This window comes from Eschrichtius robustus, chromosome 1 (genome assembly GCF_028021215.1).
Source record: "Eschrichtius robustus isolate mEscRob2 chromosome 1, mEscRob2.pri, whole genome shotgun sequence".
NCBI classification, from domain to species: Eukaryota; Metazoa; Chordata; class Mammalia; order Artiodactyla; family Eschrichtiidae; genus Eschrichtius; species Eschrichtius robustus.
The window spans coordinates 135,654,450-135,783,940 of NC_090824.1; the positions used below are offsets into that span (position 1 = coordinate 135,654,450).

Genomic DNA, 129,491 nt, shown 5'->3' on the forward strand with positions numbered 1-129,491 from the left:
CTCCCAGGCTGAGGATGCTGGGGTACCCTTCACCTCAGGAGTCCCATCCTAGCTAACAGGGATGGGCAGAATGAAGGGACTAAGCCTAGAGGGAGTAAATTAAGTGAAAAAAATAGCAGTCAAATCAGAAGCAGAAGCTTGAGTTACCCACAATATTCTCTCTCCCCTGCACACTTTCTTCATCTTACGTTCTCAACTGTGCAATCCAGCATTTGATTGTGGGTTCTCTTGCTTTGTTCACCAAATCTCCTATGTGACAGCCTTGACTTCCTGGACAGATTCAGGGCTCCTCCTCTCTCTTCCCCTTTATCTCCTTTAACACCCAACACAGGTAGGCTCACACTGAGTATTAATTATCTTCCCAAGGGTAAAGGCTACAAGCAGACTACAGCAGTCGGGGGGAAGCTATTAATCTCTTTCTCTCAGATTTAGGAGACATCAATTTGCTAACCTTCCTTAGAGTCAGGGGCATGGACTAAAACAGTGGTTCAAAAACCTGGCTCATCCTGCCACTCACTCAACCACCTACTGAGCAGGACCCAGGAAACTGCATTTTTATGGAGCCCTCGCAAGTGATAACCTCACCAATCCTTAGATGTGCTATGAATAACTCATGCATAACTTCTGAATTTACACAGCAGTTGGGCTACAGTCTCTTCAAATAAATGACATTTCAAGGCCACCTCCTCCAAATCTTTTATCATTAATCTTGTTTCCTGCATACTTTCCCAAACCCCTAACCTGATTTCCCAGATTTCATGTATCTGTTTACTTATTATGCTTGCTTGCCCCCAAGGGAATAGAGGCTCATCCAAAGAAAGGTCTGGCTTAATTTTTGCACTATACATCAGCTCTTGATTAAGGTAAGAAACTCAAGAATATTTTGTTGGAAGATCAGGAGATGGATCCTTAGAGGTCTGAGTCAGATGGTCCGAGTTCTTGCTGTGGCAAATTAATTTTCCTGTGCCTCAGTTTTTCTCTTCTGTCAATACGTACCTCAAAAGTTTGGTTTGAGGGTGAATGAGATAATACAGAGAAAGCACTTTGAACAGTACCTGGAATAGAGTTAAGCAACCAGTAAATATCAGCTGCTGTCACTTTTATTAAGAACACCCCATGCCAGAACTGCTCCAACTGCACAGGTGTCACTGGTCAACAGGGAGGAGCTACACAGCATGGGGAGTGGTCCTACGTGGACAAAGCTTCTGGTTCTACTCTAAGAGAGAGATGCAAATGACTCAAGATCTTCCCACAAAGGTACCAGTGTAACCAAATGTATGGGGTTTCCCTGGGAGAATGACCCCGCTGGTACCCTGCAGACTTGAGGACCTGTACCAGGAGGTCCTATCTGGGAGAATCAGTCACCAACTCTGTCAGAAACCCTTCTTGTCTATTACATACAGATCTAGTCAAGATCAACTACCTGGAACTTAAGAACTGTCTATACCTTGAATAGAACATTAAAAAAACTCATTTCCAAAGACAAAACACTATCTCGATCTTTGAGATAGCAACGCAGTAAAGAGGCCAAAGCTTTGTAAGCAGATCAACTTGAGCTCCAGTTCTAGAGCTGGACCTGCTAAACCTTACCTTCGCTGTAACCCTCACTGTAACCCTCTGTACCTTACCTTTCTCATCTACACAGAAACAGAAGGAAGGGAGAATAACATCTCACTGGATTGTTGTGAGGTTTAAATGAGGTAATGGGGGGGAAAGCACCAACCACAGTGACTGGCACTTGGCAAGCAGTCAACTGGTGCTGGTTCCCTTTGTCTGCCCAGAGCTGGGCCATGGCCTTGGGCAAGATGGGCAGCTCTCAGAACTGAAAGGCTATGAGGCCTTGGGTTCCTCCCTGCCTCCCCATCCCTCCCGGACCAGCTCTTGGAGCCCCTCCTCACCTTCCCAGCCCCAGACTGCTACTAAATTGATGAAGCTAAAAGGATTTGATCACGTCGGTATATTTATATGTAAATACAAAACTGTATCGCTGTAAGATATCGAATATGAACATTACAATTATTTTCTGAATCTGACTCAGTCCATTGACGTTAAATACAAAATGAAAAGATTGTAAAAATAAGAATATATACATTCAAAGAGCTTATTACAGTATAAAATTATTGAGGTCTGATCAGCTGCCAACCTCATCTGTGATAGGGGAAGAAGTTTTAGGGGTTCCTGGGATTTTCTTGGGAATGTGGAATGCTAGGACTCTTGATTCCATCCCTGGCATATCAGGCTAGGTAGGCTGGGAGCAGACAGGGACAGGTTGAATGAACAGGGGGAAAACAGTGATCGCAGGGGACTGCTTCACCCAGACAGGGGTTAAGCTTTTTATTGACACAGAACCCACCCAGCTTGAGCTCCAGGGTCTGGCAGGCTAGTAGGCAAGAAAGAGATGGGCATATGAATGGACAGGGCCAAGTTGCATAAGAAAAAGAACGTTCTAGCAAAAGAAAAAGGGGCCCCAGCTCATTCTCTCAGGGAGGGAGTCTCATAGTATGTAGTTTCCTCTCTCTCACACGTGGGCTCCCTGTCTTTCCTTCTAAGACTTCGTACCGATTGCTTTTGGCTCTGGCTGCTCAGTGAATTCATCTCTGCCCAGATCCCAATCCCCAAGGGATAGGGAGAGGGGAGAGAGGGTCTGGAATCACAGTGGCGGTCTATTCCCAAAATTGGCAAAGTAAACAGAGAAAAACCATTAGATAAGGGCAATCCATGCTGAATTAAACCAGTGTCACCACAAACCAGTATTCTTGGCTCCAACAGGCAGCATCCTGGAGAGAGATAAGTCATTATATAAGGATGAGGGCCTGTGGCAGGAGCATGGAGAGTGGATGTGTGTGTGTCCTCTTCCACCACTCTGCGGTCTGACAACAGGCAACATGATCCCCAACCCCAGCTCATCCAGGATAAACAGTAGGATCCAAAAAGCGAGGAGTCCTGAACTGCAACAAGAAGCCCCAGGAACTTCTACAAAGGAGTATCTCTGTGTATATGTATTTATAGAATACGACCATATTATCACATACAGTATATATTATATACACACGTACGTATGGACTCATACACATAAGTGCACATACACACACGCACACACAGAGAATGACAGAAAAGACTGGAATACACGCCCTAGGTATAAACGTGCTTGGCACTCAGGACGTTCTCTAGAATATGTAACTTGGTCAAGCTCTCTGGGAAGGAGGTGGATGCTCACCAAACCTCCCCATCAAATCCTAGCAAAGGGAAGGAATGGAAAAAGACCTTGAGAAGGAGAATGGCATTGGGAAAGGGGGGAGGGAGGTTCCTTCCCCACTTACCTCGGGGCCCCTGGCAAAAATCGATAGCCACAATTTGGTTTTAATAAGGCACAGTTCGATAGCAGGTGCTAGGAATTAAGAACACATTGCTGCTGGCCCTTTCTAGTGGCAATTTCACCACATCTATCTAGCCAAAGGGAAAGGCTGCCTTGCGTGCACGCGTGCGCCGGGAGACACAAGAAAGAGGTTGGTCCATGGCTTCAGTGTAACTGATGGCAACCTATAGGCTCAGCGGTGTCCAGGGTAGTTTAAGGAAGTCTGGCCAGCAGATAGGAGGCTCGTGGGACAGTTACTGACCCTCCATGGCCAGGAGGTTGTGGCTGGAGGGCACCATGCCCTCCCTCTCTGCAAACTCCAGGATTGCCTTGTAGCAGAAATAGTACTGCTCAGGGGTCTGGATGCTGAAGGCCCTCTGGGTCCTCATGCGGGACACTGTCTGGAACACATTTAGGGTGCCAAGCTCCTCCAGCTGTGCCAGGCAGATGTCCAATGAGCAGAAGGTACCTGAAGAAAGGAAGGAAGTGGTCATACCTGATCTACCTCTCCTCTTTCCCTCCCTCTACCAAATAACCCAGGCAGGATTGGATGAATGAATTCAATGGCAAGGTGCCTCATGGCAGGAGGCCAGTTGGCCTTAGGCCTGAAAGGGCTCAAGGAGGAGGTCACAGGGAGTGTTGAAGGCCAGAGAAATGCGAAGGCCTCTTGTCTCTCAGGACATATATGGGGGTAATAGGAAGAGTAGGTGGGAAGGTGACAGAGGGACTTCTTGCTTCGATCCCAGACAGAATGACAGCACTTCCACACCTGGGCCCTAATTTTCAGATTCCATAACTTCTCCACAGAGACCTAACACAAACCTATTCTTCCTTTCTCCCAAAGGGACCTCTGAACTAGAAGGCCAACAGTCCCTGCAATGTACATCCCCTTAAGGCAAAAGCTGCTAGCTGGTTCCAGAATGGAGAGCACGGTCCAGGGTGGAAACCTCCCCAGGGAAGGGTATGGGAAGAAAGCAACAGCCCAGCTGAGCTCTCTGGGACACCCAGGTGACAGTGATGGGATCAGAAGATAATCATGCTGATGGGATGTATAAAGCATCAAACCCCTAGAGGACTTGGCTTGTGAAGTATATATTCTGGCCAGTACACCTAACACTAGGGATACTAAAAGGACATTAAACAGGAATTTTTCATGGCAATTCACCACCAATGGATCAAATACTCACATTCTGGCAACTAAGAGCTTTGTTATTCCTCCCCCACCCTTAGTGCCTCTGGATGCTCCAAGAGCTGCATCAGGTGCATTACCTGTCCTGCCAATGCCTGCACTGCAATGGACCACAATGGGTGGCTCAGGGCACTGCCCTTTGGAGCGTGCTCCCATGCTGCTGACGGCCAGCCTCTGCTGGTTCCTGACGGCTCTCAAGAAATCAATAAGGGAAGCTGCCGAGGAAGGGACACCATAATCTGGCCAGCTCAGGAACTGAAAGTGGGTCACGTGGCGTTTCTGCCGTTCCTTGGATGAAAAAAGAAGCAAAAGTTAATGAGGTCATTTCTCCTTGCCTCTGACTACCTTTGGCTTTTCCAGATTCTCAACCCTCTGGAATCGCTATCACCAAGGTTCCTATCACCCTCAAGTTTCTCCACAATTGCTTCTCTATGAACGCAAAGGAAAGATTAAATGTCTGGAGAGGGCAGAATTCCTATATTATATGATCCAGATTTCTTATGTTATAAAAAGTTTCATTCCTAAGTAATGCCACTGTTGTGTTGAGACAATATGGCTACTCTGGCTCTGAGCTGAATATCCTGATCCTGTTTCCAGAAGAATGGAAGTAATTTATAAGCTCCCTGGAATCCTGCCTATTCCCTTTGGACATTTTCTTTACAGTAAAGGTTTTCCCCCAGCTTCAAAAGAGTGAGAAAATAAAATTTACCTCTGTGTTGTGAATTTCTAGCGTTGTTTTCTTATAATGGTTCATATTCTCCACGCCTAGATTGGTCACTGTGAGGAAGCCAAATCGGATCCGAGAGTCTTTTTCTAAAGGCCAGTATTGGCCACACTTTCTCCTGCCGCCCTCCTCGAAGCTGAAGACACACAGAGAAAGATAAGCCTTCCATCCTTCTTCTCCACAGCAATAACTCTGCTCTACCCATGACCTGCTGTACCCTTAGGCAGAAATGTCATCTCTTGCATTGCTTCTGTCTAATCTATCCCCTTGTTTCTTGGCAGAAAAAGGAAACCTTCATTCTAAACAGATGTAACAACAGCTAAATTTTCTGCATGTACTCATTTAGTGGACATTTATTGAGCACCAGCTACATCCATTTGGTCCCTTTCCTGATACCTCTTGGTACTCCTCACATATCTGGCATAAATACTGGGTGGACAAAGAAAGACAGTAGAGAAAATATGGTGGGCCAGGTCGAACTCCCTGCCCTATATCTCAGTTACTGTTCATTCTCTTCCCCAAAGAGAGCCTTTGGCTGATAGAGGAGTGGGAAAGGCACAGTTCCTGGGATGCCAACAGGAGGTTTATGTAAAGGCCTAAAGTCCACCTCACTACTCTTCAGTGGCTCCAAAGTACTCCAAGGTGGTACTTCTTCTACTACCTCCCCTCCGAATCAAAGGTGGCTTGTAACAGTGCCATGAGGAAGGGATCTGAGCAAACATTCTCATTAATTTTTTTCTCCTCATCTGAAATGGGTTATAATTATCATAATGATAATGATGATACTCATGAAATAGTAATTCCTAAAGTTTTGCCAGATACGTACACCAAAATTTCAAAAATATTCCTTTCATCAAGAGCTTCCTGCCTGACCTATTATGTTTCACATCTCTTTTTTTCAAGTTCTCCTACAGGTGGAAATATGAACAAGAAGAAAAATGGTCAAAAGTAGTAGGGAAAGGGAGAACTAAGGGGAACTGGTAATTCAGAAGCCAGGAAGACGGCTGACCTTTGGAAGTAGGGAGCAGGCTAAAAGTAAATTGCTCCATGTTTCCCAATGCTTCCTCTAGTAGTTATTAAGGCCAGGACCTCAGGATAGGCTGTAACTGGCACAGGGTCACCAGAGCCATGGATTAAAGCTTTGACAAGTTAGATCTGTAAATCTCCACCATACCCTGGCTCTGTTAACTCTGGGTCAGCTAAGAAAAAAGCCAAGACATCTCAAACTCTTTGCCATGGCTTTCCTAATCCTCGTTGTTTCTAAGAGCTAAACTCCCCTCTAGAACCACCCATGCTTGGGGACGGGGGAGGGGGGGAAGTGCAATGGGTAGAAAAGGGATGAACTCACCGGGTGGTCATGACAATCACCAAGACTTTTTGCTCCCATACCATGAGCCAGAAATCACGATAGGTATTCTCCAAAGGGCCTACAATGAAAGTAGAAGACAAGGAACGTGACCCTGGGAAGCTCTTCTTTCCTTCTTAGGCTCTTCTGTTTTTTCCCAACTACTAACTCCAAAGCACATACACTGGCTCCCTGCCTTTTTGACTATATCCCTGCTATTCAGGGTGGTCCTTGGGCAAGCAGCACCAGCACTGTATGGGAGAGTATTAGAAATGCACAGTCTGCATTTTAACAAGATTCCCAGGTAAAATTGTAGGTAGGCTACAGTTTGAGAAGCATTGCTACATATCCTCTTAGAGCCTCATCAACAGGGCTTCAGGTATCACATCCAGACTGAGAGTGTCAACTGTGCACATGTCTCTAGCTGTTTTCACCTCACCTAAGCCTTATAATCACCAGTTGCCTACTATACCATTCCCCTTCCATGTCCCCTCATCCATCTCCTCAGACTCCGCATGTTTGCAATTCAGTCTCCTCCTTCAAAATTAGCTTTCTTTCTCTACTTTCTCAACTCTGTTAACAGTACTGACATTCTTAAATCACTCAGTCTCAAAAAGCTGGAGTCAACTCTGACTTACCCATTTCTTTCATCTCTCAGAAACAGACACCAAGTCCTAGATTTTTTTTGCCTTTGTAATGTTTTTGGTTTTTACCCTTTTGCCCCTATCCTGGTCTTCCTGCCGAAATTCACTGCCACAAAGACCATATCATCTTTTGTCTGAGTTCCTGTAATACCACCTTGGTTTACTTTTCTGAATAGGAATTTTTCTTCCAGTCTATTCCGGATACCCTTGCCAGTTTAATCTTTCTAAAAAATTGCTTCATCACAATATAGACACACAAGCTCACTTCTGCCTCTATTCCTTTGTTCACATTCTCTCACCTCCATCGCCATTGGACTTTCTACCCATTTTCTTTTTTTTTTTTTCCTTCCGGTTTTATTGAGCTATAATTGGCATACAGCACTGTGTAAGTTTAAGGTATAGAGAGCATAATGATTTGACTTATTTATATCATGAAATGATCACCACAATAAGTTTAGTGAACATCCATCACCTCATATAGATACAAAATTTAAAAGGAAAAAAAAAAAACCTTTTTCCTTGTGATGAGAACTCTTAGGTTCTACTTTCTTAACAGCTTTCACGTATAACACACAGCAGTGTTAATTATATTTATCACATTGCACATTACATCCCTAGTACTTATTCAGCTTATATCAAGAAATTTGTACCTTCTGACTGCCTTCATCCAATTTCCCCCTCCCCCCAACCCCTGGTAACCATAAATATGATCTCTTTTTCTATGAGTTTGTTTTCGAAATATAATTGGCCTACAACACTATGTTAGTTCCCGGTGTACAACATACAGGGATTTATATGTTGTTCGATATTTCTATACACTGCAAAATAATCAACACTCTACCCATTTTCAAGTGCTGCCTCTTCCTTAAAGCTTTCTCTTAACACCACATTCCTTTTTTAAAAAAATTTATTTATTTATTTATTTATTTATGGCTGTGTTGGGTCTTCGTTGCTGCACGCGGGCTTTCTTTTAGTTGTGGAAAGTGGGGGCTACTCTTCGTTGCGGTGCGTGGGCTTCTCATTGCGGTGGCTTCTCTTGTTGCAGAGCACGGGCTCTAGGCGCGCGGGCTTCAGTAGTTGTGGCATGCGGGCTTCAGTAGTTGTGGCTCGTGGGCTTAGCTGCTCCGCGGCATGTGGGATCTTCCCGGACCAGGGCTCAAACCCGTGTCCCCTGCGTTGGCAGGACGGATTCTTAACCACTGTGCCACCAGGGAAGCCCCAACACCACATTCCTTGTAGGGCTTCCTCTCATCTCAGCTCTTGATGGCACATCTGGATCAAAACATCTTAACTATTTAATGTATATGGTCTTACATCAGTCATTTTACTTTGTGAGAAGTAATCATATCTCAGCCAAACATGGTGCTGAGGGCAAGGGCTATGTCATCAACTACTCCTTTTAGAGTTAGAATCTGTACAGGGCTGGGCACTCAGCAGGAACGTTGAAGATGCCTGTGAGCCAATAACTCCCTTTCAATCAAGTGAGTAACAACTGAGGATAATTCCTTGTACTTCCCTAGTGCTTTTTCCTCCTTTGCTTTCAGGGAAGCAGGGCAGTACCAAGGGCTGATTTTGTCGTGGAAATCTGCTAATTGCACTACCATTTTTGCTAAAGTCTCTTAGGAAGCACTAACATTTTATGATACTAGAATTCCCTCTTTGCAGAAGTGGACACTGCCAGGAGCATGTGAAGTCTTGGAAACAAGCTAAATGTCTAACAAGAGAGGATGTTAAATTATGGCATACCCCCAAATTTAAGCAGTCCATATAGGTGATATTATAAGATCTGTATTTTTGCTATGGAAAGGTATCCACAAGACAACCATCAACAGAAAAAAGAGATAATGTATAGAAAAAGCCCATTTTGTTAGATAGTTTATATGTCCATATCTATTTGTATGCACAGAATGAGGTTTAGAAGGAGATGCTGCAAAATGTTAACATTTTCTCTGGGTCTCTGGGTTATGAGTGATTTTCATCTTCATTTTCTACAATGGACATGGCATTACTACAGCATGCATGTCAAGAAGATAATAAAAACACCCTTTTCCCACCTCTGACTCTTAGCCTTGTTCACATCGCACTATACTGCATCACAGCAGCTCTCATATACTTTATTTTCCACATTCAAACCACTGGCAAAATTGGTGTTGCCAATCAGAGCACCTGATAATACCACTTAGACTCAAGGCTGGACAGATAAGGGTCATAATTTCCTCAAAGGCATAAAAGAGAGATTTAGAAGGGAAAGTTACACTTCCCAGATTAGACTCTTTAACAGTAGACTTCTGTGAAGAAATAAAGTCAGCAGTTTATGCTGACATGGATGAAACAATCCACTAACCTGGCTTGCAAGGACTTTTGAATCAAACAGACATGTGCCCAATCCTGTCTGTGTCACTTACTAGCTGTGTGACCCAAGGTCACCTAACCTCTTTGGGCTTCAGTTTGTTTGTGGATTAATAAACCTTCCTTGCAGAGTGTCTATAATAATTAGATGGTGATTATATATCTAATATATAATAGATACTTTCAATAAATGACAGATATTATTAGAAATATTATGAATAAAAATCAGAATACTGAATACAGCCAAGAAGGTTAACCAGACAAATCAAACCAGCCTTCTCAACATCACAAGATCCCATTTTCCAGTCCTAACAGAGTGCTGATGCCTTCTAAAGATGATCAGTGTTTAACTCAAGAAATCCTCTCTCTCGTACTCCTGGATGAGCCTCTTCTCCTGGACAGGGCCTTCAGAGCCAGCCTAAAGGATCCAATCCCTGCAGAACTAGCAACTCTAAGAAGTGTCCTTGCCTTCTAAACCTGGAGAGAGGAGCATTCTGAGACCCCTACAGTCAATCCTTACCCTCCATAAGCCCATCCATGCCACGGTCATCCTCCTCAACAAAGCCCTACTTCTCAGGCAGATCACATCCTAATCTATACCTGCCAAAAATCTTTCCTGATAGTTCTCTTATTTCTTCCTAGGGTCTTGAAAGGACTCTTGTTGGAGAGAGTAGTCCCTCCTAAGGGAAAAAAAATAAATCTGTGACCATCAGACCAATTACAATATACCAAGAATCCAAAGGCCCTTTTCCCTTTTCTTCTCCCTCAACTTCTATTTTGAAAAATTTGAAACCTACCAAAAGTTGAGGAACTTCCCTGGTGGCGCAGTGGTTAAGAATCTGCCTGCCAATGCAAGGGACACGGGTTTGATCCCTGGTCTGGGTAGATCCCACATGCCGCGGAGCAACTAAGCCCGTGCGCCACAACTACTGAGCCTGAGCTCTAGAGCCCGCGCTCTAGAGCCTGCGAGCCACAACTACTGAGCCCACGTGCCGCAACAACTGAAGCTCGCACGCCTAGAGCCCATGCTCCGCAACAAGAGAAGCCACCACAATGAGAAGCCTGCGCACCACCACGAAGAGTAGCCCCCACTCGCCGCAACTAGAGAAAGCCCGTGCGCAGCAACGAAGACCCAACGCAGCCAAAAATAAATCAAAAAAAAAAAAAGTTGAAAGAACGGTACAATGTACTCATACATTCTTTAGCTCGAAAGCTACCATCTTTAGCTATTGTTTTGCAAAGCCTGCTTCTCTATATATACACAACACATATTCTCTCTTTTACTGAACTATTTAAGCTTCAGACATCATGACATTTCACTCCTAAATACTCGAACACATATTTAGAAGAACAAGAACATTCTCCTGTAGAACAATCCCATTATCACACTGCAGCAATTAAACATTAATACAATAATATTATCTAATACACAGTCTCCAACTGTCCCAATAGTTTGTCCTTAACAAATTTTTTTCCAAATTGAGTTTGCAAGTATGGATGACACACTGCTTTTGGTTATCAATATCTCTTTAGTCTCCTTTAATCCAGAACAGTTCCCTGTCTTTTTTTTTTCCCCCATGGCATTAACTTTGAAAAGTCTAAGCCAGATCTCCAGTATGTTCCACAATCTGGATTTGTCAGGTTTGTTCTCATTATTAGATTCAGACTTAAAAACTGGCAACAGGACTTCCCTGGTGGCACAGTGGTTCAGAATCCGCCTGCCAATGCAGGGGACACGGGTTCGAGCCCTGGTCTGGGAAGATCCCACATGCTGCGGAGCAACTAAGCCCGGGCACCACAGCTATGGAGCCTGCGCTCTACAGCCCACAAGCCACAGCTACTGAGCTCACGTGCCACAACTAAAGCCCGTGCTCCGCAATGAAGAGTATCCCCCACTAGCTGCAAATAGAGAAAGCCTGCGCCCAGCAATGAAGACCCAACGCAGTCAAAATTTAAATAAATAAATAAATAAATAAATTTATTTTTTAAAAAACAAAACTGGCAACATACAACATAGGTTATGTTGTGTAGTTCTCACTATACCACAACAGGAGGCATATAATATCTATTTGTCCATTATTGGTGATATTAAGTGTGATCATTTGGTTAAGGAGGTATCCGCCAGCTCTCTTGCTGGCCATATTCCACAATGGTCAAAGGTCCTTAATTCCATATGATGGCCTGTCATGTCCTCCTATGTTGAGATTTCTCACCACCCTCTTTGAAGGAAACCTGGCATTCTCATTGAGATGGCAAAGAACAGGTCAGGAGTAGTACTAGGACCCACAAGAATATTAACAGAGGCTCCGTGTGAAATCCTCCTAGAGCGCCCAATACTTCACTGTCAGACCTAGCAAAGACTATCCATGTCAAGAGACTGCTGGCGTGCTCTGTGATGGTACAGGGACCAGCAAAAGCCTCTTAAGCCAGCAACACCCATTCATAGACTGAACTCAATCTCTGGGAAGTCCCATTGCCATTCCTTTATGTCCTACTCGACATAAAGAGCATCTCACTGGCCAGTGAACTCTGATGTCCCATTCCCCTGGGTTGGCAACACTAAGACACAGTCCAAAAACTTGTAGTAATGTTGTGTGTTCAAATCTCTAGTTTATCTCTATGCAGTGAGTCTCCAGGCACATCTGGTACAGAAACTCTACACCTCTCATCTGCCTTCCTCAATAACCCTCAATCTTTATGAAAGGCCAGGATCTAGTGGCTGCAATATCACCTCAAGTTACCATTTCCTTTAAAAATTATGCTATCATCTGATGCCAACAATCACAGGTAGATGACACAAAACCAATTTGTGAGGGGCAGACTACTTACCTTGTGTCCCAATGTAAGCATTCTTCTGTTTGTAGCCATCCATGAAACTGGCATTGATGTAATCTGTCTAATGATAAAAAGGAAATATCGTTGCAGCTGTGTGGGATATACCATTTGGGTAGGAAAATGATGTACTTAGTAAATAAAACTCAAGGTGTGAATTTTCTCTTTTTGTCAGGCAGAAAATGAGTGAAAGGACCAATTCAAAACCTCACTTCCACAAATGTTACTGGGACAAGTGGATATCCACATGCAGAAAAAATGAAGCTTACCCCTTCCTCACATCATATACAAAAACTAACTCCAGGAAATTCCCTGGCGGTCCAGTGGTTAGGACTCAGCGCTTTCACTGCTATGGTCCATGTTCAATCCCTGGTCATGGAACTAAGATTCTGCAAGCCGCATAGCGAGGCCAAAAAAAACCCCCCAAAAACAAAAACAAACAAAAAACCTAACTCCAAATGGGTCACAGACCTAATGTAAGAGCTAAAACTATAAAACTCTTAGAAGAAAACATAGGATTAAATATTTGTGACCTTGGGTTAGGCAAAGCCTCCTTTGACACCAAAAGCACAAGCAACAAAAGAAAAAACAGATAAATTGAACTACATTAAAACTGAAAACTTTTGTGCTTCAAAGGACACCATCAAGAAAGTGAAAAAACAGGGGATTTCCCAGGTGGTCCAGTGGCTGAGACTCCACGCTCCCAATGCAGGGAGCCTGGGTTCGATCCCTGGTCAGGGAACTAGATCCCATATGCATGCAGCAACTAAAGATCCCGCATGTCACAACTAAGACCCAGTACAGCCAAAATAAATAAATAAATAATTTTTTTTTTTTTTTAAAAGAAAGAAAGTGAAAACACCACCCACAGAATGCACACATTTGATAAGGGATTTGTATCTAGACTATATAAAGAACTCTCACAAATAAATAGTAAAAAGACAACTCAGTTTTAAAATGGGCAAAGAATCAGAATAGCCATTTTTCCAAGAAGATATATAAATGGCCAATAAGAACCTGAAAAGTTGCTCAACATCATTAGTCATCAGGGAAATGCAAATCAAAACCACACTGAGATACCACTTCACACTCACTAGAATGGCTACAGGTAAAAAATAATAACAAATATTGGCAAAGATGTAGAGAAACTGGAACCCTCATACACTGCTAGTGGTAATGTAAAATGGTGCAGTCACTTTGGAAAACCGTGGGGCACTTCCTCAAAAGGTTAAACACAGAGCTACCATATGACCCAGCAATTCCACTCCCAAAGGAAATGAAGACACAGATCTAAACAAAAAAACCTCATAAACAAATATTCACAGCAGCATCATTCATAATAGCCAAAAAACGGACACAACTCAATTGTTTATCAACTAATGAATGGGTAAATAAAATGTGGTGTATATCCATACAATGGAATATTATTTAGCAATAAAAAGGAGTGAAATACTGATACATGCTACAACATGTATAAACCTTGAAAACACGCTGAGAGAAACCAGACACAAAGGGCCATATATTGTATGATTCCATCTATGTGAAATGTCCACAACAGGCAAAAAGAGTAGACAAAAAGTAGGTGGGTTTGGGGGAAATGGGGAGTGACTACCAAGGCGAGTTTCTTCTTTAGGTGATAAAACTGTTCTAAAGTTGATTGTGGTGATAATTGCATGACTCTGAGAATATATTAAAAACCAACGAATTGTACACTTTTAATGAGTGAACTGTATGGTATGTGAATTATATCTCAGTAAAGCTGTTATTTACAAAAAAGGAGTCCATTAGGACTTGTAGCACTACAGCTCAGAACCAAAGCCAAAAGGCAGGCAAGCCAAGCAACATGAGCAGGAACACCTGTCCATGCTGTGACACACAAAAGGCAAAGTGTGACTGGAGAAGGAAGAAAGCTATGCCTCATAGCTAGGACCATCAACAGCATGGGCCAAACGGGCTCCATTACTGCCTAAATTAACACAAAGCAAAAGCCACACACATTCAGAAGAGTCTCAATGAATAGCTCCTGACTCACTCTCTTCTGCGGGCCTTCTCCCACCTCCCAATGTCCTCGGTCTTATTTACATCATTAGCCATCAGGGAAATTAAATAGGATATGGAAGGTTACAGGAGGACAAAAGTAAAAAAAAGTTTCAACAGCAAAGTAGGGAAAATCCATACTCCACTCCACTCTAGAGAGATGGGAATGACTCCCCATCAACCCTTTCTCCACTGGGTTCCAACACTTGGAGGACAGTCTGAACTGTCAGTACCACACAGCCACCCTAAGAAAACATCTCCAGGGAGTTCCCTGGTGGTCCAGTGGTTAGTGCTTTCACTGCTGTAGGCCCGGGTTCAATCCCTGGTCAGGGAACTAAGATCCTGCAAGCTACACGGCTCGGCCAAAAAAAAAAAAGAAAACATCTCCATCTCATGGTCAAACCCATGTTATTTGGATATATGTCCACTAGATAGTCAGTCTACCAACTTATCCTCCCACTAATTATTTATTCAAGAGTTTCCTGCTCTGTTCTTCTCCCACAGCAACTGGTATTGACCTCATACTACTAGTGTTCTACCCTGACTTGGACACCTTCACTGAGCTAATGGAACATCTGCAGCAGACCCAGAAAGCTAAAAGTCTCACTCACCCCAACCAGGCTTCTCAATCCAGGGCCCACCCATAGTCAGCCAAAGCCCATCCTCTGTTCAGCCTGGCACATTCAAATGGTATACACTGCAGAACCCAGGTGAGAAGGCATAGAAAAGTACAAAGGATTTACCTGGTACATGCCAATCAACATATTATATAAGTAATATATGAGCTGTTACTCTTGGAGCTACCTTCATGCTTTGAAAAGAAATGCCACCTATTTAAAGGAGACTTATTTCTTTATAACTAAGGATACCAGCTTTTAGCATCCTTGTCTCTGAGAGCACTGGGAATTAAAATCAGCAACTTCAGAAGAATCATTACATATTAAAAACTGAAAATGACCTCAGAGATAAAGTATAGACTTAGGGGCAAACTGAAAAAGCAGGAAGAACCACAGCATGCACATTATGTTATGGGCCAGGTTCAACTGAAACTGGACTAACGGCTTTGTAATTCCAGGTGAAATCTGTTAAACAATTCACTAATAAACCTGAATCCTCCACTTACTGTGGAAATAAAGCCTATACCAATATTTGTAGTAATGAGAGGGACTAAAACTCAAGCGATGAACTTCAGATTAATTACAGGATGACTAGAATAGTCTCCTGGTACACTGGGATTCACTCATTCATTCACAAATAATTTACTGAATGTCTGATACATGCCAGGCACTGTTCTAGGTCTTGGAGACAGAGTAGTCAACAAGACATACATTCAGATTATCTCTGACTCCAGAGCCCCAACTCAACTAAGATGATCTTGATAATACTGATGAATTTGCCTTCAGTCAGCCAGACTCTTAGCTAATGCCGCTGCAGGAAAACCCTCTGTAAGGATCCTAGACAGGATTATGAATTCAGTTTATGTGCCTGAAACACTAGGGTCAAAAGAGATTAAAGCCATGATCCTAGGGTACTGACTCATGTACCATACATACCCAAATATAAGGCAATGATTTTCCTAAGAATTATCCTCCAGAAAAAAGAGGGGGGATATAACAAGTCCCTATACTGTGTCATGTTAAGGGACACTATTTAAACTCCTTTTAAATAGTGAACAGCAACCTCAATCAATGCTGTTTTTTGATGTGCACAGAGGTCACCACACAGGACTGTTGTATCAGAAGGAAAAAGAAGAAATGTAACACCTATTTAATTGTTGATCTCAAAATTCTTAAGTGTTGGATGCTGCTGTAAACAAGTTATAATAAAGAGGACTTTAAAAAGGAATAAGTAAATGATAATGCTACAGAGGATGCATGAGATACAGGATGAATGAAAAGAAAAAACTGTGCTAATGTTATGCTAATAGACTTTTCTGACTTAGGATAAACTTTCCAGTGACAATACCAGGCACTTAAAAAAGGAAATAAAAATGATGTGTTCTGGAAAACTGTGTTAGATTGACTCAAGAAGTAGCTCAAATGAGGACAAAGAAACTGATGTTAAAGGTGTATGTGAAGAGTTTGAATAACTTTTCACTAAATATCTCTACTAAGTACATGTGATTTTTAATATGCACAGATATGATCAAATTAATACATTAAATAATAAAGGCATTTGACCAATTCATCTCTATCCCTATATATTTATGTATACACTAGTTGTCCAAAATTTTTGTCAGATCTTCTAGATGGAAAAATCAGAGGTCACTTTCTTTTTTTAAGAGTTGGATTTCCTTTTTTTTTTTTTAAATATTTATTTATTTGGCTGTGCTGGGTCTCAGTTGCAGCATGCAGGATCTAGTTCCTCGACAAGGGATCAAACCCAGGCCCCCTGCATTGGGAGTGTGGAGTCTTAATCACTGGACCACCAGGGAAGTCCCAGAGGTCACTTATAATGAGAGTTGCCTGGTATTGATGCATATACACTCACCAGTATGGTGGATGACACGACTATGACTTTATTAGGAGTAAAAGGCGAAATCATTGAACATTTATCGAGCACCTACAGTAATATGCCAAACTTTGTGCTATCAGCATGTACATAAAGTATTTTATTCAATTTCTACTGAGTACTGTGAGATGGGCACATAGGGACTTGCGTATGTTAACAACTAGTATGTAGCCTAAAACTCAAACCTTGGGGCTTCCCTGGTGGCGCAGTGGTTAAGAATCCACCTGCCAATGCAGGGGACACTGGTTCGAGCCCTGGTCTGGGAAGATCCCACATGCCGCGGAGCAACTAAGTCCGTGCACCACAACCACTGAGCCTGCGCTCTAAAGCCCATGAGCCACAACTACTGAGCCCGCATGCTGCAACTACTGAAGCCCGCGCACCTAGAGCCCCTGCTCTGCAAGATAAGCCACTGCAATGAGAAGCCCATGTACGGCAACAGAGTAGCCCCTGCTCGCCGCAACTAGAGAAAGCCCACGCGTAGCAACGAAGACCCAACGTAGCCAAAAATAAATAAATTAAATAAATAAATTTAAAATATATATATATATAGTTTAAAAAAATAAAAAAATAAAAATCAAACCTTCTCTCTCTGGCTTACAGTCTATGTTCTTTCTACTACAGTATTAGTAAGCTTCACTTTGGAAGAGGCTTAAATTTCCCTCAGTGCTCCTAAAAGGATGGCATTTATCTTTCTACCTGAGCGTGGCCGCTTCGTTTTGTCAGCTTCACTCTAGTTTGGTCCAGGCAGGGTACATCCCCATAGCGGTTCTTCTCTAGGTTTCCTGGAGACCTGAAGGAAATGAAACAAACTAAAATAAAGAAAAAAAAAAAACAGCTACAAGAGTTGAAAATGGATGACAATGGAAGTGGAACTGAGCGCAAGTCAGGAGATTGTTGTCATTCATTACTTTTTTTTTTGGTACTATTTGGTTTTGAAAAAATCATTTGCATACATATTGATTAAAAGCAAAAAAAAAAAAACTTATAAAGACCACGCATATAAAGTAATACTCTATATTGTTCATAGGTATGAATGTATATGTAACAGTATAAACAAAATGACCTGGTAGGAAACATACCACATTCATACTAGTGACTGCTTCTGGGAAATGAGGAGAACTGATGGTGAGGATTAGAAGGACTTCAACTTTACAATTAATTCTTTTATATAAAAAAAAGATGAAGCAAATCCAACAAAATGCTAAAAACTGTCAGTACTAATGCCAGTGATAGGAAATAGTTGTTTGTCACGTTCTGCTCTGTTCTTTTTCATATTTAAAAAAAAAAATTCCCAGACTTCCCTGGTGGCACCAGGGTTAAGAATCCACCTGCCAATGCAGGGGCCACGGGTTCGAGCCCTGGTCCAGGAAGAGCCCACATACCACGGAGCAACTAAGCCTGTGCACCACAACTACTGAGCCTGCACTCTAGAGCCCACAAGCCACAACTACTGAGCCCGCATGCCACAACTACTGAAGCCCACGCACCCAGAGACCGTGCTCTACAACAAGAGAAGCCACCACAATGAGCAGCCTGCACGCCACAACGAAGAATAGCCCCCGCTCGCCGCAACTAGAGAAAGCCTGTGTGCTGCAATGAAGACCCAATGCAGCCAAAAATAAATAAATAAATTTATTAAACACAGTTTGAGTACTCTTTGGATTTAAAAAAAAAAAATCCTTCTTCCCACACAAATAAGCCCAGCTGATATTTTACAAAGTTCCAAGAACAATTCAATAGAAAGAATACTCTTTTCGACCAACAGTGCTGGAGCAATTAGACACCTATAGGGAAAAAAATTTGAACATCAACCTAAACCTTACACCTTACACAAAAATTAATTCAAAATGGATCACAGACTTAAATTAAATGTAAAACATAAACCTATAAAAATTTTAGGAAAAAAAAATAGAAAAATCTTTGGATTCTAGGGCTAGGCAATGTGTTCTTAGACTTGACACCAAGAGCATGATCTGTACAAGAAAAAACTGTTAAAGGAACTTCATCAAAATAAACTTCTGCTTCACAAGAGACCCAGAAGAGGATGAAAAAAAAAGCTACAGACTGGAAGAAAATATTCGCAAACCATGTATCCAACAAAGAACCAGTACCTAGAATATAAAGAACTCTCAAATCCCAACAGTTTAAAAAAAAAATCCAAATAGAAAATGGGCAAAAGACATTTTACAAAGAGAATATAGAGACGGCAAAGAAACACATGAAAAGATGCTCAATATCATTAGATAGTAGGAAAATGTAAATTAAAACCACAATTCTAATTTTAATTTAGGGATCTCATCACACACCTATCAGAACAGCTAAAATAAAAAATAGTGACAACACTGAACGCTGGTGAGGATGCAAAGAAAATGGGTCATTCATATATTGCTGGGAGGAATGCAGAAGAGTACAGCCACTCTGGAAAAGAGCTGGGGAGTTTTTCATAAAACTAAACACATACTTACCATGTGACCTATCAATTCCACTCTTGGACATTTATCCCAGAGAAATAGAAACCTATTTTCACACAAAACCTAGACACAAATGTTCACAGCAGCTTTACTTGTAATAGAAACTGGAAACAACCCAGATGTCCTTCAACAGGTAAATGGTTAATTGGTTAACAGTTTGTACTGTGGTTCATCTATACCATGGAATATTACTCAGCAATAAAAAGGAACAAACTTGATACAAATAACAACTTGGGTGAATCTCCCGAGAATTATACTGCGTGAAAAAAGGCAATCCCAAAAGTTTACACATAGTATGATTCCATTTATATAATAACATTCTTAAAATGATAAAATTATAGTAATGGAGAATTAATTAGTGGTTGCAGGGGTTAGGGATGGGGAGGGGTGGAATGAAGGTATGTGGTTATGGAATTCTGTATCTTGACTGCAGTTCTGTATACACAAACTTACCTGTGTGATAGAAATTGTAAAGAACTAAATACACATACACACACTAAAACTGGGGAAATCTGAATAAGATTGGTGGATTGTATCAATATCCTGGTTGTGATACTATATTAAACTTCTGGGAGATGTTACCATGGGATAGCTGTGGAAAGGGTACACATGCTCTCTCTGTATTATTTCTTACAAATGCATGTGAATCTACAATCATTTCATAATAAAGTTAAATTTTTAAAATTTAAAGTTAAATTTTTAAAAATCCTTTGAAAGAATGGTATAGGGGAGGAAAAAAAAGGGAAAGAAAGTCTCTTGGTCCACGGGCATCCTGGACAGCAGTGAATACTCTGATATCTACTTCTTAATCTAGAATTCCATGGGAAACAGTTTGTTCTGTGTAAGTAGTTCTACTGGAACTTGGTGTAAGACAGGGGCCTGAAGATGTTGAGGATTCTGGTTTCTAGTTCCTGAAGTGGCGGACGTTTTCACTGATTCAATAAATAAAGAGGCAAGATTGAGAAGTCCTTCCATAGGACTAGGATGTCTTCTCTGATTATAACACGACAAATGGCTTGGGTGAGCACAATCCAAACCCACTTTTTTAATGTGGGGAAGGGGAACCATTGTAGAAATGACACCTCAAGGACCCCTCAGTAGAAGCACCCAGAGCAGGGTCAGAAATACCCAGGACAAGTGTGCATCCTCTGCTCTGGCTGGGAAAAAGACTGGATACATACAGGGGTCTTGAGCTGGTAGGGATGAAACAGAGCTGTGTGGGAAAGAAGAATACTCTCCCCACATGATATATACTCTGCTTTCTCTCTCTCTCTCTTTTTTTTTCTTATTTTCCTTTGCATTCTTGTTCTGCTTATTGATTTTTTTTCTCAATTGCTTCTTCTCTCTTACTTCCCTTATCTGTTTCCTAACTCATTATTTTCCCTCTTTTTTTTTCCTTTTCCCTCTTTCCTCACTCCCTGCATACCTTCTTTACAGCACACTGACTAAGCTGGACCAGAATTACAAGGGGAAAGAGGTACTCAAAGAATCACGGATTCCTAAAACATTTAAGCTACAAAAGAGTAAGTAGGTATCAGTGAGTCTAATATCAAATACTACACACAGGAAAACTGAGGTGCAAAGAAGAGAAATAACTTGGGTAAGTTACAGAGGGTATTTTTGGCTAAGCTGGAACTTGAGCCTGGGACCCACTGGGGAGAGCTTCCTTAATTTTCTTTTTTTTTTTTTAAGATTTTTTTTTTTGATGTGGACCATTTTTAAAGTCTTTATTGAATCTGTTACAATATTGCTTCTGTTTTACGTTTGGTGTTTTGGCCACGAGGTATATGGGATCTTAGCTCCCTGACCAGGAAACGAACCCGCACCCCCTGCATTGGAAGGCAAAGTCCTAACCACTGGATTGCCAGGGAAGTCCCTGAGCTTCCTTAATTTTCAACAAACAATCTCAAAACTTAGAGAAAAAGAAGCTTTTGCAACAGCCAATGAAAACATGGTAAGATAAATGACAGCAGCAGTAAGAGAAATGATCCACGCTCTATTGCCAACAATAGTTATCAAGTGGTTATAAACCAGTTATAGAATTCAGGTAGAAGGAAAATCCCACGAGGCTGAATTCCTAAGAGGCAACTCTTCTCTCTTATTGACTGTGGATTATTTTAAATGGACCAGTACCCCTCCTCAGAAAGTAATGTAATACTATAAATGCTGTAGGGAGAAACTGCCCAAATGAAAGGACCAGAGATCAAATCGACAGCCGACATTTTGAGCCTACATTTTTGTTTTTTTCCTAAAAACACTTGCATATCAGGAAAATATCAAAAAATGTATCCATTAGTACACAGTTCCTCCATTGGGACCAAAGACCTTCAGAAATTTCAGAGCATACGCCGTTGGCAACAAGCACCAAGAGGTGCCTCTTTCTGAATGAGAGAAACTGTCATCTAAGTGAGAGTGAGGCTCCTAACACAAGAAAGAGCCTCTGTTAAGGAAGTGAGGTGTGGAAGGAGGGGTACCACTGCGTGCCACAGCATCTTGGAAAGTGATCGCTGGCCCAAACCTTTCCTACTTACATGGAACAGTGGAAAGTGCCAACAGGGTTCTCACGACGGATGTCTTCATACTCCTCATATATCCCCCGCTTTTGCCTGGTGCTAACATAGTCCATCAATTCTTGGATGGTCATGGCATGGGGACCTGGGACATGCACTGAGTCCCAGTCTAAGGTCGGAGGGAGGGAGAACAGGATGATCTCATCGAAGGGATCTGGGTGGCCGTTCATCTGGGATAGAAACTGGAAATTCCAAGTGGCGAGGTCAATTTTGACGTACCCACCCAGGTTTTCTGGAAGGCACTCCCTGGGCAGGTGCTGGGTGACTTCAGATGTCTTTAATATCTGAATCTGGAAGGCCAGAAAGAACCACGTGAGTATGTGGGGAAGGACGGGAACAAACAGATAAAGAAAAAAAGTGCTTTGGAGAATGATATGAGATTTGCTTGAAATACCTGGTAAACTTAGAAAAGGAGTAGACTGAATTTCATCTGCTTGGGAATGAAGACCTACGAATTTCCCAGAAAAGGTTTGACTTCTCACAATGTATATCAAATTCATTCCTGGAATTAGGGGCCCTGTTATAAACCTTATATAAACGTAGGTATAGTGAACCAAGCCTTTATACTATTTACAAGGCTTTCCAGTACCATCTCATGTGGGTATTCACCTTTTTGACTACTAAGAATGCATGGGGAGTGGTTATTTCTGTCAACCCCATACTAAGGCAACCAATTCTAAGCCTGTTGGCTTCTGTTTTACTCACAGCTTGGTATGGACATTCTCACAGATAGGTTTCTGTGAAAGCAAGACAAGACCAGCCACCCAGAGGCTGGGTAGCCCAGGAAAAATGCTAGAGAAGTAATTGTAATACTTAATTCCTCTCTCTGCTTGGACACAGCCATACTGGACCAAATTAGCCTAGTTGGTTCTTTTTGGAATCTGTGTGGAATGGGAATGTTTGCCTTGCTTGCTGTTGCCTCTTCCTGGAATGCTGCTTCCTGGAATGCCCTCTTTTCCTCTTTGGCCTCTTCAAGGACGAGCTTATAGCTCAACCTCTTCTGTGAAGCCCTCCCTGACAGTCCGAGACAACGTTCTCCTCTATGTTTCTCAGAGCCACAGTCCTCTGAACATGTCTGTGTCCCCTTTCATGACCATAAGCTCCTCAGGAATAAGGGCTATCTCACTCAACTTTTAATTCCCAGGGCCCAGAGCCTGGACTGTAAAGGTGCTGAATATATTTTGAGTTCATACATGCATGTATATCCTTGTATATAATTCAAGTGTTAAGAACTTGCCTAAGGAGTCCTCTCAAAGAGTTATCTTAGGAAAGACATCTCCTACTCTAGGGTCACTAGGTCACTAAGTAGCTTCCGCAGAACCAAACATCTTTAGTTTCCCCTCTCCAACCCAAGTCGCCTCAGCTACAAAGATCTGTATTGTTATTATTCATATAATCTCATACTAAAAAAAAACCCTCTGATAATATTTTACAACATTATTATCTTATTTTATTATACCAATGTTTCATATACCCTTTCTTTCAAGGGTGAGAAATGAATGAGTAAATGACTGAAACCATAATCTTTCCATCCTGGAATACTCAGGGGATGATAATAGAATCAAGATAATTTTAGACAACGCTTTTGTAGTTGGGAAGCAACAAGCTGTTTTAAGAGAAAATGCCAGGAATAAAAGTAAAAGAGAGATTGAGAGTCTCCTCCACCACCGTGGTGGTCAAGGGGACTGAATATTTCCAGTTGAACAAATTCAAACACCAGTTCTACTGATGTAATTATATTAGAAGTTGTTAAATACTAAAAGCCTGTAGAGCCACAGGACTAAATTTTGGAAGTAGTAGCTATCTCTAAGTCACTCATGGGACACATTCCTTCGATACTATCTGCATGCAAGGTGCTACATACAGGGGAAGTGCCCAAACTATGTCCAGGTCCTAACTTCAAGGAACTTGTACAGTAAGAAAGGCAGCCTATACTGGGCTGAGTAAAGAATAAAGCAGAGAATATAAGTGAACACACTAACAGAAGCAGAAAGAGAAACAAGCCAGGAAGGTTTTTTGAAGGTAGAAAATTAATTGGCAGGTTTCAGCAGTAGAGATGGAAATGTATGTATCCCACCTCCAAATAAAATTAAGTTAGCTTCCTTTACCCTCTCCCGGACTTTGTCCTTCAGAAGGAGGCTGATGATGGAATAGGGCACTCGGAACCATATGGGTGCTCCCACAATCAGCACTTTCTTCAAACGAGCTGGAAAAGCTCCCTGCGGAGAACAATACAAGGATTTAAAAATACCAATTAGGGCACTGCAACAGGGCCTAATGGGACCTTTGACTGTTCAAGTACAAAGTTTAGGTTTTTTGCTCTTCTCACCATTCTTACCCAGCAGGGGGAGTCTATAGCTTAATTCAGGTTTCACTTAGTAGCTAGAGAAAAAGTGGTTAAAAAGAAAGAAATGGGGGCTTCCCTGGTGGCGCAGTGATTGAGAGTCTGCCTGCCGATGCAGGGGACACGGGTTTGAGCCCTGGTCTGGGAAGATCCCACATGCCGCGGAGCGACTGGGCCCGTGAGCCACAACTACTGAGCCTGCGCATCCGGAGCCTGTGCTCCGCAAGAAGAGAGGCTGCGATAGTGAGAGGCCCACGCACCGCGATGAAGAGTGGCCCCCGCTCGCCGCAACTAGAGAAAACCCTCGCACAGAAACGAAGACCCAACACAGCCAAAAATAAATTTATAAATTTATAAAAAAAAAAGAAAGAAAGAAATGGAAGCAACCTAAATGCCCATCAACAGAGGAATGGATAAAGAAGATGTGGTACATATATATATATATATATAATGGAATATTACTCAGCCATAAAAAAAACAAAATAATGCCATTTGCAGCAACATGGATGAACCTAGAGATTGTCATACTGAGTGAAGTAAGTCAGACACAAAAAGACAAATATCATATATCGCTTATATGTGGAATCTACAAAAAGTATACAAATGAACTTATTTACAAAACAGAAGTAGAGTCACGGATGTAGAAAACAAACTTATGGTTACCAGGGGATGAAGCGGGGAGAGGGATAAATTGGGAGATTGGGATTGATATATACACACTACTATATAGAAAATAGATAATAAGAACCTGCTGTATAGCACAGGGAACTCTATACTCTGTAATGGCCTACACGGGAAAAGAATCCAAAAAAAAAAAAGAGTGGACATATATAGATGTATCAATATAACTGATTTGTATACCTGAAACTAACACAACATTGTAAATCAACTAAACTCCAATAAAAATTTTAAAAAAAGAAAGAAAGAAATTAAAAGCTGATTTACCTTTAAAAGTAATCATGCTATGGAGAAACAGAGAGGAACAAAAGTTTGGCCTGGCACACCTCAGAATTATAGGTGAGTGTGCTGGAATCTGCACATTTAAATGCATGGGCTTTGAGTTATTTGATCTGGACCCATTTAATGACAGAGAAAGACTTCAGGACTTTTGGTTACATTAGTAAGAGATACCCTAAAGTTTCTCAAGTCTTCCTTCCTGCAGATCTGAAAGAGGAATCTCAAAGGAAACTTTGATAACAGATGGATATCTCCTTACCATTTTTTCCTGTGATTATATTTCCCTGATCATGTGAGTTCTCTATGATTTTTATTGTCAGCACAATGCTGCATTTTCAAAGAAACTCTTATTTATGAAACAAATAAATAAAATACAAAATAAAAGTAACAATGTTATGTTGTCAATATGAGCTTTATGGATCAAAACTACTCTGACTGCTCTTGTCAGCATACACGTGTGCATCCTTAAGTTCTGATTATTAAAACTTTAAGGAACAATTAGATCATGAATAAAATAAACATGAAACATTTCTCATAATCTTTCCTTTATTCTGATATCTGTGTGTTTATAATCATTGATTTTCCACTCATCTCTTCATCTATTTATGTATTCATTCATTCAATCAATCAATATGATCTAGCGGGCACAAGGGCAAATGAGGTCTAAAAGAAAAGAGACACCCTGATCTGCACAAGGCATGAGAATGAAAAATTATTCCTTCTTAATCCATAGCTCTTGGTTTCATTCAGTTTCTCAATATTCCAGCACTTCTCATAGACAGGGATACTGAATAATACTGGTATTCTAACTGGGAAGAAATTATTCCCAGTTAGATTATAATAGTATTTTTTTTTTAATATTTTTATTTATTTATTTTTGGCTTCGTTGTGGCACGCGGCCTTCTCTAGTTGTGGTGTGCAGGCTCCAGAGCACACAGGCTCAGTAGTTGTGGCATGCGGGCTCTCTAGTTGTGGCACGCGGGCTCTCTGGTTGTGGCGTGCAGGCTTAGTTGCCCCGCGGCACATGGGATCTTAGCTCTCCGACCAGGGATCGAACCCACGTCCCCTGCAGCAGAAGTCAGATGCTTAACCACTGGACCACCAGTGGAGTCCCCCCTATAATAGTATTTTTTTTTTTCGGCTGTGTTGGGTCTTGGTTGCTGCATGGGGGCTTTCTCTAGTTGCAGTGAGTGGGGCTACTCGTCGTTGTGGTGCACAGGCTTATCACTGCAGTGGCTTATCTTGCTGTGGAGCACAGGCTCTAGGAGCGCAGGCTTCAGTAGTTGTGGCTCGCGGGCTCCAGAGCGCAGGCCCAGCAGTCACAGCGCACGAGCCCAGTTGCTCTGCGGCATGTGGGATCTTCCCGGACCAGGGCTCAAACCCATGTCCCCTGCATTGGCAGGCGGATTCTTAACCACTGCGCCACCAGGGAAGTCCCTATAATAGTATTTTAAAGTATTATAATAGCATTTTAAAGTACAAAAGATAAATACAAATTATAATAGTATTTTAAAGTATAAAAGATAAATATGAAAAAATTAGCCACCCAAAAAATAATAATCAACATAAAAGTATAATGGTAAAAAGCCTCTGGTTTGGGGGCTTCCCTGGTGGTGCAGTGGTTAAGAATCTGCCTGCCAATGCAGGGGACAAGGGTTCCAGCCCTGGTCCCGGAAGATCCCACATGCCGCGGAGCAACTAAGCACGGGTGCTACAACTACTGAGCTTGTGCTCTAGAGCCCGTGAGCCACAACTACTGAGCCTGTGTGTCACAACTCCTGAAGCCCGCGCGACTAGAGCCCGTGCTCTGCAACAAGAGAAGCCACCGCACCGCAAGTAAGAGTAGCCCCCACTCACTGCAACTAGAGAAAGCCCGCACAGCAACCAAGACACAACACAGCCAAAAATAAATAAATTAATTTAAAATATTAAAAAAAAAAAAAAAGCCTCTGGTTTATAATAGTACTTGTGCACACAAGCACCATCTCTTTCCCTGTCTCTCTCCCCCTGTAAGTCACTGGTCATACAAAAAAGATGATTTATCCTTGGTGTCTGCTACGTTTATATATACATATATACGTATACATTTTTTTAGCCTAGGAATATACGTCATAAGAAACATGGAAGACACATAATTTTAAAATCTTATTGAAAAACATAACAAAAGACTTTAAAAAAATCCATAAAACAAAACATAGCATTCCCGGACAGGAGAAGATGACGCTGTAAAGATGTCAATTCTCCTTAAATTATCAATTCATTATATCCAACTTAAATCCCAAAGTGTTTTATCTTCCAGAACTTGACTGAATGACTCTAACATTCATCTAATCAAAAGATGTTGATTTTTTAAAATATTTTCTCATCAGATTTATAATTTTGAATAAGTGGTTATCTCTGGGGAATGGCACTGGGGTGTGTGAGGGAGTGGTCAGAGACTTTTCCTTGAATTACTTTGTAATTGCTCTTATAATTTATTAAAACTAGTTATAAAGTTTGTTTTTAGTATGCATGTTATATATCAGTAAAAATTTAAATAAAAGCACATGAAAGTGCATGTAAAAGAATAAAAGTGCAAAAAGGTCAAAACAACTTTTAGAAATAAAGAATACAGGGAAGCTTGTTGTATAAGATATTAAACTTTATTATAAGGCTACAATAAATTAAAAAGTGAATATGTTGGTCTAGATGCCTAGATCAACAGAACAGGGAGTCCAGAAACAGACATACTTACCATATGGAAATTAAGTATAAGATAAAGGTGTTATCCCAAATGAGTAGGGAAATAAATGTATTAGTTAACAAATGTTGCCAGGACAGCTATTTGAAAACAAATTACTTTGTCCATAATATTATGCACCATATATAATATGATATATTATTAAATATACAACATGTAATATTGCATATTAAAACGATAATGAAAAATTAAGACAACATAGTAGTATGACAAAAGACACCATAAAGTTGAACAAATTATAAACTGCAAAAATGCTGGTAACACATACTTAATAATACTCTTAATATTCTTAATAACAAGTCTTGTAAATCGATGAGACAAACACTTCAATAGAAAATTGGGTAAGGACTTCCCTGGTGGCGCAGTGGTTAAAAATCCACCTGCCAATGCAGGGGACATGGGTTTGAGCCCTGCTCCGGGAAGATCCCACATGCTGCGGAGCAACTAAGCCTGTGCGCCACAACTACTGAGCCTGCACTTTAGAGCCCGTGTGCCAGAACTACTGAAGCCCACGCACCTACAGCCCATGTTCCGCAACAAGAGAAGCCACCGCAATGAGCAGCCCGCACACCACAACAAAGAGTAGCCCCCACTCGCCGCAACTAGAGAAAGCCCACGCACAGCAACAAAGACCCAACGCAGCCAAAAATAAATAAATAAATTTATTTAAAAAGAAAAGAAAAAAATGGGTAGAATTTATGAGAAGAAAAAAATTTTTAAGAAATACTTATTGATGTGAAACATGAAAATATGCTAAAGTTAATCACTAATAAGAAAACACCAAATAAAGACATGAGTTGATTAAAATCCAAATAATCAGTGATGATGAGACTCTGGTGAACAGGATGTTGATGGGAGTATAAATTTGAACTAAATTTTTAGTGGACTATTTGGCAATATTTATCAAAACTTTAAATATGCCTACATTTTGACCCTAAAAATCTGCTTATAGCAATTTATCCTGAAGAAATAATGGGTCAAATATACAAAAATGCATATAAAATGATGTTCATTGAAGCCTTTTTATAACAACACAAAAAAAATGGCAGGGGACACGGGTTCAATCCCTGGTCCAGGAAGATCCCACGTGCCGCGGAGTAACTAAGCCCATGCGCCACAACTACTGAGCCTGCGCTCTAGAGCCCACATGCCACAACTACCGAAGCCCGCAAGCCTAGAGCCTGTGCGCCGAAACAAGAGAAGCCATCATGGGAGGTTGGACTTGACATATATATACTAATATGTATAAAATAGATAACTAATAAGAACCTGCTGTATAAAAAATAAATTAAATAAAATTAAAAAAAAAAAAAACAGAGAAGCCACCACAATGAGAAGCCTGAGCTCTGCAAGGAAGAGTAGTCCCCCGTTCAATGCAACTAGAGAAAGCCCACGTGCAGCAACGAAGACCCAATGCAGCCAAAAATAAAATAAAATTAAAAAAAAAAAAAAGTAATTTACTAAGATGGGGAAAATCTACTCAGAGCAACTTAAGAAGTCAAAGATTATTTACACTTTTATTCCAGTGTCACATTTTGATCCAAATCCTCACCACAGTAACTACTGGAAATTAATTCATACTAAATAGAAATCTGGGGGACTTTTCCTGGTGGTCTACCAGTTAAGATTCCACGCTTCCACTGCAGGGGGCACAAGTTCTATCCCTGGTCTGGGAACTATGATCCCACAGGGTGGCCACAAAGTTTAAAATTTAAAAAAATTGTTAATTTAATAAATAAATAAATAAATAATTTAAAAAAGAAATCTTAAGTGTGAGACTGTGCATTAAACTTCTACTTACAACTTTCACGAGAATGAGGATGGTAGGGGACTATATTTAAAATTTTATCTGTTCCCAATGACAGAGCAGTAAGTCACTAAGGAAAACATGGTATGGATTTTAAGGCAACCAAACTTTTATTTCATTCTCTTTGAACTTATATAGCAAAACAACAACAAAACATCTATAGTAGTTTCATTATTTTGAACCAGATAAAGGAGGACACATTAACAGCAAAAGAACATTTGAAAAAAAAGATACTACAATGTTATTATTTAAAGGAGTTCAAACAACAAAAAAAAGGATGTTATTATTTTAGAACTTCTAAATTCAAAAAAAGAGCGAAGGGAGGTGGGATTCCCAGACTCCGTCTGGAGGAAGCGACACTGCACCCGCTCAGGCAGTCAGAGGGAAGGGGACGGGACCGGCGGGTGGGCGGGCAGACTCGCCCTCTCGGTGACTACGCCGATCAGGTGTGCCCTGCCTGGCCGCAGGTGCCCCTGGATGAGGCCGTCCCACGCACCCTGACCGGGTGTGGGTGCTCCGGCCGGGTGTCAGGCCTGTGCCTCTGAGGTAGGAGAGCCGAGTTCAGGACACTGGTCCACCAGCGACCTCCTGGCTCCACGTAATATCAAGCAGCGAAAGCTCTCCCAGAGATCTCCATCTCAACGCTAAGACCCAGCTCCACTCAACGATCAGCAAGCTATAGTGCTGGACACCCTATGCTAAACAACTAGCAGGACAGGAACACAACCCCACCCATTAGCAGAGAGGCTGCCTAAAATCATAATAAGGCCACAGACACCCCAAAACACACCACCAGACGTGGACGTGCCCACCAGAAAGACAAGATCCAGCCTCACCCACCAGAACACAGGCACCAGTCTCCTCCACCAGGAAGCCTACACAACCCACTGAACCAACCTTAGCCACTGGGGGCAGACACCAAAAACAACGGGAACTACAAACCTGCAGCCTGCGAAAAGGAGATCCCAAACACAGTAAGTTAAGCAAAATGAGAAGACAGAGAAACACACAGCAGATGAAGGAGCAAGTTAAAAACCCAACAGACCAAACAAATGAAGAGGAAATAGGCAGTCTACGTGAAAAACAATTCACAGTAATGATAGTAAAGATGATCCAAAATCCTGGAAATAGAATGGAGAAAATACAAGAAATGTTTAACAAGGACCTAAAAGAACTAAAGAGCAAACAAACAATGATGAACAACACAAGAAATGAAATTAAAAATACTCTAAAAGGAATCAATAGTAGAATAAATGAGGCAGAAGAACGGATAAGTGATCTGGAAGATAAAATAGTGGAAATAACTACCACAGAGCAGAATAAAGAAAAAAGAATGAAAAGAATTGAGGACAGTCTCAGAGACCTCTGGGACAACATTAAACGCACCAACATTCGAATTATAGGGATCCCAGAAGAAGAGGAGAAAAAGAAAGGGACTGAGAAAATATTTGAACAGATTATAGTTGAAAACTTCCCTAATATGGGAAAGGAAATAGTCAATCAAGCCCAGGAAGCGCAGAGAGTCCCATACAGGATAAATCCAAGGAGAAACACGCCAAGACACATATTAATCAAACTATCAAAAATTAAATGCAAAGAAAAAATATTAAAAGCAGCAAGAGAAAAACAACAAATAACACACAAGGGAATCCCCATTAGGTTAACAGCTGATCTTTCAGCAGGAACTCTGCAAGCCAGAAGGGAGTGGCAGGACATATTTAAAGTGATGAAAGGGAAAAACCTACAACCAAGATTACTCTACCCAGCAAGGATCTCATTCAGATTCGACAGAGAAGTTGAAACCTTTACAGACAAGCAAAAGCTAAGAGAATAAAGCACCACCAAACCAGCTTTACAACAAATGCTAAAGGAACTTCTCTAGGCAGGAAACACAAGAGAAGGAAAAGACCTACAATAATAAACCCAAAACAATTAAGAAAATGGTAATAGGAACATACATATTGAGAACTACCTTAAATGTAAACGGATTAAATGCTCCAACCAAAAGACACCGCCTGGCTGAATGGATACAAAAACAAGACCCGTATATATGCTGTCTACAAGAGACCCACTTCAGACCTAGGGACACATACAGACTGAAAGTGAGGGGATGGAAAAAGATATTCTATGCAAATGGAAATCAAAAGAAAGCTGGAGTAGCAATTCTCATATCAGACAAAAGAGACTTTAAAATAAAGACTACTACAAGAGACAAAGAAGGACACTACATAATGATCAAGGGATCAATCCAAGAAGAAGATATAAAATTGAAAATATTTATGCACCCAACATACGAGCACCTCAGTACATAAGGCAAATGCTAACAGCCATAAAAGGGGAAATCAACAGTAACACAATCATAGTAGGGGACTTTAACACCCCACTTTCACCAATGGACAGATCATCCAAAACGAAAATAAATAAGGAAACACAAGCTTTAAATGATACATTAAACAAGATGGACTTAATTGATATTTATAGGACATTCCATCCAAAAACAACACAATACACTTTCTTCTCAAGTGCTCATGGAACATTCTCCAGGATAGATCGTATCTTGGGTCACAAATCAAGTCCTGGTAAATTTAAGAAAACTGAAATCATATCAAGTATCTTTTCCGACCACAACTCTATGAGACTGGATATCAATTACAGGAAAAAATCTGTAAAAAATACAAACACCTGTAGGCTACACAGTACACTACTAAATAACCAAGAGATCACTGAAGAAATCAAAGAAGAAATAAAAAAATAACTAGAAACAAATGACAATGAAAACATGATGACCCAAAACCTATGGGATGCAGAAAAAGCAGATCTAAGAGGGAAGTTTATAGCAATACAAGAAACAAGGAACATCTCAAATAAACAACCTAACCTTACACCTAAAGCAATTAGAGAAAGAAGAACAAAAAAAAACCCCACAGTTAGCAGAAGGAAAAAAATCATAAAGATCAGAACAGAGATAAATGAAAAAGACATGAAGGAAGCAATAGCAAAGATCAAAACAACTAAAAGCTGGTTCTTTGAGAAGATAAACAAAATTGATAAACCATTAGCCAGACTCATCAAGAAAAAAGGGAGAAGACTCAAATCAATAGAATTAGAAATGAAAAAGGAGACATAACAACTGACACTGCAGAAATACAAAGGATCATGAGAGATTACTACAAGCAACTCTATGCCAATAAAATGGACAACCTGGAAGAAATGGACAAATTCTTAGAAAAGCACAACCTTCTGAGACTGAACCAGGAAGAAATAGAAAATATAAACAGACCAATCACAAGCACTGAAATTGAGACTGTGATTAAAAATCTTCCAACAAACAAAAGCCCAGGACCGGATGGCTTCACAGGCGAATTCTATCAAACATTTAGAGAAGAGCTAACACCTATCCTTCTCAAACTCTTCCAAAATATAGCAGAGGGAGGAACACTCCCAAACTCATTCTACGAGGCCACCATCACCCTGATACCAAAACCAAAGATGTCACAAAGAAAGAAAACTACAGGCCAATATCACTGATGATCATAGATGCAAACATCCTCAACAAAATACTAGCAAACAGAATCCAACAGCACATTAAAAGGATCATACACCATGATCAAGTGGGGTTTATCCCAGGAATGCAAGGATTCTTCAGTATACGCAAATCAATCAGTGTGATAAACCATATCAACAAATTGAAGGAGAAAAACCATATGATCGTCTCAATAGATGCAGAAAAAGCTTTTGACAAATTCAACACCCATTTATGATAAAAACCCTCCAGAAAGTAGGCATAGAGGGAACTTACCTCAACATAATAAAGGCCATATATGACAAACCCACAGCCAACATCGTTCTCAATGGTGAAAAACTGAAACCATTTCCTCTAAGATCAGGAATAAGACAAGGTTGTCCACTCTCACCACTATTATTCAACATAGTTTTGGAAGTTTTAGCCACAGCAATCAGAGAAGAAAAAGAAATAAAAGGAATCCAAATTGGAAAAGAAGAAGTAAAGCTGTCACTGTTTGCAGATGACATGATACTGTTCATAGAGAATCCTAAACATGCTACCAGAAAACTACTAGAGCTAATCAATGAATCTGGTAAAGTAGCAGGATACAAAATTAATGCACAGAAATCTCTTGCATTCCTATACACTAAGAACAAAAGGTCAGAAAGAGAAATTAAGGAAACACTCCCATTTACCATTGCAACAAAAAGAATAAAATACCTAGGAATAAACCTACCTAAGGAGACAAAAGACCTGTATGCAGAAAACTATAAGACACTGATGAAAGAAATTAAAAATGATACTAACAGACGGAGAGATGTACCATGTTCTTGGATTGGAAGAATCAACACTGTGAAAATAACTATACTACCCAAAGCAATCTACAGATTCAATGCAATCCCTATCAAACTACCAATGGCATTTTTCACAGAACTAGAACAAAAAATTTCACAATTTGTATGGAAACACAAAAGACCCCGAATAGCCAACACAATCTTGAGAAAGAAAAACGGAGCTGGAGGAATCAGGCTCCGTGACTTCAGACTATACTACAAAGCTACAGTAATCAAGACAATATGGTACTGGCACAAAAACAGAAATATAGATCAATGGAACAGGATAGAAAGCCCAGAGATAAACCCACGCACATATGGTCACCTTATTTTTGATAAAGGAGGCAAGAATATACAATGGAGAAAAGACAGCCTCTTCATGTAAAAGAATGAAATTAGAACACTCCCTAACACCATTCACAAAAATAAACTCAAAATGGATTAAAGACCTAAATGTAAGGCCAGACACTATAAAACTCTTAGAGGAAAACATAGGCAGAACACTCTATGACATAAATCATAGTAAGATCCTTTTTGACCCACCTCCTAGAGAAATGGAAATAAAAACAAAAATAAACAAATGGGACCTAATGAAACTTAAAAGCTTTTGCACAGGAAAGGAAACCATAAACAAGACAAAAAGACAACCCTCAGAATGGGAGAAAGTATTTGCAAATGAAGCAAGTGACAAAGGATTAATCTCCAAAATTTACAAGCAGTTCAATATCAAAAAAACAAACAACCCAATCCAAAAATGGGCAGAAGACCTAAATAGACACTTCTCCAAAGAAGATATACAGATTGCCAACAAACACATGAAAGGATGCTCAACATCACTAATCATTAGAGAAATGCAAATCAAAACTACAATGAGGTATCACCTCACACCAGTCAGAATGGCCATCAAAAAATCTACAAACAATAAACGCTGGAGAGGGTGTGGAGAAAAGGGAACCCTCTTGCACTGTTGGTGGGAATGTAAATTGATACAGCCACTATGGAGAACAGTATGGAGGTTCCTTAAGAAACCAAAAATAGAACTACCATACGACACAGCAATCCCATTACTGGGCATATACCCTGAGAAAACCATAATTCAAAAAGAGTCATGTACCACAATGTTCATTGCAGCTCTAGTTACAATAGCCAGGACATGGAAGCAACCTAAGTGTCCATCGACAGATGAATGGATAAAGAAGATGTGGCACATATATACAATGGAATATTAATTACTCAGCCATAAAAAGAAACGAAATTGAGTTATTTGTAGTGAGGTGGATGGACCTAAAGTCTGTCATACAGAGTGAAGTAAGTCAGAAAGAGAAAAACAAATACCGTATGCTAACACATATATATGGAATCCAAAAAAAAAAGGTTCTGAAAAACCTAGGGGCAGGACAGGAATAAAGATGCAGACATAGAGAATGGACTTGAGGACACAGGGAGGGGGAAGGGTAAGCTGGGACAAAGTGAGAGAGTGGCATGGACATACATACACTATCAAATGTAAAATAGATAGCTAGTGGAAAGCAGCCACATAGCTCAGCGAGATCAGCTTGGTGCCTTGTGACCACCTAGAGGGGTGGGATAGTGAGGGTGGGAGGGAGACGCAAGAGGGAGGAGATACAGGGATATATGTATATGTATAGCTGATTCACTTTGCTATAAAGCAGAAACTGACACACCACTATAAAGCAATTATACTCCAATAAAGATGTTAAAAAAAGAAAAAAAGAGAAAATTTATGGAATGCAGTACTGGGATGGCTGAAGGAAATAGATACTTGTATTTCTTGGTGACAAGGTAAATTTTTTTCCACTTTTATGGAGGGTAACCTAGTAATGTATAAGAGAGATTAAGAATATTCATAATCTTTAGCCAAATAATCCATGTCTTTCTAGAAATACTTTCCTAAAATAATTTAAAAGAAAAAGCTAAAATGATCATAATAGTATTATTTAAACCTGAAAACAATCTGAATAATACAGAAAGATGGTTAGATGATTAAACTGTCTATGATATATTAACTTACCAGGTTATTGTGACTCTGTTAAAACTGACAAGTAGAAAGTCTATGTTGTGGAAAGGAGGGACTATTTAGTATGCAAAACTGGAAAAAAAATAGCTATCCATATGGAAAAAAAAGTCAGATTCCTACATCTCATACCATACTCAAAAATCAACTCCAGATGGATTAAGGTCTTAAATGACAAAAACAAAATTTTTAATTTTTAGAAGAGAATAGCTTCTCAAAAAGTTAAACGTAGAACTACCACGTGATCCAACAATTCCACTTCTAGGCATATACACAAAAAGAACTGAAAGCAAGGACTGAAACAGATGCTGTAACACCAATGTTCATAGCACCATTATTCACAATAGCCAAAAAGTGGAAACAACCCAACTGTTTGACAGATGAATGGATTAACAACACGTGGTACATACAAACAATAAAATATTATTCAGCCTTAAAAAGGAATGAAATTCTGATACATGCTACAATATGGATGAATCTTAAAAATATTATGCTAAATGATCAGACACAAAGGACAAATGTTGCATGATTCCACTTCTATGAGGACCTAGAATAGGCAAATTCATAGCGACAGAAAGTAGAATAAAGGTTACCAGGGGCTGTGGGGCAGGGTGGGGATATACTGATTAATGGGCACAGAGTTTCTGTTTGGGATGACGAATAGTTTTGAAAATGGATAGTGGTGATGGGTTGCATTGTGAATGTACCTAATGCTACTGGATTGTACATTTAAAATGGTTAAAATGGTAAATTTTGTTATGTATATTTTACCACAATAAAAAAAATCACTAAAAACATTAATACACATGGTGGAATCAGTGGTACAGCAGTAAAATAAAATAAAATAGCTAATATATTTTCTCTGACTTTGGAATAGGGAAGGATTTACAATGGAAAACATATTAAGCAGAAAATAAAATACAGACTCATTTAACCATACTAAAACTAAGAACTTGTTAGTCAAAAGGACTTTATAAAAAGTGAAAAAACAAGCTATAAACTGAGACAGTATATGTATGTATATGTACACACACACACATACACACAGAGAAATAGACTAGTACAAAACTACATAAATGGATGATAGGAAAATGGGTAAAAGCCATAAACAGGCATTTTGCAGCAGAAGAAAACATATATGGCCAATAAATATATGAAGAGATACTTAATCTCACTAATAAGAGAGAGGTAAGTTATACCACAAGATACCATTTTATACCCACTCTATTGGGAAAAATTAAGAAGTATGACATTATCATGTATTGGAGAGGATGTGGAAATTTTACACATGGCAGGTGGGTACAACCACTTAGGAAAACAATTAAACACTATCTTATAAAACTGAATCTTCCCAGACCTTATGACCCAGTAATTCTATTCCTAGATGTATACTCTAGAGCATGCATTTTCTTTTCTTTTTTTTTTAAATATTTATTTATTTATTTTGGCTGCACCAGATCTTAGTTTTGGCATGCAGGATCCTTTGTTGCGGCATGTGGGTTCATAGTTGTGGCATGTGGGCTTCTTGGTTGCAGCATGCGCACTCTTAGTTGCGGTATGCATGCGGGATCTAGTTCCCCAACCAGGGATCGAACTCGGGCCCCCAGCAGTGGAAGTGCAGAGTCCTAACCACTGGACCACCAGGGAATTCCCTTAGAGCATGCATTTTCAATAGAGGTGATATCACCCCCAAGGGGGTGAAATTAGTTCTGAGGAGAGTGGGGAATGGGAAAAACAACCCAAACATACACACTCTTTTTGTGCATAAAGCATAGATATACATTCAGTACATCAAGATATATACATTAATACATTCAGTACATCAAGATATATATATTATATCTGTGGTATTAAAATTTCATTAGAAGGACAACAACTGGGGGTGGGGGGAGTCTAAAAAAGGCTCCTTAGTGAGGCAATAATGAAAAATGGGTGAGAAACACTGCCCTAGAGATATTCTTGCACACATGCACCAGAAGACATGTATAAAAATGTTCATAGCAGCACTTGTTCATAATAGCAAAAATCAGAAAACGACCCAAAGAGCCATCAAAAGAAGTGGATAAATAAACGGGTATATTCATCAATGGATGAGGAATTAAAAGGTATAAATCCTTCACCCATTAATAAAAAGGAATGAATCAAAGCTAAATGCCACAATAGGAATTTTAGTAATACAATCACAAGTGAAGTCCCAGAAAACAACATGCAGTATAATACTCTCTTTATATAATTTCTGTTGTAAAGCTGTAATAGTAAATAAACACTTCTAAACATCTAGTTCCACAGTACTCCCAAGTGAGGTCCTGGAACAAAGACTGCACAGACTCCTACAGGACTTCCCTGGTGGTCCAGTGGTTAAGACTCTGTGCTGCCAATGCAGGGGGCATGGGTTCAATACATGGTGGGGGAACTAAGATCCCACATGCCACACAGCTTGGCCAAAAAAAAAAAAAAAAAAAAAGACTACACAGACTCCTAGATCAATGTTTTTCCAACTGCAGGTTGTCACTCAGTGGGTCCTGAAATCAATTTAGTAAGTCATGACTAACATTTTTTAAATGTTATAGAACAGAATAATCAAAATGATTGTACAGAATAAAAGTAAAGCTTGTTTTGTGAAACTTTTTGTTTTATAAATATGTACACACACATACATACAGCTGTATGCTCGAATTCTGAAATCTAAACAGCTCTGAAAGCCACTAGTTTCTTTTGTAAGTTTGGTGCAAAAATTCATGGGACAGCAAAATCTGACCTGAAATCCCATAAGGTATTTATAACCTTTGTTCTTCTCCAAAGGTTATGATATGAATAATACATTTCATTGCAGAAATATTTGATATCAAAGTGACATACAGACCATGTTATCTTTTTTTTTTTTTTTTCCATGTTATCTTTTAAAGTTTAAAGTATTAAATAACATCTCTGGACCTAAGAGTTTGAGGTAAGAGATTAAGAACCTATCTATGTATATAACTTTACATGTATATGTATAGTTAGTGTACATATATTGATACTATTGTATACTAAGTTGCAATGTAAAACATATTTCTGACTAGATTGAGACAAAAAGTCTGCAAGTTACTGGTTAGGTGACATTTTTCATAAACAATGGCCATACCTAGCCTTCATTAATTCTTATTCTACAAAACTCCCGGAAAGAGACATCCCACCTTTATGACTCAGTATTCCTGTGTATTTTATTTTAATTCCTCCCACTTTACTTTTAAGACTGTTTCTTGTTCTGAGGAAGCAGATATTGGTCATCATTTACAGATGACCTTTAAACTGAACATAATGTCTGACGTTTACATCATTCCTAAATCTCATAAAGAATAGAAAAAATCACCCTAACCATTGAAGGGGGGGTTGAAAGGGCCATTTCACAGCCTTACCTTCAGCAAGTTTAGGACTTTCTTGCCAAGATCCAGCTCAAAGTTGGCATAATTAGAACCGCACATGTCATAGATAAACACCAGTCCATTCCTCTGAGTTTCAAAGCTGTAAAGCAACCATTGAATGAAAACATTTATAAGTAATAAGATGGATGAGGCAAATTGAAAACCTGGGTCAAAAACAAAGACACAGAGAGTGTGGGACACATCTGGGACTGAAATAATTGCCTTCCTGAACTGGCCTGAACTTTTGTAACTGGCCTTACAAAAAGAATTTATAATAAGAAGTATATATTTGGTCTTTGACCCTGTTTCCTGGCAAACTTCCTAAAACTTAGAATTTCCAGGAGAGCGAGGAAGGCATCCATTGCTATATTAATGAGGTGACTTTTAGAATGCCCTTAGATCATCTAAGGATGGGGCTGATTGCCAGAGGAACCAACCACGTGACTAGAAAGGGTTGGGACTTCCAGTCCCATCCCCCACACACACTCAGGAAGGGCAGTGGGGCTGGCGATTGAGCTCAGTCACCAATGGCCAATGATTTAATCAATCATGCCTTGTAATGAATGAAGCCTCCACAAAATGCCAAAAGGATGAGATTTGGAGAATTTCCAAGTTGATGAACACATGCAGGTGCAGGGAGTGTAGCTCTCTCAACGAGGGAATGGAAGCTCCATGCCCCTTTCCCCATACCTTGCCCTCTATGCATCTCTTCCATCTGGCTGTTCGTGAGTTATACCCTCTTATAATAAATTGGTTATCTATTAAGTACAACATTTGAGTCTGTGAACCGTTCTAGCAAATTAATCGAACCCAAGGAGGGGGCGTTGGAACCTCTGATCTATGGTCAGAAGCAGAGGTGACAACCTGGACTTGCCACTGGCATCTGAAGGAGGCAGGGGACAGTCTTTTAGGACTGAACCTTTAACCCGTGTGATCTGAGGCTATCTCCAGGTACATAGTGTCAGAGTTGAAATGAAATGCAGAACACCCAGTTCATGGGGGAGAATTGCTTGGTGGTATGGAGGGAATACCCCACATGTTGGAATTGGAATTATACTTATTGATGCATATTTATCCAGATTCATCAAGTACCAAACTCACAGGCTGAGAATGTTCCAGAGCATCTAGGTTATCAAAATTTGAACTGTTTCCTCCTATATCTCTGAATCTGCCTATCCAAATTCTATACCATTCTATGTTCAACTCAAAAGTTTCCTCTTCCGTGAAGGTGTCCCTGATAATTGTCACCAAATGTACTACCATCCTTCACCCCCTTGAAGCCCCATAAATCTTTCTGTGGATTTTTCTTGTGGCTCTTAATGTACTCCCACTTTGTGTAGCCATCTGAGTCTCTTCTAGAGGGCCAAAACAAAAGTTTACCTCATAACCCTCAACAGTCCCCAGCACAGTCCTTGCAAACAGATACATAATAAATGGTCACAGATTTGTAATTCAGTGGGCTAGAAGCCCATCACTAAAAAAATACTTTAGGCCCATAGAAAACTGTAAAGCAAAATTCTAAGCTCAGTGATGGTGTATTTGTCTCTTATGACTTTAATGGAGGAAGAGAATAAACCCACAAATGGTCTTTGGAAGGTATGTTAAAAAGTAGATTAAGAGGTAGTGAGCCTATTACCAGATTGAGGTTAGGAACATGTGAAGATACAAAAAGTATTACTCAGTCCCATCTCCTTAATTCCTAAAGATTTCTCAAAGCTGCACTCTTCCACGAAGCCTCATCCTTACCTGCTTCTGATCTGCACACCTAAATGGTTGTTCAGAATAAATTATTTGATTGGACTACTCACTGATGATAGCAACAGTTTCCACATTTATTTACAATTGAGAAAACTTTTTGACACAAAACACATTCTTGAAATCAGAAGTCTCAATGTTATTTTGTATCCTTATTTTTTTTTGCATCACCTCCTGGAAGCCTCCGTATCTTCATCCTTCCAACAGAATACAAGGCAGAAGCACCTACCCATGAAGCAGCATTTCAAAAACCTCTGAAGTAGGGCTTCCCTGGTGGCACAGTGGTTAAGAATCCGCCTGCCAATGCAGAGGACAAGGGTTCAAGCCCTGATCCGGGAAGTTCCCACATGCCGCAGAGCAACGAAGCCCGTGCGCCACAACTACTGAGCCTGCGCTCTAGAGCCCGCGAGCCACAACTACAGACGCCCGCGTGCCTAGAGTACGTGCTCCGCAACAAGAGAAGCCAACGAAATGAGAAGCCCATGCACCGCAACGAAGAGTAGCCACCGCTCTCCGCAACTAGAGAAAGCATGCACGCAGCAAGGAAGACCCAACGCAGCCAAAAGTAAATTAAATAAATTAATTAATTTTTAAAAAAAATCTCTGAAGTAGACCCAAGTTTCTCCAGCAGGCTCAATTTCAAATGGCCCTTAACATGATAAAGTGAGTGCTAAATCTTGTCTCCTTTTTTCATGACCCCAGAGAGACTGATTCACCAAGATCAAAGATTCTGTTCAATGAGTGGCACATTGAGTAGACTATCCAGATCTAGAGACTTCCCTTTTCTCCACAAGCTCAACAGGGGCCAAACTCAAAGAATTACAGGTTTTCCCCTCACAGCTCCAGCCTGTGGCAGGATACTAAAACAAAGAGAAGTCAGTGCCAGGGGAAATAGAATTTAATAAAAAGAAGCCATGGTGCATAATGATGCAGGTTCTATATTCCTAGACCTGAAATTGCTCATCCTTTGAAGGCACATGAAATAAATACAAATGCAATAGCATTTTCACTTTTCTGGGTACAGAAGATGAGGTATACAATAATAGCGCTAGTTCCCTACCAAGAATAATTGCTTCCCTACCCTATTGAGTTTGATTCCTGAGCTAGGATGTTACTGGGAACACCAAGAAGATTACCACAGTCCCTGACATTTGTTTCAAAATAATCTAGGGTAAAGGGATGGGTGAGGGGCTATCAATGAAACAAGATTGGTTACAGATCACTTTGAAGAAGATGAATGAAAGGCATGTGAAAGTTGATGACACCACTTCCTCTCCACCATGGAGATTTGGGAATTTCCCATTATATAATGTTGAAAAGAAGGTTCCCTGCCCTCCTGGAGCTTACCATCTAGCGGTAGATGAAAAAAACATCAGTATAAGATAAATGACATCGTAAGGCCATGTATAATTAGATACGAAATGATTGGTATTAGTAATAACTGCGATTAAAGTCAGAGTAAAAAGAATTTTATGACAAGTTGGAGTGGTGAGGGAACCAGTCACAGAAGTTGGGCCTTAAAGAAAGGGGACGATTTAGTGAAGAGGAAGGGTTTCCTCCTCTTCCATTCTGGTTCACGGTAACAAAGGAAAACAAGAATTTCTACTCACTAGTGAGAATATTTCATTCGGAAAAAAAAGGGTTCACATTTACTTACCTTACATGCACCCTCTGAATAATGAGGAGTCACTGAGGGTTTTTAAGAAAGGGATGGACATCATGAGAACAAAGTTTTAATTACATTTACCTGTGTGGTATTCCTATGGGATTCAATACTCACACTGGAAAAAGCAAGCTTTGGCCACTGTCATGCCTACACGAGAGCTCCAACTCTCTAAGCTGCTCAAAGAGGAAGCCAATGCTAAATTTTCTGGTAAAAGAGCCTTCCATTCATTCCCCTGAGCTAAAGAAACATTTCAAAGGGAACTATACTCTAGAAATTATGCCTGAAGACCAAGCATAAGAAAGAAGAACTGAGAAATTCCACATTTCTGACTGGCTGCTGACCGCTGGTCCTCTCTCCTTAGTAACTTCTCTTTTTCAGAATAATGCTGTGTGTGTGGTTTGGATGTATCTCCCACTGAACACCACCAGCAGAAGCTAAGTATATGAAAGTATTAACATTAACAAGGCAGCAACAAGTGAACTAGACAGAGAGCCCCGCTTCAGACAATCCTTTGGCTATTCCCATCCTCTAAGTCCAGAAGTATGACTGAAGTGCACAGTTGTCTCTCACTATCTCTGGTCTCAGCCCTCGATATGTCACATCTAACCAGGAGGACCAGCCAATGACATTGAGAGCAATAACAAACTGTAAATGGCAAGCACCAGGAAAAAAAGAAAGTAAAAGAGAAAGACAACATAGTAGGGTGCAAATAGCTCTGACCAAGAGTGAAGAAACCAGGACCTTAGACCTAGCTGGATCAATATGTGATGACTGTAAAAGAGCCACAAAACTTCTTGGGGCTTCAGTTTCTTTGTCTATAGAACAGTGATAATACTATTTACATAAGAGCAGGGAGGGAGACACAACCTGAGCTGGTTCTTTTGGCTTATGCACCTATTTATAAAAATGATTTTGCTTAACTTATACTCTTGGACTCCTCTCTCCTGAATGTTGAGTCTCAAAATCCTCTGCATTATTCCTATTTTACAGACAAAGAAACTGAGGCCCCACAGGGTCTTCAACATCAGGGGAGAATGATCGGAAAGAACCAGCACAGGTCATTTCACCTTCACTCCCTTTCAATATGTCATTCTCAATACACTAAGAATTGCTAGTTAACTAGCTTTCTCAGCTTCTGTTACCCTGAAATACAGCCAAGCAGGTAAAGATGCAGAATACCCATCATCGGCATAGTACCTGGAAACATGCCAAGCCCTAAAGACATGGAATGTTTTCCATTCATAGCACTGCCCAGGGCACATCCTAGGAGCATAGTGAATGCACTGCTGAGTTTAATCAAATCAAACAGTGTCACTTTCCCATCTGGATGTAGAACACCCAAAAGATAATTTCCATGCTCACCTATCCACAGCTCTGTCTAGCAAGTAAAACAGAGCCTGAAGTACCACATGTTGGACTGACTTGTGGGGATGATGTAATCTGGCAGTGAAGAGGGCAATGGAGGCTCCTGTTGGGTCCCGAACATTCTAGAGCAAACAAAACAAGAAATATTTAGAAATCAAATGGAAAATCACAGAAATCACGAAGTCCTCTTATATCCTGCACAAAGGTCTGTTATGAAGAGAATAGATGCCGATAATACTTCTCTGACTTGCATCAATTGCTCCAGAAAAGGAAGAAAGCTTTTTATCATCCCATGTCTGATTCTCAGCACCCCCTGGATCATATTCCTGTGGTAGGAAAAAACCACATTCTCTCAACTCTTCAATTACAGAGAAATTAAACAATGGTCTACACTGGCTGCCTAGCTAATTTTCCCAGGCAGGATAGCAAAGAAATAAGCAACAGGAGAAATCCATAGAATACAACCATGGTTTCTATGCTCTGCCTTAAAAGTACTGCTGGATACTTACTGGAAAGTTGGTGGTCTCTAAGTGGAGAGAGCTTGCATTAAATAAGGAAGGATGGGCCTCTGACACATTGTATACCCATCCCAAAGGCCTTGACTAACCTTAATGGACCAGTGAAGAAGCTTTTCTAAATGTACTGTACAATTGATTTTCAATTATTTCAATTATTACTAGAATAATTTTATGCCAAACTTCACATCTGCTCTCCACTGTTGAGACTCTCTGATTCAGGATAAGATATCTAGGAACAAAGTCCAAAGAGAACAGCTACAGAAGGAAATAACAAGATACTACAAGAGGGGTTCATTAATACTCACTAAGATGGTGAATTTTCCACTGAGGATCTCAGAACGGAGAGGTTCCTCATGAGGTTTCAGCTTCACAATGCCCTCCTTCCTTCGTGTTTCCTGAAAATAAAAAAAGCAAGATGAATTAATATAAAAATACTGTACACCCATGACAGCTTTATGTAACCACCAAATCTCAGAGATAAGGGATTTTAGAAATCAGCTTACTGAATCATGAATTCCTTTGTAACCCCCCTCTAGGCCAACTGAGTGTTGTCAGAATTCTTGTCCAATGCCAGCTTATCAGCCCCTTTGGGCTTAGGATTTTTTCTTTGAATCAGTGAGAATCCTAACCCTGAAGACCAACCACTATATATCAATCATTACAGCGCAAGGTCAAAGTTCTTAAACATGCAGCAGCACTGATATTAAAATATGCACCCAAAACTGTCTGGAAACAGATATCCTAACACATCCTCCAGGCTTAGGCCTCTCCTGTCTTAAATAGGAGCCATCCCTCCCCTCAATATACTCGCCAACAACAGCTACCATGACCTCATTTTAATTCATCTTCACAGCCAGATTCTTTAAACTCATCCTCAGTTCCCTCACACTCATTCCACTGCACTCTCGTTTCCTCCCAATCTAACTATACCACCCAGAGCTCCTGCTCCAATGACCAGGACCTTCCAGTCACTGAATCCAATGGGCATTTTCAGTCCTCCTTTTACGTGACAAGGTTGACCACTCACATTCTCTTTTTCCTGAGACATTCTCTATTTTTGATTAAAAAAAAAAAAATACTCTCTTGGCTTTTCTATTTCTTCAGCTACTCCTTCTAAGTCTCTTGTGGGCTTTTTTTCATTCATTTGTTCACTCATTTCACTCACTGACTCATTCATTCATTCTGACAGTATTTGTCGAGCAACTATTATGTGCCAGGCACTCAGCTAAGTGCTAAGAACACTCTGGTGAATAAAACAAACTAGGTCTTTGTTTATATTCTTCCCCAATTCATCCCTAAAATCAAATTCAAATGCCTTCAGAGGCAAGGCAGCAAGTGAAGACAGTATGAGTGCTGGAATCACAGGAGAGTGCATGCCTTACATAAAGCATTCAAACTTAACTTTAAAAAACAACACTGGACCAAAGAAAGCAAAAAGTCTGAAATGAGGTTCTGCCCTACACATCTCCCTATTCCTCACACTCTCCCAGGATGACCTCACCCATTATCATGGCTCCAATATTCACCTCCAATATTCTACTTTGGTCACTCTGAAATCTCTACTTCCAGTCCAGCCTTCTTTTCCAAACCCTAGAGTCACATCCCAACTGCTTAGAGGACATGTCTATTTGGATATCCCATTGGCACTTCAACCTTAACGTGGCCAAACTGAACTCATGACCTACTCTCTCCACGTACCTGTATCCATTCAGTGTCTCCTAATTAGTGAATGCCACCACCATTTACCACCCTGCCACCCAAGTCAGAGACCTGGAATTCTCCACTTCCCTTTCCTCACGCCAGTTTAATAAGCAACTCTGTCCTATCAATTTTACTCCTAGAATCTGCCCACTTTTTCTCTATCTCTCCTGACACTACGTTTAATGACACCACAATCACCTCTCTCCTAGTAAGTACAACAGCCTTCTAATTGGTCTGTCTCCAGTATAGCCCTTCTGGTCCATCCTCTAAATCACAGTGAAAATAATCTTTCAGAAAGCAAATCTGATCAAGGCATTCTGTTGTTTATACCTTCAATGAATTTCTCTGCCCTTAAGAAAAAGCAGATACTCTCTGATCTGGCCTTGTTTACCTGCTGCTCTATCTCCTGCCATGCCCCCCACTTGCACTCAGCATTTCTGCTCAGCTCAATTTCTCTCTTGCCACTAGGCATCTGAACTTGCTGTTCTCTCTGCCATACTCCCCTACTGTCTGATTCCTACTCATTCTTCTACTCTTAATTTAGAAGTCATTTCCTTCAGGAAAGCTTCCTTGACCCTCTTAATTAAATGTGCTTTCCACAGAACCCAGTACTGTCCTATCATAACATTTCTATAATTGTTTATTTACTCTCTTTCTAAATAGTCATCTCTGCACCGGGAACACAGTAGATATACAATAAATATCTGTTGAATAAATGAAAGAATATTAAACAAGATGACCCACAAAATGGGCGTAAGTGAGCTTTAAACTCTTAAACTAATCCTACTGCCTCTTATCTCACTCTCCTTTTTTTTTTTTTTTTTTTTTAATTTATTTAGGGAGCTTCTGAATATCTTCAGAAGGATTTTCTCACTCCAAGGTAGGGCTCTTAGATGCCGATCCACTTTTTTTTAATGGGAGTCAGGAGAACCACTGTTTGTGTAGACTGTGGCAGAAACAACAGCAACACAGAGAGTCCAGGTGCCACATGGCAGGTCCATCCCTGAGGTACATACTCTGTAGGAGTGAAACAACTCTATGGCACGGAGCACATCAAACTTCCGGGCCATGAGGAACTTGACGGCCACATTCCAAGAGAGGGGGGAAACGTTGTACTGAACTGTCCACTTGTTAATCTCTTCAAGAAACTGCTTGGTGGCCTGTTTGACAAAGAAAGTAAAGGATAGTTATTAGAGAATATATTTACAGAAACAAAAAAATAAGCAAGACAAAAAATATACTTTCCCCAAGCAAGTTTGAACCCAAAGTTTACTAGAGGGAGCAGGGAAAACAAAAGTTGGAAACAGATCTGAAACCAGAAATTGTTAAAATTCATACAACTCAATGAGGCCAGAAGCCAGAGGCAGGTCCAGAGAGCAGGGCTTAGCACAGGGATGTATGAAGAAATAATGAGGGGAAGATCAAGGCTCCCAAATATGATGCAAATTACTGGCCCCAAAGCAAAAAAAAAAAAACCCAGCAGAGTTTGTTTCTTGTTGTTGTTTTTTTTAAGGCTAAAAAAAAAAAGTGGATGGGCCCTCTGAAGGGTTATTGCATAACGCACAGTGTAGTATAGCAGTCTTAGCTGCTGTTTTGGTCCCCTAAGCCAGTCACACAAAGTAAAACAATCAGAAAATGGTTTTAGTTTTGGAATTAGCAATACTGTTGAGAGCAGCAAAATGATTAGAAGAATTTAACAAATGTAAAGGCCAACTGCTCTTTGCACTGACTGACCCCACAGGACCTCTTTGTGCTTCATGTGGCAGCCCCCAAAACTGGACACTAGTGCCCAGAGGGTCATTAACAGCGTCTCTGGATAGTGGTTTGGGAAAGGGGTGTGGGGGTAGAGAACCTACTATTGGGGGAGGAGTGGGAATTTTCATTTTCACTGTTTAATCCCAAGCTGACAAGATGCCTATTTCCATAATTATTCCTATCTCTCGATTAATCCATGCTCTTTTATCCTCTCTCACCCTATTTCTCCTTACATTTTAACCAGTCTCCGCTCTAGCCAAACCACCCTTCTGTTTCTTCATTTTAGAATAGGATTTACATCAGGATTTTTTTGCATGCATTTTCTAAATTGTTAAACGTTTTCTGCATGGCTATTTGTTCCTTTCCAATCAGAAACGTTTCTCACATATTGGTCCAAAATGTGATCAACTTGATGAGAATTCTGAAATTTAATTGATCAACCAACCAAGGTGTATTAAGATGTATTTATTAAACTATTGTGGGGACTTCCCTGGTGGTCCAGTCAGTAAGACTCTGCGTTCCCAATGCCGCAATGAAGATCCTGCCTGATGCAATGAAGATCCGGCGCAGCCAAAATAAATAAATAAATAAATATTTAAAAAAAAAAACCAAACTATTGTGTATTTAACTATTTGTTAATATCTGTGCTACATACAAGGAATACAAAAATGAGGTTTGTTTCAAGACGTGTAAGACCAACCTACTATGTGACCGTGGTCTCTACTTTTTCTTTACTTTTAAAAAATATTTGTTTATTTATTTATTTTGGCTGCGCCGGGTCTTAGTTGCAGTACGTGGGATCTTCTTTTGTTGCGGTATGTGGGATCTTCTTTTAGTTGTGGCATGCGGGCTTCTTAGTTGCAGCATGCGAACTCTTAGTTGTGGCATGCGAACTCTTAGTTGCGGCATGCATGCGGGATCTAGTTCCCCGACCAGGGATTGAACCCAGGCCCCCTGCATTGGGAGCGGGGAGTCTTACCCACTGAACCACCAGGGAAGTCCCGGTCTCTAAGTTTTCAATTCAAAAACAGGGGAGAGGACTTCCCTGGTGGTCCACTGGTTAAGACTCCACGTTTCCACTGCAGGGGGCACGGGTTTGATCCCTGGTCAGGGAAGTTCCACATGCCACATGGTGTGGCCAAAAAAAAAAAAAAAACAGGGGAGAAAGGGTAACAGGAATGACCTACTTCAGAGTCTTGGCAACAAGTCCTACCTTGCAAATACAATCCAAATTGCTACATACGTGTTTAAATAACTAACAAACTAGAGTCCCAGGAGAGTCAGCAATACCTCATAACAGGGCACCTGATTCATTCCCCCAATTTCTAGGAAAGGATAAAGGCACTTTACAAACCAGGGTAAAATCTAAGAGGCCTGGGGCTGCACCTGAGCTTTAGAACCCTCCAACTGAGGCAATATACCTCACATCAACTGGAAAAGGAGAGAACCAGCAAAACTAATCAGGCAAAGTGCATAAAGAGAGCCAAGAAATAAAGGCTATGAAGAAAAGCTTTCAGACGATCACTTTGGCCCAGAACCAGTTAAAGTCAGACCAGAGAAATGAGTCCCAGAGAAGACAACAGGACAAACTTAGAATGCTCCACCAGAAAACAGTTGGAGTTGCCTCTGTGGGGTGAGTGGCCAGCATCAGAATGAGGAAAGACGGAAGGGAAAAGAAGCCGGCACAGAAAGATCCCAGAAACAAAACTGCGGCAAGTCCGGAAGGTCCCAGGAGATTTTGTAAAGGCTGTTTGTTTAATTAACATATCATCTTCTCAAGCCAGCTCTCTCCTGGGCATCTCTGAAGCTGCCTGTAGAATAAAACACCAGAATAACAGAATATCTTTTTCCCCTTTTTCTAATAAAAACAATCAACAGACAAAACAATATGCAGGTGGGAGGGGGAAATATAGTTAAATGACCAGGAGGTGATATGAAGTCCAACTATTAAGATGATTTTTCATTTCTCATAAATAAGCCACACCCCAATAAGAGACACACAGGTTTCACACACTTCCTTCCAGGTACATATTGGCTTCCTTCTTATTAAACTCAGTTCCTTCAAGGTTCTTAATGTCCTATAGCTCCCAAGAGCTGCTGCCTTGAGCTGACCTCTGTCCCCCGCTGGTCAGGATGTTGTTCTTGGCTTTAAGCATGGGAACAATTCCTCCAGATTTGGCAGGACTAGGCCTTGCATGAAGAGAGTCCAGTGTACTATAAACAGTGATGTGATATTTACAGATACAAATACACTCATACACTGCCTGCTATGTTCAGCCTCATTCTCTCTCTCCTGCATGCCCATTCCTCTGGTCAAAGAGATGAACCTCTTAGACAAGCTAGAAAGATGGTCTCATCTTCCACAGCCCCTCTCTAAACAGTTCATCAGGTCCCTCCCTCCGTCTACACAAGGGTTTGGCACAGCCACGAAGTACAGACCAATTTGTGGTTCTGTTTGTTACCAGAAAAACAAGCCCCAGATATTTTAATGAGCGGTACACTCTTCAGAAGGGATCACTGAAATTCCTGAAATTAATATTCAGTGTATTTCCTGGTGAAAGAAAGAATGGGCCAAAAGGTTAAGTCACAGCTTACAAAATACTTCAGATCAAGGTGAATGATTTGAAGCTACCTAAGCTTATGAGTAATCACAAGTTGTTCACACCTGGCAGCAAAGGAGTGGTCACAGTACAAACAGCTTTGGTCTTCCTTTGGGAAAAGGTCTGAACTGATGTACAGAAAAACCAACATTATCACTTACAACCCTCCTCAACCAGCTTGTTAGGTATGGGTAAGATTTGTTACAGCATAGTCAAAGCTTACTGTAATTACATACTTCTCCCACAATCATGTTTAAATTGATAAAAACAAGTTTCTTGACTATGAAACCAGAGAACCACTATAAAATGGCTGAGAAATCTGTCAGTTAATTGATTACACCCTGGACACTATCTACTGGTGCTGTTATATGGTATAGAAGAGAATAAAACCAACAATATAGTCTTCATGTTATATTAAGCTCCCAAGAGCAGCTATAATTTTCAGATGAGCTCTAGGCAAGGGGCTAGCAACCCAAAAGTTCCAGAAGAATGGGCTGGCACCCTTGGTTCCACAGTTAGTACCTAAAATCCTGTATTCCAAGACAATGTGGGAAAGAGTGAAACCTACTCTTGAAATAAAGTCCTGGAATGTCAGCCATCTAACCACCAAGAAACAAGTCTAGTAGTCTAGTGGGTTTGGGAGTCAGAAAGAACCCATCCTCTCACTCACTCCTGTATGATCTGGGCAAGTCACTTAACCTCTCTGAGCCTCTGTTTCTTCATGAAAAGATAAGGCTTGAACAAGACAACAGATAGGAAGCATTCACCACACTACCTGGCACTTGGTAGGCAGTCTCTGAATGGATGTTCATCCTTTCTTCTTTTTTTTTTAATTTATTTTATTTATTTATTTTTGGCTGTGTTGGGTCTTTGTTGCTGTTCGCGGGCTTTCTCTAGCTGCGGCGCACGGGGGCTACTCTTTGTTGAGGTGCGCGGGCTTCTCATTGCAGTGGCTTCTCTTGTTGCAGAGCACGGGCTCTAGGCGCACGGGCTTCAGTAGTTGTGGCTCGCGGGCTCTAGAGCGCAGGCTCAGTAGTTGTGGCGCACAGGCTTCGTTGCCCATTCTCTTTTTTTCTTAACTCCAGTCATTCCACACTAAAACTTCTTTCAACAGAGAGTTCCTCAAAATCAAGTGACCTTTGTTGTTTCTCTTTAGCCTGTAGCAATTCAATCTCTCTAATCCATTTTATCCAAAAGCATAAATTTAAATTAGAAACCTCCAATATGCGTTCAACTGTAATACAAAAGTCTTTAAAGGAGCAACTTATCCTCATTCAGGGCTCTGTGGCAACACAGGAAAAGCCAGGTCCAGAAGTATTTATACCCCTGCTCCCATCTCTAAATGCTTTTGTCCCTACACTGACAGCTCTGGAGATTAACACTGCCATCCTGAGCACTAATCCTTTTTAACAGCATCAAACTGACTTGAGAGTATTTCTCATCATAATACAGGAACAATTTTGTGCAGGACAAACACCATGCAAAAAATGCAATCAGTCACCCTGCACTGAATACCTAAATAAGGAAAGTGATTCAGTATAAGACTCAGTGTCTGCCTTTTACCAAATGTGAGGTTACCTCCGTATTTCAGCAAATATGCCATTTCCCCATTAATTTCAGTGACAGATGCATTAGTAAATTAAGTTCCTCTTATGCCTGTTTTCCCACCTTGCCTTCATTGTGAATTTTCTTGGTATGTCTAGTAATCCCTTTAGTCCACATCAATCTGCCAGGAAACAGAATCTGAGCTAAAATACACTAGCTTGCTATAATGCAGCAAGGTGAAGTTTGCTGAATTTTCAACCTAAAAACTACGCTCTTGGGACTTCCCTGGTGGTTGCAGTGGTTAAGAATCCGCCTGCTAATGCAGGGGACACAGGTTCGATCCCTGGTCCGGGAGAATCTCACATGCCGCGGAGCAACTAAGCCCGTGCGCCACAACTACTGAGCCTGCGCTCTAGAGCCCGCGAGCCACAACTACTGAGCCCGTGTGCCACAACTACTGAAGCCCGCGTGCCTAGAGCCCATGCTCTGCAACAAGAGAAGCCACCGCAATGAGAAATGAGAAGCCCACGCACCGCAACGAAGAGTAGCCCCCGCTCTCCACAACTAGAGAAAGCCTGCGCACAGCAATGAAGACCCAATGCAGCCCAAAAATTAATTAATTAATTAAAAAAAAAAACTACACCTTTTCCTTTGGCCCTCTGTTATTGTGCCAAACATAGAAATAAAACTAGTCTCTTTGAATTAATCTTTACTGGCTAATCTCAAATAATTTCATTTTACCAGGAAAATTTTGCCTTTTCTTAAAATGTGATTTTAAAAGAGCCAGAGCTGGGCTTCCCTGGAGGCACAGTGGTTAAGAATCCACCTGCCAATGCAGGGGACAGGGGTTCAAGCCCTGGTCTGGGAAGATCCCACATGCCTCGGAGCAACTAAGCCCACGTGCCATGACTACTGAGCCTGCGCTCTAGAGCCCGTGAGCCACAACTACTGAGCCCAAGTGCTGCAACCACTGAAGCCTGTGTGCCTAGAGTCTATGCTCCGCAACAAGAGAAGCCACCGCAATGAGAAGCCCACGCACCGCAATGAAGAGTAGCCCCCACTCCCCACAACTAGAGAGAGCCGGCACACAGCAATGAAGACCCAACACAGCCAAAAATAAATAAATAAATAAATAAATAAATTTTTTAAATTAATTAATTAATTTTAAAAAGAGCCAGTGCTGGGACTTTCCTGGTGGTCCAGTGGTAAAGAATCCGCCTTCCAATGCAGGGGACATGGGTTCGATCCCTGGTTAGGGAACTAAGATCCCACACACCAGGGGGACAACTAAAGCCCACATACCACAACTACTGAGCTTGCGTGCCTCAACTAGAGCCCACGTGCTGCAAACTACTGGCTCGTGTGCCACAACTAGAGAAAAGAAAACCCACAGGCCACAACTAGAGAGAAGCCTACACACCACAACAAAGAGCCGAAGCACCGCAACGAAAAAAGGCACGCGGGTGCCTCATAGAAGATCCCGCGTGCCACAACTAAGACCTGACGTAGCCTAAAATAAATAATAAATAAATCTTTTAAAATAAATAAATAAAATAAAAGAGCCAGTGCTTGCTTTCTTTTTTTTTTCTTTTATTATTTTTTTATTGCCTTATATCTGAGGTTTACAACAGTGCTTGGCACTCAGCAAAAATGTAGAAATACTTGAATGAATAATTAATAACAAGTAAAGGATGGATAAGCAATTCTTCAAAGAAACTCAACTGGCCAATAGAGTTACAGAAAATATTCAACCTCATTAGTAATCATGGAAATGTAACCAAAACCAGCCAAGGTTTTTCATCCCCACCCACCCCGCTCAATGCTACTACCTAGTGTTGGTGAGGGTTCAGCAAAGGCACTCAAGCAATCACTAAAAGACTATAAAAAACAGCATATTCTTTGACCCCGCAATTTCACTCCCAGAAAAAAAACCTGGATCTGTGAACGTTTTCATCAATAAGGATAATTAACAATAACAAAACAGTACAAATACCTCAAAATATAAATTGGTGAAACAATGGTAGTACACAGAATGTAACATTAAGATGGAAAAATGCTCATTAAACATTAACACATTAACACAGATCATTAACAAATAGGTAACAACAGAATCTCATTTTCATTTCTTTTTTTTTTTAAATTTATTTATTTATTTATTTATTTTATTTTTGGCTGTGTTGGGTCTTCGTTTCTGTGCGAGGGCTTTCTCTAGTTGCGGCAAGCAGGGGCCGCTCTTCATCGCGGTGCATGGGCCTCTCACTATCGCGGCCTCTCTTGTTGCGGAGCACAGGCTCCAGACACGCAGGCTCAGTAGTTGTGGCTCACGGGCCCAGTTGCTCCGCGGCATGTGGGATCTTCCCAGACCAGGGCTCGAACCCGTGTCCCCTGCACTGGCAGGCAGATTCCCAACCACTGCGCCGCCAGGGAAGCCCTCATTTTCATTTCTTAAAGTCTGAATATATAAAAGTATGAAAATGTTTGCAGTAGTTATTACCACCACTAAGTGTTAAGATGGACACTCTGAAATCTTGGTGTTCTCCTGTATTTCCCCAGTTTTTCCTTACAATAAACATGCGTTACTTTTGTAGTCAGAAAAAAGGGGAGGGGAAGGTTTGGGAGTAAATTTGACAAATCAGTTTTGAAGTACTGAGTCCCTAGCGAAGTATTCTCCCCCAAGACTGCCACCCTTAAACCTTAGTAACTCTGCTACTAATTCAAATCACTATAGCAGTGGTGCTTTTTGGGCACCCAAACTTTAAATGAAGCTAGAGGTGGAGCAGTATTAAATTCAGCACTTCTAACTGCTGAAGTAACCACTCTGCTCGATCCCAGCTCTACAACTTACTAGCTCTGTGCTGTTTCCTTATCTGTTGAAAGTGATAAGAGTACCCTGCTCATAGGAACGTTGAGGTTTAAATGAATTAATGTTTCATTTATAATAGAACCCAACATATGTAAAGCCTTACTTGTAAGAGCCAGTGCTTTTTTTTTTTTTTAATTTATTTATTTATTTATTTTTGGCCGTGTTGGGTCTTCGTTGCTGCACGTGGGCTTCCTCTAGTTGCGGCGAGCGCGGGCTACTCTTCATTGAGGTGCACAGGCTTCTCACTGCAGTGGTTTCTCTTGTTGCAGAGCACGGGCTCTAGGCACACAGGCTTCAGTGGTTGCAGCACTTGGGCTCAGTAGTTGTGGCTTGCAGGCTCTAGAGCACAGGCTCAGTAGTCATGGCACACGGACTTAGTTGCTCCGCGGCATGTGGGATCTTCCCGGACCAGGGCTCGAACTCATGTCCCCTGCATTGGCAGGTGGATTCTTAACCACTGCGCCACCAGGGAAGTCCCCAGTGCTTTCTTAAATAGGGTTTTACTGCATCTTGGAAGGAAAAAGTTTTACTTCTGATTTTATCATGTTATGAAATAATGTAAGAAAATCTGCAAAAAAAAAAGGAAGAGGTCAGCCAGCAGGTGCCCCTACGACTGAAAGGCTGAGGGTGGGCTGCCGTCAGTCTCTGCAGGCCGGGTCAGGCCTCCTGAGAGTCTAAGGTGGTCCACTGTGTATAAGCATTGGTGGTCCTGCACAGGGCCCCATGCTGAACACCATGAGTTAGAAGCTGGGGGACAGAGGGCTTAGAGATGCTTGAGGGACATCCTTAACCTATGTGAAATGTTGGAGGTTGAGGTGAAAAATATGGCTTTGATATCTTCATGGAAGACTGCATTATTTCGGGACTTCCCTGGTGGTCCAGTGGTTAAGAATCCGCCTTCCCATGCAGGGGATGTGGATTCGATTCCTGGTCGGGGAACTAAGATCCCACAAGCCTTGGGGCAACTAAGCCCACGCACTGCAAGTACTGAGCCCACGCGCCACAACTAGAGAGAAGCCCATGCGCCACAACGAAAAATCCTGCATGCCGCAATGAAGATCCCACGTGCTGCAACTAAGACCAGACGCAGCCAAATAAATAAATACACAAATAAATATTTTAAAAAGACTGCGTTATTTCAATCCTGAATCTGGTTCAGTTCCCTTATTGACTTATTACTATATTTAAAAATGTTTGTTTAATTAAAAAAAAAAAAGGGGGGCTTCCCTGGTGGCGCAGTGGTTGAGAATCTGCCTGCCAATGCAGGGGACACGGGTTCGAGCCCTGGTCTGGGAAGATCCCACATGCCGCGGAGCAACTAAGCCCGTGAGCCACAATTACTGAGCCTGCGTGTCTGGAGCCTGTGCTCCGCAACAAGAGAGGCTGCGACAGTGAGAGGCCCGCGCACCGCGATGAAGAGTGAGAGTGGCCCCCGCTTGCCACAACTGGAGAAAGCCCTCACACAGAAACGAAGACCCAACACAGCCATAAATAAATAAATAAAATTAAAAAAAAAAAAAAAGAAATTGCAAATTGTATTAAAAAAAAAATTAGCTAAAAGAGAAAAAAAAAAAAGGAAAAGGTCAACCAAAATCTCATCATCCTACAGCTGTTTTCATGTTTTAAACATTTAAAAGTGGACTTCCCTTGTGGCGCAGTGGTTAAGAATCTGCCTGCCAATGCAGGGGACACAGATTCGAGCCCTGGTCTGGGAAGATCCCACATGCCGCAGAGCAACTAAGCCCACGTGCCACAACTACTGAGCCTGCGCTCTAGAGCCCACGAGCCACAACTACTGAAGCCTGCGCGCCTAGAGCTCGTGCTCCGCAACAAGAGAAGCCACTGCAATGAGAAGCCCACGCACTGCAATGAAGAGTAGCCCCCGCTCGTTGCAACTACAGAAAGCCCGCGCGCAGCAACAAAGACCCAACGTGGCCAAAAATAAATAAATATATTTTTTAAAAAATAATAATTTAAAAGTTAAAGTCAACAGAAAAATACTAATAAATATATACTTTTCTAAGTTTATGTCCCCACAACCACCACACACACACACACACACACACACACACACACACACACACAGACACATGTTGGGGGAAGGGAAGAAGAAAGAGGGACTATTCAAGTATACATTGTTTTAGTTCAGAGACTTGTTTCCTCTCTGGCAACCTTCCATGACTAGTAGCAGTAGTATCCCCCTTCAAGGCAAGAGCACAGCAGAGCTCTTTCAGGCATCCACTCATGCAGTCAGTCAAGCATTCACAAGTATTTGCTGAGGGCCTACTCTACGCTAAGCAGTACAGTAGCTGTTGAGGAGACAATTTAGAGAGATAAAGACCCATTCTGAGCAGGTTACAGTCATTTAAACATGGAGACATGTATAAATGGATCAGCATCATATAATTTGATAAGTGCTAAGACAGATCTATGAACAGAGGACTACGGGATTCAAACTCTCTAAGAGAATTAAAAACAAATCTTTTCTTTTTTTTTGGCAAATACATGAAATTTCCATTTTATTACAGTTTTATACCACATGAGTTCAAATGCATTTCTCTACAACTACTCCAACAGAGCTCCTCTGGAATTACTTCAGTCATCCTTAACATGTGACTTTACCAGACTTTGAATGTAAAATAAACATATAAAATTTCAAATTAGTAACTTTTAATTATGAATGGGATTAAGAAATAAAGCCATCAGATGATGGCTGGGGCTATTAATGTCCAACAAGACACTTTGTTGAAATGTTTCTTCTGATACCCCAGGTATGAATGAGAACCTTCAAAAAACAAGGGCAGACCAAAGTACAATAAAGAAGCCTCTGCAGCTTAAGCCTCCTATAGTCCTAAACCTCTGACAGAAGCTAGGCAATGCATCTTTCTTGCAAATTAAGTGGGTTTCCAGTATTTCCATGTACTTGAGCTTTCAGAGACAGACACTCAGCATATCATTAGGATATACCATCTTGGCCCTGGTTGTATTAATTATGCCTGAAGAGTTTAATACCCATCCAAGTCCAAAGGTGGAAGGACACAGAAACGGGTATGGTAATCGGCAAGAGCAGACTGTAAAAGCACAGGCTGGTTGTGCTAGTGCAGCCCTGTGGGAAGTTTTCTTCCACAGAGGACGAGTATAACAGTCCTGCTAAAGAGACCAACGGAATAAGGGCAATCAACGTAGGAAGAGAGAGAAACATTCTTTTCCTCCACTTATTACCCGTCACTCTGACTTTTTAAAAGGTGGATGGTATTTAGAAAATTTAGTTGTGTGTGTTGTTTTTAAGTATGATCTAATGCTGCTCCGTTTCTTCTTGCTTCTTATTTTGATGTGTCATCCTAGCTGCCTGTGGTATCATATTAGGAATCCCATCAATAATTGGATAGGCTATTCCTAACTCTTCGTTAATCAATTCATTTGTCGATGCTTCGTATCTGAGCAGCTTCTTGGAGAGCGGGCACACCAGGAACTCCAGCAGCGCTGGGTCGAAGGCGCAGGGAGGTTTCCTCGTCCTCTCGCTCTTGTCTGTGGACGGCCGCGACACCAACATGTGCAGACACCTCTGGGCGACCGCGGACGGCTGTGCACGTGTCCCCCACAGCGCTGAGGCGGGCCGGTCGCACGCTCCGCTCAGCATGTTCTGGCCAACAACAAATCTTTTTAAAAGAGTGCCTTGAAGGATGAATAGAAATTTGCCAGGAAGAGACAAGAATTCTCGTTAGAGAAAACAAAATGTGTAAAGGCAGAGTCATGAAAGAACAGGGCTTACTGGGGGATACAGTGTAGCCAGTGTGTCCAGTGTATATGACAGAGAATGACGGGAGATGAGCTGACACGGAGGCTGAGCCACACAGGAAAGGCCCATGATCCTATACACATGAAGGACTCAACAGAGATTTTTTTTTTTCTGGCTGTGTTGGGTCTTCGTTTCTGCACGTGGGCTTTCTCTAGTTGCAACGAGCAGGGGCTACTCTTCGTTGCGGTACAGGGTCTTCTCATTGCGGTGGTATCCCTTTGTTGCGGAGCACAGGCTCTAGGTGCGTAGGCTTCAGTAGTTGCGGCACGTGGGCTCAGTAGTTGTGGCACACGGGCTTAGATGCTCCGCAGCATGTGGGATCTTCCCAGACCAGGGCTCAAACCCATGTCCCCTGCACTGGCAGGCAGATTCTTAACCGCTGTGCCACCATGCAAGTCCCTTAACAGAGATTTTTAAGAGAAGGTATGAAATACATTTAGTCCTCCTCTCCCAGCTAAAAATGACTCTGCCAGCAGTGGGGAAGCCAGACCAGAAGGAAAAAATCTAGCAGCAGGGAGGGAAGTTCCTAGCACTGTGCCTGGCATAAATAAATATCTCTAATAATATCTAATAAATATGTATGAATGAATAATGAACAACATAACTCTAAAGAACATTAACATTTAGAGGGCAGAGGAGGAAAAACCAAGGAACTTTTAAGATTCACTTTTAGAAGTACTAGTGACCACTGAGCATCAAAGAAATGTGAATGAAAAAACAAGAGTTGTCAAATATCCCCTACACACAGACATACAAAAAATACCTACAGGCTCAGACGGTTTTTATGCCATATTCTATTAAGCCTTCATGCTCCAGGTAATTCTGATGTTGTAGAAAGAGCAGTATAACAGAGGACAAATACATCATAACCAAAGAGGGCTTATCCCAGGAATGAAAAGACAGTTTAACCTACGGACATCTACCAACACAATTTTCTATATTACCAGATACTAAAGGAGAAAACGTATATAACCTTCTCAACAGATGCTGAAAATGCACTGAATAAAATTCAATACCCATTATGATTTTGTTTAAAAATGAGCAAACTAGGGACCTTCCCTGGTGGCGCAGTGGTTAAGAATCCGCCTGCCAATGCAGGGGACACGGGTTCAATCCCTAGTCCGGGAAGATCCCACATACTGTGAAACAACTGGGCCCATGCGCCACAACTACTGAGCCTGTGCTCTAGAGCCTACGAACCACAACTACTGAGCCCACGTGCCACAACTACTGAAGCCCGCGGGCCTAGAGCCCGTGCTCCACAACAAGAGAAGCCGCCGCAACGAGAAGCCCGCGCATCTCAAGGAAGAGTTGCCTCGGCCGCAACCAGAGAATAGCCCGCACGCAGCAAGGAAAACCCAATGCAGCCAAAAATAAAAAAGAACAAATAATAATTTTTAAAAGAATGCTGAGTCCAGATAACCATGAAGGAAGGCTTAACACCATCCTCCTGTGAAACCACATGGGACTGGTTCTGAAATTCGAGACTCTTCCACCTATTACACATCAAGCATTGTGCAAGAACCAAAAAGAATGAAAGCTAACTGCTATTAAAGGATTAACATCACAATGGGAACTGAATAGCAGGAAACCAAAAATAGGGCTGACCAAGTGAAGCTTCCCATAAGAGTCCAAAGCTTCAAGCAATACTGAAGGGCTGGAGCTAATTGAGCTATTAAACATGAAAAGCTCCTCAGTGTTAATAACTTCCTACCAGGGGAAGTGAAGTCCTAGGGTTTATCAGCACTCCACCAGCCAAGTGTGAAGGCCCCAGACCAGAAATAGCTGTTCTCCAATACCTGAGGAACAAAAAATGTTCTATTCTTTTCAAAGTGCTATTTCTATCTCCCTTGGCTCATGGTTCCCTTCATAAGTAGAGAGCATTGATCACATATTACAGTAAAGGCAATTCAATCCATTCATTTTTTAGAGCAAGACTTTGCCCCTCCCAGTTCACATAGGCCAAAGAGTGTGGTCCAGCAAGAAACAGCAAAGGTAGCAACCATTTGTGAAGCATTTTAACATGCACCAGAGAAGGAACTGTACAGACGTCATACTCAACAGCCTTGGCACACTGAGTATTATTAACCACATAAAGAAATCAAAGCATACAGAGCCTAAGCAAACGGCCCAAGGTCACTCAACTAATAAATGGCATAGCTGAGGTTTTGAGGTTTGAATTCAAAACTTTTCAAATTCCACAGTCTTTCCACTCACTAAGTGGCCTTGAGAAATACAGGATACACATCATGCATCTCATCAGCAGATATGTTATCTGACATATATATTATGACATATATACCAAGTCGTGTCTTTGTCTATGCACAAAATTACTCTGGAAGGATATACAAGAAACTGGTAACGTTGGTTGTCTCAGAGAACTAGGTGGCTGAGAGACATGGCAAGAAGGAGAATATTTACCAAATTCTCCTCTGTACCTTTTTAAGTTTAAATCATGTGACTATATTATCTACCCCCAAAATAAAATGTATCAATTTTATATAGTCTTTAACTAAAATATATATATAATAAGGATATCTGAACATAATGTTTTAGAAAGTACTTTAGGGAATTCCCTGGCGGTCCAGTGGTTAGGACTCAGTGCTTTCACTGCTGGGGCCCAGGTTCAATCCCTGGTCGGGGAACTAAGATCCCACAAGCCACGTGGCGGGGGTGGGGGGGTACTTTAAACTATGCCACCAAATGATGAGTTTGTTGATAGTCTATAGTCTTCCTATCAAGGCCAAAGATAATGAGTTAGGGAGCTCTACAAAGGGGTAAAGGATTAAAGTTGCTTTTAGGAGCTTTAGCACTAAACGGGATGCTCCAAGGCACTGCAGAAATTGTGCTGCACTCGCTTTCCTGCTGGAGGTTTTTTGCCAACAGCATGTTTACTAAACATAAGCTGGCATCTCTATTCTCAGGCTTAAATACCACTCTCCAGACAAAGGTTATCAAAGAGGATGAAGAACTCCCAGAGACAATGGAGGAAATAATTCAACAAGAAAATAAGGAAGTAAACATTTCTAAATTGTCACAGGAGAAAATTCATGTCAAGAGGTTGAGGGGCAGAAGAATATAACACAGAATAGAAACATAGAAAAAAACAGAAATCTGGAGAATAAACAGGAAGCTCCTCACCATCAGCAAGTGCAAAGTCATCCAGCTTCCCAGAAGGAGCCGGGGCTGGGGGGAGTGGCGGGGGGAGGGTGCATAATTGGTCACTCCCTATAAGGAAGAACCCAAAGGCAGCTTGCCAACTGCTACCCATTCCAGCTGGTCAATAAGGGGGTGAACCACACAACCAGAAGAGCCCTGGAAAGTCTTTCTAGGGAAAAAAAATCTAAAGGATTTGGAGAACCTAGGGGTGGGGGAGGCCTTTAGTAACAATTTTTCTCTCTTCTTCCAATTGATGGCTGAGACTTCAGAAAGAAAGGAGGAATGTTTATGACTGTCAATAAATTGGAGTTGACCTTCCAGATCCTGCTGGAACATTCTTCTCCTTCCCTTCCTCCCAACCTTGGCTTACTCCTATTTGCCCTTTAGATGTCAGTCTAAATCCCACTTCTTCATCCGGAAGTTTTTACTGTCTTCCACCCAGGCACACAGTGTTATAAAAGCTTATGTTATTGTCTACCTGCTCCCATTAGCCTATAAGTTTAGGGAGGTGCAAGGGTCAAGTCTTCCATGCTCACAAACGCATACTCAGCACCAAGCACAGCACATGGCGCCATTCTGATGAGTAAATATATGAATGATGATGGGTTCTCAGCCTGCTAAAAGAGTGTTGTTGACAGGGAGTAGGAAGAACATGTTTGTCTGAATACTTGCCAATCTGATTATGAGAGCTTAAAATTGAAAATAAAGAGAGAAAAATTCCCGGATAAAACTGGGAAAGAACATCAGGAACAACATAAGAAAAGCAATGGGAGAGGTAACTATTAAGCCACAAAAGACAATATCTGAAAAGTAAGTTGCCAATATCTTAACTGAAGACATCCCTGGTGGTCCAGTGGTTAGGTCTCTGCACTTCCATTGCAGGGGGCACAGACGGGTTCAATCCCTTGTTGGGGAACTAAGATCCTGCAAGCCACACAGCGCAGCCAAAAAATAAATAAATAAGATAAAATAAAAAGGACTGAAGGAAAGAGGAAAAGCAAAGGAATAAAGGAAGTTCATTATTTTTTTAAAAAAGACATCTATAATAGAGATATCCAAAATCAGTTAAAGTTTATGAATTTTATGAAATAAATAAGACATGGTCCCTATCCATGAAAATCTGAGTTTAATGAATTTGTGAATGCAGTATGCCAATGATGGGCAAATCTCATTCAAATCTTAAAGGGGGAAGTGGGATGGCAGTGTGTCTCAAAATGATATTCCCAGTAGAAATCCATAAACCACACTAAAGAATTTCTGAATGAGGATAAAAGAGAGTAATGGACATGATACAGCTGCTGGAGTACCCTTCAGCCTGCTCAATAATGGAGAATATAGATTAGTTTCTTGGTTCAGATCCCCAAATTGGCCTGGTAATGATGATGTTAGAGATAGGAAACTTCAGGCACCTCATCATTAGCTGGATATCAAATTTATTTTAAAACGGGGTAGGGATTGAAAATCTGATAAAATCTTGCTGACAGTTTCATTCTAAAAGGATGAGGGGGGACTTCCCTGGTGGTCCAGTGGTAAAGAATCCACCTTACAATGAGGGGGACGCGGGTTCGATCCCTGGTCAGGGAACTAAGATCCCACATGCCGCAGGGCAACTAAAGCCCGCACACCACAAATACTGAGCTCGCGCGCCTCAACTAGAGAGCCCACATGCCGCAAACTACAGAGCCCACGTGCCCTGGAGCTTGCACACCACAACTAGAGAAGAGAAAACCTGCACGCCACAACTAGAGAGAAGCCCACGCACCGTAACGAAAAACCCTGCATGCCTCATCGAAGATCCTGCATGCCCCAACTAAGACCTGATGCAGTAAAAAATAAATTAAATAAGTAAATAAATAAATAAATAATAAATCTAAAAAAAATAAAAGGATGGGGGAACTACTATACTGGGCTTAATCCAGACCAAGAAGATAAACTAGTTGAAAAACTGAAAGGGTCTCAAAGAGAAAGTAACCATGTAATCTTTGAAAGTGTGATAACCAAGGAGCTTCTGGGTTGGTGAACACACAGAGATTTGGGGAGAGTGGCACACCTGGGCCTGGAGAGGACATGGAAGTTCTGCACCCCTTCCCACATACCTTGCCCTATGCATCTCTTCCATCTGGCTGTTCCTCAGTTTTTGTAATATATATAAATGTCAAATCACTGTGCTGTACCCCTGAAAATAATATAATATTGTGTGTCAATTATACTTCAATAAAAAAGGAAAAAGAAAAAAAAAGAGAAAAAAAGGTTGATAGCCAACAGCTGAGTGCTGTCAGAAGGATGCAGTAAAGAGAGCAAGTCCTAGATGCGGCACCAGTAATCCTGTATTAAAGACCTAGTTCTGCCACAGCTATGTGCCCTCAAGTCAGTCAAAACTTTTCACGCCATAATTTCCTCATCCAAAAAAGGGTAATACCTGCCTACTTCACAGGATCCAATAACTGGCTATCTGGGAAGGCATTATGTAAACCCTTACTACACATCAGTAAATAACATCAGACCGTTAACAAAATTAGCTATTAACAACAGAAAATATTTATTGGGTATTGAGCTCTAACCACCAGTCAGATACCTAGTTTTACAGGGATTGTCAAGTCCTCTCAGTGGCCCTAGGAGGTGGATACTCTCATTATCCCCATATTACAGTTGAGAAAACTAAGATTTCCAACTGTTACGTAACATGCCCAAGGCCCCCAAACAAAATAACTGGTGGAACCTGACTCAGAATCCAGGTTTTCTGACTCTAGACAGCTCACAGTTTTATCCATTGTGCTTTATATTGCTATCAAAATGTAGATTTCACAAAAAGTAAATCTCATAATCTAAAACTCTAAAGAGAAGACAGTTGGTATTTTTTTAAAGAAATCCTCAAAAGCGAGATTCTGACAATAAATTGTGCAATTAATTATGAATTATACCAATTCAAATTTATTTATTTTTTCTTTTTCGGGGGTGGGAGCAATCTGGCTTACACTTAAATTGGATATGATATAACCTATTGCTTTTTTTTAAATTGGGGTATAGTTGTTTTACAATGTTGTGCCAGTTTCTACTGTACACCGAAGTGGAGTAGAGTTCCCTGTGTTATAGAGCAGGTTCTTATTAGTTATCTATTTTATACATATTAGTGTACATATGTCAATCCCAATCTCCCAGTTCATCCCACCCCCCTCCCGCCAATTCAAATTTAAAATGAGAACAAGCTAAAGAAACCAGTAGTATGGTTGCACAGCATTCTCCAAGGAGTACAGATGTTAAAAGCACTCCCACAAACACACACATGTACAAAGGAAGAGGGCACAGTAAAAAAAAATAATAGAGTGGTGGTTCTGACCTAAAGGAAAAGTGCTGGGAAAGTCACAGGCCAGAGTGAGCCAAGGCCCGTAAACTAAAGATAACAAAAAGAGCTTTGTGAGAACTGTCTAGATCAACTCCTACTTCTTTCATTTCTCTATCAAAAAGTACAACCTTCAACCTGAAGAGGGGAAGAACAAGCCTTGTGGAAAGCAAGAGCTGACGCTCAAAATAATAGAGCCCCTAATTATTCCAAATCAGTTCAAGCCTCCAGACCTACAAAACCTGACAATCCTGGGAACTCCATGGGAGCCTGATGAACATCTGCTATAGAACTTAAAAGACAAGAAAGGTGTCAAAGCCTCAGGATGAGCAAACATAGTCCTAACTTCAAGAGGGGGCATCTACTGAGGGCTACAAAAGTTCCCAGTCCCTGACAATTTTGACATCAATTCTTGGCAAACTGCACAACTGATCTTTCTTTCACATACATATACACCTAGCCCTGGCCAATAGATTCTTTTTTTAAAAAGGTGGGTTTTGAAGGAATTCCCTGGCGGTCCAGTGGTTAGGGCTCAACACTTTCACTGCCGGGGCCCAGGTTCAATCCCTGGTCGGGGAACTAAGGTCCCATAAGCTGACTGGTGCGGCCAAAAAAAAAAACCCGAAAACAAACAAACAAAAAAAAGTGGGCTTTGAGCTTTTAGGAAGGGGAATACTGATCACCAGAAGTGATTTACTGAAAACAAGTCTTTCAAGAAAGAATACACTAGACTGAAAAGTAAAGGAATGTACTATACAGCAGTGCTACTCAAAGTGAAGTCTTACTTCAGCAGTCTTACTTTACAGTAGCAGTGGCATCAACCTAGGAAGTCAGAAATGCAGACCACAGGCCCCATCACAAACCTGTTTAATCAGAATCTGCATGTTAACAAGACCCCAGATGATTCTTGTGCATGATAAAGTCTGAAAATCACTGAAACACAGAACAGACCTACTTTCAGCAAGGCATTTGATGAGCATTTCATGGTATCTTTGTGGACAATAAGATTTCCTTCTATTAATTTATGTATATTTGCCAGTCAAAATGTCAAGCAGTTGACTACTTACCTCATTTAATTCTCATAATAACCCTACAAAGCAGGCATTATTATCTGTAATTTGCAGATATTCACAGTAGCAAAGATTAAACAGCACTATCTGCCAGGCACTGTTCCAAGGATTTCACATATATTAAGTTATTTAATCCTCATAACAATTCTTTATGGTAGGTACTAATATTACGTACATTTTATATATGATGAAACTAAGGCACAAAGAGATTAAGCTACTTACTCATAATCACACAGAAATTTATGGTACAGTTCTCTTAACCACTCCTTTCTATGGCCAAGTGTGCTGCCACAGTGGGGCAGATGATACCCTGCGGGAAACAATAAACAAACATACCCAAAGAATATTAAAAAAAAAAAAAAAAGATTTTAAAGGAATTCCCTGAAAGGAGGGAGACAAATAGACTAATATTTATTGAGAGCCTACAGTATGCTTGCCAGGCCATGAGTCAAGCACTTGGCATCCATGTTTTATTCAATCTTTCCAACAGCAGGTATTAAGCCATTTTATATATGAGGAAATGGAGGCCGACACAAGTTAAGGACCTTGCCAACTCACACTACTCATGATGATACAACCAAGATTCCACAACCAAGTCTGACTCTAAAGCTCACATTCTTTCCCTTGATTTGCTCTGCATCCATCCCTGGCCTGGTCCCATTGCTATAAATGACTTAGATAAGGGCACTGGGTCACGATGACAATGTAAGAGGAGAGATAAACTAAGAGAACAAATATATTGTAAAAGAGAACACAGATCTAAAAGATCAAAACAGGACAGAACAATGGGCTAGAATGGTACTCAAAGGTGAGGCTTTGGAGTCAGACAGACATGGGTTTGAATACCAGGTTCTACCACTTATTGCTTAGAATGCAAGCAAGTTACTTCTTTGAGCCTTAATTTCTACACCTTTAAAATGGGAGTAATACCCCCACAGAATTGGTGTAAGAGGGGAGAAAACGTAATATTTGTAAAGTTTTTGGCTCATAAAGCTCAACAAATGGTAATGAACATTAAATCTAACAAAATGATATTTAAGGATAAGTGCAAGAAAATCAATTTTAGAAGCACCAGATGAAATTTAACAGAAGCCCCTAAGAAAAGACTTAGGAATCTTAGCTGACTTGAATCTATGAGTCAACAGTTTACTAAAACTGCCAAAAATTATTTTGAATTTGGAGCACATTACAGAAGCATGGTGCCCAAAACAAGGGGCCTATCAGACTTCATTTGTAATACTGTCTTCAGTTCTGATGCTAAACTCTAAGAAGGTCACTGGCAAATCAGAATCAGCCCAGGAAAAGATGAGAATGGTGAGATGCTTTGAAAACACAGTAGCTAGTTCCTTCTTTCCTGGTTCTATATTCCCTCCCACTCCACACAATGAAGCTACCTCTCACCTGCTTCCGTTCCCTAATAACTAACACACCACCCCCCATACTTCCTCCCCTCCATCTTCATCTCCCTCTTTCCCTCCCTCCCCCTCTCCTCTCCCTCTCCACACATCAAGCTCAATTTTGCCAGTGTCAAATGGATCTGACAGGAGTGACTTGAGGACTTCTAGTCCAACACTTTAGGATTCAGCACGTCAGACCAGAGGCTAATCTGGCCCTGGCCTGCAGATTAGACATGCTGTTGCTAATCGACCCCAAATTTAACTGGCCCTCCTGTTTTCTTCCTGAGGCCAAGCCCAACTTATGCCTCAGGTGACCGAATCCTGAGTGTCACACATTCAGGAAACTGGGACCATGACCTAGAGCTTCATTACTGCCTCAAAGGCATACAGCTGGCTGGGAGATTGCAATTAGGCAACGTCAGTCATTTCAGACCTCAGCCATCTCAAACTCACTGCATCAATACTTCCAAATCCAAGGAGGCCTCTCAGATAAACTAAAGGACAAACCTATTCATGCTCATAACATAGTACAAGTAGATCAGCTTACTGTACCTCAGAGGCCATTTGCAAACCTACAAAGAATGAAGCCTGAAAAAGCTGCCTACAATCTGGCTGTCCTCACTGCAGTGCCCCATTTTCAACTCTAAACAGAACTGGGCTCAGCTCCCAGGCAGGACTCAGACAGTAAAATCTGGTAACTCCTAGGTCCAGATTCTAAGGGCAACTGACATTGGAGTAACACGAGCTTTCCTATGGACTGGCCTTGTCAAAGCTGGCAGGTTTTCTTGGCCGAGTCAGAACAGCCTGTGTCTTCTTTCATTCAATACTCCCTTGGAAGCCAAGCATCTCTCTAGGGAATGCCATCTGCAGTGGACATCAAGTGTCTCAATGCCTTGTTTTGCAGACATCCTGGTTCCATTTCTATTTCTCAAGTAGATAAGGACTCTGCTCTGTCTTTGTTTTTATTTATTTATTTATTTATTTATTTATTTTATTTTTGGTTGCGTTGGGTCTTCGTTGCTGCGCACAGGCTTTCTCTAGTTGCAGTGAGCAGGGGCTACTCTTCATTGCGGTGCACGGGCTTCTCATAGAGGCAGCTTCTCTTGTTGCGGAGCATGGGCTCTAGGCGCGCAGGCTTCAGTAGTTGTGGCGCGTGGGCTCAGTAGTTGTGGCTCGCAGGCTCTAGAATGCAGGCTCAGTAGTTGTGGCGCACGGGCTTCGCTGCTCCACGGCATGTGGGATTTTCCCGGACCAGGGCTCACACCCGTGTCTCCTGCATTGGCAGGCGGATTCTTAACCACTGTGCCACCAGGGAAGCCCTCTGCTCTTTCTTTGGATCAGAGAAATCATGGTAAATGCTATCTTTGAGAACCTTGCCTTACTGTTCCTCTCCCTTGGAACAGCACAGTTCTAGTACAGAATCAGATGATTCCTGCAGGTTTCATCCAGTTCAGACTAGCTCTAATACCTAGAGTTCCAGAGCCAATTTGCAAATCCAGGCCTTCCCTTTCTGAAGTGAGCCTAAGTGTCTAAACTCACTTCTAGATGGTTTCCCGACAAGCAAAACAGCACCCTAGTTATTCTCTGGACTACTAGTTCTCAAACTTGAACGTGCATTTGGAGACTTGTTAAAATGCATATTGTTGGACCTCACCTCTAGAGTTTCTGATTCAGTAGGTCTGGGATGCACTTGAATATGTGCACTTTTAACAAGCTCCCAGGGCATGCCCATGTTGCTGGTCTGGAGACTACACATTGAGAACCACTGCTCTAGATCAACAATATTTCAAGTCATTCCCAGAACTATACTGGGAATGGGGGGGCGGGGGGAGATGAGGACACTATACATATATGGGTTCGTTTGCATCATAACACTCAGTGCTTTGTCCTACACAGAAAACTCCTTTTTCTCCTACAGAGTAAACCTCAACTGGATCTCACAGGTGAAATAAATATTCAGGAGTTCAAACAGATGACAATTCACATTCTAACAAATCATTAACAAAGATACATCCTGTAACCAATAAATGGTACTTATGTAAGAGATTCTAGGCTCAAGATCAGCAGCCAAAGGAGAAGTGGAAGTAACACCTATCCTCTTTCCTTTGACTCACCAGCCGCATTATTCACTAAATGAACTAAAACCCGTAAAGCACTTTGAATAGTGCTTAGCCATTATTTTTTTACTGTGGTAAAATATACAAAATACTTGTAATTTTTACCATTCATAAGTATACAATTCAGTGGCATTAAATGCATTCACAAAGTTGGGTAACCATCACCACTATCTATACCCAAAACTCTTCCATCACCCTCAACAAAAACTGTGTACCCATCAAACAATAACTCCTCCTTTCCATCTCCTCCCAGCCCCTGGTATTCTACTCTCTGTCTCCATGAATTTGGCTATCTAGGTACCTCATACAAGTGGAATCATACATTTGTCTTCTGTGTCTGGCTTACTTCAGTAATCATAATGTTTTCGAGGCCCATCCATATTGTATCATATATCAAAATTTCATTCCTTTTTAAAGCTGAATAATATTCCATTGTATGTATATACTACATTTTGCTTAGCTATTCATCTATCATTGGACACTCGGGTTGCTATGACATGCATGTACATGTATCTATTGGAGTGCCTGCTTTTAATTCTTTTGTAACTTTGTTTTTTGTTTTTTTGGCCGTGCCAAATGGCATGCAGGATCTTAGCTCCCCGACCAGGGATCGAACCTGTGCCCCCTACAGCGGAAGTGTGGAGTCCTAACCACTGGACCTCCAGGGAATTCCCTGCTTTTAATTCTTTTGGATATATACCTACGAACGAAATTGCTGCATCATATGGTAGTTCTATGTTTAATCTTTTGAGAAACCATCAGACTGTTTTCCACTGTGGCTGTACCATTTTACATTCCCACCAGCAATGCCAACATTTGTTATTTTCTTTCTTTCTCTCTCTCTCTCTTTTTTTTAATTATAGCCATCCTAGTTAGTGCTTAGCCACTATTATTACCACAAGTTTGACGTGGGCTTTTACAATTACTTGTAGCACTGCAAGGACAGCATGACAACAATTAGAGGTTCTGACTAGTTTCCATGTTCAAATGGTCTTAGCAATTTCATTCAAAACACAAGTTTCTAGTTGCTTCTAATTTTCTCACAAAATCACCTCCAAAGCTAACATTTCCCTAGCTTGATATCAACTACGAAAGAAAATGATGCTTTGGGTGCTTAAAGGAAAAAAAAAAAAAAGATGGATGGTTTTCAATTTTTTAAAAATGTTTCTGTTAACTTAATTCCATAACAATGCTGAGTTTTTCCTATAAACAAAATGGTGTACCAGCATTCAGTACGAGAAACGTCAGATGGTTTCTCTAAAACATTCAGAATCCTAATCTAAAAAGATTTATTTTTGAAAACAAAAGTATGCTGGAAAATTCTGTATATTTTAATCTTGCTAGCTATATCCCTGACCTAGCCAGAAATACCATTTTCTCTTCACTTCTGGAGTTTCCTGGGACAGAAGAGCTAAAGTCAATGAGACAAATGGCCATTCCCAAATAAATCTGTTTTCTTTTCCTCATGTTCATGTTCAAGGTTTCAGATCTCTCTCTTAGTAACTCTTTTTCTTCCTTTACAAATCTAAGAAAGAGAAAATTTGTAAGTATAGAAAGTAAAAACAAGGAGAAAAAAATCCTTTTTTTGGGAAAAATTTTCATCCTCAACTTTTATACTTGGCGAGAGTTAAGAAGGGAAATCTAGTAGTAGCTTAAGTACAGACAAAAACATGGGCAAACTGAAGGTGTCATGGACAAAACAATTTAAAAAGCTGTAGTCTAATCCTAATTACCGGTAGGCAAATATACCATATATACTTCCCCATTATGCTGATAATAACATCTGAAAGATTAAACTCTACCTATAGAAAACTAAAGACTGGTTTTATAAAGGCAAAGAGCAGACCTACAACATTCTGAGAGGTACAGCCAGAGACCTATATGAAACTTCAAGTTCACTGACCCCATTAAAGCATATAATTTTTCATAAATGTTCAATAAGCAGCTAGGAACAATTTAGGCACATCTCTGTAGAGAAACTTGTGAATGGCTGAAACCAGGAACTTTTAACCCACAAACGCCAAGAAAGAGCTGTTTCTGGTGTATATGTATATAGGTGTGTCATACATAGAAACACGTGGTTAAGAGAGATGAAGTTTACTAGAGAGAGCACTACATTTAATCAGAAGAGTTTGAGTTCCAGTGTTGCCTCCTCGGTGGATTACTGAAAGCCTCTGAACATCATTCCTATGTCAGGAAGATAATCATCCTAAACAAAATAATACTTCATGGGTGTGTGAGGAATAAATAATTTCAATGTATACAGTTTCACTCATTCTTCAGCAACATATTTTGAACTCTCACAATGTACACTAAGGATGTATAAGATTGAGTCCCTGCCCTCACTGTAGATAAGAGGTCCTCCTCCTTGGTGGGTACCCCACAATTCAAGAACTTCCTACAGAGAACTGGAGGGCAATTCCTTAAGGACAGAGAGCCCTCAATCCATGCTGAACAAGAACATAGCACACAGCAACAGACAGTAAATGCCTTCTGAATGAACAAATTGTATTTCTGTTTATGATCTGTTAAACCTTCCTCTTAGTAGACATTAACATGAAAAGGAAAAGAGATTGATACATAATAATCACCTCACTCACTGGAGGAACAGAGACACTTGGTAGCAACACAGAAATATTTGGAAGGGAAAGCAAAAATTACAATTCCCATTATCATCCTTCCATGGCAGGACTCAGTAGTGTTCTGCTTGTCATACAAAATCTCCCCATCTCTGAAAACCCCTGCAAGGCTGTGGAAATGTCTCATTTTATCTTCTGTGATGGTTATGCTGCAAAATAATTACGTTTTAGACTGGAGTTTTTCAGTATGTGAAGTCAATTGCAGAAACCAGTATTTGAGGACACAGAATTTGAATAGTTAATGTGTGAACCAAAGACTTACCTTGAATTAAAAAGTAAGAATTTGTAACTCTGTCCCTAAGAACTACAAAATTCTTCAGTTATAAACTAGGGTTTTTCAATCTTGGCACTACTGACATTTTGGGCCAGTTAACGTTTGGTTGTGGTAGGCTGTATGCCCACCATTATAAGATGTTTGGCAGCATTATTGGCCTCTACCCACTAGATCCCAGTAGCACCCCCCAACTGTGACAATCAAATGTATCTCTAGTCATTGACAAATGTTGGGTGGGGGTGTGTTTTAAAATCACCCTGGTTGAAAACCACTGAGATAAACAGTGGAATGAGAATTTTTTTCACAAAGGCTGTTCAAATAAGATATGGAAGAGGATATAAACTGTCACTCTTTGCACTCTAAATATGAGTCATTTTTAGATCATCAGATGACCATTTGAAGTTTTATCTGAAAAAAAAAAGATGATAATCAGTGCACCTAAAGAAGAAATCTATAACCTAGAAGAATAAATAAACAAATGAACCAATGGATAGTTCATTAAGTGTTAACAGCATAAAATGAGCACAGGTAGGGACTTCCCTGGTGGCCCAGGGGTTAAGAATCCGCCTGCCAATGCAGGGGACACGGGTTTCAGCCCTGGTCCGGGAAGATCCCACATGCCGCGGAGCAACTAAGCCGGTGTGCCACAACTACTGAGCCTGTGCTCTAGAGCCCGCGAGCCACAACTACTGAGCCTGTGTGACACAACTACTGAAGCCCACGCGCCTAGAGCCCGTGCTCCGCAACAAGAGAAGCCACTGCAATGAGAAGCCTGTGTACCACAACGAGGACCCAACACAGCCAAAAATAAATAAATAAAATAAATTTAAAACAAACAAAAAAATGAGCACAGGTAGCCTCACTACCACCTTCTAGATACAGTATTCATGCATGGCAACTGTCAGAAGTCTTAGACTACCTAGAAATCTTCTATTTCACTGCTACAAAGTAGGATTCTTAATTTTTCCTCCTGTTCTTATCTGAAAAAAATTGTCTCCTGTAGCATAGAGGGCAAGAATACTACTATCGCAGATATCTACTGAGCATTTTGTAACCATAAGGGATTTTACTTAAATTCAGCAGGTCTCCTGAAAGCTCCTTAAGGAAAGAAGACAAAACAGACTCAAAAATATTAATTAAAATGCCTGGAGCCACAAAGCAAGCCGGGGATTCCTGAAGTTTACCTAAGACTTATTGCCATCACCTCCCCAAAGGCCCAGATTTCACTTGTAAATAGCTCTGTTTAGAAAAAGGCCCGATTTGCATTAATCTTAAATACTGTGATCTCACCAGTTAATAGTATAATACTAAACCTGTATAGAGCATGCAGCACTTTCTACAAAAAGTTATTCGTTTTAATTATAAAAGAAACATATGGTCATTGTAGAGAATATAAAAAACCTATTTTTAAAAAGACTGATTTTAATAATGATGTCTATCGTGTAATAATGAGGTATAGAAAAGCAAATGCAAAGGTAAAGATTAGCCAGTTGTTCAAGCAATGAAAAAGTAATTAATGGATTAATGTCCCCAAACACTTCAGTACTAAAGTCATGGATGGCTCTCTTTAGAATCTACCCATCAATTCTGAGAATAAATTCTGGTTTCATAATAATTCTATTAGGCTAGTCAGATCTGTGCCACCCATGCTGGATAAAAAGACAAGAAGTGTGCGTGTGTGTTTTGAATGGATTTGGTATTCCAGAGAAAACCAGTACATATAACAGAAACTGTCTTTCCCAGAGAAAAAATGGAATACTTTCCTCAGAAGCAGAAACTAAAGAAAAAGTCACCTCTAATCCACCGTTTTGGTTTCACCATTTTATAGTCTAGACCTAAGAGATAACCAATCCTTAATAAACAAACAACTCTTCCCATGCGCTCTGAAGCTTCCCAGCCTCCCACTCCCAGCCCGCAACCCCAGGCCATCTCAGTTAGGTTCTAATGAGCCTTTTCAAAATCATATATGAAAGTGCTCATTCCAGTAAGTACAGGCCCTTCAGCACTAAACAGTGCAGGCTAAACTACCTGTTCTAGGAATATCTGCCTCTACTCCAGAGGAAGAGGAATAGAAAACAGTGATTAGGGGACTTCCCTGGTGGCGCAGTGGTTAAGAATCTACCTGACAATGCCGGGGACGTGGATTCGATTCCTGGTCCGGAAAGATCCCACGTGCTGTGGAGCAACTAGGCCTGTTCGCCACAACTACTGAGCCTGCGCTCCAGAGCCCGCAAGCCACAACTACTGAGCCCACCTGCTGCAACTACTGAAGCCCACGTGCCTAGAGCCCGTGCTCTGCAACAAGAGAAGCCCACACACCGCAACGAGGCCCGCACACCGCAACGAAGAGTAGCCCCCGCTCGCCGCAACTAGAGAAAGCCCACGCGCAGCAATAAAGACCCGACGCAGCGAAAAATAAACTAAAAAAAAATTTTTTTTAATTTCATAAAAAAAAAAAAAAAACAGTGACTATTCCAGTGTCCAGAAAGGCCAACCAAGGATCTCTTGTGTGGAGGCACACGGTGGGGTGGTGGTGGAGGATAGTGATTGATTTGGAAAAAGAAAGTACCCCTAATTGTCTGAGACATCAAGGCAGAATGATAAAACTGGTGTGAAATGCCTGAAATTGCACTGAACTTCCAAGTATCTGAACAAATAATCAGAGTTAGGGGTTATGACATCTAACCTTGACACTGCAGTGGACCAGCCATTCTGCTATAAAATGGGTCTTAATATGTAGAAATCAAAGTTGGAGTATTCCAACATTACTATGTCTTTTCCAACACAAAAAAGGTATACAAGTCATAAAATGAGACTCAGATGTACTGATCTACAATGAGTTTTAACTTTCACCTCTGTAAAACAGTTCAGCTCCTTTTCAGATGTCTGTCTTACTTTTCAATTCATTAGTAAGTATTAGAGGTCAGGTTCCTTGGAGAAAACCTCCAGGTCTCTTTAACATTCACACCTAAAGCCCAAGACCCTTGATATGTTCAGAAGTTTTAAGAGAATAAAATTCTCACATCCAAATGAGATTTCACCTAATTGCTAATTACAATATCTTTAGTCACCGGCAGTAATGATAAGAATGAGTCTTCTTCATCTATCCCTCCTCTCCTTCCCCTCTGTGGAAGGCCTCAACATTATGAATCATTTGGTCCTTGACGTATGGTTACTTCCAGGGGGACAGATGACATTTAGCACAGGACATGTGAGGCTGTGGGAAAAGGGAAGTTCTTGGCCACAAGAACCAGGACAAAACCCCTGCCCTTGGGAAAAATTCCAAAAATCTCTGAAATCCACTGCAAGGCAGTTAAATTTTTAACTTTAGAAAATCCCGTTATAAGAACACAAACCACGGCACAGAATTAGAATAGGTTTTTGAAAACTATACTATGAAGTTGCAAGATAACTATTTTCTGGCATTCATAAAAATCCATGCTAAGCGATGGTCCCCAGCATGAATGAATATTTTCCCCCACCTTGAGATTGGTTTAAGCTAACTTGGCTCTAAAATCTTTCACTATTCAAAGACAGAGAATATCATGATAATGGCTAACTTAACTGAGTGCTTACTATGTAATGCATTACTATCTATGTGCACTAGCTTATTAATCTTTACAACAATGCTATAAGCTCTACACAACATGAACTCTAAAATAAAAATTTTCTTTGGAGGCTTTGAAAATCAATACTAGTAGATTATTTGTTACAACAACTTTTAAAAACTCATGAATTATTTTTAATGTGATAGAAATACTATGTAAGATATTAAGACCATCTAAAATGAAAATATGAATAAAAGCATAACTACTTTAGAAAGCTACTCTACTATTCTGTCCTATCGGTCATTACTGGGAAATCCATGAAAACCCGAAAGACCCTAAAAGGCTATAATTCCTTAGATATTCCATCAAATAGCCTTATAATCCTAGCTAAAAGTCTTTCTGTTATGGTTTATTGCAAAGAGGGTGTTCTCCTCACAACTTACCCCAAATAGACGTAACCCAAGGTGCCCCACTTTCTGTAGGTTACTTGGACATAGAACAGATGAATAAGACGCCCTTAACTATCCCTGGTGGTCAGGTTAATTATAATTTAGCAAATTTAATAAAATTACCAACTTCAGGTCAATTTACAAATGTGAGTATATGCTTTGGAAAAATAAAATTAAGACAATAACATAATAAGAATGAAGATGAGTACTGAAATGTAGAAATTACCCTTCACACTCGCAAATTTACAATTTTGCCAACCTATTAAGAAAGGCTTTTATATTCACACATAAAGATATCAAAAAAAGAATGTATTCCTGACACAAAAACACCTTGGTTTTTACAGTTTGGAGAAATAATATTCTTCATATTTGGCTCTAAGAATAGTTATTTCTCTTATACAAAAGAAAAAGGACACATTTTAAAAAATAAATTTTTATGGTGACCACACCTCAAAACAGAGAGTTGCCAACTCTATCTTAAGGAACAAATTTTTTCCAAGAGTAATTTCCATCATAATTTCTTGCACAGGCTGTACAATATGTTTCTGCTAGCAATAAACAGGTCTGAGCAAAGGTTTTCCAAATTTTTTCCTGTCTGCATTTTTTAAATTATATTTTAAGAAGCATCATCAGGACTTCCCTGGTGGTGCAGTGGTTAAGAATATGCCTGCCAATGCAGGGGACACAGATTCGAGCCCTGGTCTGGGAAGATCCCACATGCCGCGGAGCAACTAAGTCCGTGCGCCACAACTACTGAGCCTGCGCTCTAGAGCCCACGAGCCACAACTACTCAAGCCCGCGCGCCTAGAGCCCATGCTCTGCAATGAGAGAAGCCACTGCAATGAGAAACCTGCACAGCAACGAAGACCCAACGCAGCCATAAATAAATAAATTTATTTTTTAAAAAAGCATCATCAAAATCAAACGCACATATCAATACCAAAACCCACAAAATTAGTTATCATACACCCATGTAGGCATCTTATTAAACTGTTTAATTGCTTCATGAGATGTAAGGTAGTTAGTGTAATAGAGGGAACATTTGCAGTGGAGGCAGAATAACCTAGAGCTGGGTGGAAATCTTGGCTCCATCACTTGCTAGCTATGTGAACTTGGGCAATTTCCTTCTCTCAGTCTGAGTTTTCTCATTTGCAAAATGAGATAATTATTCCAATCTTATGAGGATTAACTGTATGTGAAATGCCCAGCACAGAGCCTGATTCAAAGCAGGAGCACAGGAAACAATTACTATTATTACTCTGTTGTTATTCATGTAAACTTCTTAAAGGCAAAGCATACTTTTTTCTTGTACCTCAACTGTAGGCTTTATAATATTGAGAACTGAAAAAATAAAGGCAAGAAACATCATAAGTTACAAAGGACTTGATATAATATCAGTTCAACACATGATTAGATAGGAAATGAAACTATGAAGTAATAATGATGACCTTCAAAACATATATAAAAATAAACATCCTTATTTTTTTAATTAATTATTTATTTATTTTTGGCTGCATTGGGTCTTCATTGCTGCGTGCGGGCTTTCTCTAGTTGCGGCGAGAGAGGGCTACTCTTTGTTGTGGTGCGCGGGCTTCTCATTGCAGTGGCTTCTCTTGTTGCGGAGCACAGGCTCTAGGCGCGCGGGCTTCAGTAGTTGTAGCACACAGGCTCATGGGCTATAGAGTGCAGACTCAGTAGTTGGCACACGGGCTTAGTTGCTCCGCGGCATGTGGGATCTTCCCGGACCAGGGCTCAAACCCGTGTCCCCTGCATTGGCAGGCGGATTCTTAACCACTGCGCCACCAGGGAAGCCCCCGTCCTTATTTTTATAAGCCACTCTGAAAGGAGACGACGCTGTCTATGTACAAATCACATATAGAACTACTCTTCATCCCACAAGTATTTCCCGAACGTCCATTGAGTGCCAGTCATTATGATCGGCAATGTGCGTATGATGGTGAGCAAATGCAGACACAGTTCCAAGCCTCACGGAGCTTCCAGTCATACAATCATACAAATAGTGTAAACTTGTGATAAGTGATATAAAGGACAGTACATGGTACTCTGAGAGCCAGCAGCAGATCTAACCTAACTGGGGAGATCAAGGAAGGCCTTCCCGAGGAAGTGAAAGCTGAGAGCTGAAGGATGAAGAGGGAGTTACCAGTGGAGGGTATTTCCAGACAGAGGAAAGCAACTTGTGCAAAGACCCTGTAACAGAAGGAAACAGGCAAGAATGCAGGACCAAAAGGCCAGTGTGCCTGGAGCAAGATGAAGTGTGAGAATTAGCTAGGGATCTAAACCACACAAGGGCTGAGGCATTGTAGACCATATTCAAAAGCTGTAACAGGGACTTCCCTGGTGGCGTAGTGGTTGAGAATCCGCCTGCTAATGCAGGGGACACTGGTTCGAGCCCTGGTCCGGGAAGATCCCACATGCTGCGGAGCAACTAAGCCCATGTGCCACAACTACTGAGCCGCGTGCCACAACTACTGAAGCCCGCGTGCCTAGAGCCCGCGCTCCGCAACAAGAGAAGCCACCACAATGAGAAGTCTGCGCACCGCAACGAAGAGTAGCCCCTGCTCGCCGCAACTAAAGAAAGCCCGCGCGCAGCAACGAAGACCCAGCACAGCCAAAAATAAGTAAATAAATAAATAAATTTATAAAAAAAAAAAAAAAAAAAGCTGTAACAATCATTCAAGAGCTGTCAATCCCAAGAGCGATGAAAAGCCACTGAGGGTTTTATGAATGTTTATTTTGGCGGCAGGTAGGCTAAAGGGAAGATGCAATCAGATTTGCAGGAATGCAGATGGATCAAGTAGGAAACAAAAATTCTGTCAGGATATGACAGTAGCTTGAACTAGGGTGATGATAATGGTGGTGGTGGTGATGGAAAAAGTCAAAGAATTCAGGAGATATTCAGGAAAACCTGATGATGTATAATACACAGGGGCTGAGGGAGAACAAAGTATCCAAGAAAACTTTTGGGCTTATAATTTGCATGACTGTGTAGAAAGAGGTACCATTTGAGAGGGATCTGCTGAAGAAACATCTTTAAAGCAGTTTACACACCCCACAAAGGGTCTGAAACTGTGTTATCCAGTTTGATCCCCTACTTTACCCATGAAATAGGATTCCAAAAGATTTTTTTCTATTTCCAAAAATCAAACTGACTCTCAAATCTACAAGATTTTTCCAACACTGAAGATATTTCAAAGATTCTGCCACAAGTTTTGAAATCAACTCCAAATGAGTTTTAAAACTGGTTTGAACAGTGAGGCAGCATTATGGAATGAATATGTCATTTCCCATGACAACTACTTTGATAAGACTAACATGCATTTGCTGCTGTTTAATTTAGATATTTTAAAGAAATCTTAACAGTTAAGAGTACTCTCATGTGATATTAAACTAAAATATGAAATTTTATCAGGCATTACCACAATTGGAATTATGCTTTTATGTTTGTGTTTCAACATTCTGAAGTGCCTGTAGAAAACTTGGTATTTTGTAGGAAAACATATGGTTAAAAAAAACCCACATAACTTCTTGATCTTAATATACATATATTTTACTATTTCCATCCAGTCCTTGTTAATTCCCATCACATTCATTCGATGTAAAACATTTTTACTAAACACAGTTGTATATATATATACACATATACATATACAGAGTAAAGCTAATACTTTATCAATACTATGAATACTTTAATATTTACTTTTCTCAGTTTTAATTTTTTAATTCACACCCAAATGGCATTTTCATAGTGGAATACTGATGCCCTCAAGTCTTAGAAACATAAAAACTTCAAATCTGACTAGCCCTAGGAAAAGAAGTGAAAGAGTTTTGCCCCTTTAAAATCAACCGAACACCACCACACCTTAGTGCTGAAGTACCGATAGTATTTCCCTAATTTTGGCAAGGTGGGCTCCTTGGCCACCTGCTTGCACTAGGCCCTGACTAGCATTTTATTAACATTAATTTCAGTTACCAGGATATTACTACTGCTTATACAGAGCAGCAGATTTTTTTTTTTTCCCCATGCTGATTTTATCTCTAGGCGTCAAAAGAAAAGACTGTGGTCTGAAGCCAAATATGAAAAATGTCATCTCCACAAATGAGGAGAAAAGTCAAGGGCTTTTTAAAAATCAGGTCTTAAGCCCATTAACCAATATTAGTTTGTAAAACCAGGCTGTTTCCACACTAGACACTGTACTACCAAATGTGGTCCTTGGGAGCAAGGGCTGGCAAGCTTGAAATGGGTTACCAGCATAGTTCACCTTTTTCTTATTTTAGGGGTTTTTTGATTGTTTGTTTTGTTTTTAAACAAATCAGACCATGGCTATATTTATTTGAGCATAGGTGTGGGCAGTGCCAAGGAAGAGACAGCGAAAAGACTTTAGGGTTCCAATCTCAGCTAGCAAGACTTTCCTACCATCCTCAGAAGGAGTGGTCCATGTCTCCCCAACAGGAATGTGGGCGGGGGAAAGTTATAAAGGCCCTGAGCTCTTCCCTTACCCAAGCCCCCCAAATGACACGACAAACCACTTCCTTCTGGGAACTGAAAGTCTTAAGCTTTAAGGGACAATGGAGCCCAATGTAGGCTTCAGAAAGATGGAGACAGTGAGATGAGATGCGGGGAGGGAAGTGGGGGTGAGGGGATGCGCCCAGCGGCAGAGAGCTAAATAGGGCGGTCAAGGCTAGGGACTTCGGGAGCCTGAGAAGGCCTGGATCTTCCAGAATCTGTCCAAGTAGGCCACAGCCCTCTAAGAAGCCCGAAGGGCTCGTCTGAAAATCTAGGGCGTCTATGGACCCAGTGCCTATCACTGTCCTGAGGAGGGGAGACAGTCCCCGCAGGAATCCAGCCCCCAAAGTGGGGCTCTTCCTGCCTTTAAAAAACCACAAACCCTCACGGAATGAAGCAAAACACGTACAGGGGTGGCAGGGCCGGAGGCAAAGTAGGTGTTCTGCAAACGTCGGGGGCGGGGAGATGTTGGCAGAGGTAAAGGGAGGCCCCCAATTCGAGAAACTTTAATCATCACCGTAATAAGGGGAGGGGGCAATATGCGACCGGTAAGCAGCAGACAGAAGAGGCCGGGAGCGGGAGCAGCGACCAGCAGCGCCCCCGGCTTCGGGGGTTGATGGCCTGGGGCGCGGCCGCCGGGGGCGGGGGGTTGGAGGCCACCGCGGACCCCCGGCCGCGAAGAGCACAGCCGGGCTAGGCCTGAGGTGTCCGGACACACCCACCGCCGCGGCCGCAGCCCCGCTTACCTGCTCCTCCTCCGGGGTCAGCTCCGGCGCCATGTCGGGCTGGGGCGCGGTCGTGGGCTCCATCCCGCCACCGCCGCCGCCGCCGCCGCCCCCGCCCGGCGGACAGAAGTCGCCCGGGAGCGCGGGGAGCCCGGTGCGGTGGGCCTCCGCTTCCGCGTGCCCGCGCCTCAGCAGCCCGGGGCCGGCTCGCGCATAGCTAGGCCGGCGGGGCCCGGCGCCCGCAGCGGCCGCAAACGCCGCTTCTGTTTCCTTAAGAAAAAGCTCTCAGAACTGTCGCTCTCTTCTGGGCGGAAATCCTTTTTTATTTTCTTCGTTCCGTTCCTCACACTCCCCCACCTCTCCCGGAAAAAAAAAAAAAATAGTGCAGGCGAGGAGCTAATCGGGATTAAAAAAAGGAAACGTGAAATCGAGAACTTTCTAAGCCCAGAACGAAGGGCCGCGGGGGAAATTTTCGGAAGGCCGCCGGCCTCCTCGGCGTCCAGCTTCGTCGGCGGCGCTCCGGCTCCTGCAAGGAGTCCTCGGGGATGCGGGGCCCTGCGACCTGCGCTGCAGCCTCTCAGCCCCGTTCCTCAAAAGCCGCGGTGACGGGAGGGAGGGAGGGAGCGAGGGAAACGCGCCCCCCTCCCGGCTCAAGGCCAGCGCTGCGGCCGCACTGCGTCCGCCCGAGCCCCCCGCGGCTCCATTGAGAAACTGAGCGTCTCATTCACAAACAGGCGACTAGGAGGGCCCGGCAGAGCGCGGACGGCGTCCGGGAGGGGGAGACAGAGAGGAGCCTGGGGGCGGGGGCAGCGGAGCTAGAGGAGGGGGACGCCGAGAGGAGGGGGCGGGGGAGGCCGGCGGGGGGAGGGGAGACCCAGAGGAACCGGGGCGGAGGAGGGGCTTCGGCGACTCAAGGAGCGGGGAGCGAAAAAAAGGAAGAAAGAGTTTCAAGAGGTTAAGCTCCGTGGAGGAGGGAAAAAATGCATATGTTTGAAAACTAGCTGCCCACGGGCACCTGGCCTGGGGTTACTTGCTACTACCACTTACTTGTGAGGAACCCGCAATCCTCATCAATTTCCACGTCACTTCCTGACTGAAAGACCCTGAAAAGCTTGCTTACTAAGTCCAGGATGCGCAGGTGGAAGGAGCAGACCCTGTCAGCTAGCTTTTCGCGGCCCTAGCTCGCTCTCTCCTCGCCCGCGGTATCCTGTAATCCATCACCTATGGCTTTTAGCCTCTCAGAAAAACAGCATCGGATTTCGAACCTCTTTCAGGAATCATGCAGCATTTGCAAGCCTTTGATTTTCACTAAGGCGAGCGCGGCAAAGAGCTTGGGGGGTCTTACGGAGTATGGTCTTGGGAGTCAGTTTGGGAGTAGAGGGGGCACTGGGAAGGCAGGGCTGGGTCTGGCATGTTTTTGCATCATTCCAGACCAAAAATACTCTAAAAGGGACCCAACTAACAAGTGAGTGCCACAGCTAGTGCCAAAGGCTGAAGCCTGGAGAGCTCACAGACCTAGGCCCACAGGAGAGGTCTTCAGACAACTGAGGAAGATGTCCTGAGTTCTGATGCTCCTTCTAGGACTTTAAAAGCAACCTCTGACCTCACCTCATTTCTGCATCATTGCAATAGAAACTTCAGGCTGCACTTGGTTAGAGAAGAAACCCCTGGTGGTTGGTACTGTTTCTATCTCAGGTGGGTTACTTTATCCTTTACACCAATAAGGCTGACTCTAGGTTGAGTTCATTACCCCATACAGGAGTTACAGTTTCAGTATTCTAACCAGATGCTCCTCTGGAAGACTATTTAGCAAGTATGTTTATATGCCAGGCACTAGGCTCTGCACTAAGTTTACAGCAATGAACAAGACAGTGGTCTCTTCCACATGTAAGGAATGGAATGATCCCTGAGCTATGTTATTAAGGGAAAAAAAGCAAGACCTAAATAGTGTGTATAATATGCTGTCATTTGTATAAAGAAAAAAATGAATGTGTATTTGTAAATTTATTTATACATAGAAAAGCTTTGAGAGGATACACAAGAAGGATAGCAGTGGTTGTCTCCCAGGAGGGGAACTGGGATTCTAGGGAACAGAAGGGAAGAGGGAGACTTTTCCCTATATGGTCAATTATACATTTTAAGGGTTTTTTTTGTGTTTATTTATTTATTTATTTTTGGCTGCGTTGGGTCTTCATTGCGGTGCGTGGGCTTCTCATTGCAGTGTCCTCTCTTGTTGTGGAGCATGGGCTCTAGGCGCGGGGGCTTCAGTTGTTGTGGCGTGTGGGCTTAGCAGTTGTGGCTCGCGGGCACTAGAGCGTAGGCTCAGTAGTTGTGGCGCATGGGCTTAGTTGCTCCGGGGCATGTGGGACCTTCCCGGACCAGGGATCGAACCCGTGTCCCCTGCATTGGCAGGGGGATTCTTAACCACTACGCCACCAGGAAAGTGCCTTTAAGGTTTTTTTTAAACTTTTTATTGACATTGTCAACTACAAATTGGCATTCTCCATTGGCACTTGCCGTCTACCTCTACAAGGATTAAATCATGTGCTGCTGCCGCTGCTGACTTTCAACACCCCCTGAAAGGAGTTCAGGTGGAGAGCAGAAATGAGGCACTCTGTGCTCTGGGAAAAACTGGCAGAACAGGTCTTCAGATAGTTAGATATTTTCAAGAGCCAATTTTATGAGCCCAATTCTTGTATCTCCTCATATCTAGAAAAGCACTAAAATCCTTCATGGTGACGTCTGCTCCTCGTGACTAGCAGTAACCTGTACGAGACTAGCAGAAATCTTCTGTAAAAAATATGTGCTTGATTGCATGTACTCCCCCTTCACCAAAATCACATATATACTGACCTTCCCCCCTGCCTCTTTGGAGCAGTTTCTCAGAGCTATCTGGGATGCTGTCTCCCCAGCTGCAGTCCTCATTTTGCCCCAAATAAAGCTTAACTCGCAACTCTCACGTTGCGCATTTTTTTTTAAGTCAACAACATATAATATACATACAGGGGCTTCCCTGGTAGTGCAGTGGTTGAGAATCTGCCTGCCAATTCAGGGGACACGGGTTCGAGCCCTGGTCTGGGAAGATCCCACATACCGCGGAGCAACTAGGCCCGTGAGCCACAACTACTGAGCCTGCGCGTCTGGAGCCTGTGCTCCGCAAGAAGAGAGGCCGCGATAGTGAGAGGCCCGCACGCCGCGATAGTGAGAGGCCCGCACACCGCGATGAAGAGTGGCCCCCGCTTGCCGCAACTAGAGAAAGCCCTCGCACAGAAACGAAGACCCAACACAGCCAAAAATAAATAAATATATTAATTAATTAATTTAAAAAATATATATATATATACATACAGAAAGATGAAAATATGTGTACAGCATGGTGAATTTCATAAACTAAACACACCCATGTAACCAGCACACAGATCAAGAAATTCCCAACTTTCCAAAGCCCTCCTTATGTCCCCTCCCAGTCATTACTCGAGTTACCACTATCTTGGCTTCTAACAACATTGTGTGTATGTATGTTTAAATTTTGCACGTGGATGTATAAACTTTTCCAAAAAATTTTTAAATAGTAACTTAAATCTAGTTTTTCTCCCTAAGCAGGCAAATGGCTCTAGGACTAAGCTGGAGTAAGAAATTGCAGAACCTGAGTAGTACAAACCACTGAGTGGACACAGAAGAGGATGGAGTCTCTCAACCCACTATTTACAATTTTACATTTGTTTTGCCCAATGATCCCCAGGACGCCAGCGGTTGGTGTTGCACAGCTTATTAATTAGTATTGAACTAGAACTTGAATCCAAGCATTCTGACTCCTTGTGCAGGTATTGGGTGAGGAAAATTTTAAAAGAGAGAGGTTTAACCGAATGAGCTAGAAGAGAGAACTCAGCGGAGTTTTCAGAGGCACAGCTGTGTGTGTGGGCGTGTGGGTGTATAAGGGAACAGTTTTCTGGAACTGTTGCCTATCACAGTCCAAACAGGACAATGTTTGGAAGTTTTTGAGCAGAGGCGTGGGGAACAAAACCAAGTGCAAGGCGGCTGGCTGGATTTGCTCTGAGTGGCAAAACTTAGGAGAATCAGAGTACAAAGTCTTGCCTTTAACCGCAGGCTTGAACTAACAAAATCAAGAATGATACTGTCATCCTGCTCAATCAGATCTTAGAGATTGCAAAACAATTTGTAATACAAAAGATTGGAAACAATATAATGGCCCATCAATAAGAAACTCAGTAAATAAATCATGGTACACACATACACTGAACTAATAAGTTCCACTTATTATATCCTTACCAGGTGCCAGACACTGTTCTAAATGAGTTTCATTCATCTAATCTCTCCATCGCAGTATGAGATAGCTGAAGTTTTGATCTTCAAAATATATATATAAGGTAGATCCATATGTATTGACATAGCCCTGGACTTTTGAATGCTTGGCTGCAGGACCTCAGAAGGAAGGCTAGGGTAGGGTTGGGGGTGTATAGGTGACAGACAATCACATTTTTATTAAATTAACATGAACTGAAACCTGAAAGTGGAAAATAAATTACAAAGAGGGACCCTTTGGGGGAGGGGTGTTATGGGTTGTACTTTTGTTTTTTGCTTTTAAAGTATAGGTTTCAGGTCTCTGTCTAGAAAGCTTATCCTCCCCTTCCTCCCACCTCCTTCACCAGACAAATCTGACTCATCCTTAAGGTCTCAGCTCAAAAGTCACTTCCTCAGCAAGATCTTCCTTGACTACTCCCTGAACTGCTCCTTGTTACTCTCTCCTAGCACCATCTTGTTTTTCTAAAAGAGAGTTGATCACAATTTGTAATTGTGTACGTGTTTCCATGTCATTGGCCTAGTGTCTGCCTGCTTAGCCAGGAAGGCGGGAACCACATCTGTAGGCCCCTGTACCCTCAGTGCCTAGAGCCTAGAACCTAGTACGCAGGTCCTTCATAAATATGTATTGAATGACTGAATTAAGAAGACAACCAGACTTCCCTGGCGGCGCAGAGGTTAAGAATCCGCCTGCCAATGCAGGGGACACGGGTTCGAGCCCTGGTCAAGGAAGATCCCACATGCCACGGAGCAACGAAGCCTGCGTGCCACAACTACTGAAGCCCGCGCGCCTAGAGCCCGTGCTCCGCAACGAGAGAAGCCACCGCGATGAGAAGCCAGCACACTACAACGAAGAGTAGCCCCCTCTCGCCACAACTAGAGAAAGCCTGAACGCAGCAACGAAGACTCAACACAGCCAAAAATAAAATAAATAAAAGAAATTAATTTTTAAAAAATTCTCTTAAAAATAAAAAAGACAACCACCTTGGGACTTCCCTGGTGGTCCAGTGGTTAAGACACCACGCTCCCAACGCAGGGGGCCTGGGTTTCATCCCCAACCCGGCGCAGCCAAATAAAAAAATAAATAAATATTACCAAAAAAAAAAAAAGACAGCCACCTTAACTCTGAGACCTCTGTCTTACCATTGTCTCCTGCCTTTTTTTTTTCTTTTTGGCTGCGTTGGGTCTTCGTTGCTGGGCGCAGGCTTTCTCTAGTTGCAGCAAGCGGGGGCTACTCTTCATTGAGGCGGGAGGGCTTCTCATTGCGTTGGCTTCCCTTGTTGCAGAGCACGGGCTCTAGGCGCGCAGGCTTCAGTAGTTGTGGCTCGTGGGCTCTAGAGCGCAGGCTCAGTAGTTGTGGCACACAGGCTTAGTTGCTTTGGGGCATGTGGGATCTTCCTGGACCAGGGATCAAACCCATTTCCCCTACATTGGCGGGCAGATTCTCAACAACTGCGCTACCAGGGAAGTCCCTCTCCTGCCTTTTTTAATATTTGTTTGGATCTAGGAATAGAGATACTTCCAAAGCTGTGATTAGAATTTTGTAACCTTTCCCCCAAAACACCTTTACTTCTGAAATCTAAAGCTTCTCTCAAAAATTGCTCCAAAATACCTACTGCCTATGAAAGAGACATGTCTAAAAGACAGATACAGAATAAGTAAGGTCATAGTACTAACAGATGTCTAGGGTGAAAATTTTTTCTTGTTTACTCATAGGCCAAAGCTGTAATCACTAGGATGGCTGAAGTAAGCTATGTAAGGAAGGTGAAAAATCTTGTCCCTTGTAGATAACATTTCCCCCATTACCCAATACTTTAGGGCGTGGTATTTATCTACTGCTACTCTCTGCTTTTTATATTCTTTTCTTTTTCTCTAAACTAAAATATGATCTGGCTTCTTCCTCACACAAACAATTTTCTCATCTGACACCCCTACTTACTACTCCTAGATCACAGGTTAATCAGTCACTATTCTGTGTTACTTCAATACTTGATGCCTGTTGTCTAGAGTTTACCTAACACTCTGAATTGTAATTATTTGCTTATGCGTCTGTCTCTCCCACTAGACCATGAGTTCCTTGAGGGCAGAGGCCATGTCTTATTCATCGCTCTCTCTTCAGAACCTAGCACAATACATAGTTCAGAGTAGCTGGTGCTCAATCAATGTTTGCTGAAAGAATGCACCCATCCTTTTCCAGCAAACAAGGCACAGTTCTTGCCAAAGAGTACCAAACAGGTTTGGTTACCTTGGATACTTAATTGCTCATGGGAAAACATTCAGTTACAGGAGAGAGGCACCAACTGAGTTACTTTACTCTCACTCTCTTTGACTTACCTGTGTTAATGGGGAGGCCAGAGCAGAATGGATAAATTAAATCCACAGATTAATCTGGTTCTTCTTTGATGTAAAGACTGGGTATAATAACAGAATCCTAACACAACATGGGACTCAAACATCAGCTCATTTTACCAAAGCAACCAGTCATACTCTGGCTAAAACCTCAAGGCTTTTGTCAACTTTTCCTGCCCTACATATCTGAAGGCGTAAAACAAAAGACCGCATTTGCTTAAAAAAAACATATTATGGGTTTTTTACTCATTTCTTTATTAGAAAGGAAGTCTATAGCTAGGAAGATCATTTCTTTCCCTCTTCCAATGTATGTAGTGAGAAGGTTTTTGGCTATCCTTTTAATCACATTCACAGAATTATAGTTCTTGTTCTTAGAAGTCTGTAACATATCCAACCACCTGTTAGCAGCCCGCCACACACCTCCACTCAGTCTTCTCTCCAGGGTCACTAACCTGGGCAGCAGAAAGTGGAGGGGCTCCCCTCCAGACTGCATTCTCATTCCAGTTCATCATTTCATTCACTCAGCAAACATTTATTGGTACAAGTAGCAGGCATGATGCCAGGCACCAGCGACCTAAAGATAAATAAGACAAGGTCCCTGACCTCAAAGTGCTTACAATCTAATAGAGGAAGTGTGCAATAAAGAAGTTAACCTTGCCCAAAGAGAGGCTGACCTTTGCCCTTGGTTCCTGGTAAGGAACCTCTAAGCCCTTGGAATGTCCTGCCTAATAAAAGTGTCTTTGTTTGCATAGGGGTCTTTTGCCACACTAGATAATCCAGTAATGTGACTAGGAGGGAGGGGGACTTTGGACCACATGTTATCAGCTAGACCCCAGGAAGGGCTGGAGATTGAGGTTGGCCAACCAGGTCTGTGTGACCAAGTCCAATAAAAAACTTTGGACACCAAGGCTCAGGTGAGATTCTCTGGTTGGCAATACTCCATGAGTTTTGTCACACAGTTAGTAGGAAGTTTAAAGCCGTCCATGACTCCACTGGGAGAAGACAACTGGAAGATCCATGTTTGAAACTTTCCTGGACTCTGCTCCATGCATTTCTTCCCTTGGCTGACTTAAATCTGTTTCATTTCACTGTGATAAACTGTAACTGTGAGTAAAACAGCTTTCAGTGAATGTGTGAGTCCTTCTGGTGAATTATCAAACCAAAGAGCAGTCTTGGGGACTATCCGTAACTTTGGGAAACAGATGTGTAGTGGGATGGGGAGGGCACAAAGATGAGAATGGCTAATTCTACCTGCAGAGGTAAAGTTTCAAACAGGTATCTGTTTATTCAACAGATGGGTAGGTATATTCACCAGGTGGATGAAATCAGAGTGAGACGGGATGGTTTTGAGGGGAAAAAATATGAAACACGTGTGTTTGTACTGCGAACTATAAAGCAGCATCACTAGAAAGGAGGCAGAAAAGGAAGCAAGGTATTTTATGAGACTAGACAGATACACTAAGGCCAGGTCATGAAGAAACTTGCATAGCAGGCCAAGAAGCTTCACATGTACCCTGTAGGTGAAGGGAAGTCCTTGAAGTAACACGATCAGATGTACATTTTTAGAAAGGATCACTCTGCCAGTTGTGACAGGGATGGATTAGAGCTGTGGGGGAGCGAGGGAAGACTGGTGGCAGGGAAACTGGTGGCAGAGTAAGAGACTCTGGCAGTGCTGCAGAAAAGAAATGATGAAGACTTGAATTAAGGCCTAACTACTTACCAGTCTCCCAGTCACTTCAAACTCAGCATGTCCCAAACTGAACTCATTATCTTTCCCCCCAGTCTCCCTCAATTACGTTCTTCCTGGGATTCTCGTCCTTGTTAACAGCATTTAGTCACCCAAGTTAGGAACCTAGGAATCATTCTGATGATTCCTGTCCATTTCTTACCTTTCACAGCTAGTGAGTCACCATGTCCTTACATCCCACCTCTTTCTTCTCCATTTCCTCTACAATCTAAGTTATGAGTTAACATTAAAATAAACAATATCCAATCCCAGAAACCTATAACGCAACCATCTTTGAAACAGGTGGCAGGAGGTGACTTTATAATTCGCAGAGAAATATGACCAAGAGACATATTCTATTCAGTGATTGATAAATAATACTGGCTCCTCAGTTAAAAATATAAGGGCACTCCCCTGAGATACATCCTTCAAGCTACCATTCAGCAGTATCAAGTCGTGCATGGTGATAAGTTTGGCTAATATGTTCTTTGGTTCATGCATCTGTCCCCAGAGAGCGTTCTTTGGGGAAGTAGTCCTTCCAGACCGATTATTTCTGGACAGAGTCCGGACAAGTCTCTACTGATACTAGCATGCACAGCTCCTGAAATGATACAGTTGGCTGCTGAGAGCAGACTAGAGCATTCAGAAGAGACTAAACCCCTAAGCAGCCTACAGCAACCTTTTTGGCAAGAGGAACACAATGTTCCTATTGCAGAGTTGACCTAAATTCAGGAAAGAGCTTACTGATGTAGGCACGCTTAAATCTGCAGCCAGCTGGGTCATCATTGGGTAGGGAAGGGGTTTCTTCCTTCTCCAATTTTACAGAGTCAGCCCGAGCAGCTCTTTAAGAGCCCAACACTGAGGCTAGTTCCAATGGTGTTCTGAATTTGTGTAATCAGGCTCTGCTTAACCACAACTTCTGCCCGGATCTGTTCCCAGAACTAATCAACACAAAGAAACAACTGCGTGTCAGACAAGATCTGACCTGGATCCCTCTGAAATCTTGTCCACAGGATACTAGTACTGCTGGAGTGGAACAGTGAAGTCCTTTTGTCTTGTAAGAGAAGTCCTAGAAAAGTGGAAAGTAGTATGGGGAGCAGATTGAGGCCACGGGAAATGGGACGCATTTCCTGAACACAGAGCAGTAACTGGTTGGTGTTAGACGCCATCTTCCACTCCCACAGCTGCCAAAGAGCTCTAGTTCACAAATCTGAATGGATCCTGCCTGCTCAAAGCACTTCATCAGCTCCCTTTCATCCATACATAAAACCCAAAACCTCTGCATAACACACAGGCCATTTATGATCAGGCCCATCTCTTTCCAGCCTCCTTTCCTATAGCTTTCCAGCCCTACTTGACAACTGAGCCATGCTGAACCGACTTCAGGTCCCAGAGCAAGTCCGGCCCAGCTCTGGAGGGGTGCATCTGTATACCCTCCTGCCTCTGTGAGAAACTCCTCCCCTCCTCGTCTGCAGAGCGCATTTCTGTCCCTCCTCTGAGCCTCAGCCCAGCTCTGACCTCCTCTGTGAAACCTCCCTCTGCTCTTCCCGGCATCCCCCCCGCACCCCATGCTCTATGCACCTTTCTGCACTAAAGCAATCATCCCACCATCTGGACCCACTCTAGATGCTGGTGGTTTTATTTCTCACTGGATCGTGAGCTCCTCAAGGGCAGTGATGAAGTATGGTCCCTCACCATAACCCACTCTACATAAGCACAAGGCTTATCTTCTGGAATGTGCTCAAAATGTTGGCTGAAGTAGTGAATGAACTCCATTTGCATTTTAGCTCTGTGTCTAAACCAAAGAAAATCACACTTGTCTTCTCAGAACAGGGAACATATTCAAATACCAAGAACTGCAGTTCCTGGTAAGACCTTTGAGAAAATGACGTTACCAACAGCAGCAACTGGAAACTCAGCAGAATGCTTAAGTGCTAAAAACAGAGTGAAACGGGCCAAGACTTGAACAGTCACGGTTTAGGGGACCTGAAGGGGTAGAGGTGGGGGAGATTCCTGACTGTCTAAAGTTTAAGAATCACACACACACAAAAATAAAATAAATAAAGTTTAAGAATCACAAACAACTTCTTTCGTAAGAATTACATATATTTACATTGTGGATCTGAAATACATTTTCACAGGAGTTGCTGCTCAAATCCAAAGACTACCCAATCTGGAAACCTCCCCCAACTGTTAAAACCAGCACTTCAGATAGGAGATAAGCTGTTTCCAGCTGGAGTGGCTTTGGAAAGCCTGCTCTAAAATGAAGTCATCTTGTTCTCGTCACTGTCCTTCCCCCCAGCCTTCCTTCTGGGACCAACCCCCATCCTGTGACTCCCAAAGGAGGCTGCCCTCTCTAGTTCTCCATGAGGCTCCCTGGGTGCTTGGGGCTATGGGGAGGGCTCTTCAGCTTGGGCGTAGACAGGTGCTCCAACTCATAGCGTCCATTCTCAGAGGGCTTGTGTGTGATCTCCTTTATTCCCTCCTTCTGGCTCCTCTTGTGCTCAATAATCTGCTGGAGCTGGTACCCAGCATATTCTGGCTTGGCAGTCAGCGGGCCAGCTGGCACAGCTACCCCAAGAACATCTGACACCATGTAGGGGCGCAGCCAGCCCACCAGAGGAGTGCTTCCAGGGCTATAGTGGGTCTGCTTGTGGTAGAAGAGAAGCCCATCTACCTACAAGAAAGCAAGCCAGGGATCAGAATGACTTCTGGGGCCACATGTTTGTAGGAGACCTATATGCACTGGGGTAGCTCTTGTGGTCCAGATCTTTTTTTCTGGGTCACTGCCAGAAGAAAAAGAGTCTTCATTTCTCACACATGAATTTCTCTAAATGAAGAAATGGTCTAGAAAATTAAATTTTAGAAAATAAAAACATAAAAAGTACTTTCCCGTTTACAGGGTGCTTTCCTACCTACTATTTCACCCTCTTACCCACCATGGAAGTGTCTGGGAGATGGGGCTGCTCAGGCTCAGGGAGTTCTGGGGCCTCCCTCAAACACACAGTGAGTATGAAGCAGAAATTCAGCTTGAACCCAGGTCTTCTCTCCTCAAATCCCATGCACTTTCCACCACCTGGAGGTCTCTGTAGTGGAGGATGTGCTCCACACAGGGAACAAAGCAGGGGAACTGGACAAGCCCCTCCAAGATGCTGGACTGCTGAGTGCAGGGGAAACAGCCTGTCAAGAAGCCCTGCTCCCCAGCCATTGCTGGCTGCTTAAACCTCCCCCTAAATTGTCTGTGAGCTATGTTCTGGGAAACTCAGTTTTCCTCAACGGGAAGACCTCCCACAGTCCCATATTTTCTTTTCTGTGATTCAGTGACTCATCTCTAAAAAGCATTTATTGTCACTGGGGCATAAGGGTTATAAACAAAGATGGTGTTCTTACCACCTTCTTAACTGACTCCCAGAAATGAAGGCAACTCAGCCTTTGCCATTTCATCATTTGGGAAGCTGTGATCCTTTTAGCAAAATTATATCCAGTTCAAGCAAATACTTGCAGGTGACCAGGCAGAATTTTAAAGGGCATCATGGGCAAAGGAAGTCTGCTTGTAGGGTAACTGCAGGTTCTGAGGATGACAAAAGACTGCCCAGGACTGAGGAGCTTCTGGGGACGTGAGACTTTCAGCACTAAAACCAGGGAAATCCTGGGCAACCTTGGACAAGTTGGTCACCCCACTGCCATGCCACTGCTCAGCAAGCACTGCCATCCCTGGAGACCATTTGCTCTTCGGAGGAAAGAAGGATTAGGAATTCACAGCCCTGCAGTCTGTCAGTCACAGAAGCCCCAGCTGTGGCAGTCAAACAAGGGGCCTCGTTCTCTGGCTTGTAGCAGAAAGAGGCACACAAGAAGGACCTAGGAATGGAAGCCTCACCCCTCTCTGGGCCTCAGTTTCTCCATCTGTAAAATGAGGGAGTTAGATGAGCTGTCCTTTCAAGGGCCCTTACAGCTCTGGCATTCTGACTTAGCTGGCAGGGTGGCCCTGAGGCTATGAAGGGCCACGAGCACATTCTTTCCCAAGAGTCAGCTTTCAGCCCTTTTCTGATGCTTTGACACAGCAAAGTCAGAGGCTCTCTTAAGACTGTATAACCAAGTTTCTTGTGTCTTACAATAAGATCAGAGCAATAAAGACAATGGTTTTGTTACCTCAAAAGGGAAATCCATAGACAGCACCTTACACAGGCTCTCAGGGGTACAAGGGAAATTCTTTAGCCCTACAAATTTAAACTAAAACATAAATTAGAACAAAGAGTTAGTACATGTTACAAACAATATTGGTTCCAGCAACTGAAGAGCTATATCAAAGAAGAAAAGTTTTCAGTCTCATCCTCCCATACCCACTCCCCTCTACTTATCCTCTGAATTACTAGGTCAGGAGTTCTCAACCTTGCTTTATACAGAAGAACCATCTGGGAAACTCTTAAAAATTACTCATGCCCAAGCACCACCCCGAGATTCTGACTGAACTGCTCTGGGGTGGGATCCAGTCATTTTTTTTTTAAAGCTCTCCAGTTGATTCATGCAGTCAGGACTGAGAACCACTGCCCTGTGCTAGGTTTAGGGATTCTATGTTATTCTCCCAGCTCTATGACAGTTGCCCCTAATGAAGGACTGGTGAAGCCCCTTTCACACCAGCAAAAATTTTTACACAGAAGCAGTATACCAAAGTGATTAGGACTATGACAACCTCTGAGTCAGATTGCCTAGGTCTGAATCCCAGCTCTGTCAATCATTTAATCTCCATATGCCTCCATTTTCCCATCTGTAAAAAGGGATAATAAAAGTATCTACTTCATAGGATTGTTATGCAGATACAATGAGATAGTACCTGTAGCGCACACAGAACAGCATCTCAGAGAAAGTAGCACCCATGTTCCCTTTCCTCAGTGCATGTTGTTCTAGGACCTAATTGATAACATCACTGGAAGTACTGGTCCCATTTATTGTCCTGTAACTGGTTATCCAGTTGCTTTTAAAAATGCTGTAAGCAACCCAAGCAAATGCCAGTCTACAGGGCTTAACTAATAAAATGCAATGAAAATAACTGTCCCATATTTAATCAATGAGTGAATAGCGAAGACATTTGGGTTATCATCCTGGACTGTGGGACCTTGGGGAAGGCAGTCCCCTCTCTGAGCCTATATACTCATCTATAAAAAGAGGGGACTGACTAGATGAGGTCACTCTTAGATCAGATACAAAGGCAGAGGTTCTCAAAGTGTGGTCCATGGACCAGCAGTATCAGTTTCACTGGGGAACTTGTTAGAAATGCAAATTCTCAGGCTTTACCCCAGACCTACTGAATCAGAAATTCTGGGGGTGAGGCCCAGGAGTCTACATTTTACCAAGCCTCCAGAGGCTGCTGATGCATGCTACAGTTGGAGAATTCTAAATAGTGTTATTAATAAAAGCAGTTATTAGCATTTTATATCAACCACTGTTTATTGAGTGCTCACCGTAAGTATTATGCTAGAAAGACTTGTATATTTATATAATTTGGTTCTTAGAACAACCCTGTAAAGTAGGTATTATTAACCCTATTAAACAGATGAAGAAATTAAGGCCAAGTAAAGATATTAACTTAACCTGGTAATTGTTAAAGCGAAAACTGGAATCTGGATAACTGTTAAGTCCATACTTTTCCCACTATGCCATGCTGCCTCAAAAAGAAAAAAAAAAAGATAATTTCATTCATAATGATTATATTTAGATAACAGACCAATCCAAACCAATCCCCATAAAGAACTCTGCAATTCTAACACCAGGCCTTACGGGATTGAGCTTGGTTTTCTCTCCCAGTCCTTCTTCTGGTAACTTTGAATGCATCCAGTAGAATCGGAAATCAGTCTGCCAGAGAAGAGAAAGGGAAAGATTAAAAACTGTTCACCTCAAACTCTAATACGAACAAAAACACCCCATTCTAAAAAGCTACCTGATGGTCAAAAGGTACAAACTTCCAGTTATAAGATAAGTAAGTACTAGGGATGGAAAGTACAACACAATGACAATAGTTAACTCTGTTGTCTGGTATATACATGACAGTTGTTGAGAGTAGATCCTAAGAGTTCTCATGGCAAGGGAAAAAAAACACTTATTTTTTTCTTTTCTTTTCTTTTTGGTATCTATATGAGATGATGGATATTAACTAAACTTACTCAGGTAACTATTGCAAAATATATGTAAGTCAAATCATTGTGCTATACACCTTAAACTTACACAGTGTTGCATGTCAGTTAAATTTCAATAAAACTGGGGAAAAAATAGCCACCTGATTTATGAAGACCTAAGCCCTTCTCTCACCCTCATTTCCCTTAAAACATTGCCATAAGGTCAAGAAGATGTTCACAAAATCTTTGAATATTTTTTCCTTAAAATCCAATAGGATTATTAATAGTAGTAATGCCAACATTTATCACTGAAGGCCTACTATGTCTCAGGCTCCATGCTAAGGACCTTACATACATAAGCGTATTAATCCTCAACCATGCTCTGAGAATTGTATTATTATCTCCATTTTACAGGTGAGGACTCTGAGGCTCAGAGAGATTACATCACTCACCCAGGTGCAACAGAAATACTATGGGACCAGGACTCACCAACTCCAAAGCACATTATGTTAACCTCTGTTTTATTTTACCTGAGGATTAGAAACTACTTTATAGCTGTAACTTCACATAAACTACTTTATTCCAAATTACTATTGATCTAAATTACTGATACATATGCTTCTGTTGTTATTTAGGGACTTTTCTTTCTTTCTTTTTTTTAATTTCCAAAACCAAAAATAAAAAACCCACAATCTTTTCTTTATATTGTCAAAATATAGGTGGCTTTAGTTATCAAATGTGTAGGTTGTAAATGCATGTTATGAAACATCCTTCAACAGAATTAAAAGAAAATATGTTCCCGATTGAATTTTTATTTTTTAATTTTTTAAATTTTTTAAAATTAATTAATTAATTTATTTTTGGCCGCACTGGGTCTTCGTTGCTGCGCGGCCTCTCTCTTTTTTTAAAAAATAAAATTATTTATTTATTTATTTTTGGTTGCACTGGGTCTTCGTTGCTGCCCGTGGGTTTTCTCTAGTTACGACAAGCGGGGGCTACTCTTCGCTATGGTGCACGGGCTTCTCATTGCGGTGGCTTCCCTTGTTGCGGAGCACAGGCTCTAGGCGCGCAGGCTTCAGTAGTTGTGGCACGTGGGCCCAGTAGTTGTGGCTCACGGGCTCTAGAGCGCAGGCTCAGTAGTTCTGGTGCATGGGCTTAGTTGCTCCGCGGCATGTGGGATCTTCCCGGACCAGCGCTCGAACCTGTGTCCCCTGCACTGGCAGGCAGATTCTTAACACTGCGCCACCAGGGGAGTCCCTCAACTGAATTTCTGAGTTCTGAGTTTTAGGCTTGGCTCTGTGTTTGGGCAAGGTACTTAACATCTGTGGCTCTCAGCTTTCATATCTAAATGATGAGGAGTAATAACAATAGTACATACTTAACTTTTTAAGAGTTGTTGTAAGGGATTCAATGAGATCAGGCTCACAAAGTGCTTAGCAATGCAGGTCTTGGCTATTTTTTTGTTGTTGTTTTTGTTTTTTTATCTTTTGGCCACACCGTGCAGTATGTGTGAACTTAGTTCCCTGACTGGGGATTGAACCCATGCCCCCTGCATTGGAAGCACAGAGTCTTAAACTGGACTGCCAGGGAAGTCCCTTGGCTATTATTTTTTGAATGAGATGCATGCTAGAATTCTGAAGTACCAGCACCTAGCATAATTTGGAAACCTAGCTTGGGGTAATGGCTACGGAAAGAAGCAGCCTGTGGCGATAACCTGTGATTCGGACACTTGGGCCTGCATGAGGATCGCCTGGAGGTTTATTAAAACATAAGTCCCATCCCCAGAGTTTCTGATTCAATAGGTCTAAGAATTTGCATTACTAACAACTTTCTGAGGCCACACATTCAACATTCTGAGAACCACTATGATAAACTAATTGACAGGGAGCACAAAAAACCCACCACTTTAAAACTGGGACAACGATGGGGAGCATAGGAGCAGAGATGGACCCCGTGGGGTGACCTAGGCTCTCTCTGATTACTGCCTCTGTCACTCGAAAGAATCACCAATCTGAGAAAAATGTTGTGGGAAGGTGAAACTTGAGGGGAGAATATTGGGTGGGGGGGCCCCTCCTCATTTGGAAAATCTCCTTCCAGAGCTAGCCCCTCAGAGATTCGAGGCCTTATGGTCATACCAAGGAGGCCCTGACATTTTCAGGGTCAAGATGTGGTTGGTGAAGGAGTGGAGGTGACAGAAGTCTATTTGATGGTGCTTAACATTCCACCTTCTCTTCCTTGTGCCACCTGCACAAGGCAGCATCCCCTTCACCTGCAATCTTCCCTGCCAGCAAGCCTCCTACACTCTGGAGAGAGGGGAGGGGGCGGTTACAGCTTCTACAAAGTCCCAGCCTACCCCTACACTCTGTTTCTCCTTCCTCCCCTCAAGAATTGCTATGCTTCCCTTAGTTCCTCCTACCTCTTTTTATAAATGAAGCTAATTTTAACACACCCAAAGATGCAAGGAACATTAGACAATGTTCTTGATATACCACATCCTGTACACACCAAGAAGTTGGTCACGTACTAAACACACATGCTGAGCCACTTTCCTGGGAGGAGAGGAGAAAACAGGAGAAGACATGAGGGGAATATCAGTCCTTACCTGGCAGTCATAAAAAGGGTGTCCCCGCCAGCACATCACGTCCAGAACGTAGTAGGTCTGGTTCACCTCACTGTAAATGCAGTCCAGAATGGTGTAGTCTGGAGACACAAAGCAGAAAGTCAGTACAGGGTAACCCCTCCCATCAGGGTTCCCTCCACCACAATCTGGGGAGCCCCATCTTAGGGGCTTGGGAACTGAATCCAACAATCCTCAGTGCTCACAGCAAGCACCAGCACTACAGGACAAAGTTCTTCACAGCCTTTTCTGGCTACCTGGCACAGTCTAGGGGTGACCTGAGGTATGACAGCACAAGAAGGATCAAGGCAATGCCAAGTGTGAACTCTGAACCTTTAGATAAACTGGGACATTTACTCACCTTAGAGAAGCTCAAGTTTGAAGGGAAGTAATCTTCCATTTTAGTTTACAATTACTTTTTGAGTTCCTATCACAGGCACTGTGTTCTGTGGGGAATATTAACTATAAGTAATCCCTGCCTTTAAGGAAGTTACAATCCAGTTAAGGAGATAAGATGATTACAGAGGAAAGAACCAAGACCTGAATTACACAGCACAAACTAAGAAAAATGAGAGTTCCAGGAAATGCTTCATGGAAGAGATGGGATATGAACAATCTTTTGGGATCACAGGACTAAAATAACAGGGTAGAGGGGAGGTGGAAGCGCATTTCAGGCTGGAGTAAAAAAAGCCAATAGAGGGCTCAGAACAGAGGACAGGAGTAACCACCAGCGGAGCCTGGGCAGGCAGAGGTGAGAGAACGGTTCTGCCAGCTCTGCCAACTCCTCGCTGAATGACCACGGGCAAACCTTCGTGACCTTAGTCTCCTCGGCTGGGCCCAGGGGGGAGGAAGAAGCTAAGATTAGGACACTGAGAAAGGAGAAAAGGGAATTCGGCAGGAAGCCCCAGCAACAGCTTCTGTACATTACACTTGGCCTTCTGGGGGTCCTTTCCCCAGAAAACTGCACCTGTCATCTTGTGATGGAAGTCCATGGGAAAGGTGCATTGACTTTAATTTAGGGGTTTATTGCCCAGCAGGCCTCACAAGTTGCAACTATTCTGCTACTGAGGAGGCCTGACCTTGAGGGAGAGCCCAGTGGGCAGGATATTACCTGTGCGCAGTTTCAAAGGTATGCTTTTAAAGTGGGTCTTTAAAACAACTAACTAAGCAACTAACCAAGCACTGATTATAAAAGTTAATAAAGAGACAATTGTATGTAGGTACCTTTTGTTGTTGCTGAGTTTCGCCTGTTGCCTCCTGGCAGAAGGGAAGAAAACCTGTTGACGCAGTAGCCACTCTTGGTGTAGGCACTGGTAGAACCCTGTGTGGACAATTACCATTCTTGTCAGGCATCAAGGTCTCCTCACCCTCTTGCTTCCACATTCTGCAGGGGTGCCATCAGCCCAAAGGTGGCTCTCATCAAATCCCTCCTGCAGGAAAGCGTTTCAATCCCCATGGCAGGGACAGCTGCTGTGGCAGATAAGGAACACAGAGTGTGCAGAGAACCCCTCCTGCTACAGGCCAGGCATGCTGGCGCAGGGGGCAGGAGCAGCTACTCACCCTGGCGGCCACAATAAGGGCTCTTTTTCCAACAGGGCACACGACCACAATCCATTCCTGACCCAAATCTGAAGGGACGTCAATTAACCACTCTGAGAGCATTAACTGGGAACACAAAAAATGGTGTTAAAAATCAACAGGGCTGTGCTGCTCCCATGTTTACAATGACAAAGAATTCATGTCCTATATATATAATAAAAATACAAGAATGAGAACAGAAAAGGGTGACAGTGGGACCTCCACCCCACTAGCTCTTAGTAGTCAACTCGTCTCCTGCTCCCCGTGAACTTCAACTTCTCACCTTCATTATCTGCATCCATAGCCATTCTTACTACTTCACCTCCTGTATGGGGGGATAGGACCCTCTATTTTTCCTTACTTTGTCCACCCACTTACCATTATCACAACCATTATGTTCCAGGGGCTATACCTCAGAGATGAATCAAGTCCCTGACCTTGAGATGCTCTAAACTAGATCATTTCCCAAACTAGTGACCCAAATACTATACTAAAGGATGTTAGGAAAAGGATGTTACCTTAAATTAAAAAAAAAAAAAGGGCTGTGGTGAAATGAATTTGAAAAAATTTACTCTTCCATTCATCACTGGTCCCTCCCATCTATACAAAGACTTTGGCCTATCAATTAATCCTTCCCACTGAATCGCTCATCTCTCCCATCTCTCCTTCCCCTTAGGCTACAAAATACTCAACCCCTAATCCTCAAAACCAAGGCAAAAATGAAAACCTTTTATCACTCTACATTTCTATTAAGATGTTCCACGTTCTCTCTTTTTTTAACTACTTCGTATTTCTTGCTGCTGCCTTCCCACCCACTCTGACACCCGCAGTCCAGATTTGCTACCTCACAGCCCCACTTGACCTCCTTGCAGCCAAGTACCTCTATTCCCTCACCTCCCCCTCCTTCCTCTACTCCTGGTGTAATGCTGCCAGTCACATCCTCCTCCTTGACACATGCTCCCTTGGCCCCATGACACAGTACTTTTCTGTTTTTCCTCCAAACATTCCTCCACACACTCCCCCAAAACGTAGATAATCTTCAGGGGGCTGTTTTAGGTCCCCCTTCTCTTTTCTCTTAGATGCTGTCCCCCTGTGGGGGTGGAATTCATCTACTTCACTTGTCATTTCTAAGATGATGCCTCCTTTTTTTTTTTTTGGCTGCGTTGGGTCTTTGTTGCTATGTGTGGGCTTTCTCTAGTTGTGGCGAGCGGGGGCTACTCTTCCTTGCGGTGCGCGGGCTTCTCATTGCATTGGCTTCTCTTGTTGCGGAGCATGGGCTCTAGGTGCGCAGGCTTCAGTAGTTGTGGCACACGGGCTCAGTAGTTGTGGCACACGGGCTTGGTTGCTCCACGGCATGTGGGATCTTCCTTGACCAGGGCTCGAACCTGTGTCCCCTGCATGGGCAGGCAGGTTCTTAGCCACTGCGCCAGCAGGGAAGTCCCCTAATTCTCTTCTTTTTCATCTCCAGACTTCTTTCCTTTCCTCCAAACCTATATTTCCAGCTGTCCACTTGCTATCTCCTTCTCTGTTGGTCCTCTCTGTACCTTAAACTCAGCATAGCCAAAACAGAATTCACTGGCTTCTATTGCCCAAGTACTTCCCATCCCTGAAACACCCATCATTCCCCTTCTGCATTCTGTGCCCTGTTAATATCATCACCTTCGTCTCTGTTATTCAATCTTAAACCCAAGGCATAATCAACAGTCCCTTAAAGAGTAATAGTAATACAACACCAAAAGCACAAATGACGAAACAAAAGATAGATAAATTAGACTACATCAAAATGTAAAACCTCTGTGCTGCCAAAAACATCATCAAGAAAGTGAAAAGACAACCCACAGAATGAGAAATATTTGCAAATCATGTATCTCATAAGGAACTTGTATCTAGAATATATAAAGAACTCAATAATAAAAGACAAATAACCCAATTTTTAAACGGGCAAAGGATTTGAATAGACATTTCTCCAAAGATATATGAATGGCTAATAAACACATGAAAAGAAGCTCAATATCATTAGTTACTAGGGAAATGCAAATCAAAACCATGAAACACCACTTCACACCCACTAGGATGGTTATATTCAAAAGGACGGACAATAACGAGTATTGGCAAAGATGTGGAGAAACAAACCCTCAAACATTGCTGGTGGGAATGTAAAATGGTGTAGTCAATCTGAAAAATAGTCTGGTAGTTCCAGAGTTATCATATGGCCTAGTAACTCCACTCCCAGGTATATACCCAAGAGAAATGAAAACATATGTCCATGCCAAAACATGTAAATAAATGTTCATAGCAGCAATATTCATAATAGCCCCAAAGTGGAAACAACTCAAAAGGCCATCAACTGATGAATGGATAAACAAAATGTGGTATATCTATCTATACAACAGAATATTATTTGAAAAGAAATGAAAAGGAATGAAGTTCTAACACATGCTACAACATAAATGAATCTTGAAAACCTTTTGCTAAGTGAAAGAAGCCAGAAGCAAAAGGATGTATCTCATATGATTCCATTTATACGAAATGTCCAAAATAGGCAAATCCATAGAGACAGAAAGTAGATCAGTGATTGCTAGGGCCTGGAGGGAAGGGGAAATGGGGAGTGACTGCTAATGGGTGTGAAAATATTCTAGAATTAGATACTGGTGATGGTTGCACAGCTCTGTGAATTACTACAAAAATACTGAATTGTACCCTGTAAATGGGTGAATTGTATGGTATGTGAATTATATCTTAATATGGCTGTTTAAAAAAATAGCAGTAGCAACTAATACTGTGGGGCATTCATTATGGGCTCTGGGCTAGGTATTTAAGGTACACTATTTCATTTAATCCTTCTAACAATCCTATGAGACAGGTACTATTACGATGTCCCATTTTACAGATAAGAAACTAGAGACTTAGACTGGTTAAGTAACTTGCCCACGGTCAACACAGAGCCTGACTTTGAGGTCAGTCTATGCGACCTGAGCTTAAACCCTTATCCGCTTCTCATATTGCCTCTCCTAGCCATAAATTCTGTTCATTCCACCTGGCAACATCTCTCATACTCATGACCTGTTTTCCTTCCCACTTTCACTGCCCTTAGCACTCATTAGATCTTTTAGCAAACCTAAGCCCCCTACCACAGTCTCTCTCTTCCAGGCCTTCCTACACTGATGTGGTAGTCATCACATGAAGTCCCACCTCTGCCCCTGGCTCAAAAAGTCTCGGTGGTTCCTCACAATCTAGACCCAGAGTCTAAAACCCTGTACATATTTCTGCTATACTCCTCCCCCAACCCTATGTTGCTCCATCCTCACACACCCTCTGCACACCCCTCCTGAACACATCATATATTCTTCTCCCACCTCTGGGCTCTTGCTCAGCCTGATCCTGCTGCCTGGAATGCCCTGAAATGCTCTGTACCTCCGCCTGTCCTACCCATGTTTCCAAACTGCCTCCTCTTTCATTAACCTTTTCCTGACTTCACAACCCTGCTTCCTTCTCTGTGGGAAGTTAATTTCACTTTTTTATTGCAAAAACCATAATCTACACTTATTAGAGGGGTGCATGGGCTATTTCTGGCCCATGTCTATCTTTCCCTGAGAATAGCCTAGCTTAACATAGAACAAGGCCTTCAACAATGCTTGCTCGGGGGGGACTTTCCTGGTGATCCAGTGGCTAAGACTCCACACTCCCAATGCAGGGGGTCCAGGGTTCGATCCCTGGTCAGGGAACTAGATCCTGCATGCCACAACTAAAGATCCCACATGCAGCAACAAAGATCCTGCGTACCGCAACTGAGACCCGGCGCAGACAGATAGATAGATAAATAAATATTTTTTAAAAACCCCAACATTCTATTTTAAACAAAAACAAAACAAAACAATGCTTGCTCGGGACTTCCATGGTGGTGCAGTAGTTAAGACTCTGCGCTTCCACTGCAGAGGGCATTGGTTCGATCCCTGGTCAGGGAACTAAGATACCGCATGCTGTGCAGCATGGCCAAAAAATTTAAAAAAGAAAAACAAAAAAAAAAACAATGTTTGCTCAACAGAACTAAACTGTACTTTGTCATAGAAGATGTCTGTGCTATATTTGAGGCAGAGAAAGAGGATGGGAGTGTGTGCACCCAGGAACCATATTCTTAAGGTGGGAGAGGATTCTGAAGTGACAAGACACTTGGGTTATAGAGGTAAGTATACAACAGCAGGGTAGACCCCCAGCCCCACTCAGATACATGCCCTGCCTTCTGGAGAATAACTGGATTGCCTAGAGCACTAGACAGTCTCCATGCCTGCTTCACCTATGGCGCCACAAGCCACACTGGTTTCCTCTCTGGAATCAACAGGGCACTTAGTCAAGTTTGTTATAGTGATCTGTTGTTTCATGGTCTCAACCTCACCTAGGCCAACTGGCTGGCCTGGGGTGGCTGGGCAGGCTCCCAGTATTCAAGGACGTCCAAGCTCCTACCACCTGAGTGTGAAGACCCAAGGCTGGCATGTTAGTCCACCACTTGGGAAAGACTACCAGCTTGGGAGGTGGGGTGGGGGACAGTGCTGGGCTGGGCAGGCCTGATCCAAAACAGCTGTATAATAACTAGTAAAGAATGGCGTCCACTAGCATATCAGTAGCTCAGGGACTTTTTGCAGCAGGGCGGAAGCCTCTGCTAACAGCATGGGGTAATGATTCCCAAACCCACTACCCAGACTCTATCAGTGACCCCCCATCAGCTCACAAAACTGTAAGTCATCTCTTTTCATCTCATAACTTTTATGTACATCAGCACTTTCGTTGTAGATCCTATTCCTTCTTCCTGCCTCATCCTCCTCTTTAGGGCAAGTAAAGAGCTTTGACTGCACAGTAAAGGGAGCAGGACCAGCTGCGCCTAATCTCCTCTGGACCACTCACTTGATTAGCATAGAGTTTTGGTAACTTCTTGCCAGTGTCAATGTCCATTTCCTCATCATCTTTCTTTTCTTCTTCTTCCTCACTCTCCGTCCCCGTCCAGTCATCTTCAGCCAGTCTTCTGGCATGGTTCACATAATCCAGCCGCTTTCTGGGAAAAGAAAAGGCATAAGGACAGGTCTTTACATCTTATAGGAAGACACCCTGCAATGTGACAGATGTAATTCGAAGTCTCCAAATTCAAGAGCAACTTGGGAATTGTGGTGGGGGTAAGAGATGACAGAATTTCCTTTGTAAGCCGTAACTAGTGACCACCTCCTCACAGATCCTAAATAGGAAACCCCCTCTGAACACACTCGGCTTTCCTCAGCTTCCTAAGAATAGGCAAGGTACAATATTTAAAGGAATTCTCAGGGTTCGCTAGTGGCTGATCCTACTCCCACCCACCCCACCCTAGACTCCCATCTCCACCCCAGGTGAGAGCTGACACTTCCCTGCCTGGCAGATACACCATCTGAAGGCTCCCAGGGATTGCAGAGAGGAAACACCGAGATGCAGTGAGAAGTTTGAGACAAGGACAGCTTCTGGGACTTTCTGAGGAACAGCCAGACCTTTCTGCAGTTCCTAACTTTCAAAAAAGTCCACTTAGAAAAAACTAAGGAAATCTGAGTAAAGAAGTATGGATTTTAGTTAATAATAATGTATCAATATTTGTTCATTAGTTGTAACAAGTGTACTATAATATAAGATGTTGGGAATTCCCTAGTGGTCCAGTGGTTAGGACTCGGCACTTTCACTGCCGTGGGCCCAGGTTCAATCCCTGGTCGGGGAACTAAGATCCTGCAAGCTGCTCAGCGTGGCCAAAAAAAAAAAAAAAAAAAAAAAAAGAGAGAGGAACTTGACATCTAGAAGACAGATTTGGGAGGGAGACTTTTCACCACATACTTTTTAAAAAAATATTTATTTATTTTTGGCTGCGTTGGGTCTTCGTTGCTGCATGAGGGCTTTCTCTGGTTGTGGTGAGCGGGGGCTACTCTTCGTTGTGGTGCGTGGGCTTCTCATTGTGGTGGCTTTTCTCGTTGCGGAACACAGGCTCTAGGCACACGGCCTTCAGTAGCTGTGGCACACAGGCTTAGCTGCTCCGCAGCATGTGGGATCTTCCCGGACCAGGGCTCGAACCCATGTCCCCTGCATTGGCAGGCGGATTCTTAACCACTGCACCACCAGGGAAGTCCCTTCTCCATATACTTCTTTTTTTTTTTTTTTTTTTTTTTATAATGAGAGCCTCTGGGAACTACAGTTTTGTCTTTTTTTTTTTTTTTTTTTAATTGTTTATGGCTGTGTTGGGTCTTCGTTTCTGTGCGAGGGCTTTCTCTAGTTGCGGCAAGTGGGGGCCACTCCTCATTGCGGTGTGCGGGCCTCTCATTATCGTGGCCTCTCTTGTTGCGGAGCACAGGCTCCAGACGCGCAGGCTCAGTAATTGTGGCTCACGGGCCTAGTTGCTCCACGGCATGTGGGATCTTCCCAGACCAGGGCTCGAACCCGTGTCCCCTGCATTAGCAGGCAGATTCTCAACCACTGCGCCACCAGGGAAGCCTCCATATACTCTTTTATGTATTGTGAATTTTGAACCATACGAACATATTACCTATTCTGAATTAATCACAATTTTTAAAAACTGGGGGTCGGGGGAATGGGAGATCTGAGAATATAATCTGCAAGCAACCCAGAGGCCACAGGGAACCATCTCTGCTAAACACAACTAGTGATGAAGCAGTGGGCAAAATGCAGCTGTTGATAGTTCCTCCTAATCCTTAATTCCTTACCCAGAACAGGCCTGTGTTGCACTGAGAATAAAAGGATAGGCCCTGCCTTCAGAGCGGCCCAGCCTCAAACACTCCTATCCTGCAATCAATCTCTCTTTCCCTGTTTGCTCATCTTGGTATTGAGACCGAAGTGTATGGAAGACATTTCCTCAGATTCCCTGTGGAATCATTTGTCTTGAATTCCCAAGGGCTCCACAGAAACATCTGGACTGAAGGAAGACAGGAAGCCCACACCAAAGCCAGGAGTCAGACTGCAGGAGAAGCCACACAGGGAATGTGGGGAGTGGAAGTATGGGAGTGGCTTTCACAAGTCCCTAAACTACAAAGCTCAGTACTGCTGCCAGGAAAAAAGAAAAGAAAAATTTAACCAAAGAGTTGAGCTTTTGCTTTCAAACTTCGGTCTCTCCCTACTCCCTCATTTTTCCCAAGCTCTGGGTGTAAAGGATGTCTACCTCTGCCAGGTTTTACCCCTCCCAACCTTGTGGGCAAGAAGAACAACCTACAAAGGGTCCACTTTGAAGGTGGCTCTGTGGAGACAAGCCTAGAGCCTCCTGAATGGTTCACAGCTCCCAGCCTACAGAGAGAAGCCAAGGAGTTAAAGTATCCCTTACGATTTCTGCAGTTCCAGTAACCGGCGGCGCCGCTCACTCTGCTCCAAGGAACTGTACTTGGACTTGTACTGGGACAGGCGGGGGTGTGGGGCAGCTGCGCTGTTCAGATCTTGAGACACAGAAAAGCTACTAGCCAGGGCTTGACTCAGCTCTTCCATCTTCCCTACAAAGGAAAACATCAGAAAATTGTTCAATCGTTTCGTATCACCTTTCGGGTACAGGCAGTTATGGTGTAACATGATGGCTACATTCCTAAAAAACCTCACTTAATCCAAAATCACAATTATTTCTATGGGAAAAAAAAGAAGTTAAAGGGTAAGTGAGTTACATATGAGCAGTAATGTTTTTCTCACAGATATTTTAATAATGAGCATTTTGACAGCTCTGAGTGTATAAACTTCAACATCAATCAAATTCACCTTGTGATTGAATCTAACTTTTACTCTTTGTCATCATTCACCAGGGACCCTGTCATTAATTCCTTCTTATTATCATTGACATGCAGTGATGTGATCAAGTATCTAATTTTTTCCTGAATAGTTCTAAAAAGCTGTTACTCAATAACTAATGTAATTTTCTTTTTTAACATTTTTTTTTTTTAATGTAGGGCCTCCCTGGTGGCACAGTGGTTAAGAATCCACCTGCCAATGCAGGGGACACGGGTTCAAGCCCTGGTCCGGGAAGATCCCACGTGCCGCGGAGCAACTAAGCCCATGCACCACAACTACTGAGCCTGCGCTTTAGTGCCCGCGAGCCACAACTACTGAAGCCCGCACGCCTGGAGCCCGTGCTCTGCAACAAGAGAAGCCACCGCAGTGAGAAGCCCGCGCACAAGGAAGAGTAGCCCCCGCTCACCGCAACTAGAGAAAGCCCGCACACAGCAACGAAGATCCAAGGCAGCCAAAAATAAATAAATAAATAAATAAATAAAATATGTAATTTTCTGATGCAAGTTTTATCTGATTGGCTGTTTAGTTCTCCAATAAATGCCAACTCACATCAAGAAAATTTAGCTCCAGGAGAAGTACTGGTTCTGGAGCCCAAGGAGGAGGACAAGAGGAGCCAAAAACCCAAACCTGGCAGTTATTTTCTTGCTTTATAGTTTGTTTATTTTCTTGTTTGGGGTGGGCAGAAGGAAGGTTTCAGGGTTACCTATGCAGAACTCATTTCGAAAAGAGCTAGAATATGGAAGGCTGCCTCCCAGTTAACACCAGCTGCTCTAGAAAATGTGAAGGACGGACATGTGGTACATTTGGGAGACAGAGAGTAAATCATATTGGAGACAGACTACCAAGGGCCACCCTGAAGAATTGGAGTGGAGAGAAAGATGTGAATTCACACTTCACTCACCCTTCCGTGAATGAAGGTATGAGGTAGCACAGGAGCTTACCCAAGGATTAAATGTGCACCTCAAGGAATTCCCTGGCAGTCCATTGGTTAGGACTCTGTACTTTCACTGCCAAGGGCCCAGGTTCAATCCCTGGTGGGGGAACTAAGACCCCATAAGCCACCACAGCCGGAAGAAAAAAAATAATTAATTAAAAAAAAAAAAGTGTGCCTCAGACTGCAAGAAAATAGGAACATTTGGGAGAAATTTGACTCACACACCTGGGCTGGCCCAACCCTTCAAGTTCTAGTATAAACCAGAGGGCACCACCAGTGCTTAAACTCCACCCCAGTCCAGGTCCCAATGGTCTGACCCTCAAAACCAACAGGTTCATTGCAGAGCCTCCACAGTTAAAAATACAACTCTATGGGCCTCTATTTGGCAAAGAGTTATTTTCCATTGCACACTTGAATTCAGATTTTACGGCATTAAACTTTTTTTTTTTTTTTAACGCCCATACCATGCGGCTTTCGGGATATTAGTTCCCAGACCAGGGATCGAGCCCCCAGAGTGAAAGCGCCGAGTCCTAACCACTGGACCACCAGGGAATTTCCTAGATTTCTTTTTTCTAATTTGAAAGGTACTTTTTTGTTTGTGTGGTTAAAAACGCATGACATAAAATTTACCACTTAACCATTTTTAAATGTACAGTCCAAACGTGTTAATTACATTCACATTGTTGTGCAAGCAATTTCCAGAACTCTATTATTCTTGCAAAATGGAACCTTTATACCCATTAAACACGAAAAAAACAAAAACAAAAAACCCACCTTTTTAAAACTTAAGATTAACATATTATCAGTGTGGATTTGAGATGTGTCTTAACATGTATGTTATGCAACCTGGGTGGCCATTCATAGTTGAGGCTGGGTGATGAGTACTAGGATCCTAAATGGTATGCTATTTTCTGTATTTTTCTGTCCTTTTGTGTAAGTTTGAACACTTCCATAATAAAATTTTTAAAAAATTCATTATGTCTTCAGCTTACCAAAGTAATGACCCAATCTAAAATACATTTATTAGGCCTCATCATGCTTTATCTCGGTGTGGGTTCATGCTCTGCCAAGAAGCATAAAATCCTTCTTAAAATTGATGCCTTGGATACTGGGGCGGCTGCCTGTACCTCCCTTTATGGCTGTCCTTGGCTGGCTCCTGCTCTTTCAACCCATTCTTCGGAGGATGATGACTCCAAGGGTTCTGACCTGGCGGTCTCATCCTCCACCTGTATCCACCCTCTAACTCCCAATTTCCGACCCACCCAGGCCCCTCCCCCGAGCTCCAGACCCCAACTGTCCCCCGCTACGGCCTCTTCCTCCTCTCCCTCCTCCTCCCTCTGCGGGGGCGCCCCGCCTCGAATCCCCCAGCCAGGATCTAGGCCTCCTCGGCGTCTCCCACCGGGCTTCAGTTCGGCCGGGGGAACTGAACTCCACTCGGCCGCCCTCCCCGCCACAGCCGCGCACAGCTTTTCTCTATGGATGGGGTCATCAAGGCCTTGCATGATTCGCCCCTCCCCCACAAAGAAAATCCCAGAGGGGTCCTGGCCCGACAGCCTGGAACTGAAGAGTGGAAGCGCGCCCAAGGAGAGGCCCCGGCGTCGCTCTGCCCCTCCAGGTCATGTCTCGGGAAGCCGGGAGTGTGCAGCTGGCCACAGAGAGTTACAGTCGGGCGCCCAGGGGCAGTTGGGGAGCCGGCGGAGCCCAGGCTAGAACCGAGGACTCACCAGACCGAGGTGACAATTCCACGCGCAGCCGCCAACGCCGCCGCCGGGGACCGACCAATCAGCTGCCTTGAGAGAGCCGGCCCCGCCCCCTTGGCCGCCGCCGCGCCGCCGGGCTCACCCACCTAGCGCGGGGAGTTTCCGGCTCCTCCGGACGTGGAGAACGCCGGGAGTTCTTCCGCGGTTCTGTCACGGACCTGCGGTTACTTCCGCCCTCAACTACCGGGGTTATTCCAGTCCGCCTGGGCGGGGGTCCTCCTTCTGCTTTTGTGTTGCTACCCTCCTGCAAGGTGACTTGGCCGGGCCGAAGCCTCACTGCTGGGCACAAGCTTCTCCGGGTTACTTTCGCCAATAGCTGGAACCCCGACCTCGTGGCCGGGCGTTCAAGGCCCTCCAGGACCTGGGTCCTGCCGCCTCCGGACCAACAGTGCGCTCCCTCTCCCGTGCCCATGCTTTATACGGGAAAGCGTTGCCCGAATGACTCCCTCCTCCGCCCACACACACACACCCACCCCTAAGTCTCAATTAGTCGTCCCCTACCCATTCGCCCCTTAGAACACTGGAAAGAAACCTCGATTACAGCCATTTGCTCGCTTTAGGAGTTTCTCTTTCCTACTCGGCTGTGGGCTTGGCAATGGTAGGGTCCTGGTTTGATTCCTGCATCCGGCACAAGGCACGGCTCTGGTGAAGGAATGACTGAATTGGTGCAAAGGGTGGAGGGAAGCAGCTGAGATTTAGGAACTTAATAAAACTGGAGAGCAGCCTTTGTGGGCTAGGACTGAAGAGATGCAAAATAAAAATGTGAATAGCCATTTATTGAATACTTACATTGAGGCAGACGCCGTGCTTTGCATGAATTATCTTATTTAATCTTAAAATAACACAAGGAAGTAGAGAGTAAAGTTCAGAGAGGTTAAGCAACTTGACCAAAGTTACACGGCTTTTGAGCCAAATATTTAAGTTTGCTGCATGTTTGACTTACAGAGAAGTTGGATATTACTATACCACACTACAGAAACAACATACACAAAGTTGGCACATTTTGAGTCCAAGGTGTGGACTTGTTGCATATTTTATGTACATTACTCCGTCCATTTGGAGGTCAGATTGACAGGGAGGGTAGAGGGTGCTTGGGGCTCTGGAAGACCAATTTCTCTTTTTTTTTTTTTTACTTCATAATTTACGTAGGTGAGCTCTAACTTTCAATGGTCAGGCTGTGCACTAGGTTATTTGGTGCATCGACAAATAAAAGCTGATTTATGAGACTGACAAAGAAAAGCCCAGGGCCTGACTTCACTAGGAAACTTTGACACCAGGATATTAAGTATTTTGTGTCTCAGAACCACCATTCTCTACCCACGACCACAGAAGTCACAGAAAAGAACAAAGGCCCTACGTTGGAGGAAAATAGACTGAGATGGACAAATTCATGCACTGAGGTCCAGGAGAAAGGCTCCAGTCCCTCATTCACACCAGCTGAATAACTTCCCATATCACTAAAAAAACCAACTAAATGGCACTCAGCCCAGGAGCTCATTTGGGGCCAGTTAGTGTTCCATAAAGGGCTGCTCTACCTGGAACAGTGATTCTCCAACTGTAGCCATTGGCACTCCACCTTCACAACCTTGGCCACATACACATACACCTGTATTTGATGTCTTTAAACCAATTTACTTTTTAAAAAAGCCTAATACATTTATTTGAAAGAGGAACACCATAACATTACCTTAAATCACTTCCCACTTTAATAGAAAGCATCTATGAACTCTATAGTGAAAGTAGTATAATGTTATAATCTAGCTAGGTACTGATGTCTGTAGAAAACTGTAAGACTGTGGACTTTGTAAAAATCAGAGATTAGCAAGTGTTGGAAAAGTGATAAGGAGTAACACTAATAGAATTTTTCTTTTATGTAATCAGAAAAATTCACAGAGAACAGAAGATCCACTTTCTCACGCTATGATTTAATGTTATTTAAGGTGGAACTTGGGAACTTCCCTGGTGGTCCACTGGTTAAGACTCTGGTTCAATCCCTGCTTGGGGAACAAAGATCTTGCATGCTGTGCTGCACGGCCAAGAAAAAAAATAAGTAAGGTGGAATTTGTGTACCCCCCAAAATCTCATAAGCACCTACAGGCGGGGGAATCTCTATCTAGAAAACAGGACATTGAGGGCAGGAAGGTGTCCACCCTTTTCTCAAGAGGAGGCTCTTGCCAGGAGCCCTGAGTGTCACTCTCAGTCAATTAACAAATGTGTGTTTAATGCTTGCCGTTGGTCAGGTACTGTGCCAGGCCCAGGAGATACCAAAATGACCAAGACTGAGTTGGTCCCTGCCCTTCAGGAGCTTACAGCCCAACTGTGGTAGGAAAGACAAAAGATAGATGCCATAGCTGAGTGCAGACCAGTACCAGGGAGCTCAGGTGGCTGGGTAGAGAATGAGTCAGGTGGAGCTGCTGAAGTTACAGTGTTGGGGAACTCCTCTCCCAGGAGGTGACATTTGAATCTAGACCTAAATGATGAGAAGGAGCCAGTTACAAGGACAGGGGGACCAACCATTTCTAGTGGGTGCAAAGAGAGGTTTTGTGTAAGTGGTAGACAGAAGGCCAGGAGGAGGGGGAACAGAGGGAGATGGGGTCACTGAGGCAGGTGGGATACAGAGGCCTGTAGGCCAAAATGAGTAGTTTGGATTTTACCTCCATTGCAGATGAAGATTTTTAAACAGTTGTGACATAACTGAATTTGAGCTGTAGAGAGAGCACACTGGCTACTGGGTAGAGAACTGAATTTAGCCAAGCAAGCATGGAGGTCAGGAGGCCAGTAAGCAGCACTTGCACTCAAGTTGTGGCAGTGGACGTGGTAGGAAGGGCTGGATTTGGGATACAGTCTGGAAAGAAAACCAAGAGGGCTTACTGTTCTTAAAAGGGGGAAGTCAGCAAGAATTATACACATGTGCAAGTCTAGCCCCCAGCGAAGACTTTCCCCTTGAGGTTATTGGAACTGAAAAGGGAATAGCTTTCTCCCATGTAATTTGATATTATTTAAGGCCTAGAGGGGGAAACTGAGATTATGGAGGTGAAATAACTCACCCAGGCCACCATCTAAGTCATCTTGAGGACCAATGCTTCTCACAGCCCACTTGGGGACACCTGTAGGAGAGGGCTTCTTCAGCTATTTGTGGAAGGAAGGAGAAGCTGACCTGAGAGGGTGACAAAGTCATGTATCAGTGGGACTCACATGTGCCAGGAGGCAGAAACTGCAGTCACAGGAGACTCTAAAGCTCTGGGAGGTGGCAAACCTCTTCTCCATCACTACAAGGTCCCTGGGGCTCAGCTCTGGGTTGCGGGAAGCACGTCAGAGTGATTAGGGTTTTAGGCTCTGGAGCTAGATGGCTTGGGTCTAAGTCCTGACTCAGCTACATGCTGGCTCTGTGGCCTGGGTGGAGTTGTTTCACCTCCATATGCCTCAGTTTCCCCCTCTGTAAAATGTGGCTAATAATAGTATCTACCTCATAAGATTGTTATAGTTAGTTAACGGAGTCAATCCACGTAGGATGATTAGAATAATACCTGGCACAGACCAAGTCCTCAAAAATGTTGTTTTGTTAGCATTTAACTTCTTATTACAAGACAACTTTTCCCGGACTTCCCTGGTGGTCCGTTGGTTAAGACTCTGCGCTTCCACTGTGGAGGGCACAAGTTCCATCCCTGGTCAGGGAAGTTCCGCATGCCACGTGGTGCAGCCAAAAAAAAAAACAAATATAAAACCAAGATAACCTTTCCCTTACTGATTTACTTACATCATAAATAAATCAATAAATCAACCTCTAGGTGAGCCCAAGAGAATCTCTTCCCTGCAGATAAAACTGCTTGCCCAGATTAAAGGGCTTGAAGCGGCTCATCCAGGTTGTGTACATCCAGAAGGCGATGGGGCCAGGATTTTAATCCAGGCCCTATTGATTCCAAAGTCCTAATCTTTACCCTATTGGACATTGCCTGTTCTGTATTTTAAGAGGTCTAGTTTCACTTCTAATTTTCAGCTGGTGAGCTGAATGGGTGACCTGGCTTATCTCTACATTGCCCCTCTGTGCTGGGAAGAGTCGCAGCCCCAGATGGGGGTGGGAGGAGGGCTATCCTCTGGAAACTTCCCCGGGGCCAGGTAGTTGGAGCCCATTCTCAGACGCCAAGACCAAACTTGCACAGCTTTCATCCTGAGTCAGGGGTGGGGATGCTGGGCCAGGCAAAGCACCTCTAATTTCTTCTCTGTCTCTTTGTAAGTACAGACTGCACTTTTTTATTTCCTGTCCTCCAAATCAGAAACTTTCAGGGCAGAAACTAGAGGCCATCTGATTCAGCCTCCTCTTATTACAGAGAGGAGATGGAGTGAGGCCCAGAGCAGGAGAGGGATGTGCCCCAAGTCACAGGGCCAGTCATCTGCAGAGCTAAGACTCCACTTCACTTTCTTTTCGCCCACCCTTCCCTGCAGCTGGTCCAACCTCTGCCCCTCAGCTGTTGGCAGATGATCTAACATTTCAGTAGTGGTTACTCTGTGCCAAGGGCTGGGCTATAGGCACAAGGCTCATGCTTCTCATAGTGTGACACCCTGACCAGCAGCACCAACATCACCTGGGACCTTGTTCGAAATGGAAATTCTGGAATTCCCTTGCAGTCCAGTGGTTAAGACTCCAAGCTTTCACTGCCGAGGATCCTACAAGCTGCACGCCGTGGCCAAAAAAAAAAAAAAAAAAAAAAGCAAATTCTCAGGCCCACTCCAGACCTCTTGAATCAGAAACTCAGAGGGGATGGGCAGCATCTGTTTTCACAAGCTCTCCTGGTGATTCTGATGTCTGCTCAAGTTTGAGAATCACTGCTCTAAGCCATAGGTGTGTGGAAATTGGAGACAGCGGGACCTAGGTTCAAACTGCCTCCATCACTTACTAACTCTGTGACTTGGGCAAGCTATTGTCCCTGAACTTCAGTTTCCTCATCTATAAAATGGCCGTAATAATAGTACCCACAGGGGTTATTGTGAGGACTCCATGAGATAGCACGAAGTGTGGTGCGTAGAAGCACCCAGTCAGGGACAGCCTATCTCAGGTTTAGTGCTTTCAGCCAGCAACTGTAGCCAGTTAATAATGAATAACACTATTGTTTCCTTTGTGTTTATTTTTACCTGTTTGCTCCAAATGCAACTGCTTTTCCATTTACGGTAGTGATACAAAAAGTTTTGTGGAAAGAGAAAATGATAAAATCCACATTCTTCAATTCAGCCCTAGCTACAGATTAAAGCAGAGACAGGTCTGTGAGCTTCAGCTAGCAGATCCAATGAAAACCCTTCAGAGGGACGTCCCTGGCGGTCCAGTGGTTAAGACACTGTTCTTCCACTGCAGGGGGCATGGGTTCTATCCCTGGTCGGAGAACTAAGATCCCACATGCCACACACTGTGGCCAAAAAATAGAAAAAGAAAAAAAGGAAAGGAAAGAAAAGAAAAACCTTGAGAGAACAAACAGTGTCAACACAGATACACCAAGGAGGCAGGGCCCTGACCTCAGATAACGATGAAAACCCACAAAATGCCCAAGTCCAATTGAAGGACAATGTTCAAAATGCCTGAAACTATCAACTCCTCAAAACTATCAACTTCATCAAAATCAAGGCAAGTTTGGACTTCCCTGGTGGCACAGTGGTTAAGAATCCGCCTGCCAATGCTGGGGACATGGGTTCAAGCCCTGGTCCGGGAAGATCCCACATGCCGTGGAGCAACTAAGCCCGTGTGCCACAACTACTGAGCCTGTGCTCTAGAGCCCGCAGGCCACAACTACTGAGCCCGTGTGCCACAACTACTGAAGCCCACGCACCTAGAGCCCATGCTCTGCAACAAGAGAAGCCACTGCAATGAGAAACCTGCGCACCACAACGAAGAGTAGTCCTCACTTGCGGCAACTAGAGAAAGCCTGCGCGCAGCAACAAAGACCCAATGCAGACAAAAATAAATAAATAAATTTATTAAAAAAATAAAATAAAGGCAAGTTTGAGAGACTGCCAAAGCTAAGAAAAGCCTAAGGAGATATGGCAGCTAAATATAATGTATCCTGGATAGGATCCCAGAACAGAAAAAAGATATTGGGTAAAAAATGAGGAAATCTGAATAAATAAAGTATGGACTTTAGTTTATAACAGTGTATCACTATTGCTTCATTAACTGTGACAAATGTACCGTACTGACCCGAGATGTTAATAATAAAGGAAACTGGATGTGGGATACATGGGAACACTGTACTATCATCCCAGTTTTTCTGTAAATCTAAAACTATTCTAAAATAAAAGTTATATTAAGAAATAACTAGAGCTTCCCTGGTGGCGCAGTGGTTAAGAGTCCGCCTGCCAATGCAGGGGACACGGGTTCGAGCCCTGGTCCGGGAAGTTCCCACATGCCATGGAACAACAAAGCCCATGTGCCACAACTACTGAGCCTGCGCTCTAGAGCCTGCGAGCCACAACTACTGAAGCCCACATGACAAGAGCCCATGCTCCACAACAAGAGAATCCACCACAATGAGAAGCCCGTGCACTGCAACGAAGAGTAGCCCCCGCTCTCCACAACTAGAGAAAGCCCGGGCACAGCAACGAAGACCCAACGCAGCCAAAAATGAATAAATTAAAAAAAAAAAAGAAATAAGTAGAACTGAAAAAAAAACTAGGACTGAAACTATAACGTAGAAGAAAACACAAGGGAAAATCTTTATGACATTGAATTTGCCAATGATATCTTGGTTATGACACCAAAAGCACAGGCAACAAAAGAAAAAAGTAGATAAATTGGGCTTCATCAAAATTAAAAATTTTTGTGCATCAAAGGACACTGTCAGGAATTCCTGGCAGCCCAGTGGTTAGGACTCTGCGCTTTCACTGCCGGGGGCCCAGGTTTGAGGCCTGGTTGGGGAACTAAGGTCCCGCATGCCGCTTGGCGTGGCCAAAGCAAGCAAACAAAAAACCCAACAACAACAACAACAACAAAAATGGACGCTATCAAGAGTGAATAGAGGGACTTCCCTGGTGGCGCAGTGGTTAAGAATCCACCTGCCAATGCAGGGGACACGGGTTCGAGCCCTGGTCCGGGAAGATCCCACATACCACGGAGCAACTAAGCCCGTGCACCACAACTACTGAGCCTGTGCTCTAGAGCCCACAGGCCACAGCTACTGAAGCCCGCGCGCCACAACTACTGAAGCCCATGCACCTAGAGCCCGTGCTCCGAAACAAGAGAAGCCACTGCTGTGAGAAGCCCGTGCCCTGCAACGAGGAGTAGCCTCCGCTAGCTGCAACTAGAGAAAGCCCACGTGCAGCAACGAAGACTCAATGCAGCCAAAAATAAATAAATAAATAAAAATAAATTTATAAAAAATTTAAAAAAATAAAAGGACTTGGATAGACTTTTTTATTTTTCTATTTTAATGTTTTATTTGGATAGACATTTAAAAATTTATTTATTTATTTATTTGGCTGCATTGGGTCCTTGTTGTGGCATGCAGGATCTTTAGTTTCGGCATGTGGGACCCCGACCAGGGCTGAACCCTGGCTCTCTGCACTGGGAGCACAGAGTCTTAGCCACTGGACCACCAGGGAAGTCCCTTGAATAGACATTTCTCCAAAGAAGATATACAAATGGCCAATAGCTCATAAAAAGATGCTCATCACTAATCATTAGGGAAAAACAAATCAAAACTACAGTAAGATACCACTTCACACCCATTAGGATGGCTATTATTAAAAAACAAACAAACAAAACAAAACTCAGTATTGGTGAGGATGTGGAGAAATTGGAACCCATATGCATTGCTGGTGGGAATATAAAATGGTGTAGCCACTATGGAAAACAGTATGGTGGTTCCTCAAAAAATTAAGCATGAAATTGCCATGTGATCCAAAAATTCCACTTCTGGGTATATACCCCAAGTAATTCAAAGCAGAGACTCAAAGAGATATTTGTACACACAGGTTCATAGCAACATTATTAACAATAGCCGAAAGATGAAAGCAATTCAAGTGTCCATAGAGAGATAAATGGATAAACAAAATGTGGCGTATGCATACTACATACAATGGAATATTATTCAGCCTTAAAAAGGAAGAAAATTCTGAGACATCCTACAATATGGATTGAGGACATTTTGCTAAATAAGCCAGTCACAAAAGACAAATACTGTATGATTCCACTTATATGAGGTAATTTGTTATACTGTGATTTTTTTTTTAAAGATGTATGTATTTCTAATTATTATTTATTTATTTATTTATTTGTTTGGCTGTGTTGGGTCTTTGTTTCTGTGCGAGGGCTTCCTCTAGTTGCGGCAAGCGGGGGCCACTCTTCATCGCGGTGCGCGGGCCTCTCACTATCGTGGCCTCTCTCTTGTTGCGGAGCACGGGCTCCAGACGCGCAGGCTCAGTAGTTGTGGCTCACGGGCCTAGTTGCTCCACGGCATGTGGGATCTTCCCAGACCAGGGCTCGAACCCGTGTCCCCTGCATTAGCAGGCAGACTCTCAACCACTGCGCCACCAGGGAAGCCCTATACTGTGATTTCTAATAAGAAATATGCATTTGGTTTTATTCCTGTTTCTGGCACAGAGCTCCTAAAACCCTTGGGATTTCCTATATGAGTAGAGTGATAAAGATGTCTTTTGCTATTTGTAGCAAGCTCCCTTTCAGCCACACCTGAATTTAAGTTAGTGAGGTAACTTTTAGAAAGCGCCTAAGGATGGGCTGGTTGCCAGGGGAACCAATGTGACATTGGAGGGTTTTAATTTTTTTTTTTTTTTTTGGCAGCACGTGGGATCTTAGTCCCTGACCAGGGATCAAACCCACGCCCCCTGCATTTGAAGGGGAGTCAACCACTGGACCGCAAGGGAAGTCCCGGAGGGTTTTAACTTTTAGTCTAATGCCCTCCCCTCACCTCCAGGGAGGAGAGAGGGGCTGGAGGTTGACTTAATCATAATCCTCAATTATGCCTATGTAATGAAGACTCCATAAAAATCTTAAAACTACCAACCAGGTTTGGAAAGCACCTGAGCTGCTGAAAATTTTATGTATGTGTTACCTCAATAAAAAAAGAAATGGAAAATGCTTGAAGTGTAATTTTCTTTGATTATAATAAAAAAAAATCAATGTTACCTTGAAGTTCCTTTCTTGTTCGATTTATGCTTATTCATTTTCCTATCTTCATGAAAATGGCCTGGCTAGTTTGTCAGGAAGTTCTCTGGAGACATTTTAACATTAAAAGCTTATTGAAATTAACACGACATTGTAAATCAACTATATTTGAATTTAAAAAAAAAGCTTATCGTTATCTCCTGTGGAATGTATCCTTCATTTCAAGCAGGTATTAGTAGGTGCTTGTTAATGGGGAAATATTGATACGTTAACCCATGTTGACTGAAATAAAAATGCACAACGTGAGAGCTGAATTTGTTTTATTTGGGGATTTAGGACTGTAGCCAAGCAGACAGCCTCTCAGATAGCTCCAAGGAATTGCTCCTAAAAGGTAGTGGCAGGGGTGGGCAGCACATATGTGATTTTGGAGAAGGGGTACATGCAATTAAGCACACATCTTGGTAGAAGGCTACTGCTAGTCACAAGGAACAAATACCTTAGTTAATGCTTTTAGTGTTTTTCTAAATGAGGGAAGGTGCAAGAAATTAGTTTCATAAAATTTTCTCCTGAAAATATCTAACTATCTGAAGGCCTGTTCTGCCAGTTTTCCCAGAGCACGGAGTGCCTCATTCCTCATCGCCACTCTGAACTCCTTTTAGGGTGTGTTGAAGGTCAGCGACTGCAGTGACTAATGACTAATGGCTCCTTGTAGAGCCAGATGGTGAGCGACATTCTTTAGTTGGCATCCACCTGCTATGACTTCAGTGCTTTTATTCTGTAATTTCACTGGTGTAGAATATATCTTCGATTCACTTTTAAGTCCAAAGGCATCAAGGTGATTTGTCTTGCCTTCTCTCTTAGACCTGAATGTGCGATTCTAGAAGATTAACATCCTTAAAGCTTTTCCCTGGGCAGTTTCCTTTCATTCATTCATTTATTTATTTATTTAAATTTTTACTATTTATTTGGTTGCGCCGGGTCTTAGTTGCGGCAGGTGGGCTCCGTAGTTGCAGCTCACCAGCTCCTTAGTTGCAGCATGCAGGCTTAGTTGTGGCATGCATGTGGGATCTAGTTCCCTGAACAGGGATCAAACCCGGGTCCCCTGCATTGGGAGTGCGGAGTCTTATCCACTGCGCCACCAGGGAAGTCCCGCAGTTTCCTTTTAAAATAAACTTAAGTTGAAAGAAAAGAAAGATAACGTAAAGAAAATGATTGAGAAAATAATAGTTGTGAGAGTTAGCCAAATGCAGAGTGAGGGGGTTCAGTCCACATAAGATTGTCCTCATTTCTGACAGCATTTGCAAATTCAGAGCGTTCCCCAAACCACCCTCAGCTTTGATAACTCACTAGAAAGACTCACTGAAAGTTGTTATTCTCAGGTATGGGAAAGGGAAAAGATATGATTACAGTCACCCAAGGGAAGAAGCCCAGACTGAAGAGCTTCCATTGTCCTCTCCCTGTGGGGTCAGGACAGCATTCCTCTGCCAGCGTCCATGGATGACAATACGCATGGAGTACTGCCACCCAGAGAAGATCACTGGGCCAGAGTCTTTACTGGGGCTCCATTACATAGAAATGGTTAAGTGTCCACCTGGGGGCAGTATTCAGCCCCCTCAAGAAGCCCAGCTGCTGCCCCAAAGTTCCCACCCTCCATCAAATTGTGAGTGTGGCTCAGAGCCCCACCCTTAGTCACATTGTCGTTATCTGACTGCTCCAAGGACCCCAGGCAAACAAAGACACTCCTATCAGACATGACATTCCAAAGGTTTAGGGATTACCTCCCAGAAGAAAGGGCGATGACCTTTTGGGGCAAAGTTAAATTCTTTACTATACAATAATGCAAGTGGGAAGCGGCTATGGCAAATGGTGTGATAATGGTTCAGAATGACCAGACCTTGGGAAACACAGCATGAGGCCTGGCTGGGCTGGCTGAGCCCAGAGCGGAACCCAGAGAGACGTAAGCAGCCAGCTTACTGTAGCCTCTGTCCTCTCAGGATAGGGACTGTGCCTCCTCTGTACTCATTTCTCCCTCGCTTTGAGAGCACCATGCCTATCACCAGGGCTGGAGCTAAGGAGAGGCAAATGGAGTGAAACAGGAGGGAAGGGGGCAGGGCACAACCTTTGAAAGAATGACATAGCCCGAGGACATGACATAAACTAATTAGAACCAAATGGGTCCAAGATGGCAGACAAGTCGACTTGCACTAGACCTTGAGCTTCAGTATATGCTCACTGTAACACATCAGCAAGCTAAATGGCACTCCACAGGCGCTGTGACACTTCCAAGACCCACCATAAGGATCAAAAAGTGGGCGGTGGCCCAATTCCTGGAAATCCCCGCCCCTTCCTGAGGTAGTTGGAATACTCCTCCCGTTCATTAGCCTGTGAAATTACCCACCCCTATGAAAGTGGCGGGGAAGTGGGGAGGGTGGTGGGGGTGGTGGGATGAACTGGGAGATTGGGATTGACATGTATACACTAATATGTACAAAATGGATAACTAATAAGAACCAGCTGTATAAAAAAATAAATAAAATAAAATTCAAAAATTAAAAAAAAAAAAAAAGAGAAATTACCCACCCTATAAAAACTGACAACCCCATACCCTAGCTCCGCTCTCACCTTCTGAGATGGCCCACATTCTGTCTGCGGAGTGTGTTTCTCTCTAAATAAATCCACTTCTCACCTATCACTTTGTCTCTCACTGAATTCTTCCTGCGATGAGACATCAAGAACCTGAGCTTCATTGAGTCCTGAAACCAGGTGTGTGATCTCAGTTGGAAGACTGTGGGTTTTGGCCGGCTTTGAGTCCCAGCCGCTTAGGTTCAAGTCCCAGTCAGAGTTTTGGCTGGGTTCGGGTCCCAGCACGTGGGTTCAAGTCCCAATCTGAAGTGCACAGTTTTAAGACCTAGGGCGCAAAATTTAAGGAGGTGCTCATTCTTGGGGTCTGACAAGTGCCCTAGGTGCCTCCCTTGCTTCACCTTGATCCCAGCCTAGCTGGTCACAACAAAGAGGCTGAATTTGAAGCAGTTATTAATTACCTACTGTATGCAGGGCCTCATCCTGGGGGCCATGGTGGTGATATAGCTAGTTTTCCATTGTGCCTGAGCCACTCTCTTGGGTAGTCATACTCACCATAGGCAACTTGAGAGTAATATTAAAATGTCATGCAGGTTAATTGCTGCTGCTGAAGGATGAGACAAATGCATCCCAGCCAAGCTGCCACAGTTACCCCAGCCAAGGCATCCTAGACCAGCTGACAGCCAGCCAGCCTACCCCCAGACTTAAGGGCAAGCACAGTCAAGGTCAGCAGAGTCATTAATCCAGCACACATTCAATAACAAACTCTAAGTGAGCCCAGCAAAGATCTGAAGTGCCCAGCTAGCCTGCAAATTCATGAGCTAAATAAATGCTTATTTTTTTAGCTCTTGAGTTTTGGGTTGGGTTTGTTACACACCATTATGGAGGCAATAGATAACTGATACAGAAATTGGTAAGACCAGAGGTGCATGTGACTAAGTTGGCATGGAATTGGGCACTGCCAAAAGCTCTGACCTAATTCCTTATAGACTAAGGCCTGAGCTCTCCTCTTCCCTTCTGTTGGCTACTCCTCTGGCTTGCTCAGCCCCAAACCCTCAGCTGCTGGTGACTACTGTGGTCAGAGACATTTTTACTGTGACATAGCTCACATGCAAAATCCCGTGGAGGTCAGGGAGGGAGGCAGCAGGCCTCAGGGGGGATGGCAGCCTGGGACCTGCTTTCATCCACAGTGCTCCCACATCTGCTTGGTCCTATAATTTTGATTCTCCAGATCCAGCCGGAGTCTCTTGGACATCACTTGACAATGAGGCCTGCCCAAGAGTCCATCTGGGCATACAAGCTCATTAGAGGGCTTTGTGATATCTTCACATTATCTCCATTTCACAGATAAGCAAACAGGCTCTGAGGTGGGAGGTAGCTTATTTGTAATCAAATAGTTAATAAGGGACTTCCTTGGTGGTCCAGTGGCTAAGACTCCATACTCCCAATGCAGGGGGCCTGGGTTTGATACCTGGGCAGGGAACTAGATCCCACATGCTGCAACTAGAGATCCTTCATGATGCAACTAAAGACACCGTATGCTGCAACTAAAAGATCCCACATGCTGCAACTAAAACCTGGCACAGCCAAATAAATAAATAAATATCAAAAAAAAAAAAAGATGGAGCCAATGTTCTGACTCAATAGCTGGAAACAACAGTTTCTTTTTTTTTTTTAATTTAACTTAATTTACTTTTGGCTGCATTGTGTCTTTGTTGCTGCACTTGGGCTTTCTCTAGTTGTGGCGAGTGGGGGCTGCTCTTTGTTGCGGTGCACGGGCTTCTCATTGTGGTGGCTTCTCTTGTCGTGGAGCTCGGGCTCTGAGTGCACGGGCTTCAGTAGTTGCGGCACGTGGGCTCAGTAGTTGTGGGGTATGGTCTTAGTTGCTCCACGGCATGTGGGATCTTTCTGGACCAGAGCTTGAACCTGTGTCCCCTGCATTGGCAGGCGGATTCTTAACCACTGTGCCACCAGGGAAGTCCAGCAGTTTCTTAAATATTTCAAGTTAAAGTACCACTGTAATTTGGAAAATGTTGAGGTGTCATCAAACTTCAACAAAAGGTTTTGACTCATCAGTGGCTCATCAGTGGATTGTGAAATAATTTAGTAGGTTGGGACCCGCATTAAAAAATTAATTAATAATAATAATAGTAATAATAAAAGGAATAGGAAAGATCAGAGGGCATCACAGAGTTTCATAAAACTTTTGTTTCTGTTATCTATATACTTAATCCCTCTAGGAAGCTGGCCTAAGTTGTGATGGCACACCAGGCTGCCAGAGGCTGAGGAAAGCTGACCTTTCTTTTTTTTCTTCCTTGTGATGAGAAACTTTGAGGATCTACTTTCTTTTTTTTTTATAAAGGATCTACTTTTTAAATTATTTATTTATTTATTTATTTTATTTGGCTGTACCACATGGCTTGTGGGATCTTAGTTCCCCGACCAGGGATGGAAGCTGTGCCCTGGCAGTGAAAGCACTGAGTCCTAACCACTGGACTGCCAGGGAATTCCCAAGCTGACCTTTCTTTGACTCACTGAATTTGGGGGAGAAATGATTCTCAGCTCAGCAGGCTCTTTGTCCAAGCCTCTTTCTGAGGGCAGCCAGGTTAGTGTCACTCCTCTCTTTTAATGAGACCATTTCAGTTGCTCTTTGATTAAGGACACTGCTTTTTAAAGCTAAATGTTTCTTTTCCCAAAACCTGCCACAGGTATATAAACTTCAGACTGAGATCACACAAAACTGTAATATTTATCTTAGTGTAATGCACAGTCTTCATAGAAAAGTTGGAAAATACTGAAAAGCACAAAGAAAAAGATTAAAATCACCAGTAATACTACTACCCAGAGAGACAATATTATATCCATTATTTTGTCTATGCTTATATTTGTCTTCAGAACAATGGGATTCTATTGGTACTGTTTTACGTTTTATTTAACTGTTAACTTTTTGAGTCCTTATCTTGCTACAATAATTTTTAATAGTTGAGCTTCATCATAAGGCTATCTAGTAATTTAATCAGTCCCCTGTGGATACATTTTCAATTTTTCTCTGTTATATTCTATCATAGACACAGTGATGAAGATCCTTGTAGTTAATTTTTTGCAAATATCCATAACTTATTTAAGCTGAATTCTTGAAAGTGGCAGTTCTAGGTCAAAGGGTATATAATGTATGTTTCTAAGGTTCTTGATACATGTTGTAAAACTGCTCTCCTGAAAGGTACCAATTTGCCCTGCTGCCCACTGTATTTACATTTTTTTAATCCATTAGGCTTTTTTGTTGTAAAATGTTTAGCTCCCTGTACTTCTTCTGGGGCCTGGGGAGAGATAGCAGGTGGGGAGCTCAGCTTTGGGGTTTTACCACACGCAAGGAGCTTCTCTAAGGGCTTTGTAGGAATTATGCCATTTACTTCTCTCTATAATTTTTAATTGATTAATTAATTTATTTTTGGCTGCATTGGGTCTTTGTTGCTGTGTGCAGGCTTTCTCTAGTTGCAGCAAGCGGGGGCTACTCTTCGTTGCAGTGCACGGGCTTCTCATTGCGGTGGCTTCTCTTGCTGCAGAGCACAGCCTCTAGGCGCGCAGGCTTCAGTAGTTGTGGCATGTGGGCTCAGTAGTTGTGGCACACGGGCTTGGTTGCTCCGCAGCATGTGGGATCTTCCTGGACCAGGTATTGAACAGATTTTTAACCACTGTGCCACCAGGGAAGTCCCTCTCTATAATTTTTAATGTCAGTACTATTATTACCCACCCCCCTTTTTTTCACTTTTTAAAAACTGTGGTAAATATATATATATATAACATAAAATTTGTCATTTTAGCCATTTTTAAGTGTACAATTCAGTGGCATTAATTATATTCACAATGTTGTGCAATCACCACCACTATTTCCAAATTTTTTTCATTGCCCCAAATAGAAACTCTGGACCCATTAAACAATAATTTTTCATTCTTTCCTCCCACCCTCTATTACCATATATTTGTGACAAGGAAAATGGAGGCACAGAGAGGCTAAGTAAAATAATCAATGTTACACAGCTGGTTAGGCACAGAAGCCCCAATCCAGACCTGGCAGTCTGGCTTTAGCCTCCTTCTGAATCGCTTGTCTTGCAGTTTTATTTTTTATTTTTTTTGGTTGCCCTGTGCGGCATGCGGGATCTTAGTTCCCCAACCAGGGATTGAACCTGTGTCCCCTGCATTGGGAGCATAGAGTCTTAACCACTGGACCACCAGGGAAGTCCATTTTTTTTTTAATTAAAAAAAATTTTTTTTTGGCCACACCACGCTGCATGTGGGATCTTAGTTCCCTGACCAGGGATCAAACCTGCGCCCCCTGCATTGGAAGCGCAGAGTCTTAACCACTGGACCGTCAGGGACATCCCCAATTTTTTTTTTTTTTTAAAGCCCAAAGTTTCTGGTTACAGGTTCTGGTAAGTCATTTCTTTCTCATTTTCCCCCAAAGGAGAAAAGGAATAGCTTTTCTGAAGAATCTTGAATTTTACTCCTAAGTTCCTAAACCCAGTTTCCTTCAAGCGAACTTTCAAGTTGTATCTGCTTGGGTGATAAGGGCAGGATTCAACTACACCAAAGGGACCAGTTTACCCGTCTTGCCCTGTGGGGCCTTGTGAGAGCTCGAGGGCCGCAGGGGGTTCCTGCTTTCTAGAGCCACCAAACCCTCCCCTGATGAGATTCCTAATCCTGGGAGCCCTGAGGACACTCCTCAAATGGGCAAAGATTATGCCCAGCCACCAGAGCTGATGAATGGGATTCTCTCTCCTTCCTCTCCTAAAGGAATGTCACTGAAAAAAACATGGCCTTTGGAGTTGCACGAGCCTGGACTTGAACCACAGTCTTGGACAAGTTCTTGTCCCAAATCTGTTTGCCAAACTGAAAAGGTGTGAATAACACCACCTACCCGTCAGGGTTGTTGGGAAGAGCAAATGGCAGCCTAGCACAGGCAGGGCCTCAATGTATTAACGTCTATTGTTTTTTTTTTTTTTTTTGGGGGGCGGGGGGCCATGCCACACAGCATGCGTGATCTTAGTGAGGGCCTCAATGAATGTTAGCCAAGGCTTGGCAGCTCAGTGCCTGCTCCTTGTTCAAACCTTTGCACAGCACCCTGTTGGGGACCAACAACGTTGGCTAGTGCTGCTGCTTCTCTGCTGGCTTGGAAACTCAGATTCAGGGACTCTCTCTAAACCCTGATGTATCCCTTGGGCTGGCTGTGCCAATGTTCACACAACTCTTGTTTTTTTTTTTTTTTGAACATCTTTATTGGAGTATAATTGCTTTACAATGGTGTGTTAGTTTCTGCTTTATAACAAAGTGAATCAGTTATACATATACATATGTTCCCATATCTCTTCCCTCTTGCATCTCCCTCCCTCCCACCCTACCTATCCCACCCCTCTAGGTGGTCACAAAGCACCGAGCTGATCTCCCTGTGCTATGCGGTTGCTTCCCACTAGCTATCTATTTTACCTTTGGTAGTGTATATATGTCTATGCCACTCTCTCACCCTGTCACATCTTACCCCTCCCCCTCCCCATATCCTCAAGTCCATCCTCTAGTAGGTCTGTGTCTTTATTCCCCTCTTGCCGTTCACACGACTCTTAAAGGAGCATTCCAGCTTCACCACTTCTTGGCTATACAATCTGGGGCAGTTTGACCCATCTCTGTCTCTGTTTCCTCATCTGAAAAGTAGAGAATTGGGTTCCCCATGTCATTGGATTGTTGGATTAAATGGATTAAGATATGTAATGCATTTAGTGCCTGACATACAGTAGAAGCATTTGCTATTACTGTCATCCCCAGTGTCACCTTCCCTTGTTTCTTCACCAAATGCTCCCTTACACCTGGGGAAATGGAGAAGGCACACGTAAAAGCAATCCATTGGTCTCGGCATTCTATTATTCTCCTCGTAGAAGTCTTGGGTAAATGAGGTAGTCTCCCTACTCTCCCTTCCAGTGAGGGGGGTGGATTAGAGCAGATCCTCTTGCTTCACATTTCTCCACTGTCATCAGGCTAAGCTTCCTGACTCCCAACCCATCCTTTGCTTCTTTCAGTAAAACCCATTCCAATTGGGGAATCAGAATTAATCTGTCTAAATTAAAGGCTGGGCAGGGAGCCATGGCAGGCTGTGATGGGCAGAGGCTGTGCAGGTG

General features: G+C 42.6%; 4 protein-coding genes across 7 annotated transcripts; all 4 read right to left on the minus strand.

The window, feature by feature from the left end:
* Nucleotides 1-3,021: 3,021 nt before the first annotated feature.
* PTPN9 (protein tyrosine phosphatase non-receptor type 9) lies at nucleotides 3,022-82,748 on the minus strand. 2 transcript variants are annotated; one of them, XM_068556056.1, is made up of 13 exons: nucleotides 82,487-82,748; nucleotides 47,677-47,820; nucleotides 45,265-45,354; nucleotides 44,439-44,563; nucleotides 39,650-39,755; nucleotides 24,139-24,249; nucleotides 21,992-22,320; nucleotides 17,686-17,779; nucleotides 12,436-12,502; nucleotides 6,617-6,695; nucleotides 5,254-5,404; nucleotides 4,625-4,832; nucleotides 3,022-3,824 (listed from the first exon to the last, which is right to left on the minus strand). In XM_068556056.1, the coding sequence occupies exons 1-13, from the start codon at nucleotides 82,547-82,549 to the stop codon at nucleotides 3,610-3,612; spliced, it is 1,782 nt and encodes a 593-aa protein (XP_068412157.1). In that variant the 5' UTR covers nucleotides 82,550-82,748; the 3' UTR covers nucleotides 3,022-3,609. The 2 variants fall into 2 exon arrangements, with proteins under 2 accessions (XP_068412157.1, XP_068412153.1); XM_068556052.1 differs by lacking the exon at nucleotides 82,487-82,748 and adding an exon at nucleotides 67,014-67,067.
* LOC137760142 (phosphatidylinositol N-acetylglucosaminyltransferase subunit Y-like) lies at nucleotides 58,410-58,625 on the minus strand. The gene has a single exon (XM_068537160.1). The coding sequence runs from the start codon at nucleotides 58,623-58,625 to the stop codon at nucleotides 58,410-58,412; it is 216 nt and encodes a 71-aa protein (XP_068393261.1).
* On the minus strand, nucleotides 58,706-59,063 carry LOC137760147 (protein preY, mitochondrial-like). Its single transcript, XM_068537174.1, has one exon. The coding sequence runs from the start codon at nucleotides 59,061-59,063 to the stop codon at nucleotides 58,719-58,721; it is 345 nt and encodes a 114-aa protein (XP_068393275.1). The 3' UTR covers nucleotides 58,706-58,718.
* A 10,197-nt stretch (nucleotides 82,749-92,945) lies between the features above and the next one.
* On the minus strand, nucleotides 92,946-111,687 carry SNUPN (snurportin 1). Of its 3 annotated transcripts, none has more exons than XM_068556062.1 (9): nucleotides 111,606-111,687; nucleotides 108,499-108,661; nucleotides 106,065-106,212; nucleotides 101,148-101,252; nucleotides 100,812-100,908; nucleotides 99,573-99,670; nucleotides 96,636-96,710; nucleotides 95,010-95,090; nucleotides 92,946-93,537 (listed from the first exon to the last, which is right to left on the minus strand). In XM_068556062.1, the coding sequence occupies exons 2-9, from the start codon at nucleotides 108,654-108,656 to the stop codon at nucleotides 93,217-93,219; spliced, it is 1,083 nt and encodes a 360-aa protein (XP_068412163.1). In that variant the 5' UTR covers nucleotides 108,657-108,661; nucleotides 111,606-111,687; the 3' UTR covers nucleotides 92,946-93,216. The 3 variants fall into 3 exon arrangements, with proteins under 3 accessions (XP_068412163.1, XP_068412167.1, XP_068412161.1); XM_068556066.1 differs by lacking the exon at nucleotides 111,606-111,687 and adding an exon at nucleotides 111,433-111,588; XM_068556060.1 differs by lacking the exon at nucleotides 111,606-111,687 and adding an exon at nucleotides 110,874-111,132.
* Between the last annotated feature and the right edge of the window lie 17,804 nt (nucleotides 111,688-129,491).

Bases quoted from the DNA above. Each gene is read 5' to 3' on its own strand.
- LOC137760147 (XM_068537174.1), bottom strand. From the start codon at position 59,063: ATGCTGAGCGGAGCGTGCGACCGGCCCGCCTCAGCGCTGTGGGGGACA.
- SNUPN (XM_068556060.1), bottom strand. From the start codon at position 110,901: ATGTATTTTAGATTGGGTCATTACTTTG. The intron at 106,213-108,498 runs GTAAGGGATACT...TTCTTTTCCCAG, and splicing joins TTACTGGAACTGCAGAAATC to AAAGCGGCTGGATTATGTGA. The intron at 93,538-95,009 runs GTAACAAAACCA...GCTTTCTTGTAG, and splicing joins CTATGGATTTCCCTTTTGAG to GTAGATGGGCTTCTCTTCTA.
- LOC137760142 (XM_068537160.1), bottom strand. From the start codon at position 58,625: ATGTTTCTCTCTCTTCCTACGTTGATTGCCCTTATTCCGTTGGTCTCT.
- PTPN9 (XM_068556056.1), bottom strand. From the start codon at position 82,549: ATGGAGCCCACGACCGCGCCCCAGCCCGACATGGCGCCGGAGCTGACC. The intron at 45,355-47,676 runs GTATGTACCTCA...TTTTATTTTCAG, and splicing joins AGTTGTTTCACTCCTACAGA to GAAACACGAAGGAAGGAGGG. The intron at 6,696-12,435 runs GTAAGTAGTCTG...CTTTCATTGTAG, and splicing joins TGCTTACATTGGGACACAAG to GCCCTTTGGAGAATACCTAT.